General features: G+C 33.3%; 2 protein-coding genes across 2 annotated transcripts; both read left to right on the top strand.

Annotated features, from left to right (window-relative positions):
* The first annotated feature begins 80493 nt into the window (after nucleotides 1-80493).
* On the top strand, nucleotides 80494-114183 carry LOC147066959 (uncharacterized). The gene is made up of 8 exons (XM_085954765.1): nucleotides 80494-80513; nucleotides 81928-82097; nucleotides 87473-87627; nucleotides 110056-110270; nucleotides 111609-111714; nucleotides 111912-112025; nucleotides 113297-113386; nucleotides 114100-114183. The coding sequence occupies exons 1-8, from the start codon at nucleotides 80494-80496 to the stop codon at nucleotides 114181-114183; spliced, it is 954 nt and encodes a 317-aa protein (XP_085810891.1).
* Nucleotides 114184-128804: 14621 nt separating this feature from the next.
* Nucleotides 128805-143793, top strand: LOC147066958 (thioredoxin-related transmembrane protein 1). Its single transcript, XM_085954752.1, has 7 exons — nucleotides 128805-128978; nucleotides 130871-131032; nucleotides 132061-132235; nucleotides 136617-136718; nucleotides 137298-137378; nucleotides 138152-138268; nucleotides 142072-143793. Exons 1-7 carry the CDS (start codon nucleotides 128827-128829, stop codon nucleotides 142189-142191), a joined length of 909 nt encoding a protein of 302 aa, XP_085810878.1. The 5' UTR covers nucleotides 128805-128826; the 3' UTR covers nucleotides 142192-143793.
* Nucleotides 143794-144179: the final 386 nt, after the last annotated feature.

Here is a 144179-nt window from a genome sequence, read left to right as displayed (position 1 = left end):
AATGAATGAATGACTTCTGGCATTGCGACTACGATGAAATCACTTTGTAATGGTGTTATTATAATTTGAAAATATCGATAAATCAACTGAATGAGTCGCCTATACTTCCAGAAGAATGTCACACACCGTTCATCTAAGTAAGTTACGAAAGCAAGTAAGTATGTAAAAAACATGCCTATATTTATATGTGTTAATAAACAATGAATTCAGTGCTGCCAATAGAGAGAAAGTTAACATTTATTTTATTCTGTTACCTACACATTATGTAGCAGTGGCGCACCCAAGGGGGAGCCAAGGGGCCCTGGCACCCCCCAAACATGAAAATTATCAGAATGATTTTAAACATTGAAACTGAAAGCCCTATACCTTTGGGCTTAGACAAATAAAAACACGACAAAAAAATGATTTGTAAATCTCCAGCACCCTTTTTAGAAAAATTTCTTAGATTTTAATTTCTAACACAAAAATTTCGAAACACTAATGTCAGGTTTTTTTAGAAACCCAATCCCTAATGGAACTGTCAAAAAATTCTCGGTGTCCACCCGAATTCCGGAGTGGCGTAAATCATGGCTGGGGAGGGCTGACATGTCTCTATCCTGGGGGCCCGGGCTGTGGGGGGCCCGGCGTGTCGGGTTGACCAGATAAGTGAGATAAACACACATCATAAATTAGCTTTAATAGTAAAAAAAGTCGCCTGCGGCGCTATTATACTTCATGGCTATGAACATTTTCAATTATATAATTGTGCAATATATTTTTTGATTATTATGTATCGATACTCGACAGCTCCATTATTAAAGTAGATGTATTAAAAATCGCCAATAATTCACTGTATAAGTACCCTTAATTTGAACTAAAACACAATTTGAAAAACGTTAATGTAGTGTTTCACACTGCCTTTAATCTTAGCGGTAGGTAGGGGGCCCGCCAAATATCCTAGCCTGAGGGCCCGTTTCAGGACGTGGGGACCATGGTGTAGGTACACCGAGTGCAATAGCCAAATAACCGATAAACGTGAAATTAGGCTGTGAAGAAGAAAAAGAGCCTATGGGACTAATTTATATTCTCCTCCTTGGCCCCCCCCCCAATATTAAATCCTGGGTGCGCCACTGTTATGTAGGTACTTAACTATACCATCTTTATTGCAATATTGAACTGATTTGGTCACTCCAAAAACCCATTTTTAACAGTCTCTCTTAATTTTGATCTTACTAGCAGGTGAGGAACACCATTTTCTATCTGAATGAGGAAAAATATCACTAAGAAATCTGATTCCTTTTCTCATCACTACTTTCTCAAACTAAATAATTACAAGATAAAAAGAACTTTTTACATACAACTTTTTTAAATTTTCTGTTGAATCATATAAACTTGACTTGACTAGCACGATCAAAAAAATTGTATTTGATAGAAATACTGAATAATGAAATGTCATTTCATATTGATTTCCATAGTTCCATAGTAATAATTTAGTTGCTAGGATCCCCCAGACTCCTAGCAACCAATAATGGTGTCGAAATAACTTTTCATACAAAACAGAATTAACTGAAAATGAATTCAATTCTACTTAAAGATGGCTAAAAGTATTAAAAATGCATTGTCATCGTGTTCTGATATATTCTAAAAGTTTCAAATGTCTAGCTAGTCAGGAAGCTAGTTAAAAACGATTGCAAGATTAGTACCGGACAAAGAACCACCGGACAAATAAGAATACGTGCTAAGAAAAACGTTGTAAAATATGCAATGTTTTTCAAATCGTAGGGTGGTACGGTAGCTGATCGTCAAAGGACCGCTCGTTTTCAAATTTAATTCGATCGCGAGCGGTTCGTTTCCCGCCAATTCGAAAATCGCGCGTCATTTTAGTAAATTCATTCCTTTACGTTTTCAGATTTTTTAATTGTCAAACGATTTTTGATTCCGCGTCACTTGGCAACCCTGATTGGTTAAATGATTCGATTGGTGAATGGAGAATGTCAAACTAGGTATATTGAAATACATTGTTTTATATTCATTTATGAAATTTAGACATAGTATGAAACCGATGCCTTTTTTATTCTAGTCAGACGTTATCAAAAATCAGCAACGCAGCCTTTGTATTATAATTTTCTACCGATAGTCCCAATTTATAGTTTCCTCCTCTATCCATCTGGTACATTGCTATGAATATCCAGTCAGTGCATTTAGTCGTGTATATCAGTCATGGCTCCCACATCCTGAAATGAGGTCCTAGGCCAGGATCTTGGGCGCCACCCTCTTACATATCGCTAATATTAAAAGCAGAGTGATGCTCAACAGTACCATTTTTTACAATTAGAGAAAAATTGTGATGTGTTTATCTCACTTATCTGGTCGACCCGCAACGTCGCCTTCTTTGTCACTTATGGGAACCATGTTATCATGTCATTAACATCGGTATCACACTAGCCTGCGCGATCAACAACGTTTGGATATAGGCGCGCACCTCTATGCTCGCACCCCATCTCACCACTTCACTGCTGCTATCTGACGACTTTTACTGATTTACGATGATTAGTTGGAAATGTGTTATTTTCGAAAAGTTTTATCTTTGGATAATATATTGAGAAACAAGTCTGTGAAAATTTCATCATATGGGTTCATTGGGTTTTGCACTACAACGGAACAAGATTTACAATTATAGGTAATACCAATTTATGGTACCTATTAATATTTTTATATTATCATGTAGTTTTAATTAATATAAGAAAAAAAGATCGGTCATAATAATGACATATGTATTTTTCGGACAGATTGTGAAGACTTAGCTCTCAAAGATACCCAAAATTCATAATTTTCAACCAGTACGCGATAAACAATTGCACGAGTATGAAGGGAAGAAGCATCGAATAAATTTTAGGTACAGTGCTTCGGTTTTCATTTAATCATATCGTGTAAAGTTCGCTCCCCATCACTATGTAATACTATATTTTTACGAAGAGTGGTTTTCAGCCACTCGCCCAACGTATTGTGAGTTTGATCAAGCTGTGGATACATGGCGCGCGTTCTGCCGACTACTTCACTGAGGCAACTAAGATATTATAAATAAGCAAAAAAAAAATGTGATTTATTTATATGCACGATTATAAAATGGTTTAATATCTAAATATCTACTCAAGAATGTTTGACAAGCTTTGGTTTTAAAACCATATTCCTATAGACAATAGACAATAGACGTACTATACCAAAGATGGCATATTTTTTCTATACGATTTAAAAGGCTATCGAGTGATTCGTTCATCTAATTTGGATTTCCTTTGTAGTATTATGAGGGTTTTGAGTGAATTGGGTAAAATTGAAATTCAATGAAAGACAACTACCTCATTGACTGTCTCTACGATTTGTCGGTACCTATCTTCCTTTAGTTAGAAATTAAATTTATACTTTTCTATCGTCAATCAAACGTGGCTGGTATATTATCTTATATAATATAAAAATCACCATTATAGTCAAATGAACTGTTCACTGCTAAATAATGAAGACGAATCTGAAAAAAATAATGGATCAGTCAACTAATTTTTTCTATTCAACGAATAATTCACAAGATTTTAGAATGTAACATTATTTTTATTGAACATAATATATAATTTTGAAAATATTTCTGAGAAAAAAATATAATAAAAATTCTTGGAGTGATCCGCGACGTCGGTTAGTAATTAAAGTAATTAATACCTACTTTGATTTAAAATACAAATTCCGATTGTCAATAGTAACTCAATTTGGAAAGTGCTTCAGAGACTATTTTAAGAGCCATCAGTTATTTTTTCTCTTTCTCTCTCAATTAATTTATCTCAATTAGATAGGATACCTATAGCATTATGGTCGATGTGAGTGGGCGCGAATCCCGAGAGACGCAGGTTCGATCCTGCTGGGTGTTTTAATTTTTTTTTCCGGTTATATATTTTTTCAGAAGTGTTTTGTAGAAATGGATCAATCATTGAAAAGAGAGTAAACATAAGATTCCTATTTCTGACAGCAGGATGAATTTCACCACGGACATTGCTCAACTTTGAATAATAATAATTGGTATGTGAAGACGAAAAATAAATACGATTTTTTCATTTCGTGTAACCAACTGACTGCTGCATTTTTAGACATATTTTATAGGTATTAAACATGATGATGTTTGATATTTTTTTAATTTCCTGCCTTTTGAGCTTCAATAAAAACCGATAGTAATATAAAAGTATGCATAAAATAAACCATGCCATCAAGTTTTTTTTTATAATTTTGTATAACTATTTCTTTTAAATTCCTTAATATTCCATCTCAAAATATTCATAATTCGAAACTTCCGAAACATTTTTTCGATTCCATTGTATCGAAGTGTAGCCCTAGAAAAAAATGGTCTACATCCACATCTAATTCACCGAGAACAGATAAAAATGGTGATATTTTTTATCCTTTATAATATTTTAAAATATTATTTCCGACGTGTTGACTGATCCAGGAATTTCTTTTAATATGCTCACGATAAAATTGTTTGTTTTTTTATAAATATATTATTATCATAGAAAACCAAAAATGTCGAAGAATATGTACATTCTTTTAACAAACAGAGTTTAAATAAGTTGTAACTCAATTTTCACTTTTTGACACATACGTAACTTCTGAATAATATATTTCTACGTTATCAGTAGAGGACCTATATGCAGTACATTTTTTTTTATTTAAATCGATCATAATCAATACTTACTATATACCAAAGTTGCTGAATGAAAAATTATAATATGCAGATGGAGCTTTCAACTTTGTAATATGCATATGAGAGTCAAACTGAAAAAAGATTACTAAGGCTAATGAGTAAATTGTAAAGAATTACATAGGTTTTTCAATAAACTATTTCTTTTATTCAAATGAATAATTCACAAGTAGGGATTCCAATCCCGGGATCTCGAGCTATTTTCGATACCTATGAATCCCGGGATTGATAAACATAATCCCGAAGCTTTCGGGATTGATTTTTTTATCAATTTTTATGGAAAATAAAATAAAAACGAAAATATAACAGAAAAATACTTCATTAGAAATAAACTGAGTTTTATTGAAGTTTGATTTATACCCGTGTGTAAGTTGCCGAATCATTTTATTTTTTCACATAAATTAATAAAAATGAGAAATATTGAAAAAAAACAATGCTTCACACTATTAACAAAGTAATTCCACCATGATCTCATACGCTTCACGGCAGTTTCATATTTGGCTGACTAATTAGACGTATGAAGCGGAAAGGCCATAAGTACCTACACCATGATTTGCTTTACTATTTTAAATCTCGCTAACCCATTTATTAAGTCTTTACTATTAGAAATAGTAATCTCATATTAAATTCACGTTATTATTTATATTACAATATTATTTACTCCATTAAACTTATGTATTTCCAAGATTGAACGTTTATATTAACAATAAATGTCTTAAATAGTATAAATTATACTAGATTCATTTTTGACCGATTTTAACAATTTGTAAATATAAAAATTTTATATTAACAATGGAAAAAAATGCCAATCCCGGGATTGTCAAATTGTAATCCCGAAATCCCGGGATTAGAATTTTGGCTCGGGATTGGATTCCCTATTCACAAGATTTTGAGAATGTAACATTCTAATTAATCAAAATAACATTCTAATAACTTGAAAACACCTCATATAATATATACCCACTAGAAAAATCCATATTTATTTGAAAAAAATACGAAACTCGGCGGGATTTAAACCCGTATAACCATTGGTGTCGCGCCAATCAGTGCAATAACCAATTATGCTACGAGCCTCCTATCTAATGACGACAATTTAAACTAGTAGGTCATACATGAAATGCATATCAAATTGCGTTACTATTGACTCTCAATTTTTGTATATTAAACCAAGGAATTTTAATTACCTAAATTACTAACCGCCGCCCGGCCCTCGCCAAATATGTTTAGTTATTTATAACGTCTACGTCATGCACTTGCTAACATTTTTTTAATTAACCATTTCTTTTTCAAATGAACAATTCATAAGATTTTGATAACATTCCATATATTGAACATACCTACAATTTATTTTCCAGGACTGCACTGAGACAAAATTAGATTCAAAATGCTACATCGAAAAAAATCCATTATTAAATAATGATACGTTAGTGAATTATGTGCCATTCGACATCAGGAGACATTCATATTCGAGGGTTTGACAGCTCCCCCGGCGAAAATTTACCGATTCTCAAAAGTGGTAATATTCACAGTTGTTCTTTATTTTGTACAGTCCGTATGCACTGCATTATTAGCCTAGACTATCCCTTGAGGATTTGGAGATGTCACTTCTCAAAGCACGCATTTACAACGGGCGCAGACATAAGCACCGGTAGTAGCCACACTCCACAGACAGCATTTTTCACACTGTTTATACGGGACGTCTACACACGCCAGTTTAAAAGGTCGATTTCAAGTTATTGCCACTTATTTCCACTCTTAAAGTGAAGCGGAAACTAAAACAGCAGCGATCTCTACGAAAATAAAACGTAGACCCGCAGAGACTAGTGAATTTTGACAGTTGAGAGTTTTTTGATTTCTAAATCCTCGAGAAATTTAACAAGTACCGTTCACAGTGAACTCAAGAGATTTTTAAATATTTTATCGCCCTAAAAACCCGAAAAATTCAACAAATTCCGTTCAAAAGTGTTTTTCAGAGGAAGAGGTCTTTTTTTACCGAGAAATAAAATTTTATTAGACAGCTTAGTCTAGTAACCATTACTCGTTTTCTTGAGACTCTCGTTGATGATTTCTCGAGAATTGAGAATTCTAGAAATTTTAGAAAAATAGTTTTTAAAGATTCGAGATAGGCATTTTCTATCACAACCAATAGTCAAGTTAAAAGTAAGAAAGACTACCTAGTACCTTCTTATGTTTTAGATTACTAATACCTTGTAAACATTAATACAATAGCTATTACACATAGGTACGAGGGCGGGTCAATAATTCCTTAGAAAAAAGCATTAAAACACTTTTTATTTTTGTATTTTTTTTTTATTTCTCAACATAATCTCCTTGGAGCTCAATACACTTGGTTAGACGTTTCTCAATTTTTTTTAAACCGTCAGAAAAATAAGTTTTCGGAAGGTCCTCAAAATAAGCATTTGTCCGATCGATGACTTCTTCATTTGAAAAAAAAACGTTGTCCACTTAGCCATTTTTTTAAGTTTGGGAAAAGGAAAAAGTCACTGGGGGCTAAATCTGGCGAATACGGTGGGTGGTCGACCAATTCGAACTTCAATTCTTCAATTTTAGCCATTGATCGTAAACATGTGTGAACACGGGCATTGTCCTGATGAAAGAGGATTTTTTTCCTGTTTAAATGAGGCCGTTTTTCTTCAATTTTGTTTTTTAGCTGGTCCAATAAAGATGCATAATAATCCCCTGTTATTGTTTTTCCTTTTTCCAAATAGTCAACGAAAATAATTTCACGTGCATCCCAAAATACAGTAGCCATAACCTTACTAGCTGATTTTACGGTTTTCGCCTTCTTTGGACATGGTTTGCCTTCGCAATCCACTGCTTTGACTGTTCTTTCGTCTCGGGAGTATAGTGGTGTATCCATGTTTCATCTACAGTCACAAAGCGACGAAAAAATTCATCCGGATTGCGTTGCATGAGCGACAACAGGGCTTTAGAGGCCACCACCCTATTGCGTTTATTGTCAATTGTGAGCAAACGCGGCACTCATCTTGCAGAAATTTTTTTCATGCCCAATTTGTCATGTAAAATAGAAATGACGCTACCTTTTGAGATCCCTGTAACCTCAATTATCTCACTCAACTTTAATCTTCGGTCACTTAACACCATATCGTGGATTTTATTGATCATTTCTGGTGTAGTCACCTCTACAGGACGTCCTGAGCGTGGTTCATCCTTTGTTGATGTACGACCACGTTTAAATTCATTTAACCAGTTATAAATAGTTGCAAGTGAAGGAGCAGATATGCCGTGAACTAAATCCAACTCATTTTTTATTTCCTTTGCTGTTAACCTTTTTATATTAAAATGTTTAATAACAGCTCTAAACTCAATTTTCTCCATTTTCCATTTTTCCATTTTCCACAAGCAAATTTTTTTTTTAAATGTACGAGAAACACACAACAACCCGACCGATCTGATTGAAACTTCGCAGCATACTGAATCGGTAGTGCCGCTGCATGAAAACAAACCGCTTACAGTACAATTTGCGCCACCTGTCGGCTTTTCTAAGGACTTATTGACCCACCCTCGTATAACAGATTATTAAAATAGAATTCAGATAGGCTATACCTACCGCATACACTACATTTTGAAGTAGGGTTTTGAATGTGTGAGTATCATACGAAAATGAAACACACGTTATAGACTCGCAATAGTGTGTATTGCAACCTTCAAATACACCAATATTGAATGGGTGTCAGTGCATAAACCGAGAGTAGTTGTCAGAACTAAGAACAAGCTTAGAATTACGTATTCTTGACACGTGTTTAAGTTTACCCCATATTCTTCCCCACTCGAGATCGGTTTACCTGTTACTCTACACCCGTTAGGTATTTGAGTTCCCATTAATTCTGTGATCCCTGAGCTATTATTATTATCTAATTTCTAATGTATTTAAATATTTCTGAAAATATATATGTACTTATGTAAATACGATTGTTTTACATGTCGTATTATTAATTAGAAAAGAGAGATCCAGTAACTTAGAGTAACACAGCGTGGTATGGATAAGTGCATGCTGGGCATAATGCGAAAGGACAAAAAGCGGAATGAGTGGATAAGGAAACAGACAAGGGTTTGAGATATCATGGAGTTAGCTAAAACCTCGAATGGAAAAGGGGTGGAGACATTGCTCAAAGAATGGACAATCGCTGGACAAATATAGTCATTCAGTGGTACCCAAGAGGCACAAAACGTCCGCAAGGTAGACCTAGAGGCCGCTGGATCGATTACATGGTCAAGTTTTGCGGAAGTACGTGGCAATGCAACGCACAGGACCGACAGAAGTGGAAACAGCTTGGAGCAGCCTTCATCTAGCAGTGAATAGATTCAGGATTCATGATGATTATTAATTAGGATATAATATTATTATATATTTACATACCGCACGTGCGACTTGAATATATTATATTTTTCTGATGTTGCATTCATCTGTATACAGGTTTTTATTGTAATTTTACTCAAGTCGGCTATAAATTTAATTTTAAAAGTCAAATATAAAAAAGTGGCTTCTGCATTTTGCTTTTATGACATATTTTATTTCAATATTTGATAACATACAGGGTGGTATGTATAGCGAAATTGGTCGGAAAACCAAACTGGAATGGTGCTATTTTTGGCTCTAGTGCTAGGCGTCTGAATTCTTTGTTTTTTCTTTAACCATGTCCGCCGCTTAGTTGAGCATATTGACACATATTGCCACCAAGAATCCCTGTCGCTCGCCAGTTTTCTTGCGTCATTCCAGGCCATATGAGCATCCCGTAGCTCCGTCGTATATACTCTGTAGATCAGCGGCGAAGGGTAGAGGTAGGCCGTGAAGATCTGACATATATAGTGCACACTAAACTTTGTCAGTCATACGTATTCATTTTCATTGAACTAAAACTACAAAATGAAGAGTGTTAGTTGATTTTTAAAATTCAATTAAGCCCGGCGTAAACCAAGTCATCATAAAAACTACCAAAATTTTGCTATTAAATGATACATAACTTTAAATATTTTATAGATAGAATTAATTGAAATACTATGGTTTGGTAAGGCAGGGGGTAATATGAATTTTAAAAAATTAAGTAAAACCATTCAATGAAAATAATAAATTAAGTATGACTGATAAAGTGTAGGTAAGTACATTATTTTTGTTGGATCTGCACAGCCTACATCCACTATGCTGGTAAAAACTAACCAGCACCATCTGCAATATTTATTCTTAGTTCAATAAAAAAAAATATGATTGACAAACTTTAGTGTGCACTATGTATGTGGGATCTCCATGGCCTACCTTCACCTTTATCACTGCGGTATATAGTATTTAGCGGCCTTCCAAGACACCAGAATCTGGTTGCCATGATCTTTAAAATGACACTAACACCGTTCTAAACTGATTTCGTCGTGGTCGTAATGGCAAAATAATAATATGACATACCTGTGCTTCTACCATGTTTTGGGTAATATGTTATACTCATTTTTTGCGAAACACGCATAGTTTTATAATAATTTAATACTGACGACTTCAGCTGACGAATTGCGTCATCTGCGTAAAAAAATTACCTCTGCTACAGTGTAAAAATAATATTGTGATAAGTACCTGAGTGGTGTAATGTTTTGAAAATGTTTGAATCCACCTGTAGCTAAAATTATACCTTTGATCTTATTGTATCGATAATATTATAACCTGTTTCGCATCCAACGTCCAGATTTCTCGCTTTGGGATTGACAAAAAAAATTACAATAATGAAAAGCGAAAGGTCGTAGCGTTTAGGATTTAAGCGACAATGACCGGAGCGTATAAAATTTGGTAAAGCGAAAATACTGCCCCATCAATTTTTTTATTCTTTTATAAAACCTTTTTTTTTTACTTTTATGGCTACCGAATTGTGTGCGTCCACGATAATATTCAATGGGGTGACCAGGTTTAAAATAAATTCATTCTGAAATCGAGGTATTATCATATCTTTGTCTATGCTTTTAAGTAGGTACCTATCAATTCGATTTTTACGGGCTAAATTTACGGTTATTCAGCAAAACAAATAAAACGTTTGAAACGGGTATTTTCTAAGATGAATTTAAAATGGTCAGATGTAAGAAACAGATTTTTAAATTATTAATAACCATGTCCTTGCTTTATCGTACAAGGTGTGGTTAGTAATTTTAAACAATCACAAACACACAAGCTTTGAGAAAATCACATAAATATTGTGTCATCACCGGGAATCAAACCCAGAACTCTCGGATGGAAGGCCAGCGCCTTACGCACTGCACCACGATAGCCGCCAAGAAACAGATGATATAATGAGTTAATAAAATGGGAATTACTAATTGTTCAATTCAACGCGATATACACATGTGCAGAATTTTACCAATACATTAAGTAGGTAGCAGAAAGATATCTTCAGGAAGTAAAATCATCATACAAGTACAAATAGGCGAGTTTCGTGAAAGAATATTGTTTAATATTATAATTTTGATACCTAATTAAAAGGTATTGTAGTAGGTATATGTTGTGTTGTTTATGATTGATCTTATAGAAATATTGAACTATGCGTTTTAAGTTTGTCCCACTTTTTGCTCCTAAATTCCGATTTTTTTTTAATTTCACATGGCAACGCTGCCAGTGAAGCACATAGAATATCCGAAATTACAGTCACCTTACACACAAGTACCAAAAAATCTTTTTTATTGTGATTATTGTTATATTTAGTTATATTGTTGGAGATATTTCCGGTGCATTGTGAGCGGGAGATGTTCACTGCTGTTTGACGGGAATTCCCGATTTCAATGGACGAGACAGGATGGGATGGATGCGTCTGCAAACATTTATCGATTTTTTTATTCAACTTTATTTCATCGCCTGATTTATGATTGGCCATGGGACTAATGAGACGTAATAAATAATATTTATTATTTTTTTTGTTAACATTAGAATTGATCAAAAGTTTGGAATGGGTAAAAAGAAAAGGAAAGAGAGAGAATTATATTGCCTATTTCAGACCAAGATACATGTAGACTAGAGTATCAAATCAAATTTATTTATTTTACATATAAAGAACATAACAAATTACAAATTCAACGCGTTCAAGACATGACATAAAATAAGTGTTAACAATTTTTAAAGTAAAAATACAGAGAAATGTGACTTAATAATACAATAAGTAATAAAATAAAAGTAGATGGAAGCACACAGAGTGAACATTGATAGACCCTATCTTAAAAACTTATAAAACAACGTCCACCTAAATTCACCCTCACGTAAGTGGAATATATCAATATCCGAAGCGATTTAATTAAACATGGTTATTGCCGCCCCAATTGGCATCACTAATGGCAGGTTAGTTCTGCACCTTGGGAGAACACACAACGGATGCCCTCGATTGCGGCTGCTGAAAAGGTTGGCTATCCATGCTCTAAGATGAAAACGGTGTAATAGAATATTCTAAAAATATTTATTTTACATATATAATATATCTATCTATGTATTACTTATATTTTTTTCTAATTTTATACGAGGTAATCAGGCAAATAATCAGTGTAGTAAAAAGTGCAAAGTTATAAAACGTATAGTACTCTATTCGTAAACAAAAAAACACCTGTATAAAAACCGTTTATAAACATTAAAACTAATATGACTTAACGCACCGTGAGTGTAAAACCAATACATCTGCAAATTTTTCAATTTCGAGATTAAATGCAAAACAACTGCAAAAGTCGTGAACTTGATAATGTAAAAGTGAACTAACTGAAAGAACATGCAATATAGTATAGATATAAACCAAATATTATGGTTTTTTATAGAAACTCTATTTCTCCTAACAAAACGAAGACTTCAAACCCAAATATATCCAAAATATGTCTTTTGCAGATGCCTTGGTTTTACACTCACGGTGCGTTGTGTTCCACCACAAATGGAAAACATGTGCCTACAATCACACGCGAAAATGTTTGAAGGAACGTTTTTGCTGTTTTAAATAGCGGCTTGCGGACTTGTAGAATATCTAAAATATATTAAAGTTGATAAGAATGTTTCAATATGCTTTGAGTTTCAAAAATAGCATTTATAGCCGCCATCAGGGAAATCGGAAATAATGGGAGCTGAAATACCGAACGGATGTGGAGTAACATGCAACCGATCTCGAGTGTGGAAGAATATGGGATAAACTTAAATACGTGTCAAGAATACGCTTGTATTTCGTTCTGACAACTGCTATCGGTTTATGCACTGAAGGTCATTCAATATTGGTGTAGTTGAAGGTTGCAACACACACTATTGCGCGTCTATAATGTGTGGTTCATTTTCGTAGGACACTCACACACTCAAAGCCCTGTGTCAAAATGTAGTGTTTTGGGGTATAGCCTATCGGAATTCTATTTATTAATCTGTTATGTGTATGTACACAATGGTTTGTTTTTAAATAAATAAAATACCATAATATGAATCACTCTAGTTCTACTCTAAGGTCTTCTAGCATTACGAATGACTTACTGTCGAACCAGAACTTCTTGTCTACGTGTTAAAACTGTGAACTAACAATCCCATCCAGTAAAGCTAATCATACTTCCGTTTTCAAATGAGGAACGCCCCCAAATTTATCATTTCATTTTACGATTCCGTGATGTACGGATCTATCAATATACGTAATTTAAAACCTTTTATAATGATAATATGTCTAACACGATCAGGAGTTATTATTAGTAAACTTTTGTCTTATTTCGAAGAAGGAAAGGAGTCGCATCTGAAAACAGAGCTGATACATTATTTAAACACGCCTCTAGCACGCGTTGCCGCCATGACAAGTAGGTCACTGAGAATTCTACTATATGCGACTACATCGATATGTTATCGCTGATTTCTTTTTGTCGGACAGTAGTTGATGAGATAACAAGTAAAAATAGTGAAAGATGCTTGAAAAAACCGTTATTTCGAAAGATATTTGGTTATGATCGTGATGCTGGTAATCTTTACTAAATGATTGGCTCATGTATCGCGTGTCGCAAACCTGCACTCGAACGCGTGTCTTCTTTCAACCCAGAAATCCTTTCATCCTTCAATCAGGCGGCATGCCCACTCACCCACCGATCCGTTTGTTGGCTCGCAGTTTTTTCAAATTTCGCATGTATCGTCAAACTTTGTATTATTATTATAATGCGTAATGAAAATGAAAGTAGGATATATTTTATTATGCATAACATCATGCACATTGCGGATGAAAAATCTGTTAACTTTTTGATTAGTTCTGGCTCTATGTGTAATAAAATAATATTGACTAATCCGTACTATCATTATGAACATAAAAAACAATATTTTTCTATTTAAAATGCGTACCTATTAATAATACGTAATGAATGAGTTACGTACATTAATGGAGTTTTATATATATTTCTTCCTGAATAATGCAGAAACTATAACGTAAATCAAGAAATATTAATTTAAAATCCTGAGTGGATGTTTTCCATTTGCCTTCAATTATTCGCGCATATAAATAAATTGTCAATTAACCATTTCTTTTATTCAACAAATAATTCTCAAGATTTAAGAATGTACCATTCTAATTATTGAACATATATTTGGAAGAGCACTGATGAGCAGGTATTATAAAGGCCAATAGTTAAAATTTGTCGTAATTAGTATGTCACCTAGTAGCATAGTGGACAATGCGCACGGGATGTAAACCCAAGAGACGCAGGATCGATTCCTGCCGGGTGTCTTACTTTCTTCAAAAAGATTTTTTCTATTAGTTATAATATGTTTTCTCAGAAGTGTTTTTCAAAATTATGTATGTTAAATAAATATTGTCGTTGAACCAAATCAATTTTATACGAATATCTACCAATAATTTTCAATATATTATTATATCATATATTAAAAAAAATGTTTGTGGATATGCATTTTAAGTGACAAAAGTTTACCCACAATAATTGTATAATTTTCAGCCAAACGTGCCTACTTATATCGGTCTCCTTTAGACTTAAGAGCATACATAAGTGAAACGGAAAATAATTTTCAATAGTAGGTGAAACGAAATTTCGCACTAGTCGCCAATCGGAGAACGACAGTCGAGGTGTCCGCACGTCGGTTTGTTTTGTCATGGCGTCGGATGAAAATATTCTTAAATCGTGTAAAGATGACTAAAAAACTTTACGTATGTACTTAAAAAAGAAAACAGGTCAATGAATAGGTATACTATTATTATTACTAATATAAAAATAAACATAACATTAAATGGACGCATGTTGATTTTTTATGACAAATTATATTTCGTTCGGCTCGCGTCATTTGCACAATCCGCGCACCGCCTAGTCACGATCTTTTTAGACCATGCCTCAACTGAAGTATAGCCTTAACCTATTGAAAGGCCTACTATCATACTGCCTTTGACTTGTTAAAATCAACCGTCACCATTTGCAATTTGTATTGTTCGTAATATATTCAATAAAAACAAATATGTATGTCTAACAAAGTTTAGTGTGTTAAACTATTTATGTTAAATCTACCCTTTGCCCTGTGGGCCACTGATATATTTTCAGTCATCATTGGTTAATTACCACTGGCAATTCTTGCTTAAATTCTGCGAATACCTCTCTCCCCCATCGGCAAATCGCGGGTAATGATTTCGTAATGAAATTGTAACATGATAGTATTCAAGCCGGGGAAACTCACCCTACCAGTCGCACGCTAATCTCTTCCTTGTTCATTTGCTCTGCTGTGACGATTGAACGGGGGAGGAATGGGGGTTGTGTTTTTGCTGTTTCGGGAATACGGTGATGTTGCAGGGACTCCGTTTTGATGTGGTGGGTATAAGAACCCACTTAGTCAATGCTAATAGGGGAAATATAATTATTATGACGTAGGTATTACATTTTTAATAAATTACTTCTATTCAAGGACGTTGGAATTTTATCTTTTTCGCTTGTGGATACGGGCAAAAATCATATAGGCAGCGCCTACTCTCGGTTTTGACTATAGTAAAGTTAGATGGTATATAATAGCAATATTAAATATCACTGACAACATAATATCACCTCACACCGATGGAATGATCAATGGACAGTTTCTACCACTTTCTGCAAAACGTCAAAATAAATTTAAGATAATTGGATGAGGAAGGTAAGAAAATAGCTAAAAAAATACCCAAGCGCAGTGACGTTTCGCAAGGAAGGGCAGGTCATAGAAATAATGTTTAGTGGTGGCACATTCTGAAGGCCGGAAAATAAGGTAAAGAAAGATAATAATGAAACTCTTGAGAGTAGGTTACGTGGAAAGGGGATTTTTTGCTTGCGCCACTGACAATATCTGCCTACTTTAATAGCGCCTGTACACGTGCATGGATTAAGGATTTGCTTGCAGCAATAGTGTTTATTTTAAACTATCGCGATGCCGTTTACACGCGATAACGTTCACGAATATTTGTAGTATGTTTAGGTAATAAATAGGAGCTTAAATAAAGTAATTATTCACATTCAACACCTATATTAATCATCAGAGTAAGCGTGATACGATGTTGTCATTGTATAGTTCTCTGCGTAGTGTAGTTCGTTTTTTTACCGGCAGGTTTGCCACTATCGTTATACTGCGCAGGCGCAGAAATCGACCAAATCAAACTGTCGCGTGAAAATTCAGAAGCTTCCGAACTTTTTTGATTCATGCATGCAATGTAGCAACTTGCATGATAATACATGTTTATACCTATAATACGTACTGTCAGCAGTAAATCCATGTACGTGTAAATGGGGTATAAACGTCAGTATATGCATGTCAGTGGTTCCCAGAAGCTACAGATATTTGAGTGCAGAATCTTTCCAACATTGGAATGGCATTTGGTGACTTCACTTCATGGTATCTTTGTAGAGCCTGAAGTCGTCAGATTAATCAAAAAATAATGCCAGTAATGGACTGATCCAGTGACACGTTTGTATAAACAAATATTGACAAAGTGTCTCATGTTTAGTGGCCCAGAAGAAAAGGTGTTTTTTTTTTTTAATTGCAGTATTTAAATTATTGTAATTACGGTATGTATCTATGGTTGGCAACACTGATCCTGTAATCGAAAAACATGAGGAGAATACTGTACATTGCAGAAAGAACTTATAAATGATAACCCTCGTAGCCCAGTGAGTAAGGCGTTGGCCTCTCGTCCGGAGGCTCCGGGTTCGATTTCCGGCGAGGTCACAATATAGATAGATAAGATTTTCTCAAAGTCTGGGGTCCTTGTGTTATGATTTTTTCACTTCTATTACTAACTACACAGTTGTTTCATTACACTACCTACTGTCATTTGACTTCGTGGCATGAAGGAAACACTTAAACGTACATACATAGCAGTAACGGCATTGCTGTCTTATTTTACTAATGTGTTTACACCTGTCGGAAAAAAACATTGTACAAATCCCAATCATCATTGCAGTGTAGATTTTCGATGTCTTCGATCTATGTAAAACGTGTCCTCTTTGATATTGAGATGTTGTATGTTAAAGAGTGGGTATTATGATATTGCTTCAATGTTTTGAACCTTTTCATTACCATGCTAATAAATTCCGTCCGTTCCGGTGATGTCACCTTCAGACATGCGTATTTTTGCAACATAGATAAGTCTAATAATTTCATGATCATTATTTTGCTATTTGTTGTATCATGTTGTGCAAACATTAGTGTTCTCGATATTTCTATACGGAGTCGAGTCGTGGACCCTGAAGGCAAGAGAACAAAAGGCAATTGATGCCTTTGAGATGTGTTGTTGGCGCCGAATGCTTCGTATTTCTTGGATGGAGCACATGACGAACCAGTCAATCATCCAGAGACTGAAGATAACAGTTTTTTGGACATATTGTTAGGCGCGGACCGGACAACCTGGAGAGATTGGTAGTTTTGGGTAGCCTCCAGGGAAGGCAAAGCAGAGGAAGAGCAAGAGAAGAGTTTGCAATGTGCATTTATTATTTATAACAAAATTAAATCTGGCGGATTACTGTCAATTATATGTTTTAATTAATAATTTTATGTTTTTAATTAATTATACGATTTTGAAAATAATAACATATTGATTAGATGTATTATTGATGATTCTAGGAATAGCTGAAATGAAGATGTTATTGCAAGACAATGATATGCCATAGAAACATAGTTTGGAGACATGAGCAATGTAATGTTCTTGTTCGTTGTTCACATATTCTCGAGTAACATCACTATTGTAACAGGAAAAATCACTATCCTCATTTAAAATGGTAAAATAATTATTTTGTTTGGAGCAAGAAGTCGTGAATGACTGACCGGTGTCCATTTTGACTGGTGTGGCATGTCATTGTCATAACCATTTTTAGAGCAAAATTTGAATTTGCAAGAACTACGCGTAGATCATATTGAGACATCTGTGTATTTTTTTAGAGTGTCTAGTAATACGTGAGTGTGTACCCTTGGAATTGGTTTTACTTAAAATCAACAAATTCATAATTATGTGGCATACCATTGTCTTGCGATAACTCCTTCAAATATGAAGATAACGAAGTGCATATTAACTGAAATATTTGTAATTTTCTTGACTGGGTAACCTAAAGTGACATTACCATTACAGTAACGGGAGTGTTAATCATTGAAATAGTTTTTTTTTATTATTTCATCAAACTAACCACTCCGGGGTAAACTGATACAATGGTAGTGAACGCTTTCATTCAACAAGCAAAAAATCACTTAGCTAATTCGGTCACTATAAAAGAATGGGGAATTCCCTACACATGCGGATGTGGCTTCGTGGCACAATTTAGTAGGCGGGCAGTTAAGGGGCGGAGTGGCACGCGTGCCGGGCACGTGCTGGCGGGGATTAGCCTTCGTATCTCGGCGGGACAGGAGGAGAGGATTTCGGCTTGCGAGAGGCATCGGCAGAGTAAAGTTCACGGCGAGAAAAAATACAGATGGTGGTTAGTGAGAATCAAATTGATAATTGAAACGTTTCATTGAGTATATTGATCAACCAGCCAGTGGGGCTTAAGTTACGCGGAGGCCCTAGGTGTCGACTGTACCCCCTCTACAATTGTACCCCCTCTATGATAAAAATAGGATACATTGGCTTTCAATAATAAAAATTAAATTTACTGTATAAAATTGAATTAATTTGAATAAGCGGTTTGATCACATATTCTTTAAGACATACTGCGAGGGGTGGAGAGCAAGAGAAATCGACGCAAAGGGCAAAATGTAAATTCAACAGTCGCAACAGTAGGTAATAATTGTCACATTAGCCCTACATCATTACTAAGTACCTACCAGTAGAATTTTTATTTGCGCAAATTTATAATGATAATCAGAGGTGCTTTAGGTTCGTGGATATCCTACGATGACTGATTTAGAGATGAATTTTAATATCAATCAGCTACATGGCTTAAAAACAACGTATAATTGAGGAATATAATGAAAACAGAATGACATATAAGAGGTTGTACATAATGACGTCACAATCTAGGGGTGGAGGGGGGGTCTGATATAATGTGACGTCAGAAAGTAAACAAAAGATATAAAAGGATCTGAAAGGTCTTTGAAAACGGCGCGGTAGGCCAAAAAAGTAATGAAAACCGTGGCTTCGAGGAGTCTGTCAACTGATTGATAAACTCTTAGATAACCTCACAATATGTAGCACTTTTAAATAATTATTTAATAAATATAAATATATCTACATAAAATATTTATTAGAGTTAGAAATTTAATGTGAAAGCAAGTCGTAATTGACCAAGACTTTGAAGCCATAATATGAAATCAATATTGAATGAACGTTTTAAAATTATTTATTATTTTTAAAAATAAATATATTTCATTCATTTTCTTTAAAAAAAATATACCTATCTTACTATCTTTGTTCACATAGTCGGTTTTTATCATCTTATAGTCGATTAGTTTCCATGTGTACGGATTGGGCAGGACCAATCAAATAAATGGTCGTCGCGCCCTATAAGAATCGAATGTCACAACTAGAGTTGGGTATTTCCCGAGAAAATCTCAATCTCGAGATTCGGGATTTCCAGAAAAGAATTCTCGAGAAATCGGGAAATTTAAAAAAAAACCTATAAAAATACTAAAATCAGTGTAAAAACAGGAAAATTCCAAAAAATATGATTTTTTTATTTATGTAAGACGACAAATAAAATAGAAGTAGGAAAACAAAAATAATTCAAAAAAATACTTATTAAAATAGAATTTCAAAAAACACAGACTGTCAATCGCTGCGTCTGACAATCACGTACGATTTTAAGACACAAAATTCCCTGAGAGTTAGAAATTTAATGTGAAAGCAAGTCGTAATTGACCAAGACTTTGAAGCCATAATATGAAATCAATATTGAATGAACGTTTCGTTTACGTTGTAAACTTTAATGCATACTGATGACATAACTATTGAAAATATCATATTCATTATCATGCGTTTAAGTAGGTATATGGGTATATCCCTTAAATAATGGGAACTGAAATATCTAACGGGTGTAGAGAAACAGGCAATTGATCTCGAGTGTGGAAAAATATGGGATATACTTAAACACGTGTTGAGTATACGCTTGTATTTCATTCTGATAAGTGCTCTCGTTTTATGCACTGACGTTCATTCAATATTGGACATTGGTGTATTTGAAATTACAACACACATTATTTCACGTCTATAATGTGTGGTTCACACTGTAGTGGACACTCACACATTCAAAACCCTGCTTCAAAGTGTAGTGTATTGGGTTATAGCCTATCCGAATTCTATTTATTAACCTGCTCTGTGTATATCCCCTATTACGCCACAGTTGAACATTATACCTTCATACTTCATACAGTTACACCTAGAAGGTAACCCATTTTATTGTTGTGTCTTCGTGTATTTTAAAACCTAATGTCTTTCCACGAACTGAACGTGTTATTAACGTAAAAAAATAAAATATTCATTTTTACCGACTAGCACAACTTCTTTGGGAGCCAAGCATTTTGATACGATCGACATAGAAATTATTTCGATTCTTTTCAGAAATCCATCCATCATATTTCATAGTGTAAAGTATAGATCAACATGACTGGACACATTCACTCATTTTATAGATAAAAATCGTGCGCAGATATTTTATTAATTTCAGTAAGCGTTCCTTGTTTTTTATATTATTTTTTATCTTTGACAGACCACTGGAAATATAAAGTACTGGTAAAAATAAAAACTTCTGACTATGGTTGCATCAATAATTGCACTGGTTACTAGGGAGGAAGTTTTCTTTGAGAGTATGATTAAAGATATGGATGCAGTGACGTCCCGTGGGGGTAGGCAGATTGAGCGTCGCTTGGCGGCGGCAGTTGCTCGCAGGGCGGCAAATCGAGGAAAATCATTAGGTATTTAATTTTAATTTAATGTAAATAGGTACCTTAACTTAGTAAGAATGGAAATATCTTTCGAATAAAAAATTGAGCTCACCGGTTGGAAACAAAATGTGATAATTAAGTAACATAAAAGGTTTAACAAGACTGTAATTTTTTGTCGGGTTCGCGATGTCTAGTTTACTTCCGTTGTCCTTGGACGTCACGTCCTTGATGACCACCAATGACACGTGCAGATTTGCGAATTATAGGTAGGTACATACTTACCAAATATTTTTGCAAGTTTTGAAAGTTGTCAGGTGTATTTTTAAATGTATCTGAAACCGTGGACTCGCAATATTGTATATTGAAGTAGAGATGGCATATAAATTAGATTTGGTGGTATATATTTTGTTATTAATGTATCCATAAAACACATTTCTTAGATATTGGAGTCATGTAAGGATGATAAAAAATACTGTATAAAAAGTGGGACAGCATTTTGGCTCTGCTTAGGGGCGGCATTGTGTCTAATGACGTCACTGTATGGATGTACCAGATATGTTTCTACTGGTATCTGACATGGATTTCTCGATTAAAAATGGAAGCGGTTAAGTATTTACAAAGTTACTAATATCGAATATTTAATTAATTTTCATAAACAGTTTGACGTACTAACGTTTCATGTATTGTAACAATATACATATAAAACAGGTGAGTGCCGTTCAACTGAATACATGAGACAGAGAATAAGTATAGAAATCAAAATTATATTGTATATACTTGCAGAAACCTAGGATATCAATAGTTTTATAATTATTATTTTAGTGGTTTATATATTACCTATATTTATATCAACATCGTATATGGCACTGCAAGCCTTGGTGGGTCTTGGCCTCCTTCAAAATCCATCCTGGATGATCTAGCGCCGACACTCTTCCAGTTACGTTGATCGAGCACTTTTAAATCTCCCGTGGCGCAGACCAACCATCTCAATTTCGGCCGTCCAAGTCTTCTCTTGCCATCGGGGGTTGCGTACATAGCCCGACTCACTGGTATATCTTCCGGCATTCTATGCACGTGACCTATTCAGTGCAGTTTCATAATATGCCACGTGATCTTTTCGCCCCCATAAAGTATGTACAGGTCCTCATTATACCTTTACCTCCGAATGCTACATTCTTGAACAGCCCCAAAGATTATTCACAAAATTCTTCTCTATTTCTCTCATCCTATTTTCTGAGTACCCAGCATTCTAATCCATATGCTAATATCGGGTGCAGGTGAGTTTTATATAATGTTGTTTTAGTTTTCCTTGAGAGTGCTATATATCGATATACCATTTCGAAACAGAAACAAGTCAAAATAAATGATATTGAGATATTCACGTTTTAAGTTTATTTATAGCTAATTCAAAATTGTTCATAATAAAGAATCTCCGCGATTTTTTATCCGATAATGAATTGGTATTGATATATGATTAGTTCGAAGCTCTGAAGAAAAACTATTGATACATTTTTGACGTCCCTAGATACAATACTGAATACAACATCATAGGAATGCTTGAAAAAAATATTTATTGGCGTTCCATATTTAAAAAATCATTCAAACAAAAATGAAGTCGATATGACATATTTGGGTCCATTGATCTAAAAATGAAATGTTTTTTTGTGTGTAATAAAAGTGATACAAATCGAAGAATAGGTTTCTGATTATGACATAGGTCCAACTGCGCGCACCTGTGGACTCGGACACACATTGTGTGAACAAATCAAAAAATCGCAAGTCATCGTGAATTTTTTAAATTCTTTCATGGAAATGGTAGGAAAAAAATATAAATCAAACAAATAGTGTTATTATATAACACGCCCAACAATCTAGAAAAAAGGCAGTTAATGCTCTTTTTTATGAATCTTTTGAGTGAATTTTATCGAAGACAAAACTATTATTTTTACTTAAAATGACCTAATCATAATTAAATTATTTATTATTATTAAAAATAAATATATTTCATTCCTTTTCTTTAAAAAAATATACCTATCTTACTATTTTTGTTCACATAGTCGGTTTTTATCATCTTATAGTCGATTAGTTTCCATGCGTACGGATTGGGCAGGACCCCCGCCATCTTTAGATTAATAAAGCCTGAGCATAACTTTTTGCACAAGCAACGAGTGGTCCACTGCAATACTATTGATTGATAACGTACTTGCAAGCAGAGTTTGGTATTCTATAATGACTGAAGAGTATACATAAGTTATTAGTTATTGTCGTTTAGAATCGACTGTCACATTGACAAACGTCCTAGTGTATTATGATAGAAGAAGTTCACTTACTTTGATCGTCACTTTCAATTATTAATAACACATAACCACTAAATCAGATGAACTCCAAGGTCTCCAAGATACGTTAAAATAATCTGAAAGAAATCTGAAACTAAGAATACTCCGACAAGTTAACACGACAGACCCGTCAGTATGAGCACTCTATAGACAATGACAGGCAATGACAGGTCATCCATAGACAACGGGAGGGGCGAAAAGTAGGACCAGTCGTGTAATGTATCGGCTTCCTTCTTCAGTGGGTAATGGCAGGACCAATCAAATAATTGGGCGTCGCGCCCTATTTATAAGAGTCGAATGTGACAACAAAACAGAAATAATCGAAATGGTAAAGAAAAGTTTTGGATTGAAACACAATAAATCCATTAGAATTTAAACTCAAATTCCATCAAGTATCTTCAATTGATAGTATTAATATAATTATGACAACGATAACAGTTTTAATAACTTAATTTGAAAGAATAGAATTATTCAATATGATGCTTGTAAAGGAATTATTAACATCGTATAAGGAGAATGAAATAAATAAACAAATGTTAGACTTATGTGTCTCCTAACCGAAGTATCTAATCAATATTTTCGCCTTCTGTCATCTTTTTACGGGCTGGCCTTCGATGGAATTGAGATACAAATCAGAGACACGGCCACCGTATTGTGCGTGGCTTACCGCTTCGGCCGACCTGCTAACGAGCCTGGTTCGAATCCCGGACGGGGCGAGAAAAAGCATAGTCGTGACCGGGCAGGGGGCATCGTGCAAAGTCATAGCGCGGAGAACAGAATACCTGTGCGCATCGAAATAATTGTAATATTTAGATAATAACAGAAAATATGATTATTCGTATATTATTCGTGACTTTTACAGTCGGTTTTTATTGCATTTCCAAGTCTTCTTCCCCCTTTATTCTTCTGCTTTTCTGTCGTTCAGGTACTGTACAGGTTACTGTCGATAATTATAACATATTAAGGACCAAATGCATAGTCATAATATAAGTGGCTTTATGTGATAAATAGGCCTCTATGACAGATTTTTTGAAAATATTAATATTATCTGAGTAAGAGCCAACAATCAATAATATAGTCGTGAGAAATCAGGTGCACAGAGGGGTCTAGGATGATTTGGCACCGGGACAACTGGACGCCACGGAATTCGAAAATAAATAAACGCTAGGTAATATAGGTACTTTAAAAAAATATATTTAATATTATTATTTATATTTAAATGATTATATTATGATTTAATAGCAGACGTAAATAATGATTTAATCGTGCATATGTTTAAGTTCCAACTAAAAAAGAGTTTTTTTTATTTTATATAAAGCCTTAGGCATGGTAATTCTCAATCCGCAATAAAGAATACATTTTGTTAAGGGTAAAGTGAATTAAAAATACTAAGTAGTAGATATAAACTGATTAAAATATCTCGTCTACGTTCCGTATACGTATCTACGACAGTGCGACATCCAATTGTCCGGAATCCAGTCGTCCCATTCCCTGCAAAGTGGTGGAAGGTCTCATGGACAGACGAATGAGTCCGTTATTAGCGAACTCCACATTTAATATAATCCATACTCTGATTTTTTACGTCGGATTCCTCAATTTTTGTCTCAATCAATCCTAACATACGATGACAACTTTTAATTAATCTAACAACCTATGATAAGTATTAATCAGGTAATTACCAGAGAGTGGAAACCTCGATAATCGTCAATCTGATGCCACATGCCTAAGCACACACTAATTTATAATATCTGGCACCAATCACTATAACGTCAAGAATGCTCCTATTGTTTCATTGTGTTATTTTATTTCTCAAGTTCTGACCTACCTTCTCAGAGAATTTAATTAATTTTTAATTTCCACATTTAAATAAAATGCTAATTATATCTAATGACCCCCTAATCAGGACACAAAAGCTGTGGCGTTCGCGCTGTAAGGGTTAAATATCTGAATAAATAAACTAAAAATCTACCATATTTAAAGCTGTTGAAGGCATCAAAAATGATAATAAAAACGCCATAAGCTAGATGCATTTTTTAAATGCTAGATCTAGCAAGAAAGCTGGCTCCTGCATCTTGATCTGAAAGTCTTCTGGGTCCTTCTCAAAGACAACAATGTTGTCTGAAAACCGCAGGTTTCTGAAGTATTCATCGTTAATGGTGTCGAATTCAAACGAGTCTGGAATGCAATGTCACTTGTAACTAAGTAGGTGAGAGGTCTTTTATGGTTCACTTTCATAAATTATGTTTATGCTCTATTTATACTATTTATAGATTAAGGTTTTCTTCAACATTTTAAATTTTGATTAATATTAAATAAAAGAAATTAAATGCCTACTTCCGCAAATATAAACGAATAAATTTATGACCTGACTTTGATTTCAGGCATAATTAAAAAGCAAGCTTACCCCAAGTAGAAGTTCGGCTTATAAAATTTGGATGTGTTAATTAATTTTTACAGTTAGTAACTAACTATATTTTAAATAGTCTAAGGTATGTAGATACTGTAATATCTTACAAAGTTTCTTCTTCAAATCGTATAATAAATTCTAAGAAGAGACGCCGTGGTCTTATCCAAAATTATTGCAAAGTCATGCTGGAAGCATTGTATGCAAGTTTGAGAACAATCATTGAATCATTTCAGATGCGCTCGTTACAGACCGAACATTCAGATTTCAGAGGTTTTAAAAATTATTATTATAAAAATATATCTTAATTATTACAAAATGGGTGTATAAGATCGATTGCTCTTTTACTATATAAAAAAATATGTTATCACGGAACTAACATTACGGAAATTGTTTTATTGTAATCGTATAAATATGTACCTATATTTGTCAATTATTACAATCAAAAGTTTGACGATAAGCATCATCAGGCCAACACGACACATTAGAAAATATCTTTATTTTGCTTTAACTGACATACCTACGTAGTATAAATAATGAGAACTCTGACATTTTTGCTAATATTGATCTGTATTAGTTGTGACTAGGGAATCCAATCCCGAGACAAAATTCTGATCCCGGGATTTCGGGATTACAATTTGACAATCCCGGGATTTGCATTATTTTCCATTGTTAATATAATTTTTTTATATTTACAAATAACATTGATAAAATCGGTCAAAAATAAATCTAGTATAATTTATACTATTTAAGACATTTATTGTTCATATTGGATACGTTAAATCTTGGAAATACATAAGTTTAATGGAGTAAATAATATTGTAATATATATAATAATGTAAATTTAATATGAGAATGCTGTTTCTGATAGTAAAGACTTAACGAATGGGTTACCGAGATTTAAAATAGTAAAGCAAATCATGGTGTACTTATGGCCTTTCCGCTTCATAAATCTAATTAGTCAGCCAAATATGAAACTGCCGTAAAACGTATGAGATCATGGTGGAATTACTTTGTTAATAGTGCGAAGCATTGTTTTTTCCAATCTTTCTCATTTTTATTAATTTATGTGAAAAAATAAAATGAATCGGCAACTTACACATGGGTATAAATCAAACTTCATTCAAACTCAGTTTATTTCTAATGTAGTTATTTGTTATTAAAAGTATTTTTCTGTTATATTTTCGTTTTTATTTTATTTTCCATAAAAATTGATAAAAAAAAATAATCCCGAAAGTTTCGGGATTATTTTTATCAATCCCGAGATTTATAGGTATCGAAAATAGCTCGGGATCCCGGGATCGCGGGTTGTGACGGTAACGGTACGGTGTGTGGTAATCCCTAGTTGTGACCCTGATAAGTAAGTAACTAAGATATAAAGGTATCAGTATTTTGCTCTATCTGATCTATTTTTTATCACTGCTTACATGTTATTACTAGATAATTTTCCCTGTTTTCAAGGCTTTATTTATTTTCCTTAATAAATTTTAATTTTTTAATATTATTACTCGTGAAGCATATGAGTGATAACATGTTGGAGGTTATGTGAGTCATCGAGTCACAAAACCCGCTCTGGCGATTTTTTCTATTTACGAAAAAATCATAAAAAATGTTTTAAAGAGGGTTTTAAAAATATTAAGAGCAGGTTTTGGAAAATGTCCAGAGTGAATTTTGACTGTGACTGAGTGAGTTGACGACTCATTTATATTAGAATTAAAATTAAAATAAAAGTTTATTGTACAGAATATCGGCTTCATTTCATCAGACGATCATAACACACTTTTTTTAGTATTCATATAGGTACATACATACAGAAACTCAGAGCGACACAGCGTAGTATAGAGAGGTGCATGCTGGGCATAACGCGGATAATATACGTGACATGGTTGTTAGCTGTTTGTCGAACCCATTAAATCCACATTGAAATAAAAACATATTTTTGTGACTAGTGGCGGAATTGAATCCGCGACCAAAGACCTATTTTTCAGAGATGGCCGCTCTACCATCTGGGCTAGCATGGATAAGACATGTAATCGTAATAGATGTTTGGGTTTCCACCGTGTGTACTTCTTCCTTCTTTCCTCGACGTTTCGGTCTCGTTGCAGACGTCATTATCAATAGATGATATGTTATTTGATGTGTGAAGTGTAGTATATGTATATGAATGCCAACGTTGCTCTAAGAATGCCAAAAGGAATCCGAGGAAAGAAGGAAGAAGAACACACGTTGGAAACCCAAACATCTATTACGATAAAAAAAAAACAACCGTGAAAGTCTCAAACATTATAGTGTCGCTGAGTTTCAAAATCCGCTATAACACTTTTTCATTATGTTGAGAAAATCAATAAAAACTTTTTGAACTAAAAAGGTTTTTGAATGTTTCAGTAGTGTTATAGCGGGTATTGATAGACGCATTGATTTTGTTTCATAAATGACAGTTAATCGTAGCGGATTTTGAAAGAGGCGATAAAATTTTCACGTAGAGATTTTAATAACAAATCCATCGATATATATATATATATATCTTATTTATTTAGCTGGTTTTGAAACTCAGCGACAAAAAGACATGTAATGTTAACGCTTGTTGAGATTTTATTAAATTTGTATTGAAGTTTACATACAATTTTATTATATTGAACCCTCCCTGGAGTTGTCCGATAGACACAAATAAGCCTTTTCGATTCGTCTAAACATCCATTGTACAACATTTATTCTCGCTCAGTAGGAAGCTCTTCGTATCTTCGCCCATCTCAATATGACATGACTCATGACTCTAAATAAATATTATCATAAAACGATTGGGACCCTGTAATATGTTTATTTAAAATTTGGAGGATGTATGTTTTGTTTGGGTGGCATTGACGGCAAGAATATTAAACTGATATTTAAACATTACTCATTAGTGTTAGAACATACATTATTTTGAAACCACTTCTTAGAAAATATATTATAACCAACAGAAAAAATCTTTTTTAAAAAAGTAAGACACCCGTCAACCAAGTCACCAAGCAGGAATCGAACATCTCTCGGGTATCGCGCCCACGCACATATACCACTATGCTAAAACTGCCATCATGGCCCCCACATCCTGAAGCGGGCCCCAATGCTAGGATATTTGTCGGCCCCCCTACCTATCGCCAAGGTTAAAGGCAGTGTGACGCTCTACAGCAGCGTTTCTCATATGGCGTTCACGGTATTTTTAAAACTTACATCCACTTGAATTATGGAGTTATCAAGTAATGACGTAATTAAAAATTACATCGTACAACAACATATTTTAAAATATAACCCTTACTAAAGGAAAATAGCGCCGCAGGCGACTTTTTTTACTATTAGAGCAAATTTGCGATGTGTGTTTATCTCACTTATTTGGTCGACTCGCCACGCCGGGCCCCCAGGCTAGAGCCCTGTCAGCCGCCCCTTTGTGGGGGCCATGGGTGCCATACTAATTACGACACATTTTAACTATTGGCCCTTATAATAATACTCTCTGAAGCGCTTTCCAAATTGAGCTATTATAAAGGACAATAGTTAAAATTTGTATTTAGTATTATTTATTGTAGTATTAGCACGGAAGCTTTAGCATAGTAGTCTATGTACGTGGGCGCGATAGTCTTACTTTTTTCAAAAAGATTTTTTCTATTGGTTCTCAGAAGTGTTTTCAAAATTATGTATGTTCAATAATTAGAATGTTGCATTCTTAAATCTTGTGAATTATTCGTTGAATAAAAAAAGTATTTATTTAAAAATTACTCATTAGGTTTGTCCACAATGGAGAAACTTGAAACGCTGGAGCTAGACGCACACACAAAGGCGGAGGTTTTCGGGTACGGACCCCCCCCCCCCCCCCCAGGAACGAAAAAAATAGAAATGATTTGGGTCTTCGTCGTCATGACCTCGACTGTGATTGAGGATCGCGACCCGGATGATTCGTGTAAAGCCGGAAACTTTAGCTGGTAAAATGTAAATGTCAACAAATTACGTTGATGCAACGAGCAAAGAAAATGCTCACATCTATGTGTAAAATCACATGTAAAAAATATTACTTTAACCCTATTTAGCAGTTTACACTGATGAAAATGTAGGCATTAATTTATATATACGCAGTTTAAAAATTCATTGAAAACTGCCCTAAAAGAAAAATCTAATTTCTTTCATGCCTTTCACCCTTCGCAGCTAGCTGGTACGTCTGAAATATTTCATCGCTTTCCTTTCAACCCTCCCCCACTTCCGGTTGGCCAGCCAATCGGAGGCTCGGCCCTTCACCCCGCGCCTTGCTTCCCATCTCGGAGGGTCTGAAACGAAAATCGATTTTCTTTCTACGGGCATGCGCATAGTGGGGAAATCAGCGACTCGCGTAAATATTTTAAAGGGAAACTCCTTGGAGAGCTGGGGAAATTGTCTTAGGTAGGTATTATCTATTGTAACAAACAGCACAATATAATATATCAGGCGAGTATAAAATCATCACATAAATAAGAATATATAAGAAAATTGTTTATTTTATGTTAATATTTTTAAATGAACGTTAAAATACAAAATAATTATGTCATCACTGTACTCAGTGATACCGAGCCCCCAAAGTAAAATTACATCCTATAACTAGAAATAATTATTAATGAAGAAATACAGTGAGATTATAATAATATTATCTATTTCAGACCTAATTTTAATAATATGTCCCTATAATGTTGTAAAGGTTGCAAATATTCTAGGTAAATTAGTTTGTACTCAAATTATGAAAAATACGCATAATTTAAATATCTAATAATATTATAATTATTGAATGAATTGTATAGACTGTTTCGAGGCCCCACTAAAAATCCTCTAAAGAATCGATTGCGTCAAATAAAATTGCCGATGACGGTACTATCTATATCTTATAATATAGTTTTCCATCGCCATTACATCAATACTGTATTTTTTGATTTTAACATTGTTAGAAAATGTGATTTTATTACAACGTTTATATTAGATCGTATTCTTGTTTGTCCGGTGGTTGTTTGTCCAGTACAAATCTTGCAATCGATTTTTAAATAATTTCCTGACTAGCTAGACATTTGAAACTTTTAGAATATATCAGAACACGATGCCAATGCATTCTTTTAATACTTTTAGCCATCTGCAGAATTGAATTAATTTTCAGTTAATTCTGTTTTGTATGGAAAGTTATTTCATAAAAAATTGTAAAAAGTAAAAGACTACTATTGGTTGCTAAGGGGGTGGTCCTAGCAACAAAATTATTAATATATACGTGCGTTACTATGGAAATCAAAATGAAATATCAAAATGACATTTCAGTATTCTATATTTGTTTGTTTGTTTGTTTGTTTTTTATTTACTTCATAGCAAGTACAAGTTTGAGCATATTGAGCATAATAATTCAACAGAAAATTTAAAAATGTTGCATTTAAAAAGTTCTTTTTATCTTGTAATTATTTGAAAATTAGTTGATATTACCTAGAGTGCATGGCAATATCATCATTTTAGCCTCTCTCAATCAACTGTTTGATGAAGGCCTCGCTTTTCTCACTTCTCACTCTTTTTGTTCTACCAAAAATGTCTAACCGAATATCAACACAATTACGTTGACATATTCGACTTTTTGGATGCGTGGTGTGTTTCTATGTGCTACCAAGCTAATAAGCACAACCATACACTATGCTTTCGTTATTTAGTTGAACAATACCGTCCACAACGCGTTGTGGCTACTTTATTTTAGCTCATTGAGCGTTTTCGATGTTTGGACGTATGTTATTAATAGTCAAAAACCAAAGCTCTTGTCAGCATATACTTGTATCCTGTCATGAAGATTAATCAGATATTTCAGGTTAAATAGCTGGGTGAAGAAGCGCTGGAAGTGATTTGGAGTTGCCCTGGAAATGACCATCATAAAATCGAAGTTCTTACAAGAAGTAACCATAAAATTGGGTTGACTTTTCCGTGTGTCCTTACCAAATTCAATCTAACATTAATTTATAAATTGTTTATGCGTCACTATATACGTAGCTTTTCTTAAACATTGGATTAAAATTAGTTTTGGGTCACTCAGTGGGTACATTAAAATTTAATCATATTTTGCTTCTTGAAGACCATTGTAAAATATTTATGTCGCCTTGAGTCGTGTATCTTGTATCTCACTCAATATATCAAACATTGTCTATGCCTGAAGGTGATGGAAATATAAATTTCCAGTAACCTTAAAATACATTATGTATATACCTACTCTCCCACCTAACAAATAAGTAAGATGTTTTAAGCTCCATCTCTTTTGGTAGTAATAAGTTATTCATGAATAAGACAGAGACGAATCAACTATACCTAATACCTACGCCATGAAAATACGAATGTACTTTCGTATGTGTTTCATCATCAATAACGCACTTAATTGGCTATTATTTGCTTTTGATGATTTTCACTTAGATTAAATTAATGTTATAATAATTAAATACAATCCAATACGTATATTTTAGCAGTAAAATTAATAATTATTCTGTATGCGAGAGGGTAAACTAATCAAAGTATCTATAATTAGATACCTTAATAAAATACTAATCGGTGTCAGGATCCTTCCAAATTTTAGTTATACCTAACGTACTTGCACTTGCTAATAATTTAATAAACTATTTCTTTTATTTAATGAGTAATTCACAATATTTTAGAATGTAACATTCTTTTTTAACATACATATTTTCGTCGCCCATAAAGCTGACAGTGCTCGAAATAGAAAATCTTACGAACCGAAGCGCTGAATAATCATTCAAAAATATCAAATTATGCAAAATATTTTTCGGATATCATAAGGGCGATATGCCTAAGTACACTACTCATTTTTGCAAAATCACTTATTTTTCGTCATTTTTTTTAGAATTGGGCTCTTATCTTCACAATTCTAGAAGCTCGTACATTTGTGTATTCCTTCGCTGCAATGTTCTTTTGTGATTTCAAATTATTTTTCAGGTTCCGGAGACCTACTATTTTAAGGTCCTGGACCTGTAGCCCCTTTAGCCCTTTTTGAAACACATCCGAAGTCTGAACAGCTTATATTATATTATAGACCTTGTAGGACTTATCATTATCAAATTAATAATATATACACTTTATATATACATTTTTTTCAGTTTTTTACAGTTCTTACAACTTTAAAAACTACATACCTACATGTAATATTATCTCAATAACATGAAACGGAACGCAATTTTCAAAGAATCCACGAGCCGGAACGGTATCTTTTAGAATGTCACGAACAGAAACGGCGCTCCGGTCTATTTCGAGCCCTGCTAAAGCAACAAAAGAGTACCTACTTGTGCAAAAATAGAGTTTTGAGAAAAACGCATTTTAAGTTTGTTTGAGTGAAAAAAAAAATGTGTGGAGGCTATTTCTTAATATTTTGAAATGAAATTCAGAGCATTGAAATGATTGAAAAGTAATTTTTTTAATTTTTTTTTATTTTTAATATTTTGTGAAAATTCTCGTCACTTTTTTCTGCAACAAAATCTTTTTTTTTATACAAAGATCTTTACGCATTTAAAAATAATTAGGTACACATAGTACCTACCCTTTTCTTATATTATTTTTGTAACCACTGCACATAGTATGGCAAAATCGTGTAGTTGTTACGTGTGTTACGTTTTTATTATAGGTTAATTGAATATTACCTTATTATACAAATGACCTTTATTTTCTTTCGTAAATTGTGATTATTTTGATAAGTATTGATTTAGCTCCACACATGCCATTTTGCCTATAATGTAAAGAAAAAAAATACGAAGAAAACTACATTCATAAGTCATAACTCAAAACCGTCAAAATGTTACAAGTGCCCCTTTGCTTTTGGAGTGACAATTTGAAAACTACTAAAATATACTTACTATACTTAAATAGACTACTAATAAAACTAAAACTTTTTTTGGTAGAGAACATTGTCGCGAATTCAGTGAACGCGTGTTTGAGTCCCACTGGGCATCGTATTTTTTTTCAATATTATTTATCCGTATTGAAATATTTATTTTTCTATACCTATATCTTAAATAAGGCACAAATTTTCTCATCCAGTGGAACAAAAGATGTAGAAAATGTTCAAAATATAGAATGACAGATTTTTTTTTATTATTTTTTATTTATTAAGGAAACAAACATACAAAGTAACATATTGATTACAAAAATTTAAAATATAATAATGAAAAGTTATTGCAACCAGCAAAGTTTTCATGTATAAATGAGTGGCGCAGTGCTTAAAGGTCCAATGTCAAAAATTGACTAAAGTGAGTTAATGCTATAGTTGGTCTTAAAATCGTCCATATTAATATGTCCTAAAAGATCCAATGTCTACTAAGCAACAATAAGCAGATATTGAAAATCTATGGACCAAAGTCATTTTGAATCCTTAATAAAATTGTGCTGTAAAATGACCAATGTCGACATCAGTCCTTTTTGCATGGAACACATTTCTTTGTGACAATCGATTTAAACGGAGCAGGTACATACTGTTTATGACCAATGTCACTTGTTAATAGTTTCAAACAATTTGTAAGGTATTTGAAATCTCAATAAACGTCGAGATTTATGCATCATGTCTTCCAGATCAAGACATTTAGTGGAATTATTAAACAGAGGTTCATAGCTTATAAAAGTAATTGAAAAAAAACTATTCAGGAAGTTAACATGTCCAATAATTTTTTTAAATTTTCAAGCACTGCTTTCAAAAGAATATGTCCACCGTAAGCAAAATACCATTGGCGAACCTGTCTAACCCGATCGCTAAAGGTCTACGAAAAAGCAACGAACAGGACAACAAGGAACGGAATTGCCACAGAGAAGTCTTCGATTAATTCAAACTGATTATGAAATGAAATTTTTACCTGTTATTTGCCACTTTAGAATGTTACATAACATAACATAACCTAACCTAACATTTTTTTTTCGATCATGTCCGATCCTGATAGGATCATATGGGCCTCCACAGAGTGGAGGTTTGTATTGACAGATTTTGTATACGAGAAATGGATGTCAGCCACTTGCTCAACCTATTAGGTCCATACCCTGACACGCACAAATTAAAAAACAATATGTGTACTTGCCAGACAAAGGATTTGAAACTGGGACCCACGGCTTTATAGTCCAATACTTAAGCCGCGCGGCCACCTAACCTAACCTAACCTAACATACTTAGTTAAAGTTTACTTAAACTATACTTAATAATTTGAAATTTTATATCGGGTCGCCAATGATTGATGCTACGAGTATTGCCCCCGACTGGTTTAAATCCGACCCTGGGATAAAGATGTCAAATAATTATTATATAATTTATTTGCGAAAAGGTGCATAAATTCAAAGCTTGTAAAATACATCACAATACTGATCAATGTTATATTTATTTAACCACCGGTTTGAATTGGGGTAAATATATTCGATAAGTCTTCAGATTACAACCTAGATCAGATCAAAAATAATTCGCACATCATCCTGTTTACAGTTTGCTAATACGTAAGAAGGTGGTTCACGGCACGCCAATAATATAATAATACAAACCACGGTTAAATAATGATCCACCTGTAAAGGTAGATTTAACCGGATTCGTTTGCTAATGCGCGGATAGAGTCAATTGTTAGGAACTCGGGCTTAACACGAAGAGTACGGGACATTTTTTACAGTTGTTTTATAACTTATAAAATTATTTTTACTATTACTAAGAGCTAATTAACGGGGATTAATTTTTATTATTTATGAATATGGCATGCGCCAACGAAAAAAATATATTTTTTAAATTAGGAACAAGATAGGTACCTACATCAAAACAATTTTTTAAAAATCTTTTTGTCACCGTCTAAAAACAGTATATTCTTAACGGCCCACATGCTCAGCGTACGTCAAAATGAAGATTTTATGCTATTTTCAGAGCATAACCCTGGACATTCCTTAAACGTTGTAGATAATCTATTTATATAATTTTGAAGCCATATTATCCTTTATATTTATTTTAAACATTTGATGACTGCATACAATATTTTTATTACATAAAATAGTATTCTTTTAAACCTCTCGCTCTAATGTTTTAGAATATAGTCATATTTCAGTACACAAATGTGCAGTGGTGTTAAGATTTTTTACATTTATTAATTTTTAAACGCATTTATAAAACTATCAGTATAATTTATGTCGACATTATTATAATGAAATATTTACGATAAAAAATTATATTAATAATCTCTGTGATCCCAAATTTGACAAGAATTAGGCATTTTATTATTCAAAAAATGGGCAAAATTAACACATTTGAAGATAATTCTAAAGATCCTAATTATAAGCTATGTCTTTGACCATTCAAGTGTGATAAACATCCTACGAATAATGATTGCTTTATAATAATTATTGACCTTAGAATAAGGTAGTATTTTTTTGAAATACGCCATTTCTATTGGCATTCCCCAGTGGTTAAGCTACAACATACGGCCGTAGCACATAAATTGACAAACGATAAATGAAGTAGGGAGTAATATCATGTTAACGCACGTATGAATATATTAAAGCATAACTTTACTTTCACTTTGGACTTTCGGTACCCACACTAGGCGTGTCGTAGAATACCGAGGGAGTAGGACCAACCTGTTGAAAATACAGACAGACAAACAAATCATCTGGGTCACGATCCTGAATCATGACAAAAAATGAGAAGTAATATTCCATTTACCTAAATAATTTGTAGGTATATTTTCTGTTTCTTCGGAGGGCGGTCCGGATCCAAAACGTCCCCACCCACGCTTGTTTGCGCGACTGTGTTTCTTTTCAATCTGTCAAAAAATAATTAATAGGCTATTCAAGATTTTTTCTCGTCAACTAATTAGAGTTTAGTAGTTTATAACTTTACTATCAGATGAAGATGAAACCACTTGGGATATCACGGTATACCTATATACCTTCTAGTTATATTGGTTCGGAAGCTTCTAGCTAGTTTCAGGATCATTATCAATCAGGTGTGAGAGACGTCTGATTGTGTCCATCATCATTCAAATAATCCTGAAAGTGTTATTTTTACGCTGTGGAGAAGTTACCCATTGACTTATATCTACCTACCTATTATCGTTTATGCTGTAAGTAGATTACTATTTTAAATGGGACCCAGACTTGTTGGTTTAACGGCTTACCCTGATGCTCGCGTCCGAAGTCTGTCTCGCTTATGACTTACAATCGGAACTATTAAAATCAAATATAAGAATTCCGTATAAAAAATAAAATATTATACCTAATGTGTTTATATTACACCCAATTTTGTTGCAAATTTAAAAAATAGATATATTTTTATTATTCATCGTATGCATCAGTGATGTTCAAACTGTGCGCCGTAGCGGCCTGGGGCGCCGCAAAATTGCACCGTGTCCGGAAACTTGTACGCATGTAGTTCGCTGTATCACACTTCACCGTATCGGAAATATATGGCCGTATATTAAAGACCGTCTAACCTCTTTGGGTCGTATAGTACTGACATCAAATTCATGTTTAACTAAAACACGGTTCTGCGGGTTTACACTTTACAGTAAGCCAGAAGCAAACAAATTTTGAAAATAGCCGATATACTGTATTATTTGTTAGGTTATGTTAGGTTTTCATTGTTGAATTCATGAATTTTGCCATAATCAGCTATGAAAATTGAATTAATGTTCATATTGAATCTAATAAAATTGGAGACCTTATAGTATACGGTAAGTATTTCGATAAGGAAGCTCACTGTACTATTACTGCACTGGTTTATGAAGTAGTAAAATAATGTAGATAGTGGAGGTGAGTAAAATATATAAAATCGCAAAAAAATATGTGTAGGTATCTATAGTTTGACTACAAGATTTGAGAAACTGCGTAAAAAACAGCTTGCTTACCCATTCAACTAATTGGTATTTGTAGTGCACCGTGAAGATTTCTTTACACACAAAGATCGCCGCGAGACGAAAAAGTTTAAAAACCACTGGTATGCAGTAATACACTGAGGCTGGGGATGTCATTTGAAAAGATCCCCATTCTTGTATCTCTCCAGCAATGTTTGCATTTCGGTGTCCTCATTGCTGAAGGTATCGATAATCCCGTAGCGCCCTTTAGTTGGATGGACCATCTAATTCTAATATTGTAATACCTACCTTCTCCGCGTGGTCAGGAAACTTCTTTAAAATTTGACCATATTATTATTACCTGAGTATACTACTGAAAAATTGCAAAATTCTTTCTGTTTATGGAGGGGGAGGGGGGGGAGGGGGTCCGGACCCAACATTATTATTTTTTTTTAACATGGTTACTGGTGCACTTGTATTATTTTAATCCTCAGAAACTCTTTATTTATCAAATTGCAACGTATAGGTATAAGTATTCGATTGAGATACGAGCATATTGGTGATTTTTTTACAACGTTTTTATTAGCTCGTATTCTTGTTTGTCCGGTAGTTATTTGTCCAGTACAAATCTTGCAATCGATTTTTAACTATCTTCCCGACTAGCAAGGCATTTGAAACTTTTAGAATATATCAGAACACGATGCCAATGCATTCTTTTAATACTTTTAGCCATCTTTAAGCAGAATTGAATTCATTTTCAGTTAATTCTGTTTTGTATGGAAAGTTATTTCAGAAAAATTTGTAAAAAGTAAAAAAAAAATATTATTGGTACTAAGGGGGTGGTCCTAGCAATTAAATTATTAATATATACATGCGTTACTATGGAAATCAAAATGACATTTCAGTATTCTATATTTGTTTGTTTTTTATTTACTTCATATCAAGTACACGTTTGAGCATATTGAGCATAATAATTCAACAGAAAATTTAAATACGTTGCAAGTATATAAAACGTTATTTTTATCTTGTAATTATTTTAAAGTAAAATGAACGTCCTGTTTTTTAAATGATGTGTATGTTATTATTTGAAACGTAATTTTCCTGGAATTTTCAAATCTTAAACCACGCTTTTGGCATACCTAATCAAAAACTACTATCACATTTACAAGCAACACATTTTATGATAAATACATAGTATGTACCTATATCAAACCGAAATAATGATTATATTATATTCAACCAAAAGCATTATTTATGTATACAACAATTCTTCAAAATAAAGTTCAATTCAGCCTGAACGCACAATTCCATTTTGTAACATTGTGTCATGGCATTGTTTCAGTGGATCGTAACTTTTTCGATTGAATACAAATTTAATTCGTGATATCAATGGTTATAAAGACTATATTTGCGTAATTTATATAGCCCTATACGATATTTTATTCTAGTCATATTTCACCTCGTTGAGAATCGTATATTACATTGAGCCGAAGAGAGGCTACTTATTCAACAATATACTTATTGAAAAGAGAGAGCTATATTTCAATAAGGCCACTTGAACTGTATACTTATTTGCTTTGTATTCGTATTAGGTATTTATTTTGTTTTTTTTATATAGATAAATGTAATATTAATATGAGAAGGTACTATGTCCTATCATGATACAAGCGTCATATTCATGGAAAAATGAATATTCCTGGAAAATCTGCTAGTTTTATATTATGTAGTAGGTATTTATTTAAAGAATCACAATAGCAGACAAATTCGTATTATTTTTTTTTGTTATTTAATTATTATTAAACATTTTAATTAAATTGTTTGTCCATAGAAAAATAGATATTTTGACATTGGTTACTAATTTACGTCTTATTTTTTATTCTTTTGCGTGATTTTACTTTATCTAAGCTCTAAATTAATAATCATGGCTTATTGTATAAAAACTTATATCGGGGTTGCAGGGGGATGAGACAACTGGACGCCAGGACAATTGGACGCCGAATTGTCGTAGATACGTATACAGAACGTAGACGAGGAATTTTAATCAGTTTCTATCTACTACTTAGTAGCTTTCATTCCTTTTACAGTTAACATAATGTTTTTCTTTTATTGAGGATTGAGAATTACCATGCCTAAAGCTTTATATAAAATAAAAAAAACTCTTTTTTCGTTGGAACTTAAACATATGCACGATTAAATCATTATTTACGTGTGGATATTTAAATGCTCACCAACTATTAAATCATAATATAATAATTTAATATATAAATATTAATATTAAATATTTTTAAGTACCTAACGTCTATTTAATTTTGAATTGCGTGGCGTCCAGTTGTCCCGGCGCCAAATCGTCCTAGACCCGGGTTGCAGGACTATACTACCACAAGATAGCTTGTCACTTCGCGACCACGAATATCATCGTCGCTCCAAGGAGATTATATATTATTTCAAAGTATCTTACAGTATTTTTCATTCATTTCTACATTCGTTTTGTCAGGTGACATACTATACAAAGTTTACCATAATGTAACGTATTTAATATCGTGTCCGGAAATTTGTACGTATGCAGTTCGCCGTATCACACTTCACTGTGAAATGTTGTATCGGAAATATATGGACGTATATTAAAGACTGTCCGCCCTCTTTGGGTTATATAGTACTGAGATAAATTTCATGTCTAAATAAAAACATGGTTCTTGTCGGCTTACAGAAAGCCAACGGCAAAAAAAAATTAAAATAGTCGATAGGTATACTGGATTATTTGTCAGGTTAGGTTGTTAAAATTGGAACAATATTGTCTTCAATGTTCCACGAACAACGCGTGTTTTTTCATCTCGGTGTTATAGAGATGGCCATATGGTATACGGTCATCTCATTCAGATGAGAAAGCTCACGCTGAACTGTACTACGGTGAAATGTAATACGTACAATTTAATATAGGTGCAGCGCAGCTATGAAAAATTAATTTTTAAAGACATGATGAACTTACTAAAAATGAATCTGAAATACTAAATGTCTTGTAGATAATGTAATCATTATCAATAGTATTTTTTTCTCACCTTCACTATAATAATATAAGATTTTTATACGATTTATTTGGCAGTGACGTCCCGTGGCGGCAGTCAGACATGTGTTGCATAGAGGTGGCAGTTATTCGAAGGGCGGCATGACTTGCATATTGTTGCGGGTTGTCACTGTTTTTGTAAGTAATATAAATATTGTTATTAAATGATTTATTTATCTTGGTAGAAATTATACCATGGATGGATTTCAGATGCAATTCAAAATGTTCAAAACTTTTCATCTGACTCGATAAAAAGAATTAGTGATGACATCCACTCTTACGCACACCTCTGGACAGCTATGTTTATGACTCCAATCTTGGATAGAGGCAGATTTGGATGAATAAAGTAAATTATAATTGAGTGAGTATTGTCTTTATTTTAATCATATTATTTTACAAATGATAATATTTAACAATTAGTTTTAGTCTCACAATTCTTTCTTCCAGGCAATTCTATGGATTGTTACGCTACCGCGGTTAAAGAAATTTACTTCAAAAAAATTATCTTGCATAGCCGAAACGAAAATTTTACGAAAGATTTAAAAAAACAAGTTAATTTAAGCGTCACTACTGGAATTTTAAAGATAATATTCTTTGTGTAACAATATAAATGTTAAAAATAGATTATTTTGACGATTTTGTCTGATTACGGTAAAGTGTTTAAAGCCGGGATGGGTACTACGCTGGTGCTACGCGAGCCGTAGCAAAACCGTAGCTGAGGCGTAGACGTCTAAAACAAGCGTAGTTTGTTCATATTATGTAATTTTTGTTATTGGCGATTGTTATTAAAAATAACAAAAATAATTTTCTATCAATTAATTTATCAGAAAATGTATTAACCATTTAGTCTTATACAAATATGTTTATGGTAAACATAATAGACACCTGTATGTATTATTAATTTTACTATTCAGTGCGATTTTGACGGAGAAGATTTCATTCAGTTAATTTTATGCCGTGGGTCCCAGGTTCGAATCCTGGGTCTGGCAAGTAAACATATTGTTTTTCAATTTGTGTGTGAGCCAGGGTATGGACCTAATAAATGGGTTGAGCAAATAGCTTACATCCATTTCTCGTAAAAACAAAATCTGTTAATACAAACCTCTACTCTGTGGTGGCCCATATGATCCTATTAGGATCGGACATGGTCGGAAAATTTTGTAGTTGAGATTCTTAAAACTGCTTGTAAATGTTCATCGGTGATGCCTGATCGTAATCGTGATCGTATTGATATTCACCGTTGAAAATGTTTGTTCACATAATATTATGTTGATTAATTAAAAAAATAGCAACAGTTTTCGAGCAGAATCTTTAAGTTGTTCGAATTTTCCCGAATTAAGAGTGTTGTAAAATTTGCAATTAAAAACTTACAATTCGTGTAAGTATACCTATTCAAAATTTATTTTAAAAAGGCGTTAAAATGTAGAAAAAAGTAAGCTTTTTTCAGAAATACGATTAAAGCTCGCGGTTACACAGAAATACCTTACCTGCAGTATAGAAGGTTTTTTTAACATCTTTGATTTTGCCATTCCGAGGGTGTCTAAGGAAAATGATAAGAGTTTTCATTTTTCATTATAATGTAGATACATCATTCAGATGATTAGTTATAGATGTTTCTTGTGAAACTATAAACTTACCGATAACATAAGTAAATAAATAATGAAAGCTCCGCGTTTTTTCTTCGTATCATTCGTTTCATACTGGAGCGCAGTGAAAATGCGAGAGGGTAGTTAAAATAATCTATAGACCAGTCGATACGGTTTGAAATAATTCACTATCGATACGCATAACACACTTATCAAAACATGGAATAATCAATTAACAAAATATTTAAATATCTGTATAAAAAATTGTACGTAGTTTTAATCTTGATAGTATGTAGGTATATTCTTTATGTATGTTTTGTAAGCCAGGGTTATTTATTAATGTTAGATGCTTTTATAATATATTTTTGGTAGGTAGGTACCTTTTTACCACGTTTTTCTTAGCTCGTATTCTTGTTTGTCCGGTGGTTGTTTATTCAGTACAAATCTTGCAATCAATTTTTAACTAACTTCCCGACTAGCTAGACATTTGAAACTTTTAAAATATATCAGAACACGATGCCAATGCATTTTTAAATACTTTTAGACATCTTTAAGTAGAATTCAATTAATTTTCAGTTAATTCTGTTTTGTATGAAAAGTTATTTCGGAAGAAATCCGTAATCCAATCCACTATTATTGGTTGCTAAGGGGGTGGTCCTAGCAACTAAATTATTAATATATACGTGCGTTACTATGGAAATCAAAATGACATTTCAGTATTCTATATTTGTTTGTTTGTTGCAAAATAGCAAAAAAATGATTTGTTGACAATTGCCTTATTTGTCTTAAATTATTAATACACAGAATTATCAAGTTTATATGATTCAACAGAAAATTTAAAAACGTGGTATATAAAAAGTTATTTTTAACTTGAAATTATTTATATTCAGTACATTAAAATTAATGATATTTTATTTTTAAATTTTACTTTGGTAAGTACATAAAATCATTTATGAGTTTATGTCACAACCAAAATAATGTAGGTAATTATAAGCTTTTTGAAATTAATAATTATTGTTTTATATATAATATTAAATGTTGTAGGTACTATCTATTACATTCAAATAATTTGATAACGATGTTACAACCAAAGATGTTGATAAAAAATCTTCTTCTGTCCGATAGAGCCTTCTGGAACAGCCCTATTTAAATATCTGAAACATGTTTCAGTCTATGCTTAGTCGCCATTTTCTTATAAATTAAACAAAAATGCCGTAGAAACCTTTCGAGATATGCATGAAAATTAGTATAGGTACAAGCGTTAATTTTAGCTTCACTTATGTTTAAGCTCCATCGAGATTTTAGAAGAAAGTGTTTTTCAAAATAATCACCGTTGCTCGATAAGTGTTAAGTGATAAGTGATAAGCTCGATAAGCGATCTTTTAGTTACACCTAAATAGACATGGTGTGGAAGACAATATACAACTACACACATACACTGGAACGAACTCCTTGTCAGAAATAAACTGAAAGAGTACCTACTCAAAACTTCAAAACATGCCAACGCATTCACATCACCTGGATGAAAATCAGAAAGTCTAAAGAGGTATTCAAGACTAGTGTCACCAGAACATACATAAATAACGGGAAGTGCGTTACCTTCTCGTTGTGGTAGTAACATATTTTACATCTAGAGTATGGAGAAATATATGATATACCAACATAAACACGTGTTAAAGAATATATAATTTTTAATTATTATAATATATTAAAGTTTGTTACGTAAACGAAACGCGTATTCAATTGCATGACTCTCGGTACTTTTTATGTCTCTTGCAATTTATGGATTTATGTAATAACTAATAAGCCAAGCCCGGCATAAAAACCTTTAATGGCGACTGGTTATTATCAACATTTCTATCTTATAAATCTGTTATCTGGATGTCACAATAGGTTCAGTTGTTTGCATTTTATCCATGTAATAGAAAAGAGACAAATATTGCCACCACTTACACTTGCTATGCAAATCGGGTTTGTCGTTAGCATACGCGGTTGAATCCCTTGTTGTACCTAATTATGTACCTACAAAAGAAATGGGCGCCTGGGAACTCTACTCTACCATTGAGTATATCACCAGATACGTATTAGTATAAAATATATGCGTTCTTAGAGAATAGACTGTCATCTTTGTCATGTCTTCTGGACACCATAAAAACAAATATAATGGGTCCCGTTCTTCACTTTATTTCGCGAGGCGAAATCACAATGACGTTACTATAGCGGCAGCCGCGAAAACGCGGGGGTTGGTAGAAATCGTCGACGTGCGGCAAGGACGCACATATCTAAAACCCTATCGAGGAAAAGAGACAGTCGCGCTGTGGACTCGTCCGGCGAGAGACGCGGATAAATGCTCCTATTGCCGGCATAAGACGTATTAGGAGGCCATAAGCCGAACCAAAAATATCGCGCGCTGCATGTATTCTACGATGGCATTAACCGACGCTTAAAACTTAAAACTCTTGTTGAACCACAGATAATACAGCTTCCGCATTATCTACCGTTTATTATTGCTGTATCCGGGTGGTTCTTTTGTAGCATGTTATAGATTTTCGCGCCTCTCTTTCTCTAGTTTTGACGGTTCGATTTTCAAAAGTTTTTCTTTTTCGAAACACACATCGAATTAAATCGAAGTAAATAAAAACAACAACACATTAATCTTATGTTTTCATACAAAAATATGAAACATTTGTTTTAATTCAGTGACGTTATCAAGTGCGTGATTTGTTTGTGAGTTATTGTTTTTTTTAATTATCAACATCCCATTTTATTTACATATTCTTTTCAACTGAAATTGACAATTATTTAAATATCTCCCTTTTAAAACTTTTATCAATTATAATAAAAATATTACATTTCAGTATCAATTAAAATTAATTTTATTTGTTTGTGCTTTATTTACTTTTAACTCTATAATATTATATAAACAAATTATTAGTAAAACTCGTTTGTGGAATAAGAATCATATTAATCTCGTTAATTCATAATATTATGGCATGAATATAGAACGTACCTACGTATTTGTTTGTTTTTATAATGAAAATATAATTTAATATTTTTATTCCACAACTTATGTTGATTACCTAATTTTTTTTTTACAATAATCAATAATTCATCGACTGATATTATTTTGTTTGAAATAATCAAATTCGTGCATATTATATACTAAATAATATTTACATAATACCTGGTTTTAAATCATTTTTTTATGTTCTAGATATTTTGTGACCTTTGATTAATGATTTTGAAATAAAGTTTTTTTTTGTTAATTCTACAATGTCTGATTGATTCATCGGCTTATGTGTGATACGATTCTACGTTATCTGTTTGATTATTTGACGTCACATGTTTTATGTCTTTGTTTAGGTAGAATGTTATATTTATGAATTATTTTTTATTAATTGTTATTTAATCGTTTAAAACGGTGAATTTGTTGAACTAAAAATCAATTAATTACAAATAATTTGAACATAAAGGGTCTACGATTTTTTTTTTACTATGTAAAATGTCGAAAAAAAAAGTCATTCGTTTTTAAAAACGACCTGTTTCTTGCTGTCCGTATTTTTAATTAAACTCGTTTTTTTTAATAAAGCAGTGAATAATAAAAAATAAAGTTTGTCAACAAAATAATAATACAGTGGTAAGATTATTAAATTTATTTCTGAAGAATGTATTATGGATTTAAATAGTGTAAAATGTGTTTGTAAAAATCCAATTAAATTCTTATTCATTTAGTGGAATTTTATTTCAAATAAGTAGCTAATATACATGCATATATCATGGATCATTAAATCATTATCAATGCAAGAAATTTATACAGCAAAGTATTTCACGCTTACAAACCATATTGCCATTTCAAATTTCAAATTGTATATTTTCTAGAACGTTCCACAGTGTTTTCAAAAATTATCAATTAAGAACTTTTTTATACTATGAAAACAGTTGAAGGCTATTATTTTAGTATGATTACATTGCTAGCCATGTAGTCATTTTAATGGGTGGAAGTAGGCTGTTAAGATTCAACATAAATAGTGCACACTAAACTTTGTCAGTTATTCGCATTTCTTTTCATTGAACTAAGAATACAATTTGCAGATGGTGCTAGTTAGTTTTTAAAATTCAATTAAAGCCTAAACCAGACCATAATAGCTTAGGTATGCTATGAGTGATCACACTAAACTACATCAGTCAAATGTATTTGTTTTTGTTGAATTTATAATGCATATTTCAGATAGTATTGGTTATATTTTTAAAATTCATTTAACACTGCCTGCCCTATAGGTATATACCAAACTATAATCGATACAAAATATTTTTCTATGTATAAAATATTTAAAATTATGTATGGTTTAATGGCATAATTTTAGATATTTTATAGATAAATGAATATTTTTGGACTATTATAATATGCTTGGATTAGGCAGGGTTTAATTGAATTTTAAAAACTAACACATCTACACATTATAGTAGTAAAACGTTTTACTGACAAAGCTTAGTGTGCACTATTTACGTCGGATCTTAACAGTCTACCTCCACCCTTTGCCACTGGTAGGTATTATATGCATATCTATCATAGTATGGTTTAGGCAGAGTTTAATTGAATTTAAAAAACTAACCAACACCATCTGCAATTTTTAATCTTAGTTCAATGAAAACAAATAAGTATGACTGACAAAGTTTAGCGTGCACATTTTATGCTGGATATCCAAAGCCTACATCTACCCTTCACCACTGGCTTAACATACTGTTGTTTGTTTGCGACATTTTTTGTGATTTCATCTACACATTTTCAAATTATTATTCATTTGTAACGAATACATACGTTCATGTTCTGAGATTTATTTATCAGAACTTCAGTGAGACAAAAGAAAACGCAATAATTTTCTAATGAATATTGTGATTGTTCATCTTAATAGTATTTAAAATAATTATGGTTGCAATCCACCGTGACCCTGCAAAACGAAACGATTTGCACCCAATTTAACATTTTATTGTATTTTATAAAATTTACAACCCATTTTCTCATTACTTTCATATTATAATATTTAGACTACGTCTCCATATAAGAAAGTTTTATTTAGCAAACTTTTTCTTGACTTTTTTGGTGAATTTATGTATTAAAATAGTCGATATTGGTTGGTAATTATTATTTCGTATAATTAAATAATGAATTTATTAAATTATTATCCTCAAAACGATTTAAACTCTGCACGCGTCAAAGAATATTGATTTAATCATAACCTGTCATCAGATATTCATAATTATAAAAGATTATTATCCTTTCGATTTTGTATTAGTTATTAGCCAATAAATTAGCATTATTTATTATTTTCCAGTGGGTACTTATTTTACAATATTTAAGCAGTCTTTTAATTTGACAGTGTTATAGACCAGATTTCTTCAACATATCAATTAATTAAATTTAATTGATGAATCGTGGAATCTAGCAGTGTTCACGGAACCAGTTATAGACAATAATTTAACTAATACTGAATACTGAAATAGTAAGCGATTATTACTAAGGAAAAGAATAAAAGTACATACGTAGTACCTAATCAATGTGTCCTAAAATTCGTGTGTAGGTATAAAGTATTCGCCATGGCGTGATTAATGAAGTTGAGGTCCGACGCATCGACTGACTTTGAGGTCCTCTACAATAGAAATATAACTATCAAATTTAACAAATAAATCAATGTATTCAAACGAGTTATTATTTTTTATTTTGTATGAATTGGGTTTATTGCAGTTAATTTAATCTATTCGCGTACGTAGACCCGTTTTCTACAAATCACAATAATACACATATAGCAGTATGTCAACCAATGTAGTTGGCAAATAACTTTAATGAATTAATATTCTATACTCAATTTGTGATAAAATACTTTGTATAAATTGGTTTTATTGCAATTAATTTAATTTATTCGCGTACGTAGACCCCTTTTTTACAAATCACACTACACACATATAATATCTAGCAGTATGTCAATCAATATAGTATTTAGCAAATTGCTTTCATGAATTTATATTTTTTGAGTAATATTCTATACTCAATTTGTGATAAAATACTTTGTATAAATTGGTTTTATTGCAATTAATTTAATTTATTCGCGTACGTAGACCCCTTTTTTACAAATCACACTACACACATATAATATCTAGCAGTATGTCAATCAATATAGTATTTAGCAAATTGCTTTCATGAATTTATATTTTTTGAGTAATATTCTATACTCAATTTGTGATAAATACCTATGCATATTTTTTTAGATGTTAGTATAATTTAATAACTGTGTGGCTGGTTTGAACTGTTTGGATGCCCACTTTTAATTTTTCTGACGAAATTGCGTCATTTGCAGAAAAAAATCGATGCTGCATTTTATGGTTGTGGGGATCGCTCTCGTTTGTCAATTTGTCTTTGAGATGTTGTTGAAAGTACTTATGTATCTTCCAAACATAATTCCAATATTTTTTTTATTAAATAATTTTTCGTCATTTTATTTTTCATAGTATAACTTATTTTAAACTATGCTTGAAAGATACACAATTTCTTCATGATAACGAAAAACATAGTAAATCGCCTCAAACAGAAAAAAATTAAGAGAAACGGAATATGTTTGGTAAAGTTTTTTTCCAATAGCCGAATAGGAGAATAGACGAATAATTCATAAGATTTGAGAATGTAACAAGAAAAAGCCTAGCTTTTTTGTACCGAACTCATATTCATTGGAATCCGGGTGGTAAGCTTTACCAATTTAGATACCAGTGCAATTTCTATCCATGCAGAAATGTCTTTATATCGCTTTACGCATCTGCGGTATTAGGTATTTCAAATCCCGTTAATATTGGCAACCTTTTTTGTAATTTGAAATCAAGATATTCAGTGATGTCCCTTGGGAGAAACAGATTATGCGTTGCTTATAGGCGGAAAATCTCAAGGGAGGAAACATTCAAGAGACTTTTTTAATAATACAACTTTCCGAAGACAAGAGTTTTTTTTTGTTTCAATTTTATACTATAATCTAATACAACCTCTTCTCTTTTTAGTAGGGTTTATTTGACAGTGCACAATTCGTTCACTAAATTACCAGCTTAGGTCGTTTTAAGAATCCATTATTTCAGATATATATTATGAATTCGTCAAATTAAAACACATAAAATACATAATAATGAATTTTGAATCTACGTGAGGTAGTCGTAAACAGAAGGCATTGCCCTCAACAGTTTTTCTTGCATAACATAATATGAAGATTTACCTGATGATTAGGTCAAAATCAACTGACGTTACCTTGACAACCCTGACAGCAAACGTATTGCCTTTTTCACTACGACTATGCTAATAAAATGTCTATCTAATCGGGTAACAGTTTTCATATAATTACTAAGCCGCGCATCTTTAATGTAATTTATTACAAAATATAAGTTAATGCGAGATTATACTGTTCAAATTAAGTCATTTTATATGATATTATACTGTCTAAATCCTTTTGAATGCGACATTAAAGACCCGGCAGAAAAAATGAGATGCCTCCACCAAAGGCAGATACATATACTTATGTTTATTTTTTAATATTAAATTGCGAATGTAAATAACCGCTTTGACTGCGGACCATTGCATCACCCGATTATTAACTGGATGCCGTCCAATATGGCCATGTGGCGGAGAAATAAATACCGAATTCAAACCACATCCTCTGGGAAAGTCCTGAAATGTATAGAGAAAGGAAATAGATGATAAAGTTGGTCCAAACAGCTGTTTAGCCCTTTGGACCGTCCAATCTAGTCGCCACAATGATACATTTTGTTGCATTTAGAAAATTTGCGGCGTGATACTGCATTTATTATTTTCGTTTTATATTTTATTATTTAATTTTTGTCTATTCTCCATGTACCCTCACACTTAGTTCAAAGTTTTTTTTAACTGGTCGCTATACTTAGATGTCTTAAAATTCCGTTTAATTTTTAATTTGTTTGTTTTTGTCTATTGTTTTTATCAATACTTAGGTACTCAAAGCGTTTCATCAAGAATAATAGAAAAAAAATATTTTAACCTTTCATATTATACTGTTTATATTCAAACTAGTTTTTTTGTTGAAGAATTTTTACCTACGATGCTTTTATTGTTTGTGTAAAAATGACTCGGCACAATTGTATATTGATAATATGAATAATGATTATAATATAGGTCGTAATCTATACATATATATATAGTACATAATTTTCGGGTTAGGAATATGCTATAACTACACAAATATATTGTAATAGCCCCGAAAAGAAAAAAATCCTTAAATAAACAAAGACCACAGTAAAGTTTTTGGTCAACAGCTAATGTCTATAAAATAAGTCTCAAAATGGACTAAACTTTTATTAATTTTCAATAATACTCCTGCATTTTTTAAAAACGAGTATACATACTCAAAACGCAATAAATTCGTAATACCAAATAATGTTAATATTACAGAAAGTGGACATTGACCAATGTTGTTGGGGTTTTAAATTCGTTTCCCATTTCAATCAGCTATATTTCAAAATCTTTTTCAAAATTTCAAAGGAGTTGTAGGTAATGGTATACCTAGGCTTGACTCTAAAGCGAGTGCCTCTTAACCCTTAGAATTAAAAAAAATCGGTGTGTGTACTTATTATGTACGCGCGTTAGAAGTTATACTTCTTTGGCGTAACAAAACAAAAACAAAACTTGTGATAACCTAGATTCTTCGACTAGCTCTTAATTATCTTGTTAAATTACACACTCAAGATAAGGACCGCTTATTGGAACACCGTTGGTTTATTTCTATACACTTTAACTTATATTACTAAATTATGTAATTATTTATCGTTATTCTTATTTTTAAAGTAACAACTGCTACTATGACGTTTAATAGTTTGTTTACGTAAGGAATTGCAATAATACATGGCCGACAATAATAAATTCGCTGCCTAGGCAACGGAAAAATTCTAAACTATAATATTGTACTATATAATCGTCACGTGGAGTATCATACTGTGGCGTAATGGTAGTGCGTTCGGGTGATAACCGAACAATCGGTGGTTCGAATCAAATCGAGTGCGTTTATTTTTGTGTGAAAAAATTATCTGTTCCATGTCACAAGCCAAAAATACACTCTAATCCGATTTTCCAAACGCGCCTAAAGAAGTATAACTTCAAAAATAGAAAATGTAAATTAAAAAAAAAAATATTCACCCCAATACTTTGATTTTTCAGATTTTCGACAATTAAATAACTAAATTCCTATGCAGCTATATCAATAGTTTGTATTTAGTATATATCTGTACGTGGCTTATTATTTATTATAGTAATACAACTGTTTATTATCTCTTTGACAAAATTGAAAAGTACCGAAACATTAAAACAAACAACCACGAAAATAAATACTCTTGTGAAGTGCGAATCAGTGTGTCAACCATTAGGTACCTATAAAAAGAAAAACAACGATAATACATTGTAAAAAGTTCAAGACTGAATATGAATCAATTTAAACAATTTTTAATCAATGGCGGTACACGATAAAGTAATATAGACGTTTACAACGGTGGAAGCAACACTTGAACAGGAGGCGGTAGGATTTTGGTGTGTCGGCCATCTTGTCATCGGGGGCGACCTTGTGGGGCCACAAAATGGCCGCATATATTTGACAGGAGGACGGCGCAGGCTGGCGACGCGCCGTGCTCAACCAAATTGGAGACGCGAGGACTCCTGAAGTAAGTCCACCAACTTTTTGTATTTTTGTTTGATTTTGTTTGAAAAATCCGGCAGTACCTACCTAAGATCTTCCAAAATATTATGCAGGTGTATTTATGTACATAAAAACTTATAAGTACTTATTCTATAGTGAAATTCTTCTTCTTTCTTAGTTCTTGTCTGTTATTAGCAATGACGTCCCTAGACAAAATGCTGCCCCATTTTGTTATACAATATGTTTTATCATCCATGCTCATGTCGTTTCTGATCACCACGGACGTCAAAGGGCAACGGAAGTAAACTAGACATTGCAAACCCGACAACAAATTACAGTCCTGTTAAACCTTTTATGTTAATTGATACATTTTTTTCCAACCAGTGAGCTGATGTTTTTAAAGAAAAGATATTTTCGTTATTAAGTACTCAATTTAGGTTTCTACTTCTATAATATACCTATAGCAAATGATTCTTCTCGATTTGCCGCCCTTCGAGTAACTGCCGCCCCCAAGTGACGCTCAATCTGCCTATCCCCACGGAACGTCACTGGTTATTAGTACCATGACTTGGCATTTTCAAGAATTCCTGTCGCTTTTCAATCTTCTGGAACTATCGAATTCTCTAGTATCCATCTAAGTTAAAATACCGTATAGGAAAACTAAAAATATCAACGCCACGAAGAGGGCTTTTCTTGGAAATTTGATGTTGATGTATCGATTATTGTGGTTTAGGGTGGGTCACCGTTGGTACGTAAAATTATTTACATCAAGTTGTGTATTCTTGATAATAAAGTGACATAAATTTCGGAGAATTTTTGGGAATATGCAGCGACGCGCCAAAGGTAACTGCCGCCCGGGTGCCAGACCGAAATTGCCTCCCCTCAAATAAAAATAAAGAAATAATGGAAATATGACAGAAGTCAAAGAAAAGGTAAAACGATTATTTTATTATCAATAAATTATGTACATAACACAAATTTTGATAATATGGTTTATGTATTACATTTAAATAATAAAACATTATATATGAATTATAATATAAATTTAAAACGGTTTAAATCGATAGATTGGTATATTATACATCGATCGAGCAAAGTAGCATAAATTATGAATTAATATTTATAAGAAAATTGTACCGCAGACGACTTTTTTTATCATAAAGATAATTTTATTCAAATGAATAACATAAATTTTAATATCATTAAAACGTTTTTTCCTGTCATTTACCGCCCCCCTTAATCCTCCCGCCCGGGTGTTTGCACCCCTCTGAGAAGGTGTTTTATTATTTCTTTTAATGTACTCGTATTTTGTCAGAATGATGCGGCTGATAGTTATATTGCGTCGTGTCCAGCAGTGTAGCGTATAGAAAACACTGAAAATGATATTATATTATTTTATATTCGATCTATTTAGACTGTAATCTTGTGACATATCTAATTTAGCTGATTATTATGGTTTTCATAATATAGTCCACTAACAAAATTTTTGTTCCAAATTAATCAGAAATGCTTGAAGAAATATGATTTTAGTAGATAATAATTTATAAATTAAATTTTCTTTAGATATACAAATAATCACCAGGTTTATATCGTTTCTAAATCACTGACATGAATGGATACTCAATAATAATTAATGTAGCACTAAGTAGCGTTTTTTTTTACATGACCATTAACACGTACTAATTTAGAACTAATTTTACTGTTGACTAACTAATAAAAAACACCAATTAGTATATACAAATTTTGACAAACTTTAGCACATCCAATATTCTTGGAATCTCTTACATTATATACCTAATATCTTTTCACTATATGACTATACGATCAAGACCAATAATTTTCCCGTACATTTTGGTAGTGAACATGTCGTTATCATCTCCACATTCATACGAAAGTAACATTTTTTTTATACAACTCTCAATGTACATTATATAACCAAATATTTTATAATATAGTTAGAAATATATAAAATTTATAATATTTGGTTTAGTGTCCTTGATGAGGTAAGTATTATAAAATATTAATATCCAATTTCATTCATTTTAATTTAATTGTTAATGACAAAATATTATTGGATGGATAATTCAATTTATTGGTAGATTATCACCTTTTGAATTTGTTTTGATAAATGCTTGTTGTTTGGTTGAATATGTCCCTCTGAGGTGGACGAAACCGGTCGAGATAATATAATTAATAAAAGTATACAAAGTAAAATTTGCGTTTTATTAAATTAAAATTATTAATACCTACAATGCATTTCAACCACGAATAATTGACGGTTAACACAATAAAAGAAATTAATGTATCAGGTAATGAATTATATTAATTTATTATCCAATAATGCTACTTCTACTCATCAATATTTTGAAAAATAGTTTACGATGTAAATTAATTATTATTAAATTAACAGGCTTTTATATTATAGAACTCCATTATAATGGTGTTGAAACAGAGTTTCTTTTGTTAATTGTTCGACTTTATGAGTTATTTATGTTGACAGCTCGCCAAATAAATTAAGAATGACAAAATTATATTTTCGGGTGAAACTATTTTGAAATTTGGAAACAGGAAAAAAAACTCCATTTTACCCCCCAATCCTAGAACCTAATTATTGAACAATGGTGCATAATTGGAGATAATAATTATATTATAATACAATGTATTAAAATTGGAAACTGCAAGGTGATTGATCTAAATGTAAAAATATTTCAGTAATTAATATTTTCTCTGATTTGTCCACTATTGAGAATATTTTATACGGATTGACAATGATTTTTTTCGCATTTTTCTAAATTAGATAAAACATTATTAATAAAATATTTTAATTCAACAAGTATGAGGTTTATTTTGCAGTGGTAAGTCAACAAAGTTCCATATTTCATTTTAATTTAAAAAAAAATTCTCAACATTTTACTTACCAAATTCGAACATTGCCCGCGTGCCATTCTAAAATGGTTCGAATATCAGTAGATATCATGCATGTCATAAGTTTGCCATCCCTGCCTTAGTAGGTATATGCAAAATAATATGATTTTTTACAATGTAAAGCTCCGTGCATTACAATAAGTAACTATTCTCATAAATGAATGTGAATATTTTTCGCACATAAGAAAACCAAGTTATTTTCACCCGGCGACCTGTCGCGTGGGGATTAAATCGAGTCGACCTCACGTCCAACCAAATCTGAATCCTTACAAGGAGAGAACAGAAATTTAATACTCCGTCACCGAAATGTACGGCATCGAAAATCGATGAGGGTAGATCAATATGTTACGTACGAACGTGGAATGATTACCATTAATAATTATTGATATGTGATACTTTGGGGTGGTTTTGAATAGAAAACAGCTGATTGAAATGTACACTCCAACTACCCACCGACGTGATGTGGAATACTTATTGTAGATCAATGACCCTATATTAAAATTTTGATATACCTAAACCATTGATATACTAATAAACAAACGCATCTGATTAATATAAGTAATAAATATCTTTTATTTCGTAAAGAGATGAATGTGGTTGAAAATGAACTCTTTCTACATTGCAATAAGGACGCATACGTCATGTTAGTATTAATGACGCATTAATGTTACATCATTATTGTCCTATTTTAGTAACGTATTCACAGGTACCTATACGTCTAAGCCCTAAATGGCCTAAATCATGCCACATATAATTATTATTGTCATTGTTATTATTTTTTTCCATTTCATTTACAATCCCATCTGAAGAAGTTTCCTAATAGATATTTTTTTTTTAAATTAGAAATATATACTTATTAAGCACTTACTCAATACATTTGGTCTATGATCTAGACCAGGGGTTCACAAACTTTTTCGTCAAAAATTATCTTCAAATGTGTTAATCTTGCCCATTTTTTGAATAATAAAATGCCTAATTCTTGTCAAATTTGGGATCACAGAGATTATCAATATAATTTTTTATCGTAAATATTTCACTATAATAATGTCGACATAAATTATACTAATGGTTTTATAAATGCTTTTAAAAATTAATAAATGAAAAAAATCCTAACACCACTGCACATGCATGTACTGAAATATGACTATATTCTATAACATTAGAGCGAGAAGTTTAAAAGAATACTATTTTATGTAATCAAAATACTTTAAACAGTCATCAAATGTTTAAAATAAATATAAAGGATAATAAGGCTTCAAAATTATATAAATAGATTATCTACAACGTTTAAGGAATGTCCAGGATCATGCTTTGAAAATGAAATAAAAGCTCCATTTTGACCTACGCTGAGCATGTCCGCCCTTAAGGCAAAAAAATAAAAAAATATTTAATTGTGTAAACTTATATTTTTAAGTACAATTTTTTGTTTGAAGCTAAATCCTGCAATCTAGGCTCAAATTTTGTGGGGTGAATACGCAAAACAGTGCGATATGGATGTCTGTTAATTTTGTTCTTAAGTTTTATTTATTAATGCTAATTATAGAAAATGTTTTTTCACATATACTTCCAAATAAAGAAGCCGTTTAATGTGCATGTTTAACTATACATATTTGGATATACCTCAAGTGAAAGTCCTCATTCTTGCCAGAGGTAATTTTTAATATTCGATATGAAGAATAAAAATTAATACAGATTTAACATAAATCTAGAGGGACATAATTGGCCCGCGGAACACACTTTGTGAGCCCCTAATCTAGACAGATCCAAAACACATGCCTATAAATTTACCAAATGTGAGATTTGACACTTAGAAATTAATTAATTAATTCTGCGTACATTGCAATAAGGGTGTTTTTAGCAGCACGTTCTTTGGCAAATTTTTAGTACCTACCTATTTATTTGTAAAACTAATTTTGTTTTGTCACCGTATTGATTTATTTTTAATTATTATGAATGGCTATCTAATTACTTACTGATTGCAAGAGATCGACACGGAGAGAATTTTTTTCTCTGCCAAAATAAACGTGCAATTATTTTTAAATCTCTTCGACAAATTATTCACTTAATATAACTAAGCATTATTGGAGCAATGTGACTGCTTTCAAATACTACTATATAATATAAAATATATATTTTATTTATTTTGTTTCAGGTTTTGTCCTCGATGTGGCCGAACAGCTTAACTGGGGGGTAAGTAAACAATATTTAATATATGTTCAATTATTGAATTTATGTTGATTATTACAATAATAGTCTAATTATTGTTCTTGTCAGACGTTTGGTATACCTAAGTACTCTTGCTTGTAGACAGGCCCGCCGTAAGACACTCAGCTGCCCTTGCACAAAGTCACAATAAACCGCTCCCAATCATAAAAAACGCATCATTTTTAAAAATTAAATTAAAAGATCTTCGTTTTTTTGAACGATAAAAATACAAGCTTAATCATTTTTTTAGTATAGATTAGTAGATATACTTAAATAAGAAATTATAGTGGTAAATCTGTAAAAAGTTTTTAGCTCACCTTTTTAAAATTAACTTAAAACTTATCTTCTTCTTCGGCTATATTCGCTCCTTAGTTGGAGCATATGGATACCACGAGGCGCCTCAAAGAATCCCTGTCGCTCGCCAGTGTTCTTGCATCATTCCAGATTAAACCAGCATCCCGTAGTTACGCTGTATACACTCTATACCTATATAGTATTTAGCGGCCTTCCAGGACGCCGAAATCTGGTTGGCTTGAATAACAGGCAGCAGTTCTCTTCTGCCATCCACAGCTAGGTCCAATGTCGCCTCTTCCCTCTCAGCATGATGAGAGGCTAGTTGGTGTGTCCCCTTCTCTCCTTGTTACTCCTAAAGTCATACCCAGTATCCGTCGCAAACATCTGTTTTCGAAGCTCAATGGTTGCTCTAAGCCTTACTAAGGTACTATGATTCTCTACCATAAAGCAGTACCGTCAGAATGCAAGCGTTAAATATGTGGCATTTGGTACAATCGTGAGTCCCAGAGACTCCCATTTGGATAGCAAGCTCTCTCTGCAAAATGCCATCTCCCGTGATGAACCTATACCCCCAGGTATTTGAAGCTGTCGACGCTCTCGATGTTTTGTCCCTCTAAAATTTATACTTATAATACAATTTAAATGTCTATCTGTGATTTCAAAATATTTGTTCTTTAATCAGTATTCAGCAGTATCATGTACCTATGCAGAAAATATAGGTTTTTTTATTATTATTTTATGTCTGTTTTTTTTTTGTTTTGTTTATTATAATTCAAAATTTCGGGACTAATATCGACAAAACTCATCGCTTATAAGCAACATTGTTGAAATTAGTTTATTAGAGCTTTATCTTGGTATCTGAAAAGGTTCTTTATAAGAGAAAACTTCTCAAAAATAACGAATTTACAACAATTCATCACAAGTAACGTGGTTAGGTTGCGGCGGCAGATTGATAAGGTGGAGTGCATGAATTAATAATTTAGAATCTAATCGAATCAGTATCCTATTTCTTCATTTTATACATATTCATTTTATTTCTGTATTACACACGGACAAACTCGCGGTCTACAGGTATTGACGAATAATTAATGATGATTTTATATGTCTTGTCAAGTCGTTTAATTTTGTTGTCTTTTAGTGATTTTGTGATTCTATTTGATCGTTTAAAAGTTTTTTCCAGTATTATTTTTGTTTATAAAATTTTATATCATTGTTTATTTTTGTTCACTAATATTATTCTTTGGTTTATATTTTATATTACTACTTGATTCCTAACTGTTCTTTTTATTTTATTTTATATGTCGTGAACGTCTTGAATTAACATTTAATTTGTTATATATTCAATGTATTTTTTTTTTAAATAAAATCTACACCAGCTGCATATATATGGCGGGTAGAGATGGCGTAACCTTAAATGTCGCCTTCTTTCTTGGGTCACAAACAAGGATCATTTTGTTACAAATGTCTGATGTGCACTGGATATTATAGCCTGTCTAGTTGGAGTTTTATGAGATGAAGAGTTTAAAATCTATTACACAATATGTTTCTTCACAAATCACCCTTACTCATGGATCCGTATATCAGTGGCGAGGACTGGCGGTAGGCTGTAATACGTCTGACTGACAAAGTTTAGTGTGCACTATTTATGTCGGATCTTAACAGTCTGACTCCACCCTTCGCTACTGCTATAATATATATATTCGCTGGCAAGCTCTTTGAGCTTGGACTTGTAAGCCGACCGACATGTCAATACGGAGGGGAGACTCAGGATGCCAACCACATCCTCTGGGAATGTCTTAGAATGTGCTCCGAACGGGAGGAGATGCTCAGGTCGGTCCAACCAGCTGTTGGGCCCATCTGGCCGTCCGACTTGGTTGCTACTAAGGCCAATTATCTTGCATTTAAAAAAATTGCGGCGTATTACTGCGGGCATGAAGATCTCTTCACATAATTTTTGCTGTCCGTATGATTAGCTTCATTATTTTGTTTTATATACACTAGAATCATTTTTAATTTCATAATTTCCCTGTGCTCTTCTCTCCCCGGCACTTTGCATTAGAAAGTAACTTTAAACTCAGTCAGAGCTCACTCTGAGCGTAGCAACCTTAGTCCTGGGTATCTCCTCCTAGGGCATTCCCGGCCTAAAACTTAACTAGATGCTTCACATCGCCAATGTAGGGCCACGTGATACGCCAGATTAAGACCGGGTGTGGTGCGTGGCGGGTTTTGGTTTGGAGGGATTAACTTCAATGCTATAATATATCCACCGCATATTGTTCTTCTTAGAGATATAGATCGTGCCAGTTAATTTCACGATCAGTACCTATATGTGTCTCATACGACTATTTATTAAATGTTCTAGTTGTTATTTTAATAATCTAATCTCTAAATTTGTATATTATCAGCATTTACTAATCTAAATATCCTTGATCGAATTAATTAATGCCAACATGACATGTGATATATAAGAAAAGTTTGTCATCCACGTATTTATCTACGCGATCAATCCGGTTGATTTGCAGAGCAACCACTTTTAGCACCGAGGAGGGGGGATTTGAACCGATTATCTCGGATGCGCGGCACACGACTCGCTCACTTGACTACCACGCGGCATGCTTTCAAATAAATGGACGCCCCGTGTTTCTACTTAGTTAACTACACGACTACTTCACAGCAGTACACAATCGAATCAATTTATAATCTGAACTCACTTAATATTCTCGTTGAAAATATAGGAAGATTAATATCATACTGCGACTTCTTCTTCTTTCATTCACCCTGGCACGCCTCAGTATTTGGACATAGGGCAAGCACGATTTCGCGCCAGTTCCCTCGGTCCATTATCAACTCTTGCGCCTCCATCCATACTACGTATACATACTACTACTAAAGTTTATAAGTACCACATACCATGCAAATTTAATATAATGATATATCATTAGAGCTTAGGACGAGAATTTAATAATAAAAAACACATCCGGAGTAGTGGAGCACTACAAATTTTCGGTGCTCCGGTTCCGCTCCTGCTTCGGGTAACATCCCATTGCTCCACTACTCCGAGCTCCGCTTCAACCCTCTGGTTCTAATAAAAAACCCGGTGTCCAAAGAATCTACCATTTCTAAATTGTAAATTTATTTTTTATTAAAAAAATCTCTATACTTAATGTTTTTAATTTGTAGAAAAAAAATCATTTAAAATGTTCAAATTCACTCGCAGATTCATTGCGATCACGATTGATATAAGTCGAGTATATTTTTATATTAAAAAAAAAAACAAAATTGATAAAGTTACTTTGCTTTTTTAATCATTGGTAGAAAATCTATTAATAAATAAATAATAAATTTTAAAAATACTGTTATTAAATTTTATCAAATCATATTTATGTAATCATCAAAAACGTTCATTATAATAAAATCTATAAGTATGTTATTCTGATGTAAATGGAATGTTAAATTTTATAACAGTTATCAAATACTACCCTGCTAAGATGATTATTTAATACGCCGATTAAGTTATTAGCTAGGTACCAGTGGCGAGGGGCGAATGTAGGCTGTTAAGATTCGATATGAATAATGCACTTTGTCAGCAATACGTATTTGTTTTCATTCAAATAACAATACAATTTGCAGATGGTGCTGGTTATTTTTTAAAATTCAATTGAACCCTGCCTAACCAAACCATAATAGTTTAGGCATGCTATGGATGATCTGACAAAAATAGTGCACACTTATTTGTTTTTGTTGAATTAAAAATGTATATTACTGATGGTAGGTAGGTACCTATTGTTTTGCCTTGACCAAACCGACAATATTCTAAAAAATATTCTTCTATTTATTCTAAAATTATGTATAGTTTAATAGTAGCATAATTTATAGATAAATGAATATTTTTTACTCTTATCTACTATGGCTTGGATAAGAAAGCCTTTAATTGAATTTTAAAAACTAACAAACACCATCTACTTATTGTAGTTTTGGTTCAATGAAATAAAATACGTTTGGTTGACAATTAGTGTCCACAATGTGAAAATGTCGGATCCTAACAGCATCCTCCACTCTTCGCCACTGCTAGGTACCTATATTATTTTTTTCAAAAATACTTGAACCGCACTTTTTCTTATTACGGTGAATTTTCTAAGAGGAGAAATGTGGTCAAACGTTTGTAATAGAAGAATGTTTCGAACAAAAATTAAAGTACATTGACAATAGCCGTAGGTCCTAAAATCTTTGGCGCCCTCAGAAAATAAGCCAGAACTGGCATACGATGTCGAAGGACGTGGAGTTGCCTGGAACATCTTCTTCTAATATTGTGCGCCGCAATCGGCCAATATGTTCCAAAAGCAGTAAAACACGACGTCATTTTGTACCCGACCTGTTGTCAGAGAGCCTCGGATTTAAACTCTCAATAATTGCCAATCGTTTGTATTTTCTATAATAAAAACCGTTCTCCGTAACAACTTCTATAGGATTATAGGAACCCACCACACTCTAGGCCCCTGAACAGGGCATACCTGGCAAGACTAAGGCCTGGTTCCAAGACTTATCAATACGCAGGAACGTAGCAAGATAGCCTGAGGAACAGGGAGCCTCCACTCTCAGGCTGCTTGGTCCGCTCTCTTATCCTTTTGTTACTCCTAAAGTTATACCCATCATGTGCCATAACTCGTTACCAGGGAACTCAGAAATAATGGGAACTGAAATACTTGACGGGTGTGGAGTAACGGGTAACCGATCTCGAGTGTGTAAGAATATGGGATAAACTTAAACACATGTAAATAATACGCTTGTCTTGCATTCTGACAACTGATCTCGGTTTATGCGCTGATGCTCATTCAATATTGGTGTATTTGAAGGTTGCAACACACAATATTTCACGTCTATAATGTGTGGTTCATTTTCGTAGGACACTCACACATTCAAAACCCTGCGTCAAAATGTAGTGTTTTGGGGAATAGTCTATCGGTATTATATTTATTAATTTGCTCTGTGATATTACTCGTATTAGGTACTCAGAGTAATGATCATATATAGAGAGCGCCTATTTATCGGCAAACTTAAGACATGTTTCTTGCGTATAACGCACCGCAGAACCTCGATTTTATTATTATCAACTTAACTATGAAATGTTTATACCATCATGTTGCTTCTCAGTAAGGCTAACAAATTTAAACACAACATAGTTAACAACAGTGGCGCACCCAGGATTTAATATTGGGGGGGGGGGCCAAGGAGGAGAAAGTAAATTTGTCCTATAGGCTCTTTTTCTTCTTGACAGCCCAATTTCTCGTTTATCGGTATTTTGTCTATTGCAGGCATATTGTCTATTGGGGCCCCCCTACCTACCGCTAAGATTAAAGGCAGTGTGAAACACTACATTAACGTTTTTCAAATTGTGTTTTAGTTCAAATTAAGGGTACTTATACAGTGAATTATTGGCGATTTTTAATACATATACTTTAAGGCGTGCATTTTTGAAGCAAGTATTAATAGACAATTTTTAAAAGTTTTTAAATAACAACTGTCAGAATTTTAAATGAATGGTAAGTATTTATTTCAAAGTATCGGTATAAGCCCGCCAGTTTTAATGTTGAATGTAAAATATTGGTACAGCAAGAAATAATATTCAAAAATCAGTAGTAAAAATAAATAATCATTATTTAAATGACATGGGCCAATAGATAAAATCAATATCCATTATTATTTTGATAGTATGAAAAGTAAAAAACATTCAATGGGGCGCACGGCATTTTAGGGTTACCATTATCGCATATAAAGTATATTAGTCTATGCATTCATGAATATCGGTAAGAACAAAACTATTAATGTTTATATTATTATTAAAAGAAGATCAAATAAGAAGTCGCAGAGGTGCAGAAAAAAGAGCTAGATGGACATTTCACAAAATAAATGCGAATAACCTCAAAGATTAAATTAATAATTGATCAAAAATATAGGTTCTCTAGGTAGGTACTACAAATATTACAGAAATCATTTTTTTAAACTAACTACCTATTATTGTCTAATTTTATAAAAAAAAAGAATCTCAGTTTGGGTACAACAATAATTAATAGTATGATATTAAATTTATCTCAATAAAATTGTATGCTAAATTAATTAGTTAGGGTTCGTGGATTTTTTATATTTTACATGTTTTTTACTCATCACTACAAAAAATGTTTTTTTCAACGTCTTTTAAAATTACTAATTTAAGTAAGTATCTTAATTATTTATATAATATGTATATTATTATTTTTACTATTAGTGTAAATGCCGAATCAGATAATAATTTAATATTGTTAATTTATTACAGTATGTAATGTAAGCAAGACCGTGAAACGTATTGCCATTGGCGAGCCAAAAGTCCGAGGACAATAATTCATAGGCCGTCCGACTTGTCTATGCTCTGATATTGATCAACAAACGAATGAAAAAACCGAGCTGTCAAAAGTTGCGATTATCGGAATGTTTTCCGATAATCCTAAAATGTTGTGTTAGTTATATGTAGACTTGCATAAAATAATATAACAGTAAAAACAACACAAATTTTATGTTTTCTTTTATGAATTTCATAAACGTTTTTAGTAATAGGTTTGTTACCATTGATTATTATTGTGAATTTTTGAACACAAGAAATACATTTATTGTAAACAACTGAAGTCTGTCTTATTATTTAATTCTGATACTGAAAATAATATGTAATAAGCACTATACAAGTCTGAAGTATATCTTGTTATTATTGCAAAGTTGAAAATGTATATAATAGACACTACAATTTATTTAACTCCGCAATAAAGTAGAGATTAAGGGTTTGAATCTCATAAGGTAAGGTTACATATATCTTTGAAGTGCGCTTAGATCAAGAGTATATGCCTAACAGCTACCTACAACTGATGGTTTGGAAGGTGCAGTTAAGTTAAGTTACAGCTGATAGTTAAAATGAAATAATATCTTAAAGGCACTAGAAGCTTGCTTAGGAGACTCACATTGCATCATTGAGCCATTTTTTAGATACACTAAATGGGCGTAAGGGATGAAATAATAGAGAAATTCCATTCTAATAGTACAATCTGTTCTGGAGAGCCAGATAGAAAGAACAATACTATCCTACTAAATTTAACATAATAAGGAAGCTACTAAATAAGTTATTTCTGTAAAAGAAAAAATCTGTCCAAAATAGATTTTATACTGACAAATTAATATTTATACTTACCATTAATTATTTAAATAATTCCCGAAAATTATTTAAATAATTCCCTATCATAATTTAAATACTTCCATTGTTATATTATAATACTTACCAATAATCATTTTTTACTTGCTGTTCATATTAAATAGTTCCCACCTTTTTAATAAAATACTTGCTCGATTTTTTATTAAAATACTTGCTGTTAATGCATATATATACTTACCCAATAATTTGAAGCCATACTTTAATAATGGAGCTGTCGAGTATTGACACATAATAGACACATAAGTAATTGAAAATGTTCATGGCAATGCAGTATAATAGCGCCGCAGGCGACTTTTTTTACTATTAAAGCTAATTTATGATGTGTGTTTATCTCACTTCTCTGGTCAACCCGACATGCCGGGGCCCCCTAAGCCCGGGCCCCCAGACTAGAGCCCTGTCAGCCCTCCCCAGCCATGACCTACACCACTCCGGAATTCGGGTGGACACCGAGAATTTTTTGACAGTTCCATTAGAGATTGGGTTTCTAAAAAAACCTGACATTAGTGTTTCGAAATTTTTGTGTGAGAAATTAAAATCTAAGAAATTTTTCTAAAAAGGGTGCTGGAGAATTATTACAAATCATTTTTTTGCCGTGTCTTTATTTGTCTAAGCCCAAACTTCTACTAAAGTAATTAAAAATAATTACCACTAACTTTATATTCAACACAAAACAATAAATTTCAGCAACACGTGCTCGCAGTTTTTAAATTAATATAATCAATCTAATCCATTTTACAGGGTTTGTTTAAAAAAAAAAAATTCAAAAAATATTAAATTCAGCCGTAGAAATTCTATCTACTCTAACGCATAGTACCTATGGAGATATAAGCGTGCCGATTGCTCACTCACACGCACTTATGGTTCGTTGTTTGTTAAGGCCTTGACTTGGTACTATTTTTTTTCAATATTAAACAATCATAATTTTCGGTAATTGTGCCGCAGAGGTGGACACGAGCTTTTATATTTTTTTTACGAAAACAGTTTATTCCATGTAGACAATTATTGTGTCGGCGCATCGGCTTTTCGATCCAATAATCGTTAATTGAAAATTTGAAATTTTCATACATTTTGATACACCATTATCACAAACTAAGATTATATGAGGTACTATTAGGTTGGGGTAGGTTAGATTAGGTTAGGTTAGGTTTGGTTTGGTCTAAAAAGAAAGTTGTAAAATCTCATGTCCACCTCAGCAGCACATTTACCTAATTTTCTACAACTACCATCGAAATTCACAGTTTCGCGTAGCGACCTGAATACAGTGGGCCTTGAGTGCCACTGTAGAATGATTCCAGTACGACGTTTTTCAAAATAAACCTAAGTTTTTTTTGTTTGGGTGAGATGTAAAATAAGTACTTCGAACCAATTATTATTTATTTTAAACTATCTCATCTTACTTTACTCCCTTCATTAAATGTTTGAAAAACAAACATCAAACGATCCAGCGGCGATTACTGAGATATTTTATAACTATACATAACTATTAGGTATATAACTATGACAATACTAATATATGGCATATGGCCATATGCAATGGCAATCGCTAATGGGTTGGTGGTGCGGTAGACGTAGTAGGAATTATTATTTGTTTATCCTCAGTCTAGTTACTGCTAATTGGGCGCATCGAGGGTTAACTTGAACCAGTGGCGTATTACAAATGGGGTCATCAGGAATCGGTTTAACATTGTAGGTGTACTATAATATTATGTGTACACACTATTAGTTGTATTATTAAATTGATACTAGCGTGTGTGACAGGTAATGGAATAATTATCATAATTAAAAATAAAACATTATTGTATATATTATATAATATCACTAATGGCAGTTGTGAAGGGTGGAGGTAGCCTGTTAAGATCAGACATAAATAGTGCACACTAAACTTGATTTAGTCGCATGTAATTAATTTTATTTACGTAAACAGACTTATTCTCCAGAAAAAAAATCAACTCCACGGAATCTACTATCAAATATGTAGGTAAATATACTTCGCAATGTCTGTCTTAATTTGCTGTCTCCTAGCAATGTATTATATGCCAGGCGCTCTCGTGGTGCAGTGCGTAAGGCGCTTGCCTTCCATCCCGGCTCTCTGGATTCGATTCCCGATGAGGACTCAAAATATTTATGTGATTTTCTCAAAGCTTGGATGTTTGTGATTGTTCAAAATTACTAACAACCATCTTGTAGGAAAAAGCAAGGAATAGGTTATTAATAATTTAAAAAAAATACAGTGTTATCTGCGTAGTCCCACGGCAAGACACTAATGTTACCATTCTTGAATGATTGTTTAGTGTTTGTGAGTGTTTGTTCTAAGAAATTTAAATCGATATATGACTGGTTTGGAGGCCCCCTTTTAAATGTTCCTACAAATAATTCATTAAATAAAATAGCCGCTGTATATTATGTATTTTATATTCGAAAATCGAGTAATGAACCCACGAGTTGGAGTTTTGGCGATGGGCGAAGGGAAGTGATGCGAACTTGTGCTTGCCCTATGCCCCAATGTTGGTACGTAACAGGGAGGAAGAGAAGAAGAGAGATATCCAAAAGAAAACGTGTGGGAAGTTTCCTTTAATCCATACTTAATTAATACAAAAATCTCAAATAAAATATTGTCTACTCGATTCGGTATCACTATTTTTAGAACACCACTGTCAGATAAAATAGCATGCTTTTGCATTTTTAACCCCTAATTAGCCATATCTTAAAAGTTTTCAAAGCGGCAGGTGATTTAATCAGCGTTGGAGGGGGTTGCTGGGCTTAGTATTTTTTTTATTTTAAATAAAAATAATAATAATAACTTTCATCAACATTTCCACTCTCCCCCTGCATTTTGGAGAGAGATGTGAGATTGAAAAAAAGATTTTATAAAAATTAAAACGGGGGTTGCCAGTTTGAATGATTAAAAAAATGCTCGGCAATTGTGTTTATTTTTCGTTTTAGGCTGATAATAAAGACGCTTAACAATTATTTTCATTTAGTTTCATTTTTTTAAGACGCCAGTGTTTTTAAAGTAGGCACAACAATTTGTAATTAATTAGCATAATGTCAAAAAGAGCCACCGTCAAGTAGAATATGTATTTTACTCAAATGCTGCTTTTTTAATCGTTTTTTATATTAATTATCTAAAGCCACAGGATAGGCGTGAACACCATAGAAAGATGGTTTGCCGCTTCATTTTGAAAAAAATATACCAATAGGTTATTTATTTTCTTATTGATTTTTAAGTGGCGAGAGGGGACGAGCTAAATATACTCTATTCAACATAATTGTGGATTAACGGTCATAATTATTATGTCCGTTTGTGTCATCAACGTTATGTTTTCATTACGACCTGCCGCATTGGAATAATAAAGCATACATTAAGTCTTCTTCTTATTGTGCCATCCCCTAGCGGAGATCAGCCACCATCAAGGCGATCTTATCTTTGTCGTCTGCTACCCGGAACAGTTCAGTGGAGCTGCACTCGTACCGATCACGGAGGTTCATAAGCCACGAAATGCGGCGCCGTCCTCTGCTGCGCTTACCGTTAATCTGTCCTTGAATGACAAGTTGGGGAACGCTGTACGTTTGTCCTCTCATAATGTGGCCGAGGTACTGTAGTTTACTGGATTTGATACTACGTAGAACTTCTCGGTCCTTCTCCATTCGATTGAGAACTTCAACATTTCGTTACCTTACTTTGAAAAGGTTCTTACTGACATTTTGGCCTAAAATGACTTTTTGGTGTGAAAAGCTTCCATTAGCCATATTCTATCATAATATACGTTCATTTTAGAGTCATCTATTGTCAAATATGAGAACTAGCAGTATGCCGGAGTTCTATCTGCATGTCTTTTATATTAAAAATATGACCATTCCAAATTTCAAACGCTCATAGCTCAAAACATGGTCAAGTGCAATTAGAACCTTTTCAAAATAAGGTAGCGATTTGTCACCCGGTCAGTCCAAGGAATGTTGAGGATGCGTCTATACAGCCACATCTCGAAAGCTTCAAGTCTCCGTGGCATCTCTTGGTTTAGCGTCCATACGTCCATACCATAGAAAAGAATTCAGAGAACATAACAACGTACCATACGCAGTCTCAGACCTAGATTAAGGTCTTGATTGCTAAGGAGGCGTCATACATTAGATGCCCGAGAGAAATGCACCAATTTATGAGCGCGACGGATCTTCTAGTAGCCGCAAGTATTGAGTGTTGTAAAATGCCGAGAGGAGTGGATGCAACTCGTTCATAGGCTATTCGACAACCAAATTATCAGCGTCACGATCGTCAGTCATGTAGTCCTGACGAAGAATAAGAAGGGCCAATATTCGGCCAGTATTCGAAATGAACATAAATATCGAACCGGAGCGCTCGACAATTTTTTGAAGATACTTTATATACGAGTAGTTATCAAATTTTATGTGTGTTTTATAAAAATAAGTGTGTTAGATTTTTTGTTATATTTCCTCTAGTTCTACCAAGTTCAGATAATCAAATTATTTTTTTCACGAGACGGAGCGACAATTTTACCGATTTAACGAACTGGAACGGCGCTAAAGCAATATTGTGTTGATTCAATGACATTAATATGGACGAAGCATCTGGAATAAAAATAACACTCACTTTTTTGTCGGGTCTGCCGAATGGCATAATCTGTTCTAACCCCATTACAATAAAGGTGATATTGCTATAAATTTCCGATGCTTTTTGTCGGGTCTGCCGAATGGTTCGGTTCGAACGGGTTCGCTCAAATGAACATTGTCACTAGAAACACTGTTCTAACGCCATTACAATAAAGGTCATATTGCTATAAATTCCCGATGCGTGATATCGCATAATGGAAATTGCGTGACACATACATGTGCGAATGTCGCAATGCGCGAATTTACTTTGTAGCTACTGTATTGAGTGCTTTGTCCATTAATAATGTCATTGTGTTGATTACTGATTATTTCATGAACACCAACCAAAAAGAAATAAAAAATTTGCCAGCATTTGCAATAATATTATCGGTGATCGATGGATTTTGAAAAGTGCGTACTTATTGATTATTCTATAATATATTGAACATGGTGGGCATGTAGCCATTTCTATAATGAATACAAATTATGTTTGGAATACTTTAGCCACTATGAGTGGATTTATAATCAAATACTGACACAGTTCCCATTTAATTATTTATCATAATAAATTTATATTGTGCAGTTTTACATCGTTCGACAATTAAAAATTATTTCAATAAATTTCGGCTAGCGGGGTACAACATTGAAATGTTAGTCACAGCTTTGGTATCTGTCATTATATTTTCAAATGGTTACATGTAAACATTTCACCCAGGGAACTCAGAAATAATGGGAACTGAAATACATAACGGGTAAGGCGATAGCAGGTAACCGACTCGAGTAAGGAAGAGTCCGGGTTAAACTTACACACCTGTCATGAATACGTTTTACGTCGAATACTGAAAACTGCTCTCGGTTTATGCATTTGCGCACATTTAATGTTGGTGTATTACACACACTATTGCACGTGCATAATGCGTGCTTAATTGTCGTAGGACACTCACACATTCAAAACCCTGCATCTAGATGCGACGTATTGAATACCTATAGCCTATCGGTATTCTATTTTTTTTTTCACCGTAGCACAGTTCGCCGTGAGTTTTCTATCGGAAAGAGATGATCGTATACTATACGGTCTCAAATTTTATTATATTTAATATGAACATTAATTCAATTTTCATCTCCGATTTTGGCAAAATTCATAGATTCAAGAATGAACACCTAATCTAACCTAACCTAACAAATAATCCAGTATATCAGCTATTTTAAAATTTTTTTTGCTGCTGGCTTCCTGTAAAGTGACCGACAAGAACCGTGTTTTAATTAGACATGAATTGTATGTCAATACTATACGACCCAAAGAGGTTGGACGGTCTTTAATATACGACCATATATTTCCGATACAACATTTCATGGTGAAGTCTGATACGGCGAACTGCATACGTACAAATTTCCGGACACGATTTTCAAATATGCATAGCATTTTTCGTTTGTTAGTTTTACGTAACGTAGACATTCTATATGAAGGGCCTAGTTTCAAAAGCCCCTAAAACGATTTTTGAAAGTTTTTGAGTTAGATGGATATTTTTGTGACCTATATGATGGTCTAAGATTGAACTTTTAAAAAAACGCCATAATTCGTCAATACGTATGACCAAAAATTAGGGTATATTTCAAAACTCGCTAAAATGGTTGGGTGTACTTTTCAAATACCGCTAAATTGGAAAGCCAAAATACTCTTTAGAATGTAACGAATTAAAAAAATAAATATATAAAGTTCACAGATTTAATAGATATGATTTTTTCTCATTTTTCTCAAAACTACCTAAAATCGTTTTTCTCATTTTTCTCAGAACTACCTAAAACCGTTTTAGGGGCTTTTGAAACTAGGCGCTTCATATATATGTAAGTATATTTCTCACGAAAAAAATCAAAATTATCGAAATATGAAAATGGTGATTAACAACGATTACTAATGCGATTTAATTATATATTTTTTTAATTGCAAAACGCAATAAAAATGGAGCAAGACGTATTTAATTACGGTACGGGAAAATACACTATTAAAAGCTTACCACAGTTCAATGAATAAAATGTCAAAATACACAACAACAACAAAAAATAGACACAAAAAGTCGAATCCATCGATGGGAATCGATTCATATCGGATAACTATTAAAGTTATTTCACTATCAGTAGGTACCCACCTACTTATCGGTCAGTAGCAAATCCAGGGATTATTTTTGTATTTTTACCCAAATTAAAACAGCCAAGAGTATCAGTAGGTACTTAATCAGAAATGTAGGTAAGTAGAGATTATGTGCTAAAAATAATGTTCAATCGCTAGCACTATTATATACCTATCAACAGAAAATATCAAAAATCGTGCTTATATTTAATAAAGTATAATTAATTACCTATTTATAAAAAAAATAATTCTAAAAATATATTAATATATTTTTGCTTACGCATTCATCGATGTTTTTTTAAATACGTATCGATTAATTAAAACACTTATCAATGTTAATTAACAATAAATTATGTCGATTGTAAACGTTGTATATCCCGCTGTGTGCGTCTAGCAGTGGCGAAGAGTGGAGGTAGACTGTTAACCGGTTCTATATCTTCAGCGAGTTATCTCGCTCTATGAGGCCGTGATCGCCGCACATACAAATTTCGCTAGTTATCTCACTCAAATTACTAGCCACTGTCGATTGATTTGCACAGTCTAAAAAAATATACACACAGTGACACCTGTTGAATAATTATGAAATACTAAGCCTTAAATTATCAGTATTACAGCGATTGTAGTAAGAGCTTCGCTGTACAGTCAACGTGTATTGTTAAAAATCTTCGGCCTTTCAGATACTGCCATAGTAATATTGTGAGGCATAGTAAAAGTTAAGATTCGACATAAATAGTGCACACTAAACTTTGTCAGTCATACATATTTGCTTTCATTGAACTAGCGAGCACACACGTCTGACGAGAAATTATTTGTTTTGCTTTTCATTGTCGTATTTTTCAACAGTATCGTGGTCACTAGGGATTCCAAACCCGGGATTCCGAACTATTTTCGATACCTATGAATCCCGGGATTAGTAAACATAATCCCAAAACTTTCGGGTTTGATTTTTTTATCAATTTTTGAAAGTTTTCAAAGTTTGAATGAAATTTGATTTATTACCCATGTGTAAGTTGTCAATTCATTTTTTTTTCACATAAATTAATAAAAATGATAAAGATTGGAAAAAAACAATGCTTCGCACTTTTAACAAAGTAATTACAGTTAATAGTTAAGCTTTTGTAAATAGTTTAACACACATTAAAAATTCCCGATAATTTCTGTTCGATGCAGGTAACATCCGTAAAATGAATTTGAGAAATAGAATAAATAAATCAAGAAACATTTAGTTAGACGTTTCAGCCATTTACATCTAAGCTGTCTTTTTTTATAGAAAGTAAACCATTTCACACTATCAAAAAATGCTATTCTGGAGATTACTTTGGGCATATTATTCAGAATAATGTTTTAATTACTTAAATCTTTATTTTTTTTCAACACAATATGTTATTATTATTATTATTATTATTTTAATTGAAATTGTATTTTATTTGATATCTTTTCATAAATAAATAAAACTGTTTTACATTCACATTATTTTTTATATTACAATATTATTTACTCTTTTGGACCTATGTACTTCCAAGATTGAACGTACACAATATTTAACAATAAATGTCTTAAATAGTATAAATTATACTAGATTTATTTTTGACCGATTTTATCAATTTTATTTGAATATATAAAAAATATATTAACTATGGAAAAAAATGCCAATCCCGGGATTGTCAAATTGTAATCCCGAATTCCCGAGATCGAAATTTCGGCTCGGGATTGGATTCCCTAGTGGTCACCATGTAAGTATGTCACGGAATTCTTACAATCATTATAAATGTGTAAACGTAAACTATATTGACAAAGTAACAAAGTTACTACCACTTACATAGTCTTCGTATTATATTTGTGTAGGTACGTAAAAGACGAAATAGCCAAAGTTGGTCATATTTATATGTCTTCAATTTAGATAACAACTTTGCGATTATTTTAAAAATATCTACGAGAAACTGACTGACTCAAAATCAAAACAAACAATCTCTACTAGTAGGCTATGTATACGAAATTTCACATTTGCCACGGGCCACCGCCATCTTTAGATTATTAAAGCCTGAGCATAACTTTTTGCGCAAGCAACGAGTGGTCCACTGCCATACTATTTATTGATAACGTACTTGCAAGCAGAGTTTGGAATTCTATAATAACTGAAGAGTATAAATAAGTTATTAGTTATTGTCGTGTAGAATCGACTGTCACATTGACAAACGTCCTAGTGTATTATGATATTATTATACACAGAAGAAGTTTACTTACTTTGATCGTCACTTCCAATTATTAATAACACATAACCACTAAATCAGTTGAACTCCAAGGTCTCCAAGATACGTTAAAATAATCTGAAAGAAATCTGAAACTAAGAATACTCCGACATGTGAACACGACAGACGCGTCAGTATGAGCACTCTATAGACAATGACAGCCAATGACAAGTCATCCATAGACAACGGGAGGGGCGAAAAGTAGGACCAGTCGTGTAATGTATCGGCTTGATTCTTCAGTGGGCAATGCATGGGCCTATTGGTGCATTTGATAACCCACTTGACTATCAACTAAAAGGTTGATGGTTCGAGACTGAGCTTGGACTACCATGGAAATTTTTCGTTATTATATTTTACAATCGGCTATTTCGTTACCACTATCGGTAAAATTGCCCGTAAAAAAAAATCACTTAAAAATGCACTATCCAGTGTGCTACAGATAAAATATCATCTAATGTTTTATTGTTTTGTATGCAAGGTTATTCATTGTCTTAATTCGTCTCTGGAGACGAATTAAGAATATTGAATGAACGTTCAGGGGGAAGAGATGGGTTGGTGGCTGAAGGAGGAGGGCGAGATTCGACTGACAGATTAAGCCAACTTAAGACGGAAATGGGACAGACCCGGGCTCGACAGCCTGTCGCAGCCAAATTGTTTTTTCCCAATCAAATAAAAATATTGTGTATGTAGATACATACCTACCTGCACTGTGGTATTCCGTCACGTGTTTTATTAGACTTGAAATGTCAAAATTCAATTTGATTAGGATTAAAATGATAGACAAATAATAAATGACTTGTTTTCTAATATAAGAAGTCACAGTCTCACTATTCCTGAATAAGTATGTACCAGTGGCGAAGAATCGATATCTACTATGCGATTATTTATCGTTTACATTGACATAGTAATACTTATAAATTTCTTTATCGTTATTACTTATTCTTGTCGGGCTATATCAGGGCGATCTTTGCCTTATCATCTGCTACTCAGCTAAATAGTTCGGTGGAGCTGCATTCGTACTAATTGCAGAGGTTCTTAAGCCAAAAATATCATCCTCTATTACGCTTAACGCCTACCCAGATTACGCGTGTTTCGTCGCGCTTTACGAGCGAGTACAAAATGCACGCTGCATTCCGCACGCTCACGAATCGCGTAGTTATTGCACCACAGCACCTCGCGGGTAACACGCTCGCAGTCGAGAGTCCGGCGAGCGTTCGCGTTTTGCGCGTGAGAGGTGATACGCCGCGAGTGTATGTGGACGGCTCAATGAAGTCACCTGTACCACAAAAGCGCGCTAGTCAAATCGGGCCTCCTGAAAAAACTCTTACCGTTGTTCTTTATTAGGATGACAAGTTGGGAAATGCTATACTTTTATCCTCTTGTAATGTGGCCGAGGTACTGTAGTTATCTGGTTTTGATATAACGCATAATTTCTCGGTCCTTTCCCATTCGATTGAGAACTTCAGCATTTGTCACCCGGTCAGTCCAAGAAATTTTGAGAATGCATCTATTTATACAGACACATCTCGATAGCCTCAACTCTCGGGAATGGGACAACTGGACGCCGCACTGTCGTAGACACGTATACAGAACGTAGATGAGGAATTTTAGTCAGTTTCTATCTACTACTTAGTAGTTTCAATTCATTTTAATCTTAACATAATGTCTTTTATTGCGGATTGTGAATTACCAAGCCTAAGGCTTTATATAAAAATAAAAAAACTCTTTTTTCGTTGGAACTTAAACATATGCACGATTAAATCATTATTTACATGTGTTAAATAATTTACAACTATTAAATCATAATAAGTATAATAATATAAATAATAATATTAAATATATTTTTAAAAAGTACCTATAAGTAGGTGTCTAACGTCTATTTGTTTTCGAATTGCGTGGCGTCCAGTTGTCTCGGTGCCATATCGTCCTAGACCCCAACTCTCTTGGTTTACCGTCCATATACCATAGAAAATGATTGAAATAGGTAATATATTATTATGCAGTCTCAGTAGGTTAAGGTCTCGATTGCTAAGGAGGCGTCTTATTTTGATGAAGGCGCTCCTTGCGATCTCAATTCTATTTTCTATTTCACGCGACTGGTCCTATTTCTCATTGACCCATGTTCCTAATTATTTATAATGGGTCACACGTTCAATCCGTTTGCTATATGTTTGAAACTTAAAACTTAACAACATCTATTATTTGTTATTCTATCGTAAATAATGAAACTAGCGACACTTTTAAATAACTGTTCAATCAAATTATTGACTAAAAACGTTTAATATTTTAGAAAATATATATTTTGAAAATATATTATTCCTGTATGCTATTTATTATCCCACTAGCATAAGATGGTACTGTCTACATTAATATGATAGTAAGTAGGTATATTATGTCAATTAACTAGGGTATTTTACCCCCAATACGTACACATCATAATTAGACAAGACATTTATTTATGTGAGGGCTCTGGAAACAAAAACGGCAATTTCCACTTTCGCAATATGCTGGTGAGTCATTCATCCTATGTCATATAATATCTGATAAAAGTATTCTGAAATATTGTTTGTATATCTATTAATTAAGAAATTATACCTATAAGGAAGATGTAAGACATTTTTGATGACTCGCCAACATATTGCAGAAATGGAGACTGCCGTTTTTGTTTCCAGAGACCTCATTTACGTATAAGAAAAATCGAGTTAAATCAAAGAATTTGAGGTACTGTTCGGTTATCAGGAATACAGCGGAAAACACATTTTGAAAATAGCCGATAAACCGGATTATTTGTTAGGTTAACCTAACCAAACCTAACCTAACCTAACCTAAACTAACAAATAATCCAGTATATCGGGTATTTTCAAAATGTGTTTTCCGCTGTATTCCTGATAACCGAACAGTACCGAATTTTAACTATAAATAGAAGTAGTCTTATACGTTATTACTGTTATAAAATTTTAAATTATATTACAAGCGCATGAAGTATGGTTATGTTGGTCCACAAAATATTAAGATCGCTTAATTGCCATTACGATTTTCTTACATAAGCAACGGTGTCCATTTTTGATGTTCATTGTGATTACTTACTAATAATGTCGAAGATTATTGGATTTTTTAATTACCATGAAAATTGGCAAATAAATGTCATATAAGTAGTGTGAAGTTTTCTGAAAATGAACCTGTAATGAGAAGTCACTTGTAGCTTGTAGCTAATTTCATATATAGATCAGTGATAATTTATTTGCTTAAATATCATACATCTCTATAGAAGGAGGTTTGCAATATCTATGGGTTCATTAATTAATAATTATAGATAAACAATGCTATAAGTAAACTCGTGAAATGTTGGCATTTCGTCGGATGGGTCACTTGTTGTTTTCGTGAAATTTATACAATCCACGTAATCAAGAATGTAAAAAAACCCTAATGGATTTTAAAAAAAAGACTAGGTAGGTACTATATAAGTATATGGTAATACACTTATTTAACCTGGCTCAAGTAATCCCACTACATCATCTTAATAATTGACTATTTGGTATTTTCTATTTTATTTTCATTTTATAAAACTTTTAAATCCACCCAAAGATATTTGATATCGCAGGATTTTCCGACAGGAAACAATTAATCACATTTATGTGTCAAGTTAATTATGCAACCTGTGTGTGGGAGATGGAAAATAAATCATGACATATGATAGCTATCCATAGTTTAGTGTTTCAGTTTCGAAGTGTGGTAATATTATGTGGCCTAACTCGCATGAAGTGTAAGAAAATAAATACCTAATAAGTCTAATTTACTTTTTTCACGGCTGTCAGAAAATCCCGCCCATTCCGTCGGCCATTAAGCGTCGGCCGGCCATCTTGTTTGTGACAACGACACTGTTCCATTTTCGAATATAAAAAATAATGTAATAATTTGAAAGATGGCGGACACCCACGCTCGCGGATTACGGCGACGACCTGAAGGAACGGAACGCGATCCGTGGACATTCGTTTACACGACGCCGAAACGTCAGGATTACGATAAAATAAAAATAATGCACCTACGACAGGAAAATGTACGCACGTAGAACCCTAACATTCAAACCTTATACAGCGTGTTTCATAAACGACGTGATTAAAATTATTAACTCATTTTTTTTTACGTAGGACCCACAAAAGACGTTGAAATCAACTTTCTTATACGGAGACGGCACCTAGATATAAAGTGTAGCTGAAGAATGGCTATTTAGGTTAATAATTCATTTAATCATTATTTATTTATAGCAAGCTCATTATGGTCAGAGGTACCTATTTGCGATGACAGCGAGGAATAATCATAATTATTTTCAATGTTTAATACATTCTCTGCTGATTAGTTAATTACTTTTTAATTATCACATTTAAATATCATGTTAATTATATCTAATGGCCAACTACTGCAAACGCGCCAGTCGTGGTGCTAGCATTTAAATGAGTTAAAGGAACAGTTCTTGCAAAACGTCAAACTAGGTCACCCATTTATTTATGGCGTCGTATTCAATACCAAATTAGCTATAATATACCACAATGGAATCGCCATAAAAATGTAATAATGCTACATCAGATTGCAGTAGCGAAAGATTTTTACGACCTGTCAAATATCTGCCATAAAATGGAGGCACCCCACGAACACCGTTAAGGAGCACATTTCAATAAATTTGAGAAATGAAGAAAAATGTTTACTTTACCAAATATTTTTACAGGAAAATAATATTTTTTAATTATTGATATTATATAATTAATATACAAAACATAGACTTCTATACCTACTTCAAGACTTCATAGAATCTTCCTTTTTCTGCCTTTATTTAATTGGTTTATGCCACTAGAGGACTAGCTCACACCACTAACGTCTACCATCTTTGTTCTGCTTGTTGTCGTTCTTGGATTAAGCAGTTTTCAAAACCTTACAACACCATCTAGGAGTGAAGGATAAACCTTTTCGGTACATTAAAACGTTCATAGGGATATACTTATCACTGTTCTACACTTAACTCAATATGCGAAATATGTGCTGCTTATCGTTGTTCGGAGGGTGCCTTCAAATGACAACATCGCGTCTCGCTTACTCTTGAGGAATGGGATTGAAGAGACAATCAGCACGTTTACGCGTAAACAGTTATTGTCACGATAGTTTAATAAAACATACACTATTGCTGCCAGTAAATCCATGCACGTGTACAGGCGCTATTATGTTAGGTTTCCTAAAAATTCTTTGTAAACTTCGTGGTTGTCACGCATGCGCACTACTCTATCTTCATTCTTGAATGTATAAAATCTGATTAAGTATATAAAACCAACCAAAAAAATAAAACATCCTTGCAACGTAACCTTTGCCTTTTACCACGCACAGGCAAACTTTTTTCAGAAAGGTCTCCGAACATGTCAGTGCCTTAACACACATAAAACTACGTGAATGTTTATTACATGCAACATACATTCAATGATGAGAAGTATCTACTGGGCGACCGTAAAGATAAAAAAATAACGTATTTATTAGATCAGCGGGTCTATTCTATACACAAGCCTGCTTTTTGTCCGCTACGGCAGCTAAATAGGGTAGGGAAGTATTGAATTATTAACACTTATTATAACAATTACAATAAGTTAACCGTCTGAACTGTCAAAACTGTCTATTTCGGTCTAAAGTTTATCACAGTCAAGAGAGGTGCTGTTAAAACACAACACTTATTGTAACAATTATAACTAAATTATTGTAATTGTTGCAATAAGTGTTAACAATTCGATACTTTCCTACCCTATTTAGCTACCATAGCGGACCAAAAGCAGCTTTGTGTATAGAATAGACCCACAGGTGAATATATTGTAAATTACGACGTTTTTCGGATTTTTATCGCAAATTCCCACAAAAAACTCCATATACTTTCTTGAACATTACTGTAATTATTTAGTTAATAAAAATGGGGTATTTTTTGACAAAAAACATCTAAAATTAATGTTTTGGATGGATTGCAAACCCTACCTTTTACGGCACTGAAATATTTTTTCGACATATTTTATTTGGTTAAATAATTTCCACGCATATTTGACGAATTCCATTACTTGATTTTCATTTCGATCTTTATTCCAACTAGTCATGATGTTTATAAATTATGACCCCCCCCCCCCAGTGACGTCCCGTGGGGGTAGGTGAATTGAGCGTCGCTTGGTGGCGGCAAATCGAGGAGAATCATTAGGTATAGGTATGTAGAAATAGGTACCCAAACTTTGTAATAACGGAAATATCTTTCCATTAAAAAAAATCAGCTCACTGCTTGGAAACAAAATGTATTAATTAACATATAAGGTTTAACAGGACTGTAATTTTTTTGTCGGGCTTGCGATGTCTATTTTACTTCCGTTGTCCTTGGACGTCACGTCCTTGATGACCAGCAATGACACGTGCAGATTTGCGAATTATATTTGAATTATAGGTAGGTACATACTTACCTAATTAATTTATCCAAATATTTTTACCGGTCACTCGCGACTTTTGAAAGTTGTCAAGTGTATTTTTAAAAGTATCTGAAACCGTGGACTCACAATACTGTCTATTGAAGTGGAGATGGCATTTCAATTAGTTTTAGTTGTATATATTTTTTAGTAATGTATCCATACAACACATTTCTTAGATATTGGAGTCATGAAAGGATGATAAAAAATACTGTATTAAAAGAAATGGGGCTGTATTTTGGCGCTGCCTATGGGCGGCATTTTGTCTAGGGACGTCACTGCCCCCCCCCCCCTCCTTAAAGATTAATGCGAAGGTGTTAAAATACACGCGTAAAAATCAAATAATATTTATTTATAGGAATATAAAAAAAATATGATCCGAAAAGGGTTCCGAGATAAGTAGGTACGTATCTCAAATTATTTAGGTACATTAAAAAAAGTTAAGTCCACATGAAATTCGATCATGTCAGGTCTGTTATAAAATGTTTAATATTTCCTTGGATTTAAAAACCCTCTTTGAGGATTAAAGCACTCTTGAAGCTTTGAGAGCAGAGGCGAATTTTATGATTGGGCAACGTGTTTGTTTACAGAGTCAAAACAGGAAAATTTACGATTAAACTTTCGTATAGTGTAAATTTGAATGTATACTTATATACCACTATGAGGAATACTTGAAATAAGTTTCAATAAAGTCAAATTTTTCTTTGCTAATTTTTGCTTTTTGAATCGATGGGTACGATTATGATCTCAAAATATCTTAAGAGCATACTTCAGTAAAACGGCAAATAATTTTTTCAACTATAGGTGCGATGAAATTTCGGAATCGCTGCCAATCGGAGAGCGATAGTCGAGTTGTGAGCACGTCAATTTGTTTTGTGATGTCGTCGGGGGAATTAATTCTTAAATCGTGTAAAGATGACTAAAAAACGTTACCCATTTACTTGATTTATTGAAAAAGAAAACATGTCTATGAATATATTATTATTATTACTTATAGAACGATAAACATAACATTAAATGGGCGCATGCTGAATTTTTATGACAGATTATGTTTTGTTCTGCACGCGTCGTTTGCACAATCTTCGGGTCGCGTAGTCACGATCGTTTTAGACCGTGCCCCAGATGAAGTATATATAGCCTTAAACTAAGATCAAATACATATAATTAGGTACAATTTAATTGTAAAACAATAAAATATGTATTATTTGATTAATTATTTGTTTAAATATTATAGTACTTAGTGGAATAAGTACTATAAAATTGTATTTTATTTAATTAAACAAATAATTAATTAAATAATACAATGCAGTTCCACCACGAATTGACAGTTAACACTATAAAATAAAATAAAATATGTCATTATCATCTTGATGAGTATTTTTCTTTGATAATTGCATTACTGTCTATAATCTAAATTATATAAAATTGTGGCATTTATAATCAATTCTGAAATATCGACATTTTCTTCTGATACTCCTCACCTAGACGATTATGTAAGTATTGAGAAATGCAGATGTCAAAATAATAAGAAAAAATCAATCAAATATAAATAGTACTTATTATATTTCATTTAAATTTCTATCTCAATCTATATTCAGATTAATTTTAACATTAATATAATATGTGATTTAATTTTGGATAGCTACAATATAAGTAGGTACCTACATGATAATTTTGACATCTTTCTTTTGAATTTCTCAATTCTGCGATTATTTAATGGTGGTGACAGTTATGTAAGTACCTACCTACATAAGTCTGACTAAGCAGCTGGTCATTGCAAGAATTTAATGGCTATATCTATGCATCTGAACCTCATACCTGAAATGGTCGTATTAACATTTTCCAATACCGATTAAGATTTTTTTAAATTTTTTTTTCTTTCAGTTGCGCCCCCGATGCCGACTTGGCCTTCCCCGGCTTGACGGGATGCTCTCCATCATTGCGGCAGGACGGAGCTGCGGTGGCCTACCTCAAGTCGTCGCCCTACTCCGTCAACGGCCTGACGCTGCCCATGCCAATGGACGGACTCCACTCATCGATGGGTTACCCGACGGGTTATTGTTAATACATTTCTTACCTTTCCTACCACATAGTGCACTCAAGTTGCTTTTTGACTGTCGTGTATTGCAGGCATGTCCAACATCAAGTAGTCTATCTACCATCCACTATCAAAACTAGCAGTAATCTATCACACTCTGCTATCATCATCATTCTTCAACTCTTCATATTATATTTAGCTGAAGACATTGAAGTGTTAAAAATTAAACAACACGTCATAACTAGGGCCCGGATTTGTATGCAACAAAAAACATGGTTATATGCATGCACGTATGCACTTAAAATCAATAAAATATGCACTAAAACCGAAGAAATATGCAGTTAAAAATTGACATTTTTGGTGGGAAATAATTGTAAATACCCACTTTACCCAATATTACCTACAAAAAATCGAATAACTAGTTAATAATTTTTCAACATAATACGATAACAGAACAAAAAACACAAACAAAGAATATAAAGTTAATCAATTACCAATTTTCAAAATTGTTTTTTCACAAGTACCTACAACTAATTGAATAATAAATGCAATGTAAACCAAACATAACTTAAAAAACAAAAACAACACACTTAACTATTCCTAAATACTATTTTCTGTTTTTTGCCCGAAAAAAAATTACATTATTTTTTTCAATATTATGCTCTGGCATTAAATTTTTCCGCATAGGTATCTGTCAGTATTTTGTTTTTATGCGGAAAACTACCTTTCAACGTCCACTTGGGCAAACTTTAAATAATAGTGCCCGAGTTGACTTCACTTTTTCCACTGATAAATCCACAGCTCGGAGATAGCATTAAAAATGCAAGTGTATCTAAAGTGTAAACTATCTTCCTTCCTAACTTAGTTATATTTCGATAAAATAATTTATAAAAACCAAAATTATACATTCAAAAGCTCTAAAATATGCATTTATTTATGAAATATGCACTAATGTCTCAAACGTGCTCTAACGTCTCAAATATGCATTTATATGCACAATAAAATTTTATTTTTGGATTCTGTGTCTTTCAAAACCGATTTCTGTGCAACTCTCATAGCTGTGCATACACCCTAACAAAACATGCACTAGCATATAAATCCTGGCCCTAGTCATAACAATCATCATCACAAAAAATGTTAAGGTTTTGGTTTTCTTTTGGACACTCATCGTCAAACTAGTATCCTACTGTGAAAGGAGCTTACTGCGAAACGGTAATGATAATTACGATTTGAAGCACGAGGATTCATAATATCTTCTCCCAGTGGCGAAGGGTGGAGGTAACCTGTTAAGATCCGGCGTAAATGGTCCACACCAAACTTTGTCAGTCAAACATATCTGTTTTCATTGAGCTAAGACTACAATGTTTACTGCAGTGGCGAAGGGTGGAGGTAGGCTGTTAAGATCCGCCATAAACAGTGCACATTAAACTTTTTCAGACATAGATATTTGTTTTCGTTGAAATAAGACTACAATTTACAGATAATGTTGGTTAGTTTTTAAAATTCAATTAAACCCTGAGAAACCAAGCCATAATAGATAATAGTCAAAAAATACATGTATATCTATAAAATATCTAAAATTATGCAATTAAATCATACATAACTTTGAATATTTTATAAATAGAATAATATTTTATATATATTATAGTTTGGTTTAGGCAGGGCTTAATGAATTTAAAAAAAATAACCAAGAATATGTGCAATATGTATTTTTAATCCAACAAAAACAAATAACTATGAATGAAAAAGTGTGCACAATTTTGTCGTATTGCCCAAATTAGACTAAAACTATTATGGTTTCGTTTAGGCAGGGTTTAGTTGATTTTTAAAAACTAACTAACACCATCTGTAAATTGTAGTCTTAGTTCAATAAAAACAAATACATATGCCTAAAAAAGTTTAGTGTGCACTATTTATAGCGAATCTTAACAGCCTACCTCCACCCTTCGCCACTGATGTTTAGATATTGTCTGTTCATTTTTAAAATTCAATTAAATCTTGCCTAATTCACACCATAGTATATAATAGTAAAAAAATACACGTTTCTCATAATAAAATATATAAAATTATGCTATTAAACTATATATAATTTTAGATATTTTGTAAATAGATGAATATTTTTTATCGATTATGGTTTGGTATTTTAAGAGATTTAATGAATTTAAAAAAAACTAACCAACAGAATGCAATAAGATTATATTATTACAATATTGAATAAGTATAAATGAAAAAAATGTGCACTAATTTGTCGGATCGTCCATAACATACCAAAACCATCTGTAAATTCTAATATTGGTTCAATAAAAACAAATACGCATGACTGACATAGTTTTATGTGCAATATTTATGTCGGATCTTAACAGCCTACCTCCACCCTTCGCCACTGTCTTCACTTTCTCTCACTACTACGATAGGGAGTGAGAGAGATAATAAGAATCAAATGATACGACGAGGTCACGCGAGCTTTCTCATGGTTAATTTGAAAATTAATTTCTAGTAAGCTGGTTATGGTAATAAGAAATTAATTATTAGCGCTTCATCTTCAAGATGTCGATAAAATCATATTATAATATTACAACTGAATGTACCTACACGCTTTATTACATTTTAACTACTCTAGGACTTAGGCGATCGCGATCAACTCGTTGGACATGCCTGGTATATCGTGTATTATTTATATTGTAGATGTAAATAATACCTATTTAGTGACCCTCATAATATATATTTAGTAAAATTAAAAAAAATGTAATTCACCTATAACATTTTAGGATCATTTATAATTGTATCAGTTGATATTGAGTTGAGCAGTTCGTAAAACTGGTAACAATAAAAATCAAAATACTTACCTTAAACTACAAAAAGGTAGTAGATTCCCTATAATTTGTCCTAAGTATTATATCTTTATTAAATTAAACTATATTTTTATTCAACGAATAAATCACAATAATTACGAATGTGTCATGACGTAGGGAATCCAATCCCGAGCCAAAATTCTGATCCCGGGATTTCGGCATTACAATTTGACAATCCCGGGATTCGCATTTTTTTCCATTGTTGATATAATATTGGTATATTTACAAATAACATTGATAAAATCGGTCAAAAATAAATCTAGTATAATTTATACTATTTAAGACATTTATTGTTAATATTGTATATCTACGTATATCTTGGAAATACATAAGTTTAATGGAGTAAATAATATTGCAATATAATAATAATGTGAATTTAATATGAGATTGCTGTTTCTGATAGTAAAGACTTAATGGATGAATTAGCCAGATTTAAAATAGTAAAGCAAATAATCATGGTGTACTTATGGCCTTTCCGCTTCATAAATCTAATTAGTCAGCCAAATATGAAACTGCCGTAAAACGTATGAGATCATGGTGGAATTACTTTGTTAAAAGTGCGAAGCATTGTTTTTATCCAATCTTTCTCATTTTTATTAATTTATGTGAAAATATAAAATGAATCGGCAACTTACACAGTATAAATCAAACATCATTCAAACTCAGTTTATTTCTAATGTAGTTATTTTTATTAAAAGTATTTTTTCTGTTTATTTTATTTTCCATAAAAATTGATAAAAAAATCAATCCCGAAAGTTTCGGGATTGTGTTTATCAATCCCGGGATTCATAGGTATCCAAAATAGCTCGGGATCCCGGGATCCCAGGATTGTAATCCCTAGTGTCATGAATGTAGATACCTACTTACATAATTAATTTGGAAACGCCTCAAAAAGATACAAGTCAGAAAAAATCTTGAAAAACATATAAGTAGGTGTCCGGCTGGACTTTAAATATGATATAAGAACCTTATATAATACTATTTAGTAAGTAAAGAAACATCCACCATCCACGACGAAGGCGTGGTCTTCGATGGGCTTATGTACATTTAAAATGAATAATTATTATGATTTAACTTATTCTGATGTCATAATCACCCGTCGAATCAATAAGCAATGATTTTTCATAGATTAGAGCTTTTGATTATCTAATTTTTTCATATTATATGTATATAAGGTTAATTATTTCTACACTTTTTAGTGATAGCAGTAACTGTTAATTCATTTATGATTGTTTTTCTAAATTCAGTTTGATATTTACAATTTAGAGTCATTGGTATTTTCCCGGTTTGAATTTTTAAACAATTCTTCAATGGATACCTAATTAATTTAAAATGCTTCTAAACTAATAAAATTGTAAAATACTTTTATCGAATTGATCTTGGACTCGCATCATCGTAGTCGAGGGTTGTGCTTTACTGATTAAGCTATCGATGCAATCACATCATGGCCTCACATGATACAACATAACGGTTCTTAATGTCAAACAACACTATCTACAAAATTGCAACTTTACAGGAGAACCAAAGATTGTTATTTTAGATTCTTGTAAAATAAGGGAAATGTTTATTTTAAACCTAATGTTCATATTTTATAATTTATTGTGTATTCTACATTTATCTTGCTTATGATGATATTAAAATTTATAGGAATAGTTTAAAAAAATATGAAAACAAGGGTAACTTATGTAGTTAACGTTAAACTTTACTGACGATTTAAGAAGAAATAAGAAAATATTGACATAACGTTGTTTGACTATCATGTAGCCGGAAATGTAAAATAACGTTATCTCAAAAAAAACAACACTTTTTGTAGATAACGTTGTCTGACTTTAAGCACTCGATAATATACTAGATACAGAATCTTTATTACTTATATGTTATAAATCTGATATAACATATAAGTAATAATATTGAACAATGTAATTTTTATTGTTTCGTATCTATTAAAAATGTGACCATTTTCATTTGTAATCGTACCTACTTTTACGGATTGTTTTACATTTGTCGAAGCACTCAAAACTGTAAAACATGCGAATAGGAAAACGTCAGATCTACTTGTTTTGAAATGGATTATAGTAATACATAAATTATAGTGAGTTTTGGATTCTGAAACCTGTTTCGCTATGTAATAATGTTGGTATGTATAATTATGATTTTACTGAAATTAAATATTAAAAAAAACAATTAATATACCTATTTCACGATTCACAATTTCATCAATAATAGATACCTTTTACCAATCTATCCAGTGAAGAATTTTGAAGGCAATGAGTTGTAGGGTATGATTTTTTAGCGGTAAGAATTGTGGTCGTTGTAGATGAAGAATGTTACGGACATCGTTCGCAAATATTTTTAAACATTAGCATTTATAGGTACATATTGCGCATAAATCCCTTAGTGACGTTTGCCTCTTCACCGACCCACACTCTTTAGAAAAACTTATCATTTGAAACCACACGTCATATTGTAGAACAGAACAATATTAACAATCTTGAATACCTACGTACTATAATACATAATGATACATTTAATTTGACAGTTGGAAATCCTAGAAAGCAGAGACGGGAGAGAACGACGTTCACGAGAGCCCAGCTCGACGTCCTGGAGGCGCTATTTGGGAAGACCAGATACCCTGACATCTTCATGAGAGAAGAAGTCGCCCTCAAGATCAACCTGCCTGAATCGAGGGTTCAGGTCAGTTTAATCATAAAGACATTATAATATTTAGGTATGTACGACTTAAAAATTCTCTTTTTAAATGAATTAAACATTGTCATTTCGGAAACTAGACCTGATAAACCTAGTAAGTATATATGCAAACTTTTTACATAAGAATCATTTATCATAGTTATTATGAAAAAATATTAATAAGACAAATACATAATTACTCAGGAAAATTAGTCTGAGCACAGTTTTCTAAAAAAACTAAATAATCCACATTTCTTCTCGGGATACGAAACATTTTCATTCGTGTTTTGAATAAGAATATTGACAGAATATACCTACGCAGACGCCTATAGCTAAAATTGTAAATGCATAGGATACCATACCTTTAAATTTGAGAAGTACCTAACTGTTGTCAGTTAATTGGCTAGTATTCGTGCATAGGCACGTTTTGTTCGGGCTGTTACAGTGTTACTATAATGGACACACATGTTTCTTAAACTATGGTTCGCAATGAAAAATAATCACGTAGGTATAAGGTATTTATTCATGTCCTGGTTTTTCGTAATTCTTCTCGAATCGGACATTAGACAGGGTTTCTTTTTTAACTTTCTTCGATGTTCTAACTAATGCCTAGTGATATAAATCATGTACATATTATGTCCAAAAGTCTATGTTTAGTGAAACTGATATAATATTATGTAATGAAACTCGTATAGGTACAAAGTTTTTATCATTCACAACAACAATAGATCCGGGATTCATTCACAAAGAAATAATAACATGAGAGATTTTAGATTGTGGCACCCATTTATTGATACTTATTATTAGCATATTATGTCCAGTTTCTAGCCTTCTTGACGAAAAATTGTAGCCCACTGTTGATTCATATAAATCAAACCATATACATCTTTCATCCACTTTTCAATTCCACGGTTTTATTGTTTTTTAATGGTTCATCCATTGACATGTTCTATGCCTCGGTATATTAAATCAAGCAGTGTGTGCAGTAAATTAACTTTTTGTAATAAGTACTAAACTAGATGTAGGTAGATAATGTTATTTTTAAACAAAATCCTTTGTAGGTAGGTACTCAAAGATTTGAAATTTGGTATACAGGATAATTTAGTACACTTAAATGGTTTAGTGATCCAATACTACATTCTTTCGAATAGGCTTCAGATTAAAATGTAAAAAAAGGTATCGTTGACTTACCTTTATAGATAAGATAGTTGATAGAAAGTATTTGAGTTTTTGGTTTACGTTGACATTTAGTTGTTATCCAATCACCGCATATTCACGACTCAATAATAAAATTATTTGGGAACAGTACCAATATGTTGACATAACAAGAAATCGACATTCCTTATATTATTAATATTGGTATGTAAAACTATAATAGCTAACGTTATATCAATTTAAGTATGGTAGTATTGTGTAGGTTTTCAAAACTAAAATATAAAATTGATACCTACTTGAAAGTAGTTATAGATTTAATTGATAATGTAGTTTAATATACTATTTCTTCTTCTGTGACTGATAACTTTTTGACTATATCATAATGTAGTTGTAATAGGTAGGTGTTTGTATTATGTTTTTATTATAACAATTTTTTTGGATCTGTTCGGTTATACGGAAACAGCGGAAAACGCATTTTGAAAATAGATAAACTGGATTATTTGTTAGGTTAACCTAACCTAACCAAACCTAAACTAACCTAACCTAACCTAACCTAACCTAACCTAACCTAACCTAACCTAACCTAACCTAACCTAACCTAACCTAACCTAACCCAACCTAACCTAAACTAACCCAAACTAACAAATAATCCAGTTTATCGGGTATTTTCAAAATGCGTTTTCCGCTGTATTCCGTATAACCGAACAGTACCATTTTTTTATTATACCATTTTGCTATAGCAAAAAAACTTTGTAATTTGGTATTTTTGAGGGCATGCATTTATTTTATAAATTAATGAAATAATTAAATAACTTATTTGAAGGTAGGAAAACATGGTTGTTTGAGAACCACTTTCCATAAATCACGTACCAATAATAATTTATGTATAAAAAATCTTTTGTCAGAATAAAATGTTGTATGGGCAGTTCGTGTTCATACACAATAATCCCGCCAAAATGGGTAATTGTTCAGAATATATTCGATTTTTTCGTAGCTACATACGTAAATCTTTTCAATTCACCGTGCTCTATGGTCGTACAATCACCTACGCTTTCAAAATCTTTGCTAACGTGACACGGAGACTGGAGCAATTAGTTATACACACCTATTGCCTACGTTTACCTATATGCCGGCAAATGAGTACCTACATAATAATAATAGTATCATGTTTACAATAATTTGATTGTGCGTAAGATCACTGAACCCCATCGATATGTTCTTCTTAATATTCCTTCCTTCCTTCCTTCCTTCCGTATAGTACGAGTATATTATGGTGACCAAGTGGTGTCTCCAATCGCCAGTATTCTTGCATTTTCCCAAGTCATATCAGTATCCCGTTGAATATTATTTAGTGAAATTCAAGGCCTATTTATTAGTCAGGACGAGACACAAAACTATAAACGTAGGTACCACATAAGCATTAAGAAGCCGAGCGATAGAAAACGATGCAATAGGCTGCATGCAAGAGCAGTCAGAAATAATAATGGTAATAATAGTAGATTTATCCTAATGTAATTTGTGCACATCATCCACGATGGCCGCGTGGCTTAAGCGTCGGCCTACAACGTCGTGGGTCCCAGGTTCGAATCATGGGTCTGGCACAGTGACGTCACGTGGGGGTAGGCAGATTGAGCGTCGCTTGGGGGCGGCAGTTACTCCAAGGGCGGCAAATCGATAAGAATCATTAGGAATATATGGAAATAGGTACCTAAACTTAGTAATAACGGAAATATCTTTCCATTAAGAAAATCAGCTCACCGGTTGGAACAAAATGTATTAATTAACATAAAAGGTTTAACAGGACTGTAATTTTTTTGTCGGGTTTGCGATGTCTAGCTTACTTCCATTGGACCTTAGCGTCCTTGGTGACCAGAAATGACTCGTGCAGATTTCCGAATTATAGGTAGGTAGGTACATACTTACATAATTAATGTAAATCCAATTATTTTGCCAGTCACTCGCGAGTTTTGAAAGTTGTCAGGTGTATTTTTAAATGTATGTGAAACCATGGACTCGCAATGTTGTCTATTGAAGTAGAGATGGCATTTAAATTAGATTTAGTGGTATATATTTTGTTAGTAATGTATCCATATAACACATTTCTTAGATATTGGAGTAATGAAAGGATGATAAAATATACTGTATAAAAATGGGGCGGCATTCTGGCGCTGCCTAGGGGCGGCATTTGTCAAGGGACGTCACTGGTCTGGCAAGTACACATATTGTTTTTCAATTTATACCTAATATGTTCATCAAGTGGCTGATATCCATTTCTCGTAAAAACAAAAAAATCTGTTATCTAATACAAATCTCTACACTGTGGAGGCCCACATAATCTTATTAGAATCGGTGTGCACAGTATTTCATGTCCGATCGTAATAGGATCATATTATGGATCTCCAAACAGTGGAGCTTTGTATTGACAGATTTTGTTTTTACGAGAAACGGATGTCAGCCACTTGCTCAACCTAATAGGCCCATACTCTGACTCATACACAAATTGAAAAAATAATATGTGTACATGCCAGACCCAGGATTCGAACCTGGGACCCCGACGCAATAGGCCAACGCTTAAGCCGCGCGGCCATCGTGGGTATCACATCGTTCACAGTATAATTCACAGATAATAATTCTAGTTATTGCTCCTACTTTGAATGCAATATAGTAAACAGTTTGGAAAAAATTATGATTCTTTCATATTGAAAAAAAAATGGTAATATCTACTTAGGTACGTTAATATATTTCGTATTTGCGTGTATTGATATGGACGAATCATCTGGGAAAAAAATGACACTCACTTTTTTGTCGGGTCTGCCGAATGGCATAATCTGTTCTAACGCCATTACAATAATGGTGATATTGCTATAAATTCCTGATGCTTTTTGTTGGGTCTGCCGAATGGTTCGGTTCGAACGGGTTCGCTCAAATGAACATTGACATTAGAAACACTGCTCTAACGCCATTACAATAAAGGTCATATTGCTATAAATTCCCGATGCGTGATATCGCATAATGGAAATTGCGTGACGTCTACCTATACATGCGAATGCGCGAATTTACTTGCTAGCTACTGTATTGAGTACGTCGTCCATTAATAATGTCATTGGCGTGTACAGTACAACCGCTTACTCAAAATACGTCAATTATCCCAAATGCTTGCAAAGTAACTGCCGTTTTTTGGTTGTTAATTGCGTGAATACTCTGAAGTCGAGAATTATTTGATAAGCACTATGTCTGTTTTGAATTTTTTCGCTATCCGTTTTTAAACAGCCGATAAGCGATAAAAAAAGCGAATAGCGATTCGTAACATTCCATGCATCTCGGCCCTAGACCCGTTTCGCCTTGTTGTAGATAGATTAACTAGCACCGTGAGATTTTTTATACATTTAATACTTATAATAATAAAAAAAACATTTTATTCAGTTAGTAGTGAAAATAGTATTTGAAGCAGAAGAAATAGTAAACCCCGCGATATTATCAATTATGTTTTTCATTTAAAGCCCTGCGTTGGTACCTTCTTTTCCATTGTATTCTGATTTCTTTTTACGTATAGAAATATGTTTATTGTTGACTGGGCAAGTTTTTTGTGAGTCTCTTTTTTGTAATATTGATAGTTTTTAAACTGCAATTTAATGGAGAAGGTATTTGAATTGCTGTTCTTGTTACAGAAACGTCTGTCATGCCCACTGCCATCATACTTTCATATTAACTGTTCGAGCGAGATCGGTATTGTTATGATTAAACCAGTGCCCCCAAAACCACCATGCTTATATTATTTATTTTATTAATGCATAGGAGGTACATACGACACATATTTTTGGGATTTTGTTAGTAATTATTTTTTAATTTCTAAGTTATTTATATTGGTACCTACCTACATACCGAAATAATGAATTATAACACAGTGATTTTAATATGGATTAAAATATTAAATACATAATATACCTACCTAAGCATTGATAGTTTAGTTAACATAATCTGTATAATTTATATTTTTTTATAATACACTTGTTTTTATATTACCTATGTAGATTAAGTGCAGAAAATTGAGAAAACACACAAAACATCACACAAAATTGAGAAAGTTTCATACCTACAAGTATGACGTATTGTAACCAATTGTCACCTAACCGAAAATCAAACAAGAAACCCCCCCCCCCCCCGGTCTCAGAAACTAGTACCTTGCAGACCGAACAACAAGAGTAGGTACACAATAATATTGTAATATTTGCAATATCTACCATAATTATTGTTTTATTTAATAAATCGCATTTTTTTTGTAGTACTTATTCCACTTTTAATCAATTCCATACAAATCCTGATAAGATACCTACTAGAAATTCACAAAAAAGGGTTACATGTAAGTTGTATGTATGCAGTTCATCATGGGACACTTATTCGTGCGCCGTGTTAAAATGCCGCCCCTAGGCAGCGCCAAAATGCCACCCCATATTTTATACAATATTTATTATCATCCGTCCATGATTCCAAGACAATATTGCGATGGAGAGGTATTTCCGTGATTAGGTACTAAGTTTAGGTACCTAGTTCTATATATACCTAATGATTCTTCTCGATTTGCCGCCCTTCAAGTAACTGCCGCCCCCAAGCAACGTTCAATCTGCCTACCCCCACGGGACGTCACTGGTGCGCCACAGTACGTTAAAAATGAGTTCGTATAACATGTTATCAAATAATGACGAGTTCTCCGTTGAACATTTGACCGTGGAATACATTTGTACGTATCTTACAAAATGCAGCAATAGTTTGCAAATAGTACCTACTGTTCCAATTAGATTAACCCTAACCTAACCTAACCTTTTTTTTTTTTTTTTTCGGCGGGGGGAAATCTTCTTAAGACACCACCAGCAGTCAGCGGCGACTGACTGATGGTAGTGTGGGATTCTTACCCACTAAAACCCCCCTCCTCTTCTCAGCTGCCCCCCCGGAATCCGCTTTTATGCATTACTTCAGGGAGGCAGCTATGTCCTTGCCTTTTGTTAGGCCACTTCTACCTGTTCTCCTCGCCGAGATCTTTCGTCTTCTTCTTTGGTCTCGAGGACGCACGATGCGAATTCTGCCCATGCTGACCATGCAGCTGTGCTTTCCAACATTGAGGAAACCATGTTCGTCAGCGACATTGCTTCCTCGCTGACAATCCCTTTCAGGGTGTTTCTGGCTTCCTCCCAAGCTGGGCAGTCAAACAGCGTGTGCGCAGGGTTATCGTCATGGCCTCCACAGTGATGGCATTCGCGGGTCACTTCTTTCCCTATCCTGTGAAGGTAGTTGGAGAAGCATCCATGACCAGTGAGCATTTGGGTCAGGTGGTAGTTCAGCTCGCCGTGTTTCCTTTCGCACCACGCGTTTAGGTTTCCGACGAGCGACGAGAACGCGATGTTCAAGAAACGTATTTTCACCAATCGTGGCGTCCGCAAACGAAAAGCTTCCAATTCAGACGAAGTCAATTCAAACAGCGAAGGCGAAGGGAACGTGGTCTTGCCTTCTCGAAGACAAAGGAAGGATAATCCTAACATCCAAAGCACCAGCGGCTGTTCCAAATCGAAATTGAAGCCGGCAGACAACCTAACCCAACCTAACCTAACCTAACCTAACCTAACCTAGTAAAAACATCTCCACATGTTGTAGCATACGTACAAATATATTCCACGGTGAAATATTCAACAAAGAACTCGTCATTTGATTAAATGTTACACGAACTCATGTTTCACGTACTGCGGCGCACGAATAAGTGTCCTGCGGTGAACTGTTTACGTACAAATTTCCGGATACGACAAAAAAGTAGCACTTAGGTACAGATATGTAGTGATTGAACTAAAGATTTTGCATTTTTTTCAGGTGGATGATGTTTCCCTATAAAAATCATTGAGAAAGTAGGTACCAGTTTAATGGAATAATTATTGCCATTTTTGTAGGAAATAAAGAAACACGAAGCTGCAGAATCATAAAGATTACATCCTTTTGTTCTCATCACTTACATGCGTTTAGACTCCAACCTAGATAATAATGATTTCTTCATTGTCTTGGCTAACAACTCACCATTTACGTATGGTAGTCCATAATATGCGTTGTAAAAACTGAAAATGTTCAAAAACTGGGCAAGAATATAGTTTTCTTTTATGCTGTTAACTGTTAATTCTTGGTGAAAATTTATTGTACCTATTAAAATTTAACACATGTGTCGTTAGATTTCAAAATCAGCCAAGTCCATAATAGGTGAATAGGAGAAAAATAACTTTTTGTTTTCTCAAGTACATAGTCACAAGGGTGAAAGTTTATATTATTTCGATTATAGAATATTTAAAATTAATAAGTTCCACATTTCGATAATCCAGAAATGTTAGAAAGCAGTAGTTCTTCAACAATTCACAAAAAAGTCAAAAATACTTAAAGGTGGACTTGGCTGATTTTGAAATCTAGCGACACATATATTGTAGTACTAGTTCTACTTATTTTAATATCAGTCAGTACCTTAGACAATAGATACAGAGTCAGTACCGTTTTCCTAGTCACCAGTTGACAATGTCCCTCTGAAACAATATTATTGTGTTTTTTCAATAATAATCATCAGTATTCTATAAAATCTACCCTAAAATAAAACTATGACACTTTGAGATACTTTTATGGCATCAAGGTATGGTACAATTACTTACAATCTTACATTATTGCCTAGTTGGATATCTGAGGTAGATATTTTACCTGGCGAAGGTGGTTTGTTGTCCAGCGAAGTGAAAAACATTCGCTGCAAATCTATTTGTGTGTACGGTATCGGTGTAAGCTACATTTCTATATAACATTTTATTCAAAATAAAATCAGGGGATACCAAATAAATACACTTTCAAATCATGGACAAGTTGAAGATTAACTGAAACAAACGATTAGTTAATACTTACGCCATAATATTAAATAATATAGTAAATAAAGTACATAATTTCAAAACACTTCTGACAGTTAATATATTATAACACCTAGAAAAAAAATATTGCTAATAAGTACCTAACGCAATTAAGAAAGCGGCTCAGAGAGTATGGTAAAAATCATTAGTTAACTTCGTTGTAATTAGATAGGACACGTATAGCTTAGTGATCGTGAATCCCGAGGGACCCAGGTAGGTACGAATCCTGCTGAGTGTTTTTTTTTTTTAAAGATTTTTTCTTGTGGTTATATAATTCTCAGAAGCCTTTTAAAAATATGTACCTATGTTCTATAAAAGCATGTTACATTCTTAAATCTTGTGAATTCAGTATTCGTATGTCTTTTTATACCTACTCTATTATATCGGAATATATCTTACAGTATTTACATAACAATTTCGATTTTCTTAGCTACATTTAAATTATATCGGTGATATAAATTCTTGCAATTTGCTGGGACTATTAGTTTAATTTTGTCAGATCCTTACATCATGCTACGATTTGCAGCCCGTGTCACCTTTTTAATAATATGTTCGATTGTAAATTCAATAGCAAAATTACAAAAACATGCTCCAAAACTATATGCTTGCACTCGAAAAAAAAGCATTCTAATTAATATTTTTTTGTTTCAGTTCGAAAATAACGACAGGACTGTGATTAGTTTAGTCTTACTATCCGACAACAAGATCTCGTCGCTGTAGTCGTGTAGTCGCATATGGAAGACTTATCAATAACGTACCTATCATGGCGGTTACGCGTATTTAAATAATGTATCGGCCCTCCTTTTAGATGTGACTTCTTTTCTTCTTCGCAATAAACCATAAGTATACTTATATTAATATCACTCCTGTTCGTTTTATATACCTATAGTTTTATTATAAAAGCATCAAATTACGTAAAATGTTTTGATATATTTAGGGGCGTGCTTCATTTGAAACGGAAATGCAATTATTTGCAAAGGGCTACTTCACTGTTTTAACGAATGGACAAGAAGTTCTTGTTCGACAATAGTAAATATATTCGGTAAATTTTGTCACTGAAGAGTGAGGATTGTAATTGACAGATAAAATACAATATATTACGTTCTGTATTTTACATACTAAGTATACGTATTTTGTAATATTGTAATATAATATTATTATCTCAAGATCTATTCTTATCATGGCCCCCACATCCGGAAGCGGGCCCCCAGGCTATGATCTTTGGCGGTCCCCCTACCTATCGCGAAGGATAAAGGCACTACAGTTGCGTTTTCCAAATGGTGTAGGCGGTAAAACTAATGTGTATGTTTTTTTTTGTTTGTACCTATATTTTAATACATCCATTTGAATTTGAAAAATTGTATGGTACAAGTACATAATTTGAATGATATTATTGAAGAAAAATAGCGCCGCTGGCGACTTTTTTTACTATTAGAGAAAATTTGTGATGTATGTTTACCTCACTTACCTGGTCGACTCGCCACGCCGGGGCCCTCACGAGTTCGGGCCCACAGGCTAGAACCCTGTCTGCCTCCCTTGTGAGAGCCATAATTATTATCCATTTAAATAATTTCCACTTATTATCGCATTGGCCCTTAACAATTAATTTATGTCTCGAGATAAAAATTTTAGTCTAAAAGTTTTCGATCGGCTTGCGACCTGACGGTTTACTACCCTTGCGATCCAATCCCACGATCATCTCTCCCTCGCACAAAATATCCACACACGACAGCGCGCCATTGTTGTCGTCACGAATGTTACAAATAATACATTTTTTCACTATTACAAGCCAAAATGTATTAGTAATACATTTCGTACGGATAGATAATATGGCTGATGCCGAACCAAGTCACACACCGCCGAGCAATTACACGCCTACTTAAACTTCCATTCACTGGATCAAGTCCACAATCGACCGACATCTTGTGGAACACATCTCGCCCCACTCTGGCACACCTGCCGTCAATTGGAATATTGAAAATTTCAAGAGTCATTCAAGCAAGTGCTTGTAGTGATTTTTCACAGTATTCTATTACTGGGTGGGTACTCAAATTTCCTACTTGTAATGCTACAGAACCACTGAATAGCGATGTTTTTGTGTAACTAGTAGGCCAACGCCTTCTTTTTACTATTACACCTATTATTAATACCATACAGCCCTATGTTGTAATTTTTGACATGAAGTCACCCGGCGACATGACGTCATATGACATCATTATGACGTACTACCGGAGTGAGTCAATAGTCTTCGAGAAATTAACGCTACTCTAATACTGGCGTTATTCATTGTCCCCATACACAAAAAGGTGTTTCAGCATAATAATATCTATGGTGAGCCGTGTGCATTGGGCGGCTCGCCTCGATGCATGTATTGAGCATACGTCACAATTACGTCATGTCGTCGGGTGACTTCATGTCACAAGTTACAACATAGGGCTGCTGCACTAATGAAAAGATGAGTCATTCCTCCATACAGTTAACCAACAAGACAGGGTTAATTTAGAATCCGTAAATATCTGAAATCCAAAGTGTTATCTCGGAACACAAACATCCGGATATACATATAAAACACCGCTGAGGCCAGTCGTCACTTGTACTGTCAGAATGTTGGGTCATCAAGTAGCGAAGGGTGGAAGTAGGCTGTTAAGATCTGCCATAAATAGTGTACATTGAACTTTGTTAGTTATTCGTATTTGTTTTTATTGAACTAAGACTACTTTTTACAGATGGCGTTAATTAGTTTTAAAAAATCAATTAAACCAAACCATAATAGTTTTGGTATATTTTGGACGATACGACGAAATTGTGCACACGTCTTTTCATACATACTTATTTGTTTTCGTTGGATTAAGAATACATATTACACGTCATATTGTTGGTTCATTTTTTTAAATTCATTAAGCCCTGCCTAAACTAAACTATAATAGATCAAAAATATTATACTGTCCATAAAATATCCGTAGTTATTTATGACTTAATTTCATAATTTTAGATATTTTTATAGATAGATGAGTATTTTTTGACTATTATCGTTTATATGGCTTGGTTTTCGCAGGGTTTGATTAAATTTTAAAAACTAACCAACACCATCTGTAAATTATAGTCTTAGCTCAATAAAAATATATTCGTACTGACAAAATTTATTGTGCAACAGCCTACCTCCATCAGCAAGAAGTCGGAAAACGGTCTTTGATTTTCAAACGAAAGATCCTGAGAGCGATAATTGGAGCAAAGAAGGAAGATGGAGTGTGGCGCATACGTCACAACCGCGAAGTCTACGAGGAATTATGAGGAACCCAACAGAATCTAAAACAATAAAAATTCTTGAGTGAAATAGGGTGGTCATGTTCAACATGCACCTGGGCCGACCTGTCCAGAAAGTTTTTGATGCGAAGCCATCTGACTGAAGGAGTGTTGATAGACCCACATTGCGGTGGATTTACGAGCTATTGGAATCCCAGTAATCGACAGTAGATATCTTCAAATGTATCGGTAATCAGGTCAGCAGAGTTCAGTGACAACTGAAGGAAAATCATGAGTAGAGTTGGAACTGCCATAACCCTCAGTAATGGAACAATGACTAAAATTATTATTAATATAATTAATAAAATTATTGTCGAAGTTTTCAATAATAATTTATTCATGGAGTACCGTAGTACGTACTTGTTGTTTCACATGTTTTCCTGTTTTGATTATATTGAAACACTAACGAATTCAAAGATTATAGGTAGGTATAAGTAATAAATAAAAAACGTTCAATTCACGTTTTCCCTATCCTGTAATAAAATATTTCAATCTATTAGCGTCGATATTATATTTATTTCTGCCAACAAACAAACAAAATTAGTTTCATATGTGTAGAAAATTCAGTTAATCTACTGTTTCATACATACTACTAAAATATAAATATAGGTCCTACCAACTATAGGTACAGTGGAGTGCGCAGCAGTGGGTCAAGAGGTGAAATTCACTCCTTGGCGAATAACCAGGAGCCTTTTTGCCGAAATCCTAAATAATTGTAATAGATTCTTGGGTTATAACCGCGTGTTCTTCCTACTTATTTCCCTCGACGACGGACTCTGCAACGAGCCCACCACGTAGAAGAAAGCAGGAGGAAGTACGCGCGGTGACAACTAGAGATGGGAAAACTGGTCGATTTTGAAGACTAAGTATACTTACTACCAGTATAAAAATTCTTATTATAGAAACTTGTTCCAAAATACTTCCTAGTATATGGAATACTAGATAGAGCGTTTGGCGTGCGTATGTGACAAAAGTTTCATACTCAACTGAAACTAAAACTATATTAGTATATCTCCATATTAGTATTTGAAATACGTATCGGTTCAGGGAACTCAGACTGTGTATCGGCTTCAATAGAATCGCTAAAAATACGCTGAGCTCTGCTAGTCGAAAAGTCCCATTTATTATAAAATTTTAAACACATTTTAAATTTATGAGTTATTTTTCTGTTAGGTTACAATATTCTTGTTAACAAAAATGAAAAACAGTGTTTTTTTTTTAATTTTTAACATGTTTTGAGCGGTAATATAACAAGCCTAAGCCTGTGCGTCACCTCACCACTGTGCTACGACACAAAATTTATGACCTATTATTCATACATTCGAACGCAATAGACTAATAAATTAAAATATATCTATATTCAAGTGCTATATCGTTCGCGCGCATTTAATGTCAATAGTGTTGAAAGTCTACCAACTGGCGAGTGCACAGAACAGCGACTCGCGATGATATCATCACAAGTTTTTTGGAATAAGTTTATTGGGCCACACATACTGAGTATGGGTAGTTTCATCCGAAACTTGAGTACACAAACTGGTGACAGTATTTCCAACACACCTCTAGTGACAACCCAAAACTCTATTACAATAATAAACAGTGAACGTCTCAAAGATTGCATACCTTAGTTATATAGGTACTATAGCTATGTATTGAAAATGTTTGAATCTTTGAATTATGCACGCGAAAGTGACAACCGCTTTTTTTATAAATTTGTGATGTATGTATTTACATAAATGCGATGACGAATGACTGTTAATAAACACGTGCTGTTTTTCTCGATATAAGATAATATATAACGCGGATAAAAAAAACTTAATTTGCAGATGAAAATTTTCATGGCCCTATTTTGCATTTTTTTTTACTCTGAAACCCGGAAATCCTACGAACGACACTGCTACTAGGTATCTAACGTCGTAGATATATCGTTTTCCCAGCGCTTTTCTTCTCGTAGAAGCCTTTCAACGTTTTTAAGTGAAACACTATAGGCTCGCCAACCATACAAGTTATCGCTGTGACACTGGAAAAGTTCAATAAAATAACATACGAAAAAGCGCCTGGAAAAATGAACGATGCAACTATGCATACTTCAATAATGCCACACATTAGCAGGATAGGACTACCTACACCAAAAATTTATGAAAGCGTTGTTCGAATATTTATTTGTTTTGAATCAATATCAGCACATCTATTCTATACGTACACAATACTGCTATCGGCGGTTATCGAGGGTAGTTTATCATATTTTTATATTGATGTACTTATTATAATTATTGTTACAATAAGTTAGCCGTCTAAGCAGTCTATCTCACTCTAAAAGTTAGCACAACCAAGAGAGGTGTTGTTAAAACATAGCACTTATTATAACAATTACAACTAACTTATTGTAAAAATTATAATACTTCAATACAAAAATATTAAAAAACTACCCTCGATAGCCGCCGCTAGCAGTCTTGTGTATAGAATAGATGCGCAGGTATCCATCAGCTATGTACCTAACTCAGCGCTCGAAATGGAAAAGTTTACGAACCGGAGCGGTCGACAATTTTTTGTAGATATTTATAACGTTATAAAATTTTATATGTATTTTATAAAAATGAGTGTGTTAGATTTTCTATTATATGGCCTATCAACCTCAGACGGTCAAAATATTTTGTTTACAAAACGGAGCGATAATTTTACAAATTTCACGAACCGGAACGGCGCTCCGATGCGCTCCGGTCCATTTCGAGCCCTGACCTAACTACTATTTGGTGAAATAATCAAACTGCCTACCTTGGTACTCAAGGTCGAATTCGCACGAGGCCCGAGCTAATACATATCAGCGCATCTATTCTATACACAAGACTGATATCGGCCGCTATCGGCGGCTATCGAGGGTTGTTTTTCATATTTTTGTATTGAGGTATTATAATTTTTACAATAAGTGCTATGTTTTAACAGCGCGTCTCTTGGCTGTGCTAACTTTTGAGCGAGATAGACAGTTTTGACTGTTTAGTCGGCTAACTTATTGTAACAATTATAATACCTCAATGCAAACATATGATAAACTTCCCTCGATAGCCGCCGATTGCGGCAGATAGCAGTCTTGTGTACAGAATAGATGTGCAGGGCATTAAAAAAATAACTTAGGCATATAGATAGATATAAAAACATGATTTTTTAATTATTTTTTTTTATACAATAATCATCTAACGTTTTATAAACAAAACATCACATCGTCAAAATCTATATTTTATTGAGGGTAGTTCCTTTAGCCATACGGTACATACGGACCTTATTATTGTTACAATTTGTTATTGGAAGTACGATAATAATTGCATATGTATAGTAGGTAAGTACCCACATAATAACCCAATGTGATTATTTCGTGTTCCTCATGTCTAAGTTTATTGTGTATAAGCTACGCTCATTAATCGTCCCTAATCTCCACTAATCATAAATTAATTTCTGATTATAAAATGAAATCCTTTAAAGAAATCATATTACAAGTTTCTTTTTTTAATTGTAGATACCTAAGTTTATTCTTGACTTGATTTTTTTTCCTTTTTAATGTTTGTAAATACCTACGTATTGATTAATCAAAACACTTCAAAATGTAAATTATCAATAAATTGTCTCAAATTGCAAGCTTCATTGTTTCCGTTGTGTACATACTTAAGGTGATACATCAGTAAAACGGCAAATAATTTTCAACTATAGGCGCGATGAAATTTTGGACTCGCTCGCATTCTGAGAGAGAACGTCGAGCTAGAAACACGTCACTTTTTTCGTGACGGCGACGGGCGTATTAATTCTTAAATCGTGTAAAGATGACTAAAAACGTTACCCATTTACATGTCAATGAATATATTATTATTGTTACTGATAGAATAATAAACAGAACATTAAATGGACACATGTTGGATGTATATGACAAATTATAATATTTCGTTTGACATGCGTCATTTGCACCCGCGACCCGCAATCCACGCATCGCCTAGCCACGATCTTTTTAGACCGTGCCTCAACTGAGGTATAACCTTAAACCGCCACTGACTATTGCAACAAATTATAAAATTGAATTGTACAAAACTGGCCACCTTTAACGTTTGTCATTCATTCTACATAGTACCTATAATGATATTTTATGTGGCCATAGTATTTATTTGTTTGTTTGTTTGTTTACAGCTGTCACAAAATTTTTCATAAATATCCATCATTTGTATGACGCCGGTCACGTTGCAATCCTACTATTTATATTTCGTTTGTATTATTTGCGCGATTGTATTCTTATTCCCCGTACCTTCATCACGATGACATGTCAATTTGGCAACAATATTTCAAACGCCTACAACTAAACCAGCATAATTTACTAACTGCTATACCTACACATTAATATAACAACACCGAAATGTGTTTATCAAGAATGTTGGTATTTACCACAATATGTATAAATTGTTTTACGATACGTGTTTCATCCACAAGTATAGCTTTTTCAGGTATATGTGTGAAAATTTACGTTTTATTTAATAAATATTAGGTGGTGGGGGCAGAGGGGTAGCAAGGCATTTTAGCGACTGGAGCTATAACGAAAAAATGGCCCCTTACTTAATAATAGTGGCTAAGGGTGGAGGTAGGCTGTGAAGATCCGACATAAATAGTGCACAATAAACTTTGTCAGGCACACTCAGGCAACTAAGAATTCAAATTGCATATAGTGATGGTTAGTTTTTTTAAAACTCATGTTATCCCTGCCTAATCCAAAGCATAATAGGTAGATAAAAACTACTCTTCTATAGATTATGTATAATTTAAAGAAAGGCATAACTTAAGGTTATTATTTTATAGGTAGACGAATATTTTTTTGTGTATTATCTAGTATGGCATCGTTTCTTCTTCTTGGTCGTGCACTCATGGCTGAGGCTCGTGACCACATTTGAATTTCGCCATCCTTTGAGCGACCAAGACTTTCCATCCTTCTCGATCTTCCGCTTATCTCAGGGCAGAATGGATGGTGCCCCCGAGTCATCTCTTTCACTTGGTCGCTTCACTTCCTCTGCTTCGCCTTCCCTGGAGGCCACCCAAAGCTACCAGTCTCTCCAGGTTGTCCGGTCCGCGCCTGATAATATGTCCAAAAAACTGCAGAATTCTTCTCAGACATATTGTCGAGAGCCGTTCTTTTATCTTCAGTCTCTGGACGATTGACTGGTTCCGTTCTGTGCTCCGTCCAAGAAATACGAAGCATTCGTCGCCAACACCACATCTCAAAGGCATTGTTTACGTAAGGTTTAATTGAATTTTAATAAAAAACCAACATCATCTGCAATTTGTATTATTAGTTCACTAACGATCAAAGGATCGTTTTCCCTATTTATTTATTTTACTTGAAGGATAATATTTCGCTTTCACTGTTTCCGCTTTCTATTCATAAAAGTTATTGTGATATGGGAACACTGCACTGATGGATGATAAAAAATAGGATCTATAACACCATGAAGATGATGAAATCGTTGCAAATGGAAATACAAAAATTGAAATTTTTTGCACGTTTATGAAAACTTCACGTCTGCGCCCCAACCACCTGCTTAGCTACCGTCCCTCATGCTACGCCACCTGGTAGGGGTAGAAAAAGAGCTATGTAATGGAAATGGACCTAGGTAGTTACTTACTTTAAAAATTATCATGAATTACCACAAAATAAAATCTGAATCTCCTGAGAAGGTAACGATTTCACTTACATTTTAGTAACTGGTAAAAAAAGACTATCCTGAAAAAGATTTTTTTTAAATATAAATATGTTGAAATTAATTAACATATTATAATAATATCTCCCTACGCAAAAGTTACCCAAATTTACTCAGTAATACTGTGTGCATATTCAAATCATATGAAAAATACCATAATGTCAAAAAGCTTAAACTACTAACATCTGAAAATAAAAGACATTATTTTATTGGTATGATATTTTCATCCCTTTTGACAGATTTTCGTCACCTTTATACATATTATTATGGGAACTATAATAATATAATGTCACCCCTCTTTTATATTATATGGGTACTTACATAAAAATGTTAAATGCAGTGGCGTCGGCATAAATTATAAATTGGTAACAAGTATTTTTTATACGCGTTTCAAAAATTGTGGCTTTCGTAAAATGACAAAGGTGACCATTTGTTTTAAAATACTTCGTGCCATGTGAAGAGACGAGACATTTCTCTTCTGATAGGTACTACAATCCTGTGTGGATCATGGCCTTCTTCAGAATCTGTCTCCAAATATGTCCGTATCTTTGGTAGCTTCCGTCCTGTCTCTACTTACGCTGTTTTGAGGTTACAATTGAAATTATTATCCGTCCACCTTGAACGTGATCGGCTCACTTTTTCTGTCATCGGATTTCCGATATGTTAGTTGTGTTGCCATGCGTAATTTATTTATCATATTATTGTATACAATTTTTAATCTCATCTCCCTTTGATATTTTTTTACATTTCAATAGATAACATCGATTAAAAATTATTGACATCCTGACTTTTTTTTATTAAAGACTCACCAATCGCTTCCCTCGCATTTTTACGCCTTCAAAAGTCTACACTATATGAATATATTATTTAAGTTTATTGAAGTTGAAATTAAAACATTTCAATATCATAAGATTTGAATTGTGTAACATATACATAGGTATTGCTACTCTGCACCGTGTTTAGCAGAGCGGGGTACAATGTAGTGATATAAAAAATCTATGTCTATGATATCATAAACACATAGGTAGGTATATGTTTTTAAATTGTAGGTACCTACATATTAGCAGGCTCTCATATCTAAACTCGCCTCGTCTGCCGCACATCCATAAATCTACCTAGCGACAGTCGCACGTAATCTTCGAAACGTATAGATATTTGGATGCGGCGATCTGTTAGCCGGTATAGGAATGACCAATTCGTAGGTGTTTGTATGCGTCTTGGTGTCTTCGGCTCGGAGTCCGAGAAGCATGCAACTTGTCGATTGCAACAGCAGATTTTTTTTTCAAACTAAACAGTCGCATTCGACCAATCTGCGGAGCTCCATTTGACAACGTGTGTTTTGTGAATAACGATTACGTCACGTCGACGTATTCGACACGTTGCAGGCGAGACGAGCTTTGATGTGAGAGCAGGCTTATACCTAGTTTCCATTTCAGAATTCTCTAGTTGCAGAGTAAAAGTTATTAAGTCGCGTTTTTTTTTACGAAAAAAGGATTTTAATGCCAATGTACCCATATAAAGAATTGTGTTCTTTTTTTGTGTATCATAGATTTTGTCACATGTAAGAAAAATAAATAGAAATTTTAATTTGTAGAAATAGCTTAAATTTAGATAATCATTTTTAACTCTAAGTAAAATTACGTATTGAAAACATTGAATGTAACAAAATATCAAAAACTTAATTATACATAAATAATAACGTAAAAGAATTTTAAAAAAGATACACCAATAATTAACTTCTAAGCAAGAGTGTTTTGGAAACTAAGATTTATTTAAAAACCGATTATCTCAGCTACAACCAAACTGACTTAAGCACTTTTACCCTGAATCACAGAATTGTTAATATTATATTTATAATTAACTGAGTCAATTGTGTTAAGGTCTACGCCACTGAGGCCTACGCTGTTTATTTTAATCCCTGCATTGAAAATTTTTATCGAAATAAAATATTCGTAGATACCTTACGCAACAATATACTGAATTCAATTATAAGATCTAAATCACACGCCGAATTAAATGTCAAACATTCTTTTCATATGAAACATATTCCACAGAAAAAAATACAATTTAACAAGAAAATGATAAATAAAAATCATTTGGGCTGGTAACAGGAGACGCTAGTAATGTGAACTATTTTTTTTAATCGCAAAATGACAAAAAGGATTTTGGTCTTTTTCAAAGTAACCCATCTACCCATTTTCATATGAGAATTATAATAACTTATTAACCTATGAGTGATATCATCGTAGTCTAGTTAGTGACGTCCCGTGGGGATAGACATGCCACGCGTTCAGGGCTCTAAATGGCAGTGGCGAAGACTCCATACTAGGCGATTATTTAAAGCCTACCTTCTTAAGAAAAATATTTTTTTATTTTATATTGGCATATTAAATATGCCCAACGACATCTATCGTATAATTGTCATAATAATTTTACGATCTTTTCCACTATTTCAATAAGCACCATTTATGGCATGTCTCGAAGGTTTAAAAAATAAGCGACATCTCGTTTCGCTTCACATATTATATGGATTACGTTCGCGTGAATCGAAAACTTTTTTTATATGAAGTTTGTTTCTCATAATTTCAAGACGTCTGCGGCGGCCCATATAAATTGGTAAGCTATTTAAGGAGCGCTTACATTTTACGTAAGTGCACATTTATTCAACATAATTTATAAGATAATTTAAAAAAAATAATTTCTAGGGATTCAATCACATATAAATATTGATTGTTGTTAAAAATAATAAATAATTTATCTCATGATTTTTATTTGTCAGCTAGTTTATTCATAGACTAAGACAATTTATTCAGCCAATTATGTAAGTTGAAATCTGATATTGTATCTAAGTCTGTGTTTTAAATATAGAAGTATTTTAAAATGTCTAGTTTACGGGTTAAATTATAAATTGTTATGGAACAGATTCACAACAACGGATATTTTCAATATATTTTGAGCGTATCTTGCGTTTATATTTAAGAAAATACATAATTCAAATTAATTGCTTAATTTTAAACCATCATTGAGCTTTTGAAATTTCATCGGTTTTTGTGTACCTACCTGTTTCCAAAAGTCACCCTTCGCCACTGCTAAATGGACCGGAGTACATCGGAGCGCCGTTCCGATTCGTGTAAATTCCCAAAATTATCGCTCCGTCTCGTGGAACAAATAACTTGACCATCTGAGCTAGATATCTAGACCATATATTTTAACAAAAGAATCTAACACTTATTTTTATAAAATATTTATAAAATTCCTAAGTACTTCTGTTAATATTTTCGGAAAAATATTGAGCGCTCCGGTTAATAACATTTTCCATTTCGAGCGCTGCACGCGTTGCTTCTCCTTCTATTCTTTTCTTTTCTATTCTTTTGACCATGTCCGATCCTAATAAGATCATATGGGGCTACACATAGTGGAGGTTTGTATTAACAGATTTTGTTTTTACGAGAAATGGATGTCAGCCACTTGCTCAACCTATTGGGTCCATACTCTGACTCATACACAAATTGAAAAACAATAAGTATGTGTACTTGCCAGGCCCAGGATTCGAGCCTGGGACCCACGACATTGTAGGCCGACGCTTAAGCCGTTAAACTTATGCGTTGCTTAGGGGCGAGAAGTGAAGGAACGAATACGTTCATTCCAGCATTTGAAAGTTGTGGTGGTTTTTTGATTGTGCGCATATATCCATGGGCGGTTGGCAGCATGAAGCTGATGATGCGGTCGCTTCGTTAGAAAGTACCGACATCTAAACTTAAAAAAAATCACAAAGGGGTCTACAACCTTGTCAGACATTCACGTACCTAAAACAACCGCAGTTTGATAGTAGGTTTCGTAGAAATTCTCTAATTATTAGTATTCAAGAACTTTGTTGTGTTTATCTGTGTAAGACAATACAACTTGTAGGTAGGTATGCACCTAACATATTTGCATACAATTTGAGACTAGAAATGAAAACGGACGGCATTCTAAGTCTGTTGAGCGGCGGCGTTTGGTTACATATAAATTGTACGTATTACATTTCACGGTAGCACAGTTTGCCATGAGATTTCTTATCGGTCTACTATACTATACGGTCATCTCTATAGCACGGAGATGAAAAAAATACGCGTTGTTCGTGGAGCATTGCAGACAATAATGTCCAATTTTATTATATCCAAACCTAACAAATAATCCAGTGTATCAGCTATTTTTAAATTTTGTTTGCCGCTGCCTTCCTGTAAACCGACAATAACCGTGTTTTATTTAGATATGAATTTTATCTCAGTACTATACGACCCAAAGAGGTTGGACGGTCTTTAATGCTACAACCATACGGCGAACTGCATACGTACGTTTCCGGACACGGCGGCCTTTTGCGTAGGGATGTCTAGGAGTTTAGTGCAGTGTTTCCCAAGTTTTGGTTTGGTCAAGTCACACTGTTAAAATTATTATAACCGGATCCGAAAACCCCTTCCCTTTCTGTGCGTTTTTGTATTAAGTATAGCTATGTTTTGTCGCTTAATAATTAATGTATTACTAAATAATGATTAAGATCATGGGCCCCACATCGTGAAGCGGGCCCCCAGGCTAGGATCTTTGGCGGGCACCCTACCTATCGCTAACAATAAAGGCAGTATGTACGCGGTAAAAATAATCTGTATATTTAGTGTTTTATTGTATATTTAAATAGTGCATCCATACGAATTATGGATATTAAAATATTTAAGATATTAAAAATTGTATCGTACAACCACATAACTTTAAATAATATTTTGTTTACTACTATTAAAGCAAATTTGTGATGTGTGTTTATCTAACTTATCTGGTCGATTCACCTCGCCGGGCCCCTCCTGAGCCCAGGCCCCCAGGCTAGAGCCCTATCAGCCCCCCTTTGTGGGGGCCATGATTAAGATTAAGTCTCTAAAGTCTAAATAATCGAATATTACGAAGTGTTTACCGCTTGTAGGTACCTACATAATTAATATCACGTACATTATAAGTTATAAGCGTGCTGTTTGGGTGACGATGCTATAACTACTGTAAATTCTGTACCAAACGGGAATAAGTAAGTAAGTCTTGTTTTCAGATTCATAAGTCATAACTTCTAAATTAAATAAGTTATTACTTTATTAGTTATTTAACAGGGTAGGTAAAATACGACAAAATTATAAAATTATATCGTTATACATAGTATGTTTGTATAACTAAAGAAAGAGATTATTGTATAATTAAATATAAAATAACAAAGCTTAAAACGGTCCCCTGAAAGTTGCTTCTGGTGTACCTACTTCTTCACGGTTGGTACAGAGTTGCTCTGAATTGTTTCTGATGATGAATTAATTAATATTTTGCAGGTTTGGTTCAAAAATCGCCGCGCGAAATGCAGACAGCAGGCGAAACAGCACCAGACTCAGCAGGCGGGCGGTACCACAGAAGGGGGCACCACAACCACCGGAAGGAGGGGTACCGGTAGTGGTACCGCCAGTGGTAAGGGTGCCAGCAAGAATGCCGCCGCACAGAATCCAAGTAAAGCCGTCGCTGGTACTACAGTGCCGGTCAATAATGGAAGGTGCGAATTTCTTCATTAGTATAATTAATTATTGTTTTAAATTTAAAAAAAAAAAACTATGTAGCCCTCTAAACGAGTTATGAAATTTATTGACACAATATAACCGACATGTCCTACGCGTCGATCGCACTGTAGGCATATAATGTGATCATTTAGTGTGAGGCCTCAGTGCCAGCGTTTGGCGCAGCGTTGATCGTTCTGCGCAACTCAAACGTATAACCGTATAAATGTATAACCAAAAAAAGACATTGTCTGCGAACATTTTCACACACGGCTATACGTTTAAGTTGCGCAAAACGCTCAACGCTGCGCCGAACGCTGGCACTCAGGACGTACACTTAGTCGGCTCTCACATTAAAACTCGTCTCGCCCGCAACATTTCGTATATGTCGATGTGACGTCATCGTTATTCACAAAACACACGTTGCCAGATGGAGCTCCGCGGATTGGTCGAGTGCGACTTTTTAGTTTGAAAAAAAACTTTGCAGGCACGTCATGCAACTATTTTCACCCGACATGCAGCGCATGTTGGTTTAATCCCGAAATGTCGCACTTCGTCATTCATTTTGCCTTGCCGAGACAAGTGACGTCATTGTCCTCGCACGGCCATGATATACGCACATAAGAAAGTTGCATGTTGCGCTCAGTTTTTATTTATGACTATTATCCCAGACGGGACGATTTTCAATGTGCGACTGGGCTTACACCTACGCCGATGCGCATTTGGTTATTCTACCAGTGGGCCATGTCGAGTCAAATTTGTTACTTATATCCGACAAGCAGATTTTTTTCCCTAATAAAAATGTCGCCATGACGCTACATATTATGTGCAGCAGTAGGTATATTAAGTTATATTATGTATTTAGTCATTTAGTGAATGACAACAAATCGCATCGACAAATTCGACGTGTTGCAGTCGAGGCGAGTTTCTATGTGCGATAGGGCTAAGACAAAATGGTAACAAGAGTAAACTAGTTACATTAATCACTAGATGCAAAAGCGGAACAGATGGATAATTCTTCATCTTCGATGGCGCTACAGCTCAAGACGAGTCCTGGCCTCCTCCACCGCCGTCCTCCAGCCGGAACGGTGCTCCGCACGTCTTTTCCAGTTCCTAATTTTTAGCAGCTGGTTGGCATCTTTTGTAATGTCAGATGGATAATATAATAGTTATTTTTTTAGTCTGCTCGAAACTCAAGATCTTTTTTAGCTCTTCCAGGCGGGAAATTAAGTTTTTCTTCAATGTAGGTATTAGATATCTCGCTGTTTGTTATGCATATTAATGTTGTTAGATTCTAACTTAGAATAAATACTGATTAAAATCAATGTATGTTTCAGTTCGTCTGGTGGTTCCCCTTCGACAGCAGTTCCTTTATTGAGGGATTCCCCGAGTTACACCAAACCTCCCGCGCAACTTACAGGAAGCACCTCTACGACACCTAGTGTAAGAAAATAATAATTAATTTTATATTCAGCGACATAATGTTGGTTGAGTTCAAATATAGAATTCGATTCGTGTTGTATTCAATTTAAATGTCTATGACAAAATGTCGTTACTCAAGGCATTTAATAATTATTGTAGAAGAAAATATTCGTATTTCTGAAAGTGCCCACCTATTTCATACGTTGAATTATTTGCAGTTGTCTGGCGGTGCGTATTCGTCGGGTAGCAGCAGCACGTCGATCTGGTCTCCGGCAGCCATCGACACTCCTTGGATGACAAGTATGACGAGTTCCATCGCATCTGGAGCCCAGGTACGTAAGAACAACGTCGGCATCTACACCAATAACAATATTCTTACTGGTTTGCAAATTCAGTAAATGGTGTGCCTCAGACCGTATGGATCTGGCAACCGAAACACGCGACACTTCAATAACAGTAGTGTCGCCTGTCGCTGTTGCACGCCGCAGTCGCCTTGTTTAAACGACTAGTTTAATGTTGTCGATGTGAAAACAAATCAGTTGTCATTAGAATCATGCGAATTATTATGGGGTCTACGAATCTTGATTAATTTATTCATTCAATGACAAAGTGTAAAAATATTTTGACAATTCGTCGCTGAATGCAGAACTATTAATATTGTGGTAGAGTATATCTACGAACCATGATTAATTCATTTAATGAAAAAATGTAAAAATATTTTGGCAATTCGTCAGCTGAATGCAAACCAATATATTCAACTCAGATTTGAAACAACTTACATCAATTATTGATTATTTGTATAGATAAATGAAGCGTCTAATTACAAAAAGCGACAAGTCCACAATTCAATATTTTCGGGAAACAACGTTTTTATGTTTCAAGCTTCAATTATTTGTTTTAACGTGAGACTATTTTTTCCGTTTTACTCTATGTCGAAATTAGAACCAAATGGCAGCTGGCATTGTTTCAGCCGATAAACTCTTAAATGTAAAAAATATAGGCAAAATAAAATTGGACGTAGCGCTATTTGTATCTCACTTTTTAATTTACTCCGCATAAGGCACATATTTCCGTGACACTGGCATGAGTGTACCAGATGCTACAGCATGCGCGACGCCCTTTTCAATATTGAACGTTCTCTTATTGGTTGACTTAAACACGCGCGAAATCAACCAAGCTTTAAATATATGAAACACGGACTTGGCGCTTTTTGTAATAAATCGAGACTTAAAAAATTTTTTTTCGTAGGGTTATGTCGCGTTTTGGAATTTATAGATCAATACATATTGTGTAAAATTATACAAAGAATACGTGCGTATTTTTTTCTCGATTTTGACCAAATGTGGACTTATCGATTTTTGGAATTAGATGCCTCAAATGTACACATTGTATTATTTTAGGACTATTATTAAAAAATGATTATACTTATTTAAAATGATAAATAACTAGGCCGTTTCCAAGAACTCTTCTGAACATAGTGGAAATCAAAGCCTTTCGTTGACTGGGGGTCGACGTACATAAAATAGCTACTACTCATTGCCACGAAAAAAAGCAATAATTAGTATAATTATTATTATGTAGTTAACGTTGAATATTTTTCCAGGGATCAAACTGCTACCAGAACTACGGTGGATACTATTCTAACATGGATTACTTAAGTCCAGCATCTGCTATGGCCCATCAGCAGCTGAACGTTGGGGTATGTGGAACTTATATTATAAATTATCAACCATGAGACTATACAGTTGGTGAAATTCAGATACCGTTGCGCAGTGACGTCCCGTGGGGGTAGGCAGATTGAGCGTCGCTTGGGGGCGGCAGTTAGTCGAAGCGCGGCAAATTGAGGAAAACCATTTGGAATATATAGAAATAGCTACCTAAACTTAGGAAGAACGAAAATATCTTTCCATTAAAAAATTCAGCTCATTGCTTTTGTCGGGTTTGCGATATCTAGTTTACTTCCGTTGCCCTTCGATGTCTTTATTAGTCTGATATTTTGTCAGTAATGTATCCATACAATACATTTCTTAGATATTGGATGGATGGAAGTATGATAAAAATAATGTATAAAAAAATGAGGCGGCAATTTTATATAGGGACTTCACTGCCATTGCATATATGTATATTACGAAGGGAGATGATGAAATTATTTATACGACAAATAAATAAGATTAGTTAACCTTAATCTACTATCAAATATTCATAAATAATGTTAAATCTCAAAATTAATGCATATTTTTCACACAAAAATAACTTTCATATAAAATCTGTTGATTGTCTAAACCTAAATTTAAGCCCAAAATTTCGAATAATCCTTTTCTATTAGTAGTTCCAACAAACACTTTGTTTTTGTCTTATTCGTGTAAATATGACATCTAATAATTTGTGACGATTTCTTTTCCACAGGACAATAGCTTAGAGTCGTCGTGGGCCAAGACTAGAGACGACGCGTCGTGGTTTTACAACACCAGTGGCTGGGATAGAAAATAAATAACATATTTACCTAGATATATCTTACTATAATATTAGAAATAAATAATTATAAAAGTTATGCTATAACAATGCCGAAAACCCCAATTTCCACGAGCATTACATCGTTCACAATTTCCTACTTGTCAGTCAGTTTTTTTAGGAAATTCTTCAGATTAATTTCCCGTCAAACTAGGAGACAGGGGAGACTGTCAATATTTTTATACATATACACAAAAAGACCTCTCTGGGTAAATTGAAATGCTACCAGTGGGTTTATTCACTCTATGCTATACTTATCGACCGCTAAAGTGATAGATATTATCAAACTTGGGGTAGGTTTGTATCAAACATCAATTGTAACAATTACAATAAGTTGGTTCTAATTGTTGTAATAATTGCTATATTTAAACAGATCCTCTCTTGCTATTGTTAAAATATATCACTTATTGCAACAATTAGAACCAACTTATTGTAATTGTTACAATACGTGCCAATACTTTGATACAAACCTACTCTAAGTTTGATAATATCTATCACTTTATCACTTTAGCGGTCGATAAGGTATAGAATAGACCCGCAGGTATATCTAGTGACGAAATTATGAAAAATAAAATTCAATAGAATCTACCGAAAATCTACGAATCAAATAACTATTTTTTTTTTTATTCACTTACAATAAAATTAGTGTATTTAACAAATTCAGCTTGTTATTTTAATATTCTTGATGCTGTCGCCGACATCCTGACGTTATACGACTGATTGATTATTTTGATCATTGAAATGTAGTTTAGATAAAATCTCTCGATGACGTAGGGATGTGTCATTGAATAATTGATAGTTTTAATGTATTTTTTGTTACTACTAATTTTACCATTGTATTAAATTATCTTGAAATTTAAATCGAGCGTCGGTATTATCAGAATGTTTCATAATCCTGTCACTAGCTGTCCCCCTTAAAACTATCAATATTTCTACAATGTTCATGAATTTACTGATTCGTGTAAATGTTGGCTATGACGCGCTATTCAATTATAAACCTGTCATGTTGGAAGAAATGTATGTGAATAAAAAATATCATGTCTGATTGGTAAATTGCAGGGTGACGTGTACTATCAGTATGAACCCACAATGTACTGACAAACTTAAGTTAGATACTCAATTGATTACTTTGGTATAATTATGTACTTTTCTATATTAATTTAAAACCCACGCCTATATAATTTATTCTGCATAATGTCTCATTTTTTTGAACTCTTGAAATTAATTCTATTTATTATAATGTTTCTTTTGAGGTTAGCTTTTCATGTTTTTTAAATCTCCATCGACTGGTACGACGATAAAATTAGTACTGACAGATTTTATTAGACAATAATTTGAAGCTGTTTGTTTTAAAGTCGGTAACCTCCATATTTTGTCATTTTGAGATAATGATAACAATTTACATTATTTTATAACTGCAAATAGAATATTTTCTTTTTTCAAGCACACCTAACAGGTTGAAGCATCGAATAACAAAATAAAACGTCGTTAAAATTAATAAAAATCATGTTTAAATTAGTTGTAAACTTTTCAATCAACCTCCAGTTTAATTCTGGAGCTAAAACGGAGCGTAATTTCATAGTTTATGAATATAGGTACAATGGAAATGTACCTACTTAGTACTTACAGAATCAGAATCAATAAAAATATCAAAAAAGCACAAAAATGGAGGTCACCAACTTTGAAGCTCTGACTCTATAGACGCATTGCCAATGTCAATCTGCTATTCTTTTCTACTTACCAAATTGCTTAGATACATATCATTTATATATGTGTGTATATATGGCATAATTATTTAATACAAAATTATAAAACTTTACTTAAAAATATGTAGGTACCTACAATATCAATAAATTCAGCGGGGTTGCAAACCCTGGTCTCTATTAGGTACCTACACTAAGTCTTATTTTTCCAAAAGCAAGTATGATGTAAATAAGTAGATATTATATATACCTACCTAACTACATCAGAGAATAATTTAGATAACTGAATAATAAATGTATTTATGTATTTGTTTGATAATACTTTCACTATGTAGTATACATTATTTTATTAATAAAATAATTGCAAATAGCCTGAAGATGATATTAATTGTTTGAAAATATTTGCTATGTATAAATTCAAATAGATCTTCTAAATAAATAAATGAAAACATATTTTAAACACTGGGTAGATACTCGTAACTACCTACTTTAATTTTTAAATATCCTGAAAAGTGGCAAAATAATATCTACCTAAACGATCTGAGACTAATTTTGTTAATCATATTAATTTAATAACTTGGTATAATTAATGTAATATGTATATTTCATTTATTTATTAGATGCCTAATTATTTTAAGGTAATCAGTAAGTACTGAACCGAAATCATATCAAGAGGTTTATAAATGAATCATAAAAATATGTGAGTGCCAAATTAATTTAAAATATCATACTTACTACATTATTTATTATACAAAAAACGATAGATATTTATAACATATTGTTTAACAATTTGGACAAAGTACCTATTCCCATATCAAATAATTTACTTAAAAGACAAAGTAAGTAAGTACCTACAAATCTATTTAAATTACCCACTCATTCATAATAATTTATAAAAAAAATCTGAATTATAGGTACCTATTCACTGAATTATTAATAAATTATCTACCTTCTAGAATGGTTATATTCAGATTGTAGACAGACCAAAATCACATGGCCGTGACAACTTAAAATCTCTCTGATATTTCACGTAAATACATATCTATGCCCTCGACACCCGTTACTATACTATGGGCCGTATGTATGAGATTACCAAATTTTTTATAAGCTATTAATTAACCGATTTTCCACCATATAGCTTATAGCACTGTTTGTGACGTAAGCAATCTGACGTCACACTTCACGTTCAAAATGGATGCTTCATCTGTCACTTTCAAATGTCATTTTAATAATGCATTCATTACAACAAACGTTTGCTTGAGGCCCTCGTTCATTTTGTCGACTGTAAAACATGCGAACTTTAAAAACAGTTCCTAGTCGTGCTGTTTACAAAATACGTATAATTTTGATCCATAGTCTATAATCTAGATAGTAGGTAACTGATACAATGCCTCGTATATACTTATACCTACATATAGCAGTGATTTCCAATAAATTTTGTTTGGTGGAACCGTTGGTTCATTTTCCAGAATCTCGAGGCACCACTCTTTGACCGACACATGGTAGGAAATTTACATACATTTTGAAGGGACACTCACTTAACAATAAATATCAATTAAGCATTACTGTGCTGTAACTATGGCATTATAACGCCTGTACACGTGCATGGATTTACTTGCAGCATTTTAAATAACTCACTGTTTACACGTAAACCTCCAATCTCATTCTTCAAGAGTAAGCGAGACGCGATGTTACGTGTAAACAGTTATTATCGCGATAGTTTAAAATACACACTATTGGTGCAAGTGTATCAATGCATATCGTCCACAGACGCGTAGTAAGCGGTGACATTCATCAATATCTACTAGATTCTTCAATTTTTACTTTAAACTTTAAAATATGTCACACAGGGCTCGAAATGGACCGGAACGCACCGGAGCGCCGTTCCGGTTCATAAAATCTCCAAAACTATCGCTCCGTCTCGTGGAATATTAATTTGAACGCCTGAGCTAGATATGTCATATAATAAAAAAATCTAACAGACTTGTTTTTATAAAATACATATACAATTAGATAACAACCTTAATATTTTAATAAAATTATCGAGCGCTCCGGTTCGTAAAATTTTCCATTTCGAGCGCTGATGTCACATGTATTCTCTATTACCAAATTTGTTTCAAGTTGTGGCTTTTCCGAATTCTCGCGGAGCCGCTGATACAGTTCGTAGAACCACAGAGTTCCGCAGAACCTGGTTGGGAATCACTGCCTGTATATGTAAATTGGTACATATTTGGAATGAATCTACTAACTTTTTTATTTACGTTTATATTGATAATTATTTCACTGTCGTCTTATTATGTATGGCCTAAATTATTATTACAGTGATTTTATGTAATAAATTATATCGAATATTTTACGAATTTGTAAGAGTTGAAAAAAAAAACTTATTTCAATCGATTTAATTATAAAAAAATGTAAATGAAATTTTAAATGTAAATTTGTAGGAAATATTTTCATTTGACTATTTAAAATTAAAAAAAAATGATATCGAATAAGTATTCCAGAACCGGGAATCGATCATGACACATCGATTATTTTTTAATATTAACGGAAATAAGGTATGTATATCATTAGGTGAATTACCTATTTAATAATTAATGTAAATAATACAATAATTAATGTTATTTTAAAATTAATCTTTTTGACATATCATTGAAATTTTCATCAATCTATGACTTTTTTAATGAAAAAAAACAGGGGTGATAAATTTTATCAAAATATTGTTTACATTAATTTACAATCTTGTACCTTCCTACCTATGAACGTAAAGCGTCAATTACATTGAGCTACTTTACGAGCTGTTTGTTGGCGAATTTACAATCTGCATGTAAAGTCGCCCAGTGTAATCATCGAACCAGTGACGTCCCTAGATAAAATGCCGCCCCTAGGCAGCGCCAACATGCCGCCGCATTTTTTTAAACAGCATTGTTATCATCTTTTCATGAGTCCAATAACTATGAAATGTGTTGTATGGATACATTACTAACAAAATATCAGACTGTAATTATTAGCAAACCTGCACGTCTCTTTTCTAGTCACCGAGGACGTCGAAGGGCAAAGGAAGTAAACTATATATTGCAAACCCGACAAAACCAGTGAGCTGAACGCCATTTTTCCTTTTTACAGTCAATATTACAAATTATTTTCCTTGATCTGCCGCCTTTCGAGTAAATGCCACCCCAAGCGATGCTCAATCTGCCTACCGCCACGGGACGTCACTGCATCGAACAAGCTAACAAGCAGATTGTAAACACTCTATCGAGAAAAGTTGAAAGCCAGTCAACTTTACACGCTAGACGCCGGCGTGTGGGCCTACTGGGTCTGCGCAGTAAAGCGAAGTAGCAACCTCCCGGTAAAAGAACGAACTACGTTCTGTCAAAATAGTCGTTGGCTTGTGGCTTCTCAGCGAATGGAAAGTTTTGTTTGTCATCATCATAATCGCAGTAGCTAAATCGCCCGCTATTAAATTCGCCAACAAACAGCTCGTAAAGTAGCTCAATGTAATTGACGCTTAACCGAACGTATTGGCCGCAGGACAATGACATTATGAATGGACGACGCACTCAGTACAGTAGCTAGCAAGTAAATTCACGCATAGCAACACTTGCACACGCATTGGTAGACGTCACGCAATATCCATTATGCGATATCACGCATCGGGAATTTATAGCAATATCACCTTTACTGTAATGGCGTTAGAACAGTGTTTCTAGGATCAATGTTCATTTGAGCGAACCCGTTCGAACCGAACCATTCGGCAGCCCCGACAAAAAGCATCGGGAATTGATAGCAATATCACCTTTATTGTAATGGCGTTAGAACAGATTATGCCATCCGGCAGACCCGACAAAAAAGTGAGTGTCATTTTTTTTCTAGATGCTTCGTCCATATTAATGTCATTGCCGCAGGAACAATTACGTATTGCGGACAGACTTAAAACTAACCAAAAAACCATAGAATTAAAATAAATCTAATTTAGTTTTTTGTCTGCATTCAATTTTCCGTGACAGTCAATTTTTTTGTATGAATCATAAAATAATATGTAATCACTATGGACTGTCTGGGAACCTACGTAGATTATGTATCTAGCTATCTTTCCACTTATCATTGTATCCATGTTGGAAAATTATGATAACACTGTGAAACTGTAAAAAAAATATTTGAAATTTTTGTGAATTATGTAGGATATACCTACCTAGATATTATTATATGTAATGAAGTTGCCACCTACATACATAATTACCTCCCTAATATTTTTACAACATTTAATTCAAGAAAACGTGTTGTCATTTAAATAATAAACTGTATTTAATACTGTTGATAAGTCGGTACTTAGGTAGGTACCAGTGGCGAAGACGCCATACTAGGCGATTATTTAAAGCCTACCTTCTTAAGAATAATATTTTTTAATTGCATATTGACATTTTTATATCATCACTTCATTATGTTATATTCTATAAAAATAATTTATTTTGCCAACGAGATAAATGATCTCGTACATCTAGGAATGTATTACACAGATTACAAAACAATCTACAATTATTGTTTTAAAAAATATACCACAGCGCGCCATCTGCCTTGACGTAAATAACGGTCGGATTATGTGTGAAATAATTCTGAATTTCTTTAATATGGACTTTTTTTACGCCACGCAACCTTCGACAGTCTGTCGAATTGTATGAAATAAGGTAAGCTCCTATCGCAGAGCCTAAAACATTCGCGCATAATATTGTGTCATGACTGCACTTTGTCCAAAATAATTAATAATTAGATTAGAATTAATAATAATTAAAAAAAAATGTCTATGGCTTTTAATCGAATATTATTAAATATAGATTGTTTTTAAAAATAAAAAGAGATTTTAATGATTTTTGATGGGTACAAATGTTTTCAAAAATACGTAATTTAAACACATCGCTAAATTTTATGTCGTCAGTGAGTTTTTGAAGTTTCATTGAATTAGTGTATCGTCATTAGTGTGTACCTACCTAATATCGTATTATCTTCTTATTTCTCGTGAGTATACCTGACATGAGTGCTCTTTTTATCACATCTCCGCAGCCTACCTATTTCCAAAGGTCACCCTTCGCCACTGGTAGGTACATACCTACCACCAGTATTTCACCTGGTAGATAGGTACATTGGGTATCAATATATTTACATTAATTAAATAGAGAAACAATCAATAAATTGAAAGTGTTGAGTTAAGGGTGCCATTCGATGTACCCATCTACTTGTCCAGTTTTTTTTTCTTTGTAATATAGGTAATATCAATTATTATTAATATTGGATTGAATATTCCATTCTGCTTTAAGGGGGGCCCATGTGGGCCGTTAACCATTAGATATTTCACCATTAAACTATACAATTTCGTTAAACGTAACTTCAATTCTATAATCAACGAAATGTTGTAATTAAATGATGTTTGACGATATTTTGAGTTGTTTCCGCTGTTAACTGTAACAATTTATAAAATAATTGTATTATTATTGTATTAACCAGTCAAAATTTCGGCCCTACAATTTTTAATCTTAAATGTTATCTAAATTCATTACCATTCTACGATGTGTTTTTCTTTTATTATTTCATAACGGGAAAAATAATATAATAGTCTGGCTTACAATTATTATGAGTTATAACACAACCACTGTCTTTTAAAATTTGAATATTCTATGTATTGTACGACAACATCTTCTTGGCTACGCTTCTAGGCGCTGCTGTCTACTAAATGGGAGGAGCTTGTTAGTTTATAATGGAATTCCGGGTAAAAATGGGCGGAGCATGTTAGTTCGCAGTATTAACACGTAGCCAAAAAGATGTTGTCGTACAATACTTATCAGCTCCGCATGCGAAAAAACTTTTCAGTTTGACAAAAACAATGTTACTATTCGCATTTTAACACATATTTTGCCGCCCCTATAGTGCATGACCTGCCTACCCTCACCAAATGTTATTGGTATTAACAAATTTGCAGGTAGGTATACCTATAATAGCAGTGACGTCCCTAGATAAAATGTCGCCTCCATTTTTTATAGAGTATTTTTTATCATCCTTTCATGACTCAATATCTAAGAAATGTGTTGTATGAATATCTTACTTACAACATATACCTAATTATCACTAAATCTAATTTTATTTAAATGCCATCTCTACTTCAACAGACAATATTGCGAGTCCACGGTTTCAGATGCATTTCAAAAATACACGTCCTGATAACTCCCAAAACTCCAAACAGCCTTTAAAATAATACTGTAATATTCTTAAAAAATTCACCAATACACACAATCTTTTGTATCTGTGTCGCACCAACTCTGGCTGAGAGATCTATAAGTATATACCTACCTATAATTCAAATATAATTCGCAAATCTGCACGTGTCATTGCTGGTCATCAAGGACGTGAAGTCCAAGGACAACGGAAGTAAACTAGACATCGCGAAACCGGCAAAAAGTTACAGTCCTGTTCAACTTTGTATGTTAAATACATTTTGTTTTCAACCAGTGAGCTTATTTTTTTAATGGAAAGATCCGTTATTAATAAGTGTATGTAGCTTTTTCTACATATAGATACCTAATGATTCTCCTCGATTTGCCACTCTTCGAATAACTTCCACCCCCAAGCGACGCGCAATCCACCTACCCCTACGGGACGTCACTCTAAAATAGTATACACATCATGTCAAGAGTTTGAACATATTATTTGCAATGACATTATTAATGGGCAACGCACTCAGTACAGTAGCTAGCAAGTAAATTCGCGCATGGCGACATTCGCACATGTGTGGGTAGACGTCACGTGACAAAATTTTGCTATTTCCATTATGCGATAATACGCATCGGGAATTTATAGCAATATCACCTTTATTGTAATGGCGTTAGAACAGTGTTTCTAGTGTCAATGTTCATTTGAGCGAACGATATTGATATTAAAATATGAATTATTATGCCATTCGGCAGACCCGATAAAAAGCATCGGAAATTTATAGCAATATCACCTTTATTGTAATGGCGTTAGAACAGATTATGCCATTCGGCAGAGCCGACAAAAAAGTGAGTGTAATTTTTTTTTCCAGATGCTTCGTCCAGATTAATGTCATTGATTATTTGTAATATAAATGAATGAATATAGGTATGGATTATAACTATTATAAGAGTCACCTATCGCTTATCAGTAATCTACATATCTACGTAGGTTCTTAAATAATAATTATATTAGGTACATACTTTAGTGTAAGACTAGTTCAAGGGTACATAATTGATTGTTTGTTATTTTTAATTGGCGCCGAACGCCACATACAATATATCTGGGTTTTTTAAAAATGTATCACTGTGATATTCAATTTTAAATATTGATTATATTATAATATTAGATCGGTACCGTAAAAAGGGGTGAAATTGACAAACACTGAAAACCTAGATACATACCACAGAACAAGGCACAGGCTACAGCAGGGTTTTGAATGTGTGAGTGTCCTACGAAAATGAAACACGCATTATAGACGTGCAATACTGTATTTTGCAACCTTCAAATACGCCAATATTGAATGAGCGTCAGTGTATAAACCGAGAACAGTTGTCAGAACGAAGTACAAGTGAGTCGTATAGTAAGTGTCAAAAGTAGATCTGTGCGTTATTCATCATTTCGAGAAAATGACGAAAAACGTTTTGTTGGGTTTTTTAGTGTTATAATAGCATGAAATATGTTTCTACATTTAGAAAGTCAATTCAAATTCAACAGTTCTACCTTTGTTTCCAAAGTATTGAACAGTTCTAATTCTGATACCAAGCCCTATTTTCCATCACAATTTTATACCACACAGATATGATTTTGATTCGAATATTATATTGCTAGTCGTAGTCAGAAGAATAATTTGGCATACTTAGTTAAATTTCGATATATTTGCGACCGTTCTACTTTTGATACTATACGACTCAAGTTTAGAATGACGTACTCTTGACGCGTGTTTAAGTTTATCCCATATCCCGTTAGGTATTTTGGTTCAAATTAATTCTGTGTCCCCTGATCTAATATGTAAGTACCAACTATTAAATTAAAAATAATAAAAACTATTTCTAGTCTAGAATAATATATTATATTGTTTTTTAATACTTTTACCAACTGCGACCCGGCCCGTGTACAATAATTATTAGAAAATGGATAAAGAATTATTGTCCTTTCTGTCAAAAAGGTTGCGTACCAATGGTCTAGGGTCTAGTACAATTAGAGTCTTGATAGAGTGTATGAAAATAAATTATATTTTATTATAAAGGACAAAAGTGTTTCTCTACTCACCCCATTTTACCGGTATCTACATCTTCATTTTGATTTAAAATTCTCTTCTCCGGAATCATTAAAATTTTGAAAATCAAAAAATAGCAAAGAAAAGTTTCCCACAAACTTTATATTATAGAGAGTCTTTATTCTCACATATAAATTGTTTTAATTGGCCACCAATTAGTCCCAATTACTGAACTGGATTATACTGAAATACATATATGTAGGTATTTAATATTATTAGGTAGGTATATCGGAATTCTGTACAGTCTAACACGATGTAAAAATCTACAAAAAATACAGTATCATTATTCTTAGTTTTATGGCTTTGTTAAGAATACGAATTTTCCCTTAAAATATAATGTGATTGGTCGATTATAACCGTAAACTGTGCAAATATTTGAATTTATTTCTTTGTATTGATGTTATAAAAAATAATAATAAAACTATTTCATAAATATGTTTCTTTCAATGTTTTCTTGATTCCTTGTTACTATTCATTTGCCCCATAAACTGTTGGCACCTTACACAGTGGTGCACACAGAAGCAGGGGGAGAGATTCCGGTTCCGGACCCCCCCCCCCCCCAGCGCATCTATTCTATACACAAGGCTGCTATCAGAGGCTATCGAGGGTAGTTTATCATATTTAGGTGTTGAGGTATTATAATTGTTACAATAAGTTAGCCGTCTAAACTGTCAAAGCGGTTTACCTCACTCAAAAAATTAACACAGCCAAGAGAGGTGCTGTTAAAACATAGCACTTTTTGACAGCTGACACGGTGTAACAATTAACTGCCTTAATACATAAATATGATAAACTAATATCGATAGCCGCCGATAGCGCCTTTGGGTATAGAATAGATGCGCAGGACCGAAACACGAATAATAATATCCACCTACTTGCATATTTAATTTTCCCGTGGTTGGGAAACACTGATTTAGATGTTTGAATAATTGATTGGGATGTTAAATTGGAACTGAGTCGACCAGTCCAAAAAGTTTTTGATGAGAAGCCATTGATGAGTATTGTGAGACCCAATGTTCAGGAGCTTGCCATGCGGGGTGGTAGGGTGCGAAACAACCGGGCGGCAAGATGTAAGGGGTGGCAAACATCCTAAGAACCAGTCAACAGGAAATGTACTGAGCAGAGGCGCGTTTCCCTAACACAACATGACGCAACCGATTCGTGAGAAAAAATTTAAATGGGGCATCCTAAGAGTTAAAACCTGTCACTCCTGTAAAATGAATGTATATTAATATAGAAGGTTTTGTTTAAATATACCTTCATTATTGTAATTCACATAATATTTCCGTTCTATTCGATTGTAAATATAAAATACGTGAAAACTATTTTCCAATTAATACTAAACTTGTGGGTATTCTGCTCTAAGTATGTACTTGGGTATTATCAATTATGATTTGTAAGAATGGAGACTGTTTCATAATGTATACAATTTATTTTATAGTATTGTATAATTATTTATACAAATTAAAAATTGTTTGAATGCATGGATTTATTTGGAAAATTAAAATCAACATTAGATTGTTAATTTTTTGTGGGGGCCTCAAAATCAGTCGGTGTGTCAGGCCTAGGTACCTATAATATGTCACTAAACGCGCCACTAGAACTGAGTAATATCTATAGGTAGCAGTGTTGCCAACCGTACTATAATTATAGTACAATACTATAATTTTGATTCTGCAAAAAATGTAAAATACTATAATTTTACGCCAAATATGCCAAAATACTATAATTTTAAAGGATTTGAGCCGAAAAATGTTCCTGTACTATATTTTTTACAGAAATACTATAATTTTTACGCCCTTGTACTATAATCAGCATAGAAAAATATGGCAACACTGATAGGTAGGCTAGTATGTACGTACGATATTTTCAAGAAAAAACAATTTGTCTCCATGAGATTCTTTCACTGATAGGTAGTAAAAAAGTCACACGCGGGAAATTTTATTCAATACCACCATTAAAGATTGAAGATCTTGGCATAAAAACAGCAAATGTCACAAAACACTTTTTTTTCAGGAGAGGGTAAAAACATAATATCTTGGTTGTCAAAAGAAATTTTATTAATTTGACAATGAGAAATTATAGAGAAACCGTATATGCACTATATAAATGTAAAAAAAATATTAAATTTATTTCGGTTAAATAGATATTTAAAAAAGAATGAGTGTGACATTTGCTGTTTTTACACAATTTTTGGACATTTGTTGTTTTTATTGCAAAATTGAAAAGATCGAAATGTAAATAGTATGACTAAAACTATAATTTTATTAAATAAAATAAAGAATATATATTTCTGTTATTTTTTAATCATAATACAACTTTTAATAAGGTTTAGACATATTATTTACCTATTAACAAACGACTTCAATGTTTCTAAAAAATCAAGAATTAAATATTTGAAAAAATGTTTTAATCATGTGCGGGTTAATAAGCTTCATATTATTATTATTGATTTAATTTAATAAAACACATTTTTTAGTATCTACTTATTCCACCTTTAATAAATAAATCTGGACCGGTTTCGTCCGCCTCTATTTTTCTGCCAACTGTTTTCAACAGTTGAAAATGTCCTTCTAAGGCGGATGAAACCTATCCAGATTTATTTATTGAAAGTGGAATAAGTACTAAAAAAATGTGTTATATTAAATTAAATCATTAAAATGGATTTCCACCATGAATTGATAGTTAACACGAAAAAAGAAAACCGATTAGCTTCGTCTGACACCTTCACTATCAGCAAATTAAACGATACATTTATTGGGTTTTGTAAATATTTAGCTAATTTTAAAATATTTTTTTATTTAGCTCCTTTCAATGGAACTAATCCACCATAATATGTTGTTTTAAATACAATCGTGACTTGCATTTGATATAAAAAAAACTAGGTACATTGAATCTATCCCACATCCTAGAGAGAAACTGAAATGTTCGCAAAGCACTTCTCCCTTACTAGCCTGGTCTATTTTGTACATTATAACTAGCCAACAAATTTTTAACCTATATTTCATATTAAAAAAATCTTTTTCTCCGGTCTCTTTAGATTTTATAGTGAAGGGCCCGGAATTTTCCTTATTACATCCAACTGAACAATAATGAAAGTCATCGTTATTTGGTAAAACCTTGCATGGTTTTGTTAATTTTTCTCTTTCGAGACGTTTCAGATGTCTATGCTAGTAATATCCATGATAAAATATAAAAACAATTATAAGAAAATGTTATAAAAAGCAATAATTAAACGAATCAAGGATAATTTGACAGCTCAGACACTAAATTGTATGGAATGTATACTAACATTACTAACGCCGCCTGGTGATAAAAGTGTAGAACTACTGGACCTTTGCTGTTTTCACACAAAATTGCCTGGACTATTGCGGTTTTTAGAAAAGTGGCATATTTTTGAGAGCAGATTTGAGGGACTTATGATTTTTTTTTAAAATATGTCTTTGCACAGTTGTATGTAATCATACACAGGGAATATAGAAATGCAATAAAATGAAAATGGAAAAAAGTGGACATTTGATGTTTTTATGCCAAGATCTTCGATTGTTTTATAAATTTAGGTTTCCGTGCTCTATTGATACAATATATCGATCTTTTCAGGTCGCTTTGCATTATAATTCAGAATGTTATATTATTATTTAAGAATTTAAACAGCAGCAGAGCATAAAAACTAAGACAATCTGTCATGGTGAGTAGGTAAAAAGAAGTACCTACTTAATAATACTACACGTCGTCGTCATTATTACCTATTTAGTTGACAATTCATGTGAAACACAACTAGGTACTCATTTTAATTTCAAGGGGATTTGGAATGCACACGCTGACCATTTTAGCGGATTTTGAAATTTACCCTACATACTTTTTGATCAGAAATATTTTTATCGGTTTTTTGCGTTTTTTTAACTAGATCTTCGGCCATCGTATTGCTAATAAAATATCTAAGACAAAATTGTACAAAAACCTTTTTGAGGGGTTTTGAAACTAGATACTCCAAATAGCGACGATGAGTAAATGTAAGAAATGGGAATGACAACTGAGCGATCTTAATATTTGTGGTTTTTACCAACTTAACCATACTTCATGCGGTTGCAAAATAATTTCAAATATCATAACAAAATTAATAACGTTTTAGACTTCTTCTAATTTATAGTCAAAATTCTTTGTTGCAAACGGACTAGGAAAGACGACTTGATGAAGCCACCACACCCTGGGCTGTTGTGTTTCGAATGATGACGATGGTATATATTATTAATCGTATCTTTCAAGACTAACATTAAATTTATTAATGATTGGCAACAAGAAGTGGCCTATGTTTAAAAGGTGATTATTTTATTTGTACCTGGTACCTAGCTGATTTTTAAACTAGGTAGTAACAAAGAGATTTAAAGCCCCAATCCCAATCCATCAACCCATCAAGAGACCCAATCTCTTTGGGTAGTAATGACAAATAAAAAATGCATTCGGTTAGGTGGACTAAAGTCACCCTATTTTACGGTGTTTGTGAAGGTTATTGTATTTCTCTCAGTGGCAATATATAACTACATGGCAATGGCATTTAAAATGTTTATTTTTTATTTTACGGGTAGTAACACTAATCATAATATCATCGGTCTGGTTGCAATGGAGCCGTTAAGAAAAATGCCGAGTGTAGTGATTTATTTGACATTTTTAGTTTTAGCACCGCAATTAAGCCGTGAAGCGGATGCGGCAGTCGCAAAACTAAACGAAGATAACTGGACGTTGATGTTAGAAAATGAATGGATCGTCGAATTGTAAGTAGAAATACAAAAAAAAATCGGCATGTGGTATTCAATTGTTGTCACAGCGTGTTATGCAGTTAGCCTCATAACGGGAGTGAAATAAACATTTATATACCTTTAAAGTACGAAAAACTATTTGAAAACTCACCCGTGTTCAACTATAAATGAATTTCAAATGTATAAACCGCCTGTCACTGGGTTTTATGACCAAAATTCACAGACGAAGTGGGCGTGAAAAATGCACAATTATTTCAAAAACTACCGTAAATAAAAAGGAAAGCCCTTTATCAGGCGCATTAAATGTCTCTTCTGATGAAACTGGTTCTATAATTGTTGCGATAATATTTGTAAATATTTTAATATCTGACTTCGGCTACCTATCGGCCTTTTCTGTTCTTTGTGTTTACCCATTTTTTTTAAAGTTCAATATCTTTGTATCAAGGCCGCGCCGTATAAGCAATTTACGCTAATTAAATATTCTATAATATTAAGCCGCACTCTACAATATAATGCATAAAAAATAATGTCGCTCCCGTATAATATACATTTATTTAAATATACGCCAACTAAACAAGGAGTGTTCGATATTAAATTATCTCGATTGTCATTTAAATTTTTGACGTACGGGTAGTTTATTACATTTTAGTTGATAAAAAATATAATATAATGCAATGCATTATGTCATTTCTAAAATTAAGAACTGCTGTTGCACTATCCACAAACATTGTTTCTGTTTTATGAAACTAAAGTTTGTGAATTGAATTAAATAAATAAAACTTTTTGTGAAATACCTATACAGTAATCTGTATTGTCAAAGAAATACTTTTAAAACAGTCAAAAACAAAAAATACACAAACCCAACCTACCACTGTTCTGAAGTACTTTCTCGTTATGACAATTATTAATTGTTAAAAATATGTGATTTGCGCTTTTTTTGTTGGCTTGGTTATAGTGCTGGAGATGACTGCATGACCATTTATCATTTATTTTGGCGGAAACAGTTTATCCCATGTAGACAATTATATTAAATACCCTTTTCTGTCGGCTGAGATGCTTTTCGATCCGATAATTATTAATTTAAAGTATGATATTTTCATACATTTCGATAGGTACGTCATTGTCACACACCAAGGTTAGGTTGGGGTAGATTAGGTTAGGTTAGGTTGGGTTTGGTCTAAAAAGAAAGTTATAAAAGTTCATGCGGTCATCTGCGGCACCATTACCGTTTAACAAAAAAATATGGTCATAGCCATCGGTCAAACCATATGGTCATGCTGAAACTACGGCCGAAGCAGACGTGAAATGTACGCAGACAGCAAGAAAATTGTATGGGGGGGTCCATTTCTAAAAATTATCCATAATAATTTATTATTGATTTTTCAATGCAGCGGGAGGGGGCGGGGTTAACAGATCTTGCAGGTGCCAATGACTTCCGCATAATATACCCCGCCTACTATTTTTAGCTTCTCATCGCTTTAACTGCGGACCCTGGCACTTTTCCGGGTACATTCCCATTACCTAGACACTGTACTCTTGAGTATAGTGATGAAGACCTGGCCTGTAGCTATGACAACGTTTGCTTACCTACTAGTTATTGCGACCTGCTGTATCCACAAGCAGTTATGAAATGCGCGTGGTAGAACAGTCCTAATTAGGATTGCTAGTGTCTGATTTTATCGTAACATGCCGCGTTAGAATATTAAAACAAACATTGCATTCATGAGTGCCACAATATGTCATCTCTCACTGACACAGGCCATGCGTGCAACGCATTGACTGACCGTAGTAATGGGTGCGAGCTCTTATATGGGCATGTGAGCCCGAAAATATAATAAAATTAAATATGATGTATTTTTATTTATTACGTCCCGCTTGCTCTATTACATTCATCCTTTTTTTTTTAGTATGGCACCATGGTGTCCGGCTTGTGTGGCGATGCAGGACTCATGGCAAAGCCTTGGCAAGCAAGCGCGAGATTTAGGCATCCATGTTGCAGAGGTGGACGTCACCACGTCACCCGGACTCTCCGGAAGGTTCATTGTCACTGCACTGCCCACAATTTACCAGTAAGTATATGAATCAATCGTCGCCCAAGATTTAGCTGCGTGCAAATTGTAAATTTGGCGGTAAACTGTGCAGCATTTTGTTATTTGTTTTTGTATAGCTAACATCTAATGAATTACACAAAATGTGATTATTTTGAAAGGTATATTTCTGTGAATAGTAAGTAACTAAATTATTTTTTTTTGATTGTTCAAAGGTTTCTAAAAAGTAATATTGGAAAAAATTATTGTTGTAATCGTATACATTTCATACCTACTTCCTACATCCTATTAATTGATATTAAACTATTCATGAAGTTATTTCTATTTTTGATTCACTCGGAAATTCAATCACCGATACATTATTTCGTCGTTGAAACTAGAAAAATGTGTAACTCCATTTTAATCGAAAATTGACTTGCATCTAGTGGTCGTTGTTAATATCTACTCGTCTTGCAAATGATGTGATTCTAAAAAAAATGTAACATTGTTAAATCATGGATGATTTAACTCCATAACCATAATATATTTGTATAGAAACCATAATGTTTTTTGTCTCTCCTGTAAAGTAGTGTTTTTGGAGTTAAACAATTTTCTAGCTTCAACGAGGATTTATTACAGTTTGCCTGGACTATTTAGCGTAATGTTGGATGGGAATCATTTCTCTGTGTGGATTTTTTCAGATGTTTTATCCAGTCTAGAGGCAGGACACTAACTCTGAGTCACATTTTTGCATCTGTTTGATTGTAACTATAATAGTAAAATTACAAAATAAGCATGAGTAAAAGCTGTACGCTTGCACTCGAAAAAGGAAGCATTCCAAAATCAGACTGATAGGAAACTGATCACTTTGGATTTAATACACGAACAATTGTTATTTAACACATCGCCTGGGGATTATGGATCTTCTTGCTAGTAACTGACAGGGTTAATGTGTAACATGGTCAAATTAGTGCTAAAAAGTAGTCAGCTGGTTGATAATGTTGATAATCTTAGTTCGATTTGATGGCAAATTGTAAATTACTTAATAATGTTTTTTTTTAATATTACAGCGTTATGAATGGTGAATTCAGACAGTACAAAGGCTCACGCAGCATAGAGTCCCTGGTTAGTTACATTCAGCATTCCAAGTGGAAAGCCACGGACCCTGTCCCATGGTACAAGGAGCCCACTCGGCTGCATATGTCCATTGTCAGCCACTTCTTTAGACTGTCGCAAATGCTTAGGGTGAGTTTCCTATTAAATAATATGTTTAGCTTCGTTCCTTTGTAAAATCAGAAGTTCCATCTTATCAAATCTCTAAATGTATTACTAGAATCATAATTGAGCGTAGTTATGCACAAAGCAGCCGAGCCACACAAACCTCAAACAGCGATAGAAGCACTTTTATGTAAATTGTGTTTCTTTAAATCAGCAAAGCCTCTGTATACTGTGTATACTTTTTGAATGATAGATATTATAATATATATATATATATATGATTTTGTATAACTTTTGAAGATATAAAAGCATATAATCTATGAAATTTTAGTGTTTTAGCAGTCTAGGTGTTTTGAGTAAAATGATTTTTTTTAGAATGTGCATTCTGCAGAATGCAGCCATCTCTTATTTTTGTAAGAAAACTCTTTATTTTTGATTATTTTCTTTAAAAATAGCCTTCTAAGTTACTAAATTATTATGGGAATTTCAATATTCTGAAAATAATTCGAAAAACTTGTAAATTATACATCAATATTTAGCTGCCTGGCACTATTTCTTATATGAAAAATCTGTATATTATATTATATATAATAAAATGAAAAACATATAATGTAATTGAGAAAATAATGTTTTTTAATTGAATGTAGAAAAACACACCTTACAGTCACGATTTTAAAAATTTACGTAAATAGGTACATAATATTATCATTTGGCTGCTTTTTGCAGTATGAATATTGCATATTTTTAGAACGCATTTATATGACATTTTTGTATGACAGCAGCTTGGTTGCTTTATGCAAATCGAAAATGTCATATTCTGCGATTTGCAAAATCTTTAAAACAAATTTATATGAGATGTTTGTATGACAGCAGCTTGGCTGATTTGTGCAGAACGTAAAACAAACGTGTGTGATTATGGAAATCACAATAACTCATTTTTTTAAAATTGTGGCTTGGCTGCTTTGTGCATAACTACGCTCAATTGATCCCTTTTCCAGTAAAAGAATATTATCAGACAACGCTAGTTTTTGTGCAAATTTGTTCAAATGACGTAATAATCATTATATAATCTCAACAACAGATGGCAGTGAGAAGTCTTTGAGTGGTGAAGCGCAGTATGTATCACAGTGAACTATGACGTGTTTAATCGGACTCAAACCGCCTCCTAATGTTGAATTTTCAAGATTGAATAATTTGATGCGATTTAAATATTTTCTAAAAAATCATCACAAGTGGCCCAACAAGCCGTGGCAGGTCCTAGCCTCCTCCAAGAAGTTCCTTAGCATATTTGTTGACATTGTCCAACTATCGGAGTTTGGTTCTGCCAGTCGTCGACTTCCGACTGTCCGGTCTGGTATTCAGGATTCCCTTCGGCTGTTGAGCACTGTCCATTCTTGCTCCAAGGCCCACCCGCAGGAGTCTACCAAATTTAACCTTTTTTAATATATCAAGCGCATGCTCATTGGCCTTGGTGAGAGTCCAACATTCCATCCTGTGGATCAGTATTGGTCGGATCAGTGTCTTGTACATTTCAATATTTCGTCACCGTAGATGTCAAGGGAGCCAAGCCATAAATTTGGCGAAATTGAGTTAGTACACAAAAGCATTTTAAAATCATCAAAGATGCAGTGGTCAATGGATTTAAGCCACAAAACTCTTTTGACTACATTTTTTGTACATTTCAATATTCAGTGATCAAGAGATATAACTAGGGAGCGGATTTATATAAAATTAATAAAACATGCACTAAAACTGAAGAAATATGCAGAAAAAAATTATCATTTTTTGTGGGAAAAACTTGTAAATATCCATTTTTTTCCAATATTACTGACAAAAATCGAATAAATAGTTAATAATTTTTCAACATAATACGATAGCAGAACAAAAAAACACAAAAACTCAATATAAATAAAGTTAATCAATTACAATTTTCAAAATAGTTTTTTCACAAGTACAAAAAATAATTGAATAATAAATGCAATGTAAACCAAACATAACTTAAAAAACAAAAACGACACACTTAACTATTCCTAAATACTATTTTCTGTTTTTTGCCCGAAAAAACAATATTTTTTTCAATATTATGCTCTGGCATGAAATTTTTCCGCATAGGTAGGTATCTGTCAGTATTTTGTTTATTATGCGGAAAACGACCTCTCAACGTCCACAGAGGTGATTGGGCAAACTTTAAATAAGAGTGCTCGAGTTGAATTAACTTTTTATGATAAATACACAGCTCGGAGATGGCATTAAAAATGCAAGAGCATCTAAGCTATCTACCTTCCTAACTTAGTAATATTTCAATAATATAAATAAAAAAAACTAAAATTATAAATTCAAAAGCTCTAAAATATGCATTTATTTATGAAATATGCTCTAATCTCTCAAATATGCTCTAACGTCTCAAATATGCATTTATCTTTCAAAACAGATTTCTGTGCAACTCTCATAGCTGTGCATATACACTAGCATATAAATCCGGGCCCTAGATATAACACACATAACTTCTAAGATACTGTTTTTTTTAGTTATTTGTACAAAATAATAAAGAGATAACACCACAAAGTATATGCTAAGTTTCACCGTTATATCTTTAAAAACAAAAAAGTTCAATAAAAAAATGTTACTTTTCTTTGTCACACTAAATCTTTGAGTGCCTGTTTCTCAGCAATAGGTGGCCATATACCTACAGTTTTTGTAATAGGTGGCCATATACGTACAGTTTTTGTAACAGGTTGAACATGGTACAGACAATAACTGTTCAATAACTGTACGTTAGTGGCCACACCACAGATCAGTTTAACTACCCCATTTAAATCTGTCGAACTATCAACAGACGTGCCCATATACGTACAGTTATTGTCTGTGGCAGAGCAAGTGTCAAAAACTATGGAGGTTAGGTTCGCGGAGATATTACACAGGGGTATTGTTTCAATTAGTTTTAGGTAGAGTATACTTGAACGATATTGATGCACGAATAATTTATTTTACTTTGAATTTATTATGGTTATAATTGTTTTTATTAGAAACAAATTGACATAAAATACACACCTATGACGTTGGTAAAATAAATCATGATTTCGCTAGTGGATTGTGTATTTTATCGATTCACCGAAACAATATTATACACATTCGTGTAAATATAAAATATAATCTTTTCTTTTGAATAAATTATTCCCCTTAATGGACAGTATTAATTAAGTAAGAAAACGGTAATATTTATAAGGGTATTGATTTTATATACAATAAATTTAAACATGCCACAAAATTATATTTACATCAATCATCAGTATAATAATTAATTACTATGATATTATTAAAATATATAGGTACTTAAATTTTATTTAGATTTAGCGACATTGTCATTCACAATTAGGTATATTAATTTATGTTGTGAACGTCTTAAATTAATAATTTTTAATATTCACTACATACAATAAATAAAATTTGAGTACTGAGTTATTATTAGTCTATATTTTCACAATAACTTAATATTTATAATGCTCTCTAAAATTTTAACATTTATATTATATTGTATAAAATAATATGTTTACATAAATAACTATTACCTACTTTGTTTTACTCTCGTAAAAATAAATAAAATATAATATTTGCGATCTCCGCGTACATAATATTATTACATTTTCAATAATAAATAAATTTGTATTTTATAACAAGCAACACCAGCCGCAATTGTATCGCGCGGTATATTCTACTTTACGTTACCAACATCTACCGTCACCCGAAAACTTTCGGCTAGTTGAAATTCCAACAGTTTTACAAAAACACGGGAGTGGGGGGTCGCTGGCAGTTTGAACATGGCACACATCTGACAGGTCGAAAAGTGTCCGTCTATGGGCGCAGCAGATTATCTACCAAAGATAACTGTATGGCCGCCATTACGTATTAACTGGCATGTTCAACCTCTTACGATAACTGTACGTATATGGCCGCCTAATATGATTTTGCGGACTGGCTCCCGTGATATCTACGGCGACGATTTGTTTGACTTAAGTGCATGCGAGTCTAGCTGATTTTATAGGATTTTGTAGGCCAAAGTAGCACCCGTTCGCCGTTATAACTTTCTGTTTTATTTACTCAGTTAATGTGGTGTGTTTACTCTGTCTAATTTTCGCGGTAGGTATAATGTTTAATTCATAATTTTTATAAAATATCCTGGTTCAGATTTGACAAGTAATTATTTACTAGCAGAAACATGAACTAGTGCCGGCTGTGGCAGATATGGAAGATCTTCAGTGGATTTTGTAAAATGATGCTGATGAAAAATGTACAATATCTCCATTGTTAGTCCACGAGATGTCAGGTCACGTCAAGATACCCATAAAGTGTTGTCCTTTGAAATATTTCTGTCGCAGTTTATTATATGAAAATGTAATTTCTTTTGCAGACTGTTCACAATGAACTATTAGAGACGTATGGACTTCCCACGTACGGCTCATATCTCATATTCGCCGTAGTCACGATTATTCTCGGATCTTTCTTAGGATTGGTAAGCTTTTTCACTGTATTATCTTTATTATTCAGTATGGTGACCTGAGGTAGAGCAAGTAATTCTCAGCGACACCATAAGCCAGCTACAAACATAACTGCATAGTTGCTTAATTTTTTGACGGCCACGTAGTCTCCACATGGCACTTAACTAGCGCCAGTTTATTCTTGAACCATGTTGTCGTACTGAATGATACCTGTTTTAATAAGCAACAGTAAAGGCCAAATCACTCTGGAAACGATGCGTGTGGGCCAAGGTGGCGTGAGGGGCTCTTATTCATTCTGCTATGCGCAGAGCAACTACAGAATAGAGCCCCTCACGCCTCTTCCAGTGTGCTTTGGTTGTAAGGCACCATTTAGACACAATCACTAATCACAGCAACCTATGGTTGTCTGTTTTTATTGGAACTTTTAATGCAGCGAATGCTGTGTGTAAACGCCCCAGCGTATCACGACCACTGGTAGCTAGGATTAGTGGTAATGTCTGTGCGTAACCTAAATGAACCCTTATTTACAACATTCAAATTAAATAAGAGTAGTGCCATATTCGATATAATAATGTATTATTGTTTCATTCCAGATCCTGGTGTGCATGATTGACTACATCTGCCCACCCAAAGTCTCCTCAGAGAAGAGGCCTGGCACCACTTCTTCTAATGCTGTAAGTCCACTACATTTTCAGCGATTTACTCCAGTAGCATCTCATGTCCTGATCAGTGTAGTCCAGTCCTGTCAACTCACATCATCTATGAGAGCCATACGTTTCTGTCAATTCTGTGAATCATAATTTGCTGTAGATTCTGGCACATATTGTGACGCATGGCATATCGCTTATTATATGGGCCCGACCACATTGCTTTCCACCACCTCCTTTATTGCCCTGGAACACCAATTACAGTAAGTTGGGCATCCTTTTCTACTCCTTCCAGTCACTGTACACCAAACATGTCGCCCGGCATGTCATCGTTTGTCCAGCTTTGTTGACATTAAGCGCTTCAACAATGACATAATTATGACACAATTGGCAATCCTTCCTATATTGTATCCTTCACGATATTCGCTCGTCACAGTCACGGCTTGAGATTACGCTAGCACCACCGTACTGCATCTTCACAGATTTACTCACGAATCTTTTTATTATTAATACCCTGCACGCTCAAGTGAGTACAGGGTCCATGTCTCAGTTTTTGTTTTCTTTCTGTGACTCATCCTCACAAGAATTTTCTACAACCGCTTCTTTAATCTGTTTTAACAGGGCATTGAAAAACTTATTAGAGATTTTTATTTTGCATTTGATTTCACCGCTCACTTTCTTTTCGACATATACTACCAAGCCTAGATAGACAGTGACCATCAAGTGTCAAAGAAATTTGATGGTATTTGGTTTCGTAGACACACTGATACTCGAGTTCATAAGTTGATGTATTGTTGCAGAGTGACCCGCCGCCAATAAATGATGATCTGGTGGATGAAGAAGAAGAGGACGAGGAAGGCAAAGATGAAGTAGATAGTGATGATGAGGGAGAAAGACTTTCTGCAAGTGACACTCAGGTACTCACCCGTGTTCATATTATAATTCCTCCTTTGTAGGTCTTCTCGTATGACATACAGAAACAATAGATGTCATTAGCATTGTCAATTTTAATTTTGTTTCTATAATAATGGATTTTTGCTTGCAATAATCATGCCGAAACATAGAGTTTTGGGTTCAGTTCCATTATTGCCGGAATTGTAGTAAATCTGGATGAATATTTGAAAGTCGCTTGCCAAATCCTTCTGACACACTGCAGTGCTGATCTGACTGTTCGTTTCCTTTCTCGTTCCGTTTTTTTTATCAATCTGTGATATAAAATATCTCAATATACAGTCTATACAATCCAATCATTCATGTACATTAATTATTAGTCTTCTGAAAGCAAAAGGTGATTCATCTATATTTTTACTGACATGTCACAGTATATAATTGAGGCGCTGAGTCGCTAAAGTGGCTCCTGAGGGTTTTTTGAGTTTTGAGTAAATCACGAAAAACTGTTATGGACAGTGTGTTAACTTTATGTGTAATTTTAGTGGTTTTATATCTTCCAGGTTAATATTAAAAGTAAAATAAAACCTCAAATTCAATTTATATGCGGCAATATTCCAAATAAATGCATTTTAATTGTCCGGAGAGCGGAGTTAAGTCACTCGCTGTCGCAAGGAGCAAAATTTGTTACTCACATTTTGACATTCCATGTCAATAAAGTCGAATTTGGCACTTGCGGGAACATGGTCGGCCGGAAATGACAGCTCAGTAGTGGCCCGTATTTATTTCAATCAATATAGATATTTTAGAATTTATTTTGCCAAACAAATATTTTGTAGCCATACTTACCTACTAGCTGGTAGACCTTTTTTTACATTGCATCTATTTAGCTTTTAAAGTGGTATACATAAAAAAGCATTTTTCAGAATAATGAATTGTTGTTTATTAATGAGCAACGCGCAAGAAATTACAGAAGTATACAAAATAAAAGAATAAGTGATTTCTGGGGATTATTGGAAATAAGTTGATTTAACAAAATATTACTACAGTATAATCTCGTTAACTCAAAATTTGATTTCGAATAAACGATAATTGTCATATACAAAATTTTTCGAAATAATTTTGTTTCGTAACTTGTATGGTGACTATTTAGTATTAAGTAGGTAACGAAAAATTATTTTAATCGGTATTTACTAGAGAAAAGCCAAAAAACTATTTTGATGATGTTGTAAGTCGAAACATGTGTCTACTTTTAACTAAATAAATACATCCCAAAAAGTATGTTTTTAAACCAAACGCAATCCTATGAGTAATTATATCAACATGTAAGTCATTTCCCATCACTTATTGAAATTATCTGAGTTGGTCTATGGCATAAACCAATATTAGGGTAGCGCAGTGCCCAACCACACCTATACACGGGTTATCAGCATTTAACATAGATTATGTAAATATATATGAAGACCTTTGGCGGTTATGTCAATCAATTTATCATAATTATGGATTCGCTTAGAAAGTTGTCAAGTGATTCATAAATAATGTTAATAATAAAAAAATTTTACACAAACTACATTTATGTTAAAAACTTTTATTTAAAAATCTTAATTACATCACGCTTAATATTCAATATTTACGGCATACGAAACTAAAAATTAATATGTGACACCACTGGATTATTCAAACAACTACAGCAAAAATTAATGTTTGGAATGCCCATTTTCAAATACTTGGCATAACGCATTACATTTCCAGCCAGCTGGATTTCTCAAACGCTTCCTTGATTCTCCTGGTTGAGATTCCCTTACAGTAACTGATGAAACATCCATTATTAATTAATAAAGACAATCAAATAAACGAAGCAAAATCACGACTTTCTCACTGCATATACGTGACCAATTTGACACGATTGTATAGAGAATTTAAAGTACGTTTAAAATCAGCATTTGAATGGCGGCGTCTGATTGGTCGGTTGTGAAGAGACAATTTAGCGACTCGTTATTTTTTCAAAGAGCACGCTTGGCGACTCACGTCAATATTCATTTTGATTTCTTGACGAAATTGGAAGGAATTTGAAACTCTCAACTGGAAAAGTTGGTAGATCTATCAATAGAGCACATATGTACATTCAAAACTAATTTTATCGAAAAATCACCAGGAGCTAGTTTAGCGACTCAGCGCCTCATATATATGTTATGTAAATTAAACCCAATGTGATCAATTATTAATATTTACTCACTCCATCTTATCAATCAATGGCTCTTGTAAGTCATTATATAATATATATTTAATAAAGAAATAAATTCAATATACAGCAGCATGCTATGTTGTCATTGTAATTTTGATTAACATATTATTATTAATTCTTCAAATAAAGATACAGCATATTATGCAGCGGTTATTTTCAATATAGTACACCTACAGTGGCCGCGCGGCTTAAGCGTTGGACTATCACACCGTTGGTCTCAGGTTCGAATCCTGGGTCTGGCAAGTACACATATTGTTTTTCAATTTGTGTGTGAGTCAGGGTATGGACCTAATAGGTTGAGCAAGTGGCTGACATCCATTTCTCATAAAAAAACAAAATCTGTTAATACAAACCTTATACTCTGTGGAGGCCCATTTGATCCTATTAGGATCGGACATGGTCGGAAAATTTTCAATATTTTTGATTTTGTGTTTGATGCATAGGTGGTTTGTTTCAACATTGGTTTTGTTTGCCATTGTATCATATTGAGTAGATTATGGATATGTATTAAAATAATTACATAATACATGGGGGATTTTAGGTATATTATAAGTTATATTATAATATATATATATACTGAGAAACTTAATCCATTGATTAAATTAAAAAGAAAGACTTCATTTGTCTTAATTATATTATAATGAGTGGCTGCTGTGCATTTTAAAAGTAGAGAAAAGCCCCTTTGCTTCTTACCTACTTATTATCTTCAAATTATAACAATATGCCCATTTGTATTTGCCAATAAACCCTTTATTGTACGTTTTCAAATGTTTCCTTTGTATGCTTTTGGCCGGTTTTGGAAGTTATAGATATTTACATATTGTGTGAAATTACACATAATATTTATGTATGTATTTTGTTGAATTTTGTGTAAATAAAGATGCAAAACATTAGGAAAAAACACAATATCATCCACCATATAGGTATAACATGGCCATACCCTAATTGAATCTCTACATGGACTTTCAATATCAAATGTTATTTATATGTAGTTAACTCACTTGATATTGCAATTCCAAGAAGACATTATCAATAAAAAACCAAATAAATTTTTTATCTCAAGATAATATTTGAATAGTAATAAAAATATGTTATATTTTTGTCAATGTCGCAAGGCTGGCGACCGACTGATGTCATAAGTAAATAAATAAACATATTAAACACTAAAAACTCAGCAATTAATGTTAGGAGGTATTTTCGTTTATGCAATACTCAAAAGCCTAATTTAAGAAAAAATTAATTAAATATTCTACATCGACTTTGTAGTATAATTTTTCAATTCAGTTATAGTTAAATTCCATATAATGTGTATCTTACCAGAGAGTTAAATACAATAAGATGAAAGCCTTCAATGAATACACATAATATGTATATGTAACTTTTTTTTAAATTATTGCCAAGTTATATTTGAATTTAAAAAATATCTTTCAATATAATATGTATTGCTTATTTAAAATGTGAGTTATCGGTAAATCACATTACTTTGCATCTTTCATATTATGTTGTCAGATGTCACTAGTAGTGCTATACAGTTATACACCCACTTAACGGTAAATTAAATAAAATACGTTATTGTTATATTTTCAGTCATCCGATTCAGAGTCAACTTCCCAGCGAGAGGATTCAAAGAGCACAGAGAAAGAGAAGTCAAAAGGCGCCCTTTCCAGTCCCGACCTTAGGAAAAGGAAAACCAGGAAAGCCGACTAGAGAATATCAAGAGACCTGACAATTAATTTTAAGGATGTCTCTACGATAATGTTACTGAGGTTGATGACTGATTCTTCCATCCGATGACAATTCAAATGTCAATAACACGCTTACAGACTTTGAGGGGTGTAGAAAATTACCCAAAATTGACCAAATCGATAATAATATCCTTGTCATGGCATGAAACCCTAGATAATTTTTTTTTTATATTACTTTAAAACAAATATTTAAACTTAGGTTCTATTATATTATTATGACCATTCAAGTAAATCAAGCATTGAAGATATTTTATTTGCTTGGTGAGCTTATTAACTAATATATACGGAATAACAATGCTAGATGACGACCCCCCTCCCATGCTGTAAAATCACTATTTCATAATATATAACTAGTAATCTGCCCACCATCTGTTGGATTCTTCTCAAAGTTTTCCCGGATCGAGTGGGTAATGCAATTTTACAAAAAGTGCAGTTGCTTTATAATTCCTCAAGAGGTTGTGTTAATACTAGTTATTGGACTGGGAAAAAAAAACATGGTAACCTTGGCCGACCAGTGAACGATTTGCACAACGCAACGTAAATTAAAAATTCCTGTGAAATCGCGCACATTCGATTGATTGATACTGGTTGATACCGATCGGTCTTATAGAAATGACAAACACTTAGTTATTTATTTAGTTTTAGTACTATTTTCACGTTTTTGCTATCATCACTCGACCGGCCGTTTTTACATCTTCAATTGGTATGTCGTAAAGATGAAACCGATTTCGCAATGATCATAAGAAGAAATGTTGAAATAGTACTAAAAATAAAATAATTAACAATACTAAGTGTTTTTTTTTAATATATTCCATGCCTTTTCACCATGAAAATAATTATATGACACCGGCATCATAAAAACACCCATAATAATCATCATTCTGCAATTGTCTTTTCTGTCAAAGAGAACACAATATGAATACCTAATATAATATATGCCGTGTGTTGTTCTCCATCCAAGCATGTTACTTTCCTCTCCTGACATCTGTGAAGCTTCTTTATTACCATGCTGTAAAAGTTATAAATACTAATCAAACAACCTCAGCATAAGTTGTAATTTTACCATAAATGACGGTGTAATTAATTTCATACTCGGCACAATGTAAACTTTTTTCTGCGCATTAATTAAGGTTCTATCTAGACTTAGGTTGAACCTCGAACCAAGTAAATTGGAGATTAAAATAACGTTTGAATGTATTGAATTTTATTTGTAGATGTGAGTGAATTTTTTTTTTGAAATTGTAATCGATTTGCTCGGTTCGAAGTTCTTAACTGAATTCTGCGGATATAATTGAAAGGTTTGGCTAATAAAATTGCTGGTTTGAAACGCTTTCTGTCTGTTGGAACTGATGAATTGAAGATAAATTGGGTTAACATGGCACGTTCGATTTTCACCACATTGTGATAGTAGTGAGATTTCTTGTGTTGTGAGTATTGGCATTGTCAAGAATAATGCTTTCTAATATTTGGATCTACATTTTTTCCATCTCGCATTAGGTAATGATGTCTTATCTCGATTTTATATTTCATTATGTAAAAATATAAATAAAAATATGAAAATAAATTACATACATCTTTTTTTTTATTATTTAGCAGTATTCCAAAATAAACACTGGGTATAGATCGCACAACCAGAGTTAAGGCGGCCGAATACTCACACAGACGCATTCAAAAAAGCAACAGCCTATAAAAGAATACTGTATTCTTCAGAAATTCACCAATACACACAATCTTTTGTATCTGTGTCGCACCACCTTTGGCTGAGAGACCTATACCTGAATCCTTTCCACTATTATTAATTCACCCAACTTTCTCATGCATAAATTTTAATGGATTTAAGTTTTGTACTATTCCATTTGAGTCGTTTTTTACAAAAGGTACCGAAAGGCGAAACCGAAACCCGGGTCGCAAAAAATGACAAATGGAATAGTACGAAACTTAAATCCATTA

The sequence above is a fragment of the Rhyacophila brunnea genome, unplaced genomic scaffold (assembly GCF_057557595.1).
Source record: "Rhyacophila brunnea isolate RB1 unplaced genomic scaffold, BYU_Rbru_1.0 scaffold_4, whole genome shotgun sequence".
Classification (NCBI taxonomy): domain Eukaryota; kingdom Metazoa; phylum Arthropoda; class Insecta; order Trichoptera; family Rhyacophilidae; genus Rhyacophila; species Rhyacophila brunnea.
Note: the sequence above shows the minus strand (reverse complement) of the source record. Positions and strands in the feature narration are given on the sequence as shown.

What these genes read in the sequence shown, in the direction of transcription:
- LOC147066959 (XM_085954765.1), top strand. Translation starts at nt 80,494, where the DNA reads ATGAAATTCGATCATGTCAG. An exon ending in ATCGATGGGTTACCCGACGG is followed by an intron (nt 82,098 to 87,472) that starts GTTATTGTTAAT and finishes TTAATTTGACAG; the next exon opens with TTGGAAATCCTAGAAAGCAG. An exon ending in TGGCCCATCAGCAGCTGAAC is followed by an intron (nt 113,387 to 114,099) that starts GTTGGGGTATGT and finishes TCTTTTCCACAG; the next exon opens with GACAATAGCTTAGAGTCGTC.
- LOC147066958 (XM_085954752.1), top strand. Translation starts at nt 128,827, where the DNA reads ATGGAGCCGTTAAGAAAAATGCCGAGTGTAGTGATTTATTTGACATTT. An exon ending in GACTGTCGCAAATGCTTAGG is followed by an intron (nt 132,236 to 136,616) that starts GTGAGTTTCCTA and finishes TTTCTTTTGCAG; the next exon opens with ACTGTTCACAATGAACTATT. An exon ending in TCGGATCTTTCTTAGGATTG is followed by an intron (nt 136,719 to 137,297) that starts GTAAGCTTTTTC and finishes GTTTCATTCCAG; the next exon opens with ATCCTGGTGTGCATGATTGA.